Here is a 110,440-nt window from a genome sequence, read left to right as displayed (position 1 = left end):
TGTCGTCGGCCCGGATGAGGTGTTCCAGCCCCGTGGCCCCTGCTCTCCTCGTCCCCTCTGGTGCGGGGTGAATCTGTGCAACCTGCGGCCTCTGTGTGTGGCTCCCCGGACAGCTAACGCCGTGGACCCGCCGGCTCCTGCCAGGATTGGGCTGGTAAATGCTAGATCGCTAGTGAACAAAACGTTTATCCTGAAGGATTTCCTGACTTCCTGAGGATTGGATTTTCTCTGTGTGACTGAGACGTGGCTGACTGTTGGTGAGTCCAGTGCTTTCACAGAACTTTCACCCGATGATTGCTGCTATTTTAACTCCCCGCGGACGTCGGGTCGAGGAGGAGGAATAGCGACTATTTATCAGAGTCACTATAAATGTAAGCAGCTAGGTAAGATGACGTGTGCCATCTGAGTGCCGTAAATCGTTTCATCCTGGAAGCGACCTGGGGCGGACCTGGAGACAGTTTCCTAAAGGTATGGATATACACTATATAGAAATAGCTTATCTTCACACCGATGGTCTCATTTGCTGTTGTAGGTCACATACAGACATCAGCAGAAACCAGAGACTTTTGCATATCCAGTTAAAAGTTCCTTGTAGCGGCTTTAAATCGTGAAAAAAAGCCTGTTATATTTTCACACAGCCCAAACATATCAATTCACATGCCAGTCTAAAGCTCAAAAATATTAAGTAAATGATCATATACAACCAAAAAAAACCAAACTTCATATTTGAAAACCTGGAACCAGCAAATACTTGCCATTTTTGCCATGAAGCTGTAAAAGTCACATAAAAAAGTCACTAAAACAATTTGCATCATTAACAAGGTGACAACATGAGATACATCTGACTATTTGCTATATAATTCCTTTGAAGATATTCTGACACATTACAGAGACACAATAAATAGATTATGATGCAGTATTGCTCTTGAAGATTTTTCCCCATAAAAATAGATTTTAAAAATTCTTCAAAACATTATAGCTCATCTTTTTCACTGGAGTTTCCTTCTGTCAAATTTTATCTTATTTTATCTTAACGTTTCTTATCTAACCTTCACGTCTTACAGTATTTTCTATGACAAAATGTAATAAAACACTGAAAAAGCCCGTTTGAATTTCAAACAGCCCGAACAGATAAAACACAATGTCCTGTTGTTAATGGGCCAACAGTTTAAGAAATGAAAACAGAGCAAGAAGCTCACAAAGGACAAAGAGAAGCAACAAGGCTTCATATTTGAGAGGCTGGAACCAGCTTACAAAATGACATAAAGCACGAGTTGATTATCAAAACAGTTGTGACTGATCGATTAATCAGCATTTTGCTGCAGCTCCTTTCTAATGTGTCTTGTGGAAGACTTTTCCATCCGGCTGCTTCTTCCACTTGAGTTTGATGTCATCATTCAGCCCATGGTCCTTCAGCCTCTCGTTGAGCTGAGACACAAACAACATAACAACATTATCATCACAAACTGGTAGTCAAAGGTCAAGGCCACTGTGACCTTGTGTCCATCTCATTCTCCTCAACACAATATCGCAAGAACACATTGAGGTTATTATCTTGTTTCCTAAATTTGGCACAAACATCCACTTGAACTCAGCAATAAACTGATTCGAATTTGGAGGTCAAAGGTCACTGTGAGGCTGTTACATAACTGCTGTTGTGGGTAGGTACATTATCTAATACACATCTACATTATAATTTAATGTATTAAAAAGTGGAAAACTAGTGTTGTGTTTGTTCCATCACTGTCAACTGTTGTAGTTTTTGTAAAGTCTTAGTATGTTATAAAAATGCCATGAAAAGGTCATGAAAAAGTCATCACAAATGTCATGGTATAATAAAGAAATCATATTGTGTGCATGTTTCCTGTGCAGCCCTCAGTCATATTTAATGAAATGTAATTAAATTTAATGAAAAAATATCCTGGTACAGGATATAAAGCCTCCACACCAGACTCACCAACTACAACAAACAAACCATACAACAAACTAACGTTACAATGTTTAAGATAACAATAATTACACAAATAATCACAAATGAGCTTTAAAGTTATATAAAATATTCTATGTTGACCAAAATCCATCCAATCTATTTTTGCATCCTCTGGAAACTTGTGTCATGCTTGTTCCACCCTGGTGAAAGTATTTTTTTTAGGATTTCCCTCTTAAATCATATCTACTAGTCCATACCCATTGCTCACCTTCTACCTATGCCAGTCCTCAATGCCTATGTGCAGTTTCACATAGACTGACCACGTCAGTGAGTAGAAAAACGTGGGACAGACAGAATGACTGACTGACAGAATGACACACTGACAGTTTCCGTGATTATGTACAGCATACCATACCATGACTTAGTCATACCAAACATTAGAAAACTACACCAACATTGGTCCACAGGGGGAGCCACAGCGATCGGTCGCATTTTAGCCATTTTGAAGCATTTTTCTGTTGTTATAGCGCCACCCAGTTGCCAATTAGAGTTAAATTTCTCCAGTCACCTTGAGGCGTCCTGTTCTACATATCTACCAAGTTTAGTAAAAATCCATATGGCGGTTAGGCCTAGATAAGAAATGAGCTCTCTAGCGCCCCCATTTTGTTTGATGGGGTCAATAATGGAGGGGTCCCCTCAGATTATGTGTGGTCATATGCCTACAAAGTTGCGTGGTGATGGGTGAAACCCTTGAGATGTTCTACACCTTTATGTGATGAGCCACGCCCTCCGCAATATTCATTGCCTTATAGAAGCTCAGTTTTAGGAAGTTTTCCAACTTTTGCCAAGAGGGAACTTTAGATATTGCTCCCTAGATTATGTTCACCCAGTTTCATGCAGATCGCTCAAACTTCCTAGGAAGAGATCCATTTGAAGTGTTTTTCAAAAAATTCAAAATGGTGGAAAATCTATATAAGCGGAAGTTATGGGTTCTTGAGGCAAATGTGTTCCTCATGAGGAGAGGCATCTCTGTGCAAAGTTTCATGTCTCTACCACATACGGGGCATGAGATATGCCCATTCAAAGTTTGACATTTCAATGGGTTGCTATAGCGCCCCCCTTTGGCCAATTGATGTAATATTGCTTCATTGGCATCCTCCCATGACCCTCTACCACTGTACCAAATTTCACATGGATTGACCAAGTCAGTGAGGAGAAAAACCTGGAAGACACACACACACACAGAGTTATCATTATCATTATATAGTGAGATAAAGCCCAAACTTTATGTCATTAACATTAAGATGCAACAATAACCTGGTTGATCCTGCCACACTCTCCCTGCTGACCCATTCTGGAGTTTTCTGATGGTGCCCCAGTACTGCTTCACTGGATGGGGGCCACTCCTCCTAACTTTATTATAATTAATCATTGGTGTTGGTAATAACAGGGTAAGGGAAGGATTAGTTTTAATATAATTTCTTCCCTTTCTTTTATTTTCTCTTTCCCCTTCCCCGTACTTTCACCTGTCAAACCTGTACAGTATATACACACAGACACAAACACAAACACACACACGTCAGCCAACACAACCTCGTTTCTTCTTCTCTCCCGTTAATCCTGTGACGACCCCTCAGATTTATCTGGTGACCCTTCTGAGGGGCCCGACCCCCTAGGGTGGGAACCACTAGATTAAACTAGCTCACTGTGTGTATAGTAATTGTATGTTATGTTTTTATTAGGAAATCTTAACTACTGTCCTGTCCTGTCCTATGCTGTGCTCCTCTGGGGGAGAGGGGGCGCACATCAGTGTGGATGACAAAAACAGGATCAGTAAGATGATCAGAGAGGCTGGCTCAGTGATCGGCCTCATTCCAGACCCACTTGAGATCACAAGGCAAAGTGAAGAAGAGAAACCTGATACAGTGCTGCATTTTAAGGCCATCCAGTACACGGTGTTCTTCTCGGACTCAGAGGCCCATTCAGGACGTCTCATTTGCATGTATTTACTGTATAATGGCTGTGGAATGGGAAGTTGACAGGAGGAGGGGGCAGGGGCTCAACTCAAAGGCAGCTGTTGGCACACTACATGCTTTTAACTGAGAAAATGCCATGGGCCAAATAATATACATATATATATATCCATCCATCCATTTTCATCTGCTTAATATGGAGCCGGGTCACGGGGGCAGCAGGCCAAGCAAAGCACCCCAGACGTCCCTCTCCCCGGCAACACTTTCCAGCTCCTCCTGGGGGACCCCAAGGTGTTCCCAGTCCAGATGAGATATGTAATCCCTCCAATGTGTTCTGGGTCTGCCCCGGGGCCTCCTACCAGTGGGACGTGCCTGGAGCACCTCTGACAGGAGGCGCCCAGGAGGATCCTGATCAGATGCCCGAATCACCTCAACTGACCCCTTTCAACGCGAAGGAGCAGCAGCTCTACTCCGAGCTCCCTCCAGATGTCCGAGCTCTTCACCCTATGTCTAAGGCTGAGACCTTCAATGAAGCGGACCACTTTATATATATATATATATATATATACATATGTATATATGTATGTACAATTATCAAAAGAAATAGAAAAACAAAGTCCTGCAAAAAGGCCACAAATTTAGTCAGAGGCCAAAGGGTAGAAATTAAATATAAGAAGCTTTCCAGATTGTGATTCTTCCCATCTGCACTGTGAGCTTTCATCCTCAGGGGGGCGCCACAGACAAGCATGAGTCTGTTTGTACTGTATTTAAAGATTATTGTGAGAGGACGCATGTTTCTCTTTGACTGGATGGTGAAAACATTCAATCACTGCCAGGTTAGGAAACATGTTAGCATGCTGCTTCCACCACCATCAAACCTCCAAAGGATCCTCCTTGGGTGTCTTGAACTCCATGTAGGCTGCCACCTCATCCTCGGGCTGCAAAGTTGCATGGCTGGAGTCCTCCATGTCGGTGACCAATGTGACCACGGGGTCAAAGGTTACACTTGTGTCACTGACTTTCAAAATAAAAGGACCCGCAACTTGATGATTTAATTTAATTTTTACCCACTACACAGTATTTTGCAGGTTACCTGATGACCTGGTGCAGGATTCCGATGGATGGTGCTGACCCTGACCTTTGACCACCACATTCTAATCAGTCCATCCTCAACTCAAATTGGACGTTCATGCCAAAATCGACCCTTCGCTAAGTCCCAAAACTGTTTTGTGTGAGTAAAAGCAATGGACAGGAGAGGTAGGAAAAACAACATCAAATTCTTTATTATATTCATAGAGTCGTCACTGTTATTATTAGAAGCATTTCCATGCTGATGAGAAGAAGATACACATATCGAAAAACCCAAATGAGAAAATACTGAGAGAGAAAGTTACAGAGAGAGAAGAGAGAGCATGCAGTGAGTATCTGTTAAGATGAAGACGTCCGATGCTCGTTCTCCCCTGTTTCCTCTTAAACGTCCGTCAGCTTCACACGCTTTTAAAACAGGAGTTACTCACACACACATGGACTGTAACCGAGCACAAAATATAACACACACACACACACTACAAAACCGGAGAACAAAAAGTACACTTAGTGAAGTTATCAAAATATAGGCTATATACTGTTTATTCTTAAGACGTATTAATGTTAAAACAACCAGTGCTGAGTTAGTTTCTATGAGAATGACTTCAACATTATATTCTCAGACACGTACACCGATCGATTATAGGAAGATTTAAAAGGACCAAACCGGTGAGTCTAAATATTTTAACTCATCAACTACAAATCACAAATACTTTACATTCCTGCTGATCAGTCTCCAAACCATCCGTCAGTGATTGATTGATTTCTTGGAGTTTTATGTGAGAACATAACATAAACATGACTGAATTTGGACAGAGATTCAAAGTTTCCGGAGCAGGTTTCATGTTGATTTTCTTAGAAATAAACAGGAACCGAAGGAAATAAAACAAAAAACTACAGGAAGGGCTTGGAAAGGAGTCAGCGGAATATAAGTATATATACAATAGTTTATAGTTAAAGAGCTAAATCAGGAAAGACTCAGCCCAGTCACTACAAGAAAATGCTGACGTAAGTTTCTGCAAAATACGTTACATTAGCACGTCTCATACATCATATCAAGGTTTCTTAAGTGACGAAGTGTATGAGTGGGATGGTGGATGGCGCGTAGGGCAAACTAGAATTATGTTAGTTGAATCGGATACGGCCATTTAATACAAACATTTTTTTTCCATATAAAGTTTTAAAGTTTGAACAGGGCTCAGCCAGACGTTCAGTGTGACAGCAGCATTCACAGCAAACAAGCTAACGGCGCTAACGACCAATTAGAAATGTGCAACAACATTTTCTGCCAACACTAGATATCAAACAAAAGCCAGACGCTGTGTCGTATTAACCTGTGAGCTTTAAAATAACCACTTCTATGCAGAGGAGAGAAGATAACGTTATCTCGGAGCCTTATGGTGGAAAGTTTCTCCTCCTCTGTGTCCGCAGCTGTCTGTGCCAAAGAGTAGCATGGAAGTCAAGAGCACTCACTCAGCTCAATCTGGGGACCAGGGGTGTGAATATAGACAGTGCAGGCAGTGCGGTGGGTCCCGTAGACAGAGTAGCTGGAGAACGGGACCTTGTGAGGGATTCAACTTCCCACCTCAGAACTACGCCGGTGGTTAAAGACAAACACAAAATATAAATGCTGTTATCTGCTATATATGCACTGGAGAAGGCAAACCCATCTCCGTCAGTGTTTCTTTGCTTTTATTTTGTGAAAATCAGTAGAAATCTATAATAAAATTATTTGCTCATTTTACGTGAACAATATAAATTATAAATAAACTTTTAAAAAATCAATTTAATGTATAACTTCTTAATTTACTTGGTATTTTTGTCACGTGCAGATTTGTAGTGACGATTGGTAATATGTATGATGATATTGTTCAACGTCAAGTCTGTATTTGATCATGTGATGATACAATAAAACATACGGTAGCTGCTCGGAACCAAAACCTCCCCAGGAGTACACTTAGCAGCACACTGACTACCAAAAAAACAAAACAAAAAATGACTGCTCGATTTGAAGCGATCTTAGTCGTTTGAGGGGTCTGACTTTCAAGGTGCAGCCATGATGGCGCGCCACTTTGGTGATATGCCTGCCAAGCTGCAGACCACTGCTCAAAACCAACAAAAAATAAAACCAGATGTGATTTAGCAAGTCATTGCTGTCTTTCAATGTGGCTATTTTGTAGTGACCTGTCAGTTTGTCCTGTCTGGATAGTGGTATGAAAAGCGGCTGTATTTTTACTGAGACATTCCTTTTTTAGCGAGGACTGTGTCCCCCAAACCAGGTAATTTAAGCCAAAACACAATCTTTTCCTAACCATAACAAATGGTTTTCGTTCCTAAGCCTAACCACATATTAACCACAGCGTTATTCATACAAAAATTTCAATGTATCTGCTACATAATAACGTACAAATGTAACGTATGCATGGTTTGCAGAAACGTACGACGCCAGCATTTTCTTCTGCTGGCTGCAAAACCAGTGTAGTCCTTTAAATGGAGCAAATCAAACAGAGATTATGTAATGAGGAAAGCGTATGTAACGATTTGTTTGTCTTGAAATGATTAACCAGAGACTCACTAGTGACACTTAGTGGCCGAACCAGAGAAAGCTCCACATTTACACAGCAGTAAGAACACTATGTTCAAACCAACAGAGGCTTCACTGGGACACATTAACTGTACTGTACGTTTACTGTACAAAGACAAACCTCACCATCACTGTGGTCCACTGACGTCTATGCTCTAAGGTGACGGAGTCAGCACGTCCTGACTCTGTGCAGCTTTAGCATTGAAAAGCAGGGCTGCTGCAGCAGCAGCAGCGCGTTTGTTGCAAAAACATTTTCCTTTGTGTAAAATTATAAAGAGATGTAAACTGCAACATGTGGAGTTGCTTCAGTTCATCAGGCTCTTTTGTTCAGGTCTGGATGGGATGGTGGGGGAAAGTAGCCAACAGCATGAATGTAGAAGGGTAAAGCTGTGAGTCATCTGCATATCGTGGCATCAACATTCTCACTTTTCAAAAAACTGTCTCGCAAAACATATTTTAAGGACAGTTTCAATAACCATGAGTCCTTCAGAAAAGTGGTGTTTAAGTAGAGTTAATTTAGTTTTCCCAATTTAACTTCAGAGGAATGCTTAATTTGGCTGTCCTTAAACAAAACTGGAATTTAAAGGGACATTGTACAGCAATACATCTGGGCAAATGTGAATTCCTGATAACCCGAATAAATCAAACCAGGACAAATTTTAGTTTTCAGGAAATAACAGTAATTTCTGTCATGTTTAAGGACATGTTCACATCTAAAAAGCTCCTTTGTCAATTTCCAATTTTTCCAAAAACATTGAGAGTGCTAGATTTGCTAACTCTATTCTTTCCATTTAGTTGCAAGTGCTCTGCACCTTATCAAGCTGATTTAACCAGCCAACAAACACCCTGACATAAGCGTAAACAGAGCAGGAGTTTGTGTTCAAAATGCAAAACTGTTGAGTGCTCCGTTCACCTATCAGGATGCCACATAACTCAACCTACGACTCGTATCAAAGCTTATGAGTTTGGTGAAGTATAACTTGCACCATTTGATATTTTGACGTCTCATTTGCTTTGAGTTTATTGATGACAATGACAAGTTTTCGGTCCGATCACAGCCTGACTAAACTGTGCAGCTGGTTGAGCTAAACTGAGCACCTGATGAGTGCAAAGCGCTGTAGTTATCATCAGTATAATGTTGAAGCTGATTTCACGGGCACAAAAAGAACAGTTATCAACAGCAGTGTGCAGGAGCAACCACAAAGTGTTTCCCTTAGCCGAGGCTGCAGAGCACAGAGACAGACTCAGAGAGATACTGAAACAACAAAGTTGCTGTCAGTCTGAACTCCACACAGACACAATCAGAGTGACAGGCCAGTCGCCTGAAAAAAATGTCGGCATTGTTCATTTCTGCAAACCACAGATTTGTACGTTTCACTTTTCTAAAGTGATGTAGTATATGAGCTGACTTTGTCATGGAGGAGGAGGTCACCTAGACGAGACGCCTGCCAAGCTGCAGACCACTGTTCAACACCAACAAACTACAAGACTGGTTGTGTTCTAGCAAGCGTTTGTCCTCCAGCAAATATTTAGCCACCAAACATGCATGTTTCTTAGCAACCTCTCACTGTTTTTCCAGCTAAGACTGTGTCTCATAAAGTGGTCGTTTTTGCTGAGACATCAGTGCATTTCCAGCAGTGGGCATTTTCACCCAAAACACAATCTAACCATGACCAAGTTGTTTTTATGCCTAAATAACTTCATGTTAACCACAGTGTTGTTAAATCACACAGAAATGTAACATTTAGTTTGCAGAAAGGTGCAATGCCAACATTTATTCTGGCGACTGGGTTGATAGTGAAGAGTCAGGTCTTTCACCAGAGCAAACAAAGTGTCTCACTGTGCAGCTGCACAGGCTGGTGGATTTCAAAAGTCAAGAACAAATGGATTTGACCAAAACTTCAAGAGTTGAACACACAGTTAAACACATTTGTAGGGGAAGTGAAGGTTCAGTGGTAATGTGATGCTGAAAGGATATACTGTACGGCTCTAAGTTGGCGTATATTAGAGCTATGCTTGTCAACGGCTAACTTACAGAATATAAATTTGCTGTTATGTTGCATGACGTGAAGGGTTATCCCCTGAAAATTACTGTAATAATTCATTTCATTATAAACAACAAAAGTCCATGAGTTTTCCAAAATTTTAAATGATTTTTAGGAATTCCATGACCTTCCCAGGCCTGGAAAATGAGACTGAAATTCCATGACTTCTCCAGGTTTCCCATGATGGTGGGACCCTGCTGAGCTCTGCTAATCCCTGTGTGTTTTATGTCCAGAATATACATCATTTATACTCAAGTCTTCCTGGAGCTGTAAAACAAACATTTGTCTAAAAAAAAACTGAATGCTGACTCATGGCCATAAACTGAGGATTTCACCTGGAGAACCTCCGATACATGTTTGTCAGTTACAGATTTAGATGCAGCTTTGGACCTCCACAGTTGGAGTTGGACTTATCTGTATATTCTCCTGCGACTGCGGCCACTTCATCGACAGAAACAAAAACAAAGTCTCTCACTGGCTCTTGAACTTTTGACTCCACCAGTCCCTGAGGTGTAAACATGCCTCCACAGATTATTCCTCTGACTCGTCTGTATGAACACTTGTTTGAGCGTCTCGTCTCCAGCAGCCTCGGCCATCAGAGTGTGTGAGCGTGTTCATCTCTCTGTATCAGTGCGCTTACAGAGTGTAAAGAGACATTAACACAGGAACCATTTCCACACAGAGATAGGTACACTGTTTACATATTGCTGTTTTCAGTTACACTTCGAGAGAGATTTTTAACATTAAGCGAACACACGTAAGTTCAGTTTAACTCGTGTTTTTGTTTCGTCTTTTCGCAGATGCTCACATTCACAAAAGGAAGCAAGGTCTTATTTAAACGGAGAGAAAGAGAGGGATAAGAGAAGAGGGGAAGAGAAGCAGAGAGGAAAACTTTCACAAATATCATGGACTCTCTGGAGAGTTTATCCAGGGTTTAAATTTCTGTGTTAGGAAATTAAAAACCTTGAGATGACAGAGATGATGAAGGGACACGAGCGGTATTACTATTATAAACAAATACTAATTTCCCAATGGATTAAAGCTGATATTAACTTTAAATTAAGCTTATTTTCAGACGCGAGTGTGACGGCAGCAACACAAAAACATTAATATCACATGTAGCAGGGCTGAAAACACCTTTTTTGATTTTAAATTGCATTGGAAAAAGAATAATCATTTTGGGTCTGTTAGCACTTTTGGTTAACTACAGATTGCAGCTCTTTATAAGATTTCTATAATATACTGTATTTTAAATGTAACTAGATGGACTAATGTTTCTATTTGGCAACACACTGATTAATAATGACAGTTGTTCTAAGGCGTTCAGTCACTATAATGTCTAACTACAGTTCGTCATCTAAAACGACTAAATGAACAGATTGTTTTTTTCTTCTTCTAAGTGATGAAGCAAAAAGTTACTGTTTAGATTTGTTGTTTAAGAAACATCAGATTCATCTTACTGTAATAAAATGGCACCCAGATCAACTTCAGAGCAGCGTTCCCTGAACAGTATGTGACGGGAGACACAGAGCCTGATTACACCTGGTACTGGCATGCGTTTCTGTAATCAGAGGACAAGTGGACAGCTGAGACGCATCACCGTCCACACTGGTGTCTGCCATGCGTCTGCAGCTGAACACTTGTGTTCAGATTTCAAAGGGGCCCGTGCACAGTTATTAAGTCCACATGCTCACCAGTCATGCTAGCGGCTGTGTGCCAGCAGAATCCAATGGAACAATGGATGGTTAGCACACTGTCACCAAAGCAACCACCATGTCCGACACTGATGACGCAGTCCTTGTCGTGGCGCATCAGGAAGTGTTAGCTTTCACACCACAGATGACATGTGGTCAAATGCGTCCCTGACAAGCGGTTTGAGTGACCGCATCACAATGTGTCTTGGTGGTTGTTTGTGTTTAGCGCCGTCCACTTGTGATAACAGGTGTAAACAGGCTGATAGAGACCAAGAACTTTTTTGTTTTCTAAGGCTTAAATACATGAGATAAAAAAATATAACTGACTGTGAGACTATGATAAAAAACGACAAAGTCAGTCGTTGATTAACTGGTTTCAGTTTGACGTCTGAGATTAAAGCATGCAGGTGATGAAAATTCACACGCAGTCCACAGTTATAACAACTGAGTTCTTGGTCTCAGGTGAGAAGTGAGGAAGCAGAAACCAGATCTGGATCCAACATTTTCTACACTTTGAATTTCACACAGTGACTACGCTTACATGCACACTAATATCCTAATAAACAGCATATTTCCTTTGGCTATTCCGAATTTGGCCTTTTCCAGATTAAGATATGTAGGATACGCCAGGAGCATTCTTTGGGCATGTATACTTTTGGAATATTTCTCTCAGTTGTGGTTTTTGCTGCAGTTGTCAACACTTGGCCTCTTGCCTGTTTAGTCAGCTCTGTGAGTTGTACACAAACCAACTAGCTAACAGTTCACAGGCTGGGGTAGAGATGCATGCAGGTTTATGGATTTGTGCAAAATCCATTGTGCATATCGCAATGCCGACATTTTCAAGAAGGTGGTTAACGAAATGAGAGAAGGAGGCTGCGTTATCACGTGCCAATGAGTCCGCCACCGGTGGGAAAAATTTGAAACTAGAATTACCACTCCATGGTTGTACGCCTCCGTATACCAGTCGAGTGTCTCTTTTAGTTTCCATCCATGTCTGTGAAAATACGGATGCTTCACACACAGATGTTTCAAGATTAGAGTCACCAATTCAGTATCTGACCAAATGTCTCCCTTTCTGTTCCTGAGATGTGACGTTGAGTAATGGCCAGTTAAGTGTTTTTACAAAATATTATGATGTCACAGTGAAGCTGACCTTTGACCTTCTGGATATTAAATGTTGTCACGTCATTCTGTGTGAAGTTTTGTAATAATTAGTGGGTGACTTCCAAAAACATGTTTGGTCACAGGGATCTTTGACCACCAAACCACCAAAGTCTGATCAGTTCATTCTTGAGTCCATGTGGACGTTTGTGCCAATATGAAGGAATTCCCTCAAGGCGTATCACATTCACAAGACTGGGGCAGAGATCGACAAACAACCCCAAAACATTATGGCTCCAGCCACAACACTCACCGGCATGGAGCCGTAAAATTTTGACACAAAGAAGCAAAATGGTACAAGCGGCTCCAGCCATTCTAATTTTCCATATTTTGCCTATAAAAAGACGTTAGAGCACTAGAGTCTATCAGAGCATACACAGCTGCATGTAAGCAGGAGTATTAGTGAAATATTCATTTTTAAACATTACCCATGTAGGAATGCTGTCTTTTTCAGGATAAGGGCATTACTGTGTGCATGTAAACGTAGTGTGTGTTCTGTTTGGGCACTTAAAATTCTCAGTGTGACACAAGTGTGCATTTTGAAGCGTCGCAGGTACTCAGAAGATTAATGCTTCCTCACAACTGTCGGCCTGGTTCGTTGGGCCTCTTCTGGACTCAGACTCATGTACAGTTGTCATTTGTTTGGCAAACCTCACTGTTGTCTGTGTTCAGGTACGCAGGCAGAGTATGTCATGGGATTTAACGAGCGTGCGTACATTTGCGAGCTGCAAACCACGAGTCAAAACATCAGCTTTACATCCTAATTTTTAGCTCGCTGGTGCAAACCTCCAAATTCGGTGAGACCGAAATCGAGCAGCAGCAAAAACAAAACACGCAGCAGCACAAACAGATGTTTTGTGGTTTATGATGTCCTGAAATAAAGACGGACGAAGCTGGGACAATGAGATGAGGACTTGTTGAAACTAAAAGATAAGACGTGTAAAGGGGTGAGGAGAATATTTTAGGGGGATTGCTTTAGCAGAGTTTCGTTAAAGGAATGCAGGACATTTTGATCAGATACAAGGCACTATAGATTTTGCTATAGAACGGCTAAATTAGAGGGATTTGGGCTGAGAGTACGAGAGAAGAGGGTTTCACTATACGAGAAGTCTGAATGGCGACAGTGAACATCTGAAGAGACTGAAAGAGAGAGGAAAGCGACAAAGTAAAAGATGAAGAGAGAAAGAGCGGAGAGATCGATCTGGTGGAAGAGGACAAAGGAGGAGGGCGTGGTTAGGACTGCATCTCAGCGCGCAGCATCCACGGAAACCAGCAGCAGAACAGCAACCTGGAGGAGAAGAGGAAGAGAGAGATAAGGAGAGGAAGGGGCATGAGCGTACAGAAGAACAAAAGGAAGAGGAGCTGATGAAGAGAAAGAAGAGCAGGAAGTACAGCAGTTTTCATAAACTGAGGCTCTGTTTACACGCCTGGTAAAAGCTTCTCCATCATACATCCATCTTTAGCTGTGCAAGGTGTAAACGTGAGAATCTTTTCCTTCTCTAAACCCACATGGAATATTTTCAGATATTTTTAGGCAGAAGGTCAGACTTGGATGTGAACAGCTGTGTTGTGAACGCAGCCTGACAGGTTTATTATTAGCTGTCAGAGAGTCGATCCTGTCTCTGTGACCTCACCTGGATATGGAGCTCTCAGAGGTCAGGTCTTTAGGAGAACGCATCGTGTTGAAGTTACGCTTCGGCTGTGACACTGCAGAACACAAACAAACAAATGACGGACTTTTAATGATACAGAAACGAGGAGGACGTCACCATTACTTATGGATTTGGGGGTGAACATAAAGGTGAGCCCAGTGATAATATTTCCAGGTTTATAAATGTACTGTATGCCTCTGATCCATACGTTTTGTATTATTGTTCCAGGTTTTATTGCCCTTATGCAACACAACATACACAAAATGACGTTCATAAAAATGAGACAGACAAGGTCACAGTGATCTTGATTAATGACCTTTGACCACCAAAAACTAATCACTTCATCCTTTCAAATTTGAAGAAATTCCCTTGAGGCATTCTTGAGATATCGTATTCACAAGGAGAGGACGGTGACACAACAACACAATGAAAGATACTTACTGGTGACTTGGTGGACTTTCTTCACCATGGAGCTGTCGTTCTGTGAGCCTTCTTTAGGACCTCCAATTCTGACAGAGCAACAGATTTTGTCAAAGTGAATTAATTAAAAGAAGAAAACTTGACTTAAAATAAATGTTAGTCTGGTGTAAAGTGGACCATAACATTGCACCAGCCCTCCACTGGTTTGAACATCATGCACCTATAATGTCCTCACCCGGTGCCTTTCATGCATCAAAGCTGAATTAAAAGTCTTGTTTTGGCAGAATATGATAAGAGGAACTAAAACTATGAGAAACTGTCAGGTTTGTGGTGACTTACCTCTGGACTCGGGAGGGCGGAGCAAACACTCCATATTTGGGCAGGCAGCTGAAGTAGCGGACTCCAAACACTGAGCCGTCGTGTTTCCCTGTCGCCTGATCTAACTCAATTCCAAACCAGTAACCTGCAGAGACACAAACAGCTCAGGTAAAAATTGTTTCATGTTGATAGATTTTGTGTAGTTGTATTTTGAATTAAACAGTGCATCTAACGAGCCTATTGAGATGTGTGTGCAATACACAATATAGACGATGTGCTGAAGCCCAGCAGACAGACCTGGAGCAAAGTCGGTCTTGCCGTAGAAGCGGACGATGCCGTGTTTCTGTCCGGCCACCAGAACCTGATCTCCAACTTCCACGTTGAGTCCCTCTGGATCCAGACTGGCTACTGATGATTTCTTCTTCTGGGCTGAGAACGCACAGCAGACAAATATATCGTACCACAGAGATTCACACCTGATTCATCAATAGATAAATGTTCTATTTCAAAACGTGTCCAGTTTGAAGAATTTTGATGTATGACACACAATCTGGACCACATCACTACTATGTTACCTTTCTCCCTCTCCTTCTCCTTCTTCTCTTTCTCCTTCTTGGTCTTTCCAGCGAGGCGGGAGGCCAGGTCCATGCGGGGGGTTCGGGGGGTGGAGGTGACGGATGAAGGTGTCTGATCCACAGCTTTGGAAATCTTTGACACCGGTGCAAAAATCCCTGCAGACAAACACAGTGAAACCTCAAAGAACCTGCAGAGCAACACCATCATCCCACTGGAGTCATGGAGAATGCTGTTACCTAGTTTAGGAGGGCAGATAAAATAGCGAACGCCGCCCACGCTGCCATCGTTCTTTCCCTCTGGCTCGTCGAGCTCCACGCCGACCCACTGACCACTGGCAAACTCTGTAGTACCGCAAAACCTGAGAGTGCCGGTCTGAGAGAGACACACAGAGATGAAGATAAAGAAAGATAAAGATAAAGTCAGAGGTGAAATTCCTCCCCGGCTGGAAACATGCCTGCAGAGATCCATTCAGGTAGCGTGGAAGCAGAAAGTCTGAGTGTCTGCTGCTGTGTTTTATGGAGGGGACGGGGAGGAAGTGTAACATTAACGCTACAGATGGCGTGCAGATTATCAGGTTTTCATTTGTCATGTGACAGGAAGAGAAAGTGTTGTCAGAGTGGTGCAGTCAGTTCAGTTAGTCTATGTTCCAGCCGGCGCCCAGTCCAACCAACCTGTGTGAGGTTTGCAGCCGGGCTGTCATCTCGGCTCTGGTCTGTCTGGAGCTACAGAGCGAGAACACACTGTTCAGAGCTCATACAGCTTGAAGGTGTGAAGGACAAACTGACATCCATCACACAACACAACTGCAAGCTTTAAAGGGATAGTTTGAAGTTGTGTTGTGTGAGGTACTTATCAGGGGTGTTCACAAAATTCACAGTTCGGTTCGGTACGATACAGTGGTATACAGTACATTGTTGATAAAGCAAAAAGTAAAAATGCTACAGAAATCCTTTTGTTTTTTTGTAATTTGTAATTATTTGTTGTATGCACATGGAAGGGCAGAGAGGTGTGTTTTCTTTGCTTTAAGGCTTTTCGTGTAGGCCCATGACAGGGTAGGGAGGTTTGCTTTCTCTGCCTCAGGCTTTCTGCAAATGCACGTGGAAGGGCAGGGAGGTTTGCTCTCTCTGCCTTAGGCTTTCCTTGTATGCGTGTGAAAGGGCAGAGAGGTGTGCTCTCTCCACCTTAGGCTTTCTGCATAGGCCCGCCAAAAGGAAGAGAGGCCCCAGAACAGAGCCATGCCTCAAAATATAATCCTGCAATGGAAATAACGTTTAAACTTAAGACTTAAGTGGTCCTGACTGCATTATGTTTGACACGGACACTGAAAATTAGATTTTCCAAATGTAATAGAATAGTTCAACGTCTCATTTGGTTTGTAATGTGTACCGAACCGAAAGCCTTGTACTGAATGGTTTAATACGAATACGTGTATTGTTACACCCCTATCCTTAGTCAGTGTATTCAATACAGTAGGCAACCGTTAAAATGCCACATTTTGTGCATCGACACATTTTGTCCTTTCTCTGTTTAACAACATTTCTGATCCTCAGTGTGCCTCTGACCTTCATGTCGTCCAGCAGCACACGATCCCCCAGCTTCAGCCCCAGCGAGGACAGCATCAGGTTTCCTGGGATGTTGTCGTAGTTTGGCAGCGTGGCTCTTGGAAGGTTGCAGCTCAGAGGGACGGCATCCAGCAGCAGTTGCTTCAGCTCTTTCGCAACCATGGCAGCCTCCGCCTTGTCCAGACTCATGTCCATCGGGTCGGGAACCACCTCCCCCGGAACCTGGCCCTTATCGTTCTGCAGAGAAACAGACCATTCTCTGGTTAGATCAAGTAATCAAGTTTTGGCAATGTGCACAGAATCATGACCATGATAGATTATCCACAGGCCACAGGAAGAGTGTCTGGGTAAAGGTGTATATACGTGCGTGTTTGTTGTGCTCAATAATGGCTGTGCCCCTGGTTGGAAAACCAAGCGAGTCAATTACTGTTGTGTAGGCGGGATGAAGATGTTCAGGGATAAATGTTCAACTTGGACCCTATGTTCTCATGTTTTTGTGTCCATGTGACTAATTGGAACTGTACTGTTTTTGAAACTGTACTGAGTGATGCAGTCAGCAGCAGCAAAACAAGCTGCAATGTAACCACTCAGGGCATCTGTGCACCATCAGTGTGCATCCACTAAAAGTGTTTGTTTTTTCTGACAACATTATGGAAAGGATCCCTACAGAGATAGACCTTAAGTTAAAGAGTAAGATCCTTTTTGTTTAATAGGAAACATTTTCAAACCCACCAGACTCCATTTAAATAAGCAGTATTTTAAGAGTGTACTGAGGCGGCCTATTGTCCTGTCTGACTGGGTGAATTAAGAATTTATTTCAACAGTTGGGTGAGTTCGGGGCTGTTTCTGGTTACTTGGAAACTGGAAACTTACCCTTAAACAAAAAGGTTTCTCAATCACTTCTTCTGTACTAAACACATATTTTGAGTGCCAAGTGCACTACTGTAAGTGCGTTCACGCTGCATAGTATGGGAAAATGCAGTGTACTACTGACGCACTCAAAAGAGTCCAAAAGTTGAGTGTAGAATGATGGACACTTCTCACTCTCAGTGGTCGCCATCTTTGTGACGTAGCAAACTTCTCAACTTCTGACATGGTAGCCGGACAACAAGAAGCATGTTAGTTATACATGTTTTTTTTGGGACCAACACTGTTATTGAATAAAAGTTGTCAATAATGTTTGTTGGGTCTGTTATGATTTGGTGCTGCGAACAATAACTAGCTTGCTAACTTGCTATGGCGGCACATTTTAATCAGCATCAACGTTGTGGCGTAAGTTTGATTTATGTGTGGGCAGAGACAGTGGCCAAATGTTGGCGATAATACTCCACAATCCGTTTGCACTTCTCCATCTAAAAACATGGTAAAGAAGAGGAAGAGGCAGTAAAAAAAAAACAAAGTGCAAAACCGATAAGTGTAAAACGGCAGGAAACTAGTGCACCACGCAAGAAGTACGTAGTGTGCATAGTGTACTACATCAAAGTGCACTCACAGAAGTGTGCAATCTGAGACACTCTCGAACACTTTTTGAGAACATACATTGACGCTGCACAAATACCCATTAGCTTAACAATGTCTGTTTTGTCGCTGTCGTCTGCAGCATTGTTGCTTAATACTGGACCAACTTGAGAAGCTGTCGTTTCCATTAGTCACTGACTAAACAGCATGGGAAAAGGGTCCAGGTTGAAAATACTGAAGTTACCCTTTAAAGTTTGCAGTCCTTACAACTTCTACCAGAACTTGTCGGCCCTAGTGTCTCATATTTGTTTTCAGTCTGTCTCTGTGTGTGTTGCTGGGCGTGGCCTCCTGGTTCCCCCCCCAGCTTGTCTTCTGCCTCCTGATTTGGACTGCTCTGCCTTCAGCTAATCTGCCTGCTCTGCTTTGCCATTCCCTGCCCACCTCAGCCATCATTTCACTCAAGCCATCAGCTCCATGTCTTCAAACTACAATAAACTGCCTTTAACCATTCCAAGTTTCCTGGTTGTGTTTGTGTTTGGGTCCTAAGTTGAACTGTCACAACAAGAACTCATGAGAAGACTGAAGATGAGTCATAACTGACTGGTCAGAGCAAAGTAACCTCATGACCAGTGTCAAACAGAAGAATAAAGTGAAACCAAATGATGGCTCAGTGTGATTATCAAGCATAAAATAAAATAAAATAAAATAAAATAAAGAGTTTTTACCCGGACAGTGGGGTTGGCTCCGTGCTCTAGCAGACATTTGACTGCACCCAGACAGAGGTTGGAGGCAGCAATGTGGAGAGCTGTGCCATAGTGGAAATCACTGCAGGTGGAGTTCAACACTGTGGAAACAACAGAAGAAGAAGAAGAGGTCACAGATTAACCTTCACCCCTGAGCTGGAGCTCCATACATTGTGTTTGTGTGTGTGTGTGTGTGTGTGTGTGTGTGTGTGTGTGTGTGTGTGTGTGTGTGTACCTCTTGGTTTAGAGGCTTTGAGCAGGACTCGGATCAGTTCTGGGACGTCAAAGTAAGCGGCGTAGTGCAGAGCGTTCATGTTGGTCCAGCGGCTCCTCAGACTCACGTCAGCGCCCAGAGCGATTAGCTGGCTGCTGAGACGCAGTGCAGCCGCTGGGTCACCTGCGCACACAGTGAGGGTAAAGCTAAGGCTGAGCAGAAAGCAACATTCGTATCAGCGCTGCTAAGTGCACAACAGATCCTCAGATCCTCGCCCAGTATTCTGACTGAACTGATGAAACTTTTCTGAGAGTAACTTTTTAAGGAAAAAACATTTTAGCTTCACAGCTTCACAACTGTTTTCTGTTAATAATGTTAATAATTATAATAAAGTTGAGGTTTGGTCTGTTGGTTGGACAAAACAAACACTGTTTCACTGTCACTTTCAGCTCTACACTAGGTCATTGTGATGCTATTTCTCACTGTCTCAGTATTTTTACAAACCAAACAATTCATTACTGGAGAAAAAATAATCAGATTAATCCATAATGAAAACTAGAATAACCACCCTGTGGTTGTATGACTCCGCCCACCAGTCCACCCTGTGGTTGTATGACTCCGCCCACCAGTCCAGTGTCTCTGACAGTCTCCATCCATGTCAGTGAAAACATGGATGCTTCACACACAGAAGATCTATACAATCAGCACAGTTTCAAGATTAGAGTCACCAATTCAGTATCTGACCAAATGTCTGCCCTTCTGTTCCTGAGATATGACGTTAAATAATGGACAGAAAACTGTTTTATGCAGAACATTATGATGTCACCACCAAAATCTAATAATTAAAAGTGGACATTTGTCCCAAATTTGAAAAAATTCCCTTGAGGTGTTCTTGAGATATCGCATTCACAAAGATGGACGGACGGAAAACCCGAAAACACAATGCCTCGGGCCACAGCTATCTGCAGTACAGAGGAATAATTAACATTAGTTAATAGTTTAAAACGAGTTTCACCTCAACCAGTGCATTAATGCAAGAGTCATAATCAAAAGTAAAATAAAAGTTTACTAGCCTGGTGTGGCTACACATTTTAACAAATTAAGGCCTGTCTCAATTAGAGGCCTGGTCTGGTTGCCAAGCAGCTCATTTTTTTTGTAGAAGTTCCTCGATGTATAAAACAGGTTGCTGGTGATCCACCTGAGCTAATGTTCGCTAGCTGCTTAGATCTAGAATACAAATATAAATGTTTGAACTTTTGTCAAAATGGAGACGCTACACATCGTTAGCTCGGTTAGATTCTCTGCAGTTCAATGGTTCAGTTCATTTTACTAAAACCATCAGCACCAGAGACGACCGTAATTCATTTGGATTTGCCACTACGATGAAAAAACAAGTGGTGACTCCCTTCCTCTGGAGCTGTCGAAGAGATAAAACGTGTCCATTCCTTGATTTCGTTAATTATTTATACTCCTTCAGTCTGGAGGGGTCCACCAACCAAAAGAATTGAAGGGTTTTTTTAATAAAAATTAATCAGAGTTATGAATATTGCTTTAACAGGAGTGGTGTTGTGTTGGTATGCCAGGTGCCGTAATCCTTGAGTATTGTAACTCTCTCTGATGTGTTTTCTCTCTGAGCTCGATCAAATGAATGATTCATAATTGATATGTTATTTGAAGCATAACTTTTATACAAGTAATGTTCATACTGGTTCAAATAAACAATTTGATCGTATCTCCCATCTTTGCTGAGCAACAGTTTTGTGTAAAAGGAATTAAAGGCCTGTCCCAAATATAGGCCTGATGAGTTCAGTGATTTTAGAAATAGCCTGGGCTTTAACAGTCACAGGGGACAGTTTGATACTTTAAATACTTTAACTACATTTTACTGATGATGCTTACATACTTTTACTGAAGAAACATTTTCAATGCAGAACTTTACTTGTAACAGAGTATTTTTACAGAGTGGTATTAGTACTTTTACTTCAGTAAAGGATGTGAATACTTCCTCCATTACTGTTTCAGAATATAAATATAATTGACTCGACTCTACATGGTGGAATAAGTTCGATCAAGCTTTGGCTAAACAGTCGACATTCATTATTACAATCATTACCTAACTAACTGAAAGATAAAATAACACCAGGCGTTTCCTGTCACTGATTACCTTCCTACAAATGCTGCAGTGCAGCTGAAGAGTCCAGCACCAGAATGACTGATTGGATTCACATTAAATATATCTTACCGACTCCATGTGCACCAGCCTTGCAGCTGTAGTGAAGCAGCGTCATGTCGGTCAGACCGTCACGGTCGTTCACATGGCAACCGCGCTTCAGGATCTGAGACAAAAACAGAGAGAGACAGAGACAGCTCAAAGACACCATTTTGTTTGTTTGTTCAGTGAATCTTTAGTTAATCCTGTTAAAAAGATTTGGAGTGAATACTTGTTTTTGATATTTGTGTTATTACACAATATCAGGTTTTCTAATTTGAGCTCTTCATCTCTCCATCATATAATCTCACAGAATGATTACCAACCAAATTCAAATTAAAATAATGACATGAGGCTTTAAATCAACTTCATGTGGGAAGTAGTTGCACAAAATTTGACATGACAGGTCAGCAATTGTCTCGATGAGACTTCCCCTCATCATTCTGTCTGTTTCTGAGTCATGTCACTGTTTTATTCCTCCAGGCTGAGTCAGCTTCCTGCTGAGTCATGGTAGAGCCTCGATGACTTTCAGTCTCTCTCCCTCTGCACCACTTTCTCCCTGCTCTCCTTTTCTGTCTTTTCAAGTCCGTGTAGCCATTTTAACTGGGTCAGCATCACCATGATTGTGTGAGTACTTGTGTTACTGACATTGTGGGGACTCTCCGCCCACAGGGGACAGAAAGGTCTCCACCAGGAAAACCATTAGATGATAGATTCAGATTTTGTTTTTGGTTAAGAATAGAGTTTAAGTAAAAGTTAGGATATGTATCAAGGGAAGAAATATAATCTCTTAAACCATTCTTCCAGTGGTTCAAACTGGGTTGAGTCTTAAAGTATCCACATTAATCAATGAAAAACTTCCTTAGTAACAAGACAATATTAAGACAAAAGTCTGCATCCTTGTTTTCAACACAAACACAACCAAGAATAGAAACTTCTCTGAGCTAGAAATGGAAACGCAGATGTCGCCGGTCCAATTTAACCAACTCGTTCTATTTGGTGGCCTGAAACGTTTCATTTAAGGAAGTGAAAAAAAACCACAGCCTGGAAAGAAACCACCGCTGCGGTCAACAGCGTTGCAATGGGCAGTCAAACTCCAGCTGAGGTTGGAATATTTCATTTATACATCTATAATATGTACTGATGTATAGCCCACACATAATGATAATATTGCCTACAAAAGTCTGGGCTCCCCTGGTCAAAATTGTGTTTACTGTGAATAGTTAAGGAAGTAGAAGATGAAGTGATTTTCAACTTTTAAGCAAAATCAGTGTTATATTTTTACTTCGTACAATTTTAGAGTGAAACAAAAAATGAAAGCAGCATCATGCAAAAGTCTGGGCACCCCGAGCTCTCAGACAGCTTTTCCCAGGGTCTCAGACCTTAACGAGCTTGTTCGGGCTCTGGCTTGTTCACAGTCATCGTTAGCAAAGGCCAGGTGATGCTAATTTCAAAGCTTTATAAAGACTCTGACTCCTGAAAGCTTGTCCCAACAATCAGCAGCCATGGGCTCCTCTAAACAGCTGCCTAGCACTCTGAAAACTAAAAGACCTGATGAAGACTAGAAGAAGATAGCAAAGTGTTTTCAGGGAGCTGTTTCCTCAGTTGGTCATGTCAGTAAGAAATGGCAGTTAACAGGAACTGTGGAGGTCAAGCTGAAAACTCTCTGAGAGAGCTGCTCGTAGGATTGTTAGAAAGGCAAATCAAACCTCTGTTTGACTGCAAAAGACCTGCAGGAAGATTTCTCAGACTCTGGAGTGGTGGTGCACTGTTCTACTGTGCAGACACACCTGGACAAATATGAGCTTCATGGAAGAGTCATCAGAAGAAAACCTTTCCTGTGTCCTCACCACAACATTCAGCCTCACAAGTTTGCAAAGGAACATGTGAACAAGCCTGATGCTTTTTGGAAACAAGTCCTGTGGACTGATGAAGGTAAAACAGAACTTTGTGGACACAATGAGCAAAGGTATGTTTGGAGAACAAACTGTTAAACACGGGGGTGGATGGATGATGCTTTGGGCTTGTGTTGCAGCCAGTGGCACGGGGAACATTTCACAGGTAGAGGGAAGAATGGATTCAGTTAAATTCCAGACATCACAGCATCTGTAAAAAAGCTGCAGATGAAGAGAGGATGGCTTCTACAACAGGACAATGATCCTAAACACACCTCCAGATCCACAATGGACGACCTCAAGAGGAGCCAGCTGAAGGTTTGGCCACGCCCCTCACAGTCCCCCGACCTAAACATCATTAAACATCTGTGGATAAAGCTCAAAGAGCAGAGCATGAAGACGGCCCAAGAATCTCACAGAGCTAGAAGCCTTTTGCAGGAAGAATGGCTGAAAATCCTCCAAACAAGAACTGAAAGACTCTGAGCTGGATACACAAAGTGTTTAGATGATACCTGCCAAAGGGGGCGCTATGAGCACTGACCATGCAGGGTGCCCAAACTTTTGCTTCAGGTCTTTTTCAGTTTTTGTTAATTTGAAACTGTGAAAAATTGAAATTAAAAAGTAATCTTGCTTAAAATATTGAAGGAATGTTTCATATTTAACTTCATGCTTTTTAAAGATCAGTTCATCTTTTACTTAATTAATTACTCAGAGTAAGTGAAATTTGACCAGAGGTGCCCAAAGTTTTGTTTTGCACGCCACTGTATATTTCGTTTTGAAAGTAACCTGCCCAACATTGGTGTGTTTGTCCTCACCTCGTTGCCAATGATGTCGATCTTGTGCTGCACCTGGGGAACCCACTGACGCACGATGGCGAACAGCTCGGGGATGGTGGTCCGAGGGTCCATGAGGATCTCCAAACAGGCCGGGTCATTGGGGTCGAAGAAAGTGAAAGCTGCAGGCAGGTGGAGATAAGAAAAAGTTAGAGTTAAAACCACTGATATGTAAAAGAGAAACAGCAGAGTAGAAGTGGAAAGACAGACGGACGAGGAAAGAACAGAAGGAAATACAGAGAGCAGAGAACAGTTATCACTGCCGAGTCGTTTCTGTCACCCTCATCAGATCAGAAGTGACCTGTGAGCTCTGCAGTTTCTCTTCCTGCCAGCTCTGCAGTCTGAGCTCTGAGGCAGATTTCATTTCACTGAGTAACTGCAATCAACAAACTTCACTTTTCCTAACTGTCGACAGCTCAGGAAGACGCACGGCTTCACATTCAGACAGAAGCAGTGTGTCAGGCTGGAGGGGGAGGAGGGTCGCTCCGCTCTGTATTCACGGCTGGATAATGGGGATGACATGCAGAGTGTATAATGGAGTCTGCCTGATGAATACCAATGAGCCTGTCGTCCATACAGAAGTCATTACAGAGCTTCTCAAAGCTATGGATCGATTAAAGCTGTCAGTAATACACACTGTGTGCACTGTGCTCTGTGACTCAGATGCTTTCTTTACTTTCACCACTGCACGCTGCTTCCTGTGTGTGTTCTGTAGCTGTGTGAAGTCTGCTGAGGTTGTTGTTGTTGTTTTATGGGCGTTAGAGGCAGTGAGCCCACTCTGTTTACCTGTTGTCTGTTCATCCAAACATCATACAATACCTCCGACAAATCTCTGGACAGCTTTGAGCATTTTCAAAACTAGAATTAATGTGAATGTGTGAATTCAACGTGTTGTACCAGTGTGTATTTAAGGTGGTAAGACGTACTGTAGTCTTTGGGTAGCGGCGCCTGGGCGGAGGGGTGCACCATGGCTCGTCGGCGTGGCTCATGAACTGGACTCTGGTACTCAGACACTGACAGCGGCTCGGGCTCCGGCTCCGGCTCGACGTCACGTTCCCGGCCGGCTTCTGGATCCATCTCTTCCTCCCGCTCCTCCCGCTCCTCCTCCTCCTGCTCGTCGTCGTCCTCATCCTCCACCTCCGTCCTCTCCTCCCCCTCTCTTTCCTCTCCTAGCTCATATTCTTCCTCTTCATCTTCTTCCTCCTCTTCTTCTTCCTCTTCTTCCTCCTCCTCGTCCTCCTCCTCGGTCAATGCCTCTTCCTCCTCTTTCTGGACCTTCCCCTCCTCCTGCTCCTCCCGGTCGTGCCTCTCCTTCTCCTGCGCCTCCAGGTTCTCCTCTTTAGTCATGATGAGGGATGTTGCAGCTGGGCCTGTCAGAGAGGAGGAACCACACTTTAATAATGTTTCTAAGCAGCACTAAATCACTTCTATATTCTAGTGTTGGAACATTCCTGCTGCTTCCATGTTAATAAGACAGAGACAGTCAGCCATGCATGGTTTAAACACTGAGTTATAAAGTCTCTGCATTGAAATGACAGACTGTGTGCCCCTGACACAGACATGTAAAAGACTTCAACTGAAAAACTTCAACTGTTTGCTCTCCCTGCCTCATCACCATCATGGATATTACACACAATACCACGAGACACCGGGTACAGGTTGTATTTACACATTATAAACACATTCAAAATGTTTTACTTTACTGCAGGATTACTGAAGCTCAGGTGTGCAGCTGTATTGTGTTGGGAAAAAAATTAATATAGGTTAATAACTAGAATTATCACCTTGCAGTTGTATGTCTATGCACATCAGTCCAGTGTCTCTGACAGTCTTCATGCATGTCAGTGAAAACATGGATGCTTCACACACAGAAGATCTGTACAATCAGCACAGTTTCAAGATTAGAGTCACCAATTCAGTATCTGACCAAACGTCTCCCCTTCTGTTCCTGTTCTTAAAAACAGTTCCTCTTTTGCAAATTATTATGTCATAGTCAGAGCTGCAGCGATAAACTGGTTTTAAGGCACACTGTGATAAAAAGGTGACAGTTATCATACTGTGTATGGGGTGCCGTTTGTAAAGTGTCTCACACTGAAAATAACATCAACGTTTTGCCACATTTAGCTTCAAACAATGTTTAAAAAAGTGTTGTGAATTTTTTAACGTCACCTTTTACCACATTTACAGCAATATTTGTTAACTTAGAAATATATTAAATAGTTAAATCTAAATATTAAAAATCTAAATGTTAAATCTGAATCTAAATGCTAAATCTAAATCTAAATGTTAAATCTAAATCTAAATCTAAATGTTAAATCTAAATCTAAATGTTAAATCTGAATCTAAATGCTAAATCTAAATCTAAATGTTAAATCTAAATCTAAATGCTAAATCTAAATTTAAATGTTAAATCTGAATCTAAATGCTAAATCTAAATATAAATCTAAATGTTAAATCTAAATCTAAATGCTAAATCTAAATCTAAATGTTAAATCTAAATCTAAATGTTAAATCTGAATCTAAATGCTAAATCTAAATCCAAATCTAAATGTTAAATCTAAATCTAAATGCTAAATCTAAATCTAAATCTAAATGTTAAATCTAAATCTAAATCTAAATGTTAAATCTAAATCTAAATATTAAATCTAAATGCTAAATCTAAATATAAATCTAAATATTAAATCTAAATCTAAATCTAAATGTTAAATCTAAATGTTCTGGGTGAAACTAAATATTTAGCTAATATGCAAATTCACACTGCCGGTCACCGGAAGTACCAAAATAAAAGCTCGAGATGGTCAGACTGTGTTTATAGAATCAAATAACGAATTAAAACCAACTTATCGGGGGAAATGAACACTTGAACATACATTAGCGTGATGATAACTACCTAAAATAACAAGAAACATATTTGGAGAAATTTTATTTGACGTGTACTTTGAGTTGTTAGTGTCCCTTCGTAGGGATTAACAACCGTCTGCTCTTAGCCCTGTTAGTAGTGTCTGTAATGACTCATTAACTCTTAAACGGTCCGTGAAAAAAATATTTTTTCCAGCGGATGTCTTAGTTACAACATGATTGAGCTAGCAAAGCAGTGTGTTGGTATTTGTGTGTGTGGTATTTATTTAGTTTCATCAATCACGATGTCTAGAAAGCATCAGTGGCTGCAGCAGCAGCAAAGCTATCAGGACGTCATCTGTTAAAAGCCTCCCGTTGTCGGATACGACATGAAACTACTCCAGTTAGCTCAATCATGTTGTAACTAAGACATCCGCTGGAAAAAATATTTGTTTCACGGACCGTTTAGAGTTAGTGAGTCATTACAGACACCGCTTACGGGGCTAACAGCTAACGGTTAGCCCCGCTAATCTACGATAACCATGTTATTAATTTCAGAACGTGATAGTAAGGTTTGTTCAATCATTGTGTTTATAGACTTTACAAACACCAGATTAGTCTAAACGGTGATATAGTGACGTGAAAAACGTGAGATATTCATATATATATGTAGCTAAACTCCGCTGGTTTTCTACCCGGAAGTATTTGTAAACAACTCTCTGAAGGGACACTAACAACTCAAAGTACACATCAAATAAAATCTCTCCAAACACGTTTCTTGTTATTTTAGGTAGTTATTATCACGCTAATGTATGTTCAAGTGTCCATTTATATTTAGTCCAGTAATATTTAGATTTAGATTTAGATTTAGATTTAGCATTTAGATTTAGATTTAGGGGCGGCACGGTGGCGTGGTGGTTAGCACTCTCGCCTCACAGCAAGAGGGTTGCCAGTTCGATCCCGGGCGTGGGAGCCCCTCTATGTAGAGTTTGCATGTTCTCCCTGTGTCAGCGTGGGTTTCCTCCAGGTGCTCCAGCTTCCTCCCACAGTCCAAAGACATGCAGGTTAATTGGTGACTCTAAATTGTCCGTAGGTGTGAATGTGAGTGTGAATGGTTGTCTGTCTCTATGTGTCAGCCCTGTGATAGTCTGGTGACCTGTCCAGGGTGAACCCTGCCTCTCGCCCGATGTCAGCTGGGATAGGCTCCAGCCCCCCCGCGACCCTCAAGAGGATGAAGCAGTTAGAAGATGAATGCATTTAGATTTAGATTTAGATTTAGATATAATATTTAGATTTATCATTTAACATTTAGGTGCCACATTTAATATTTAGATTTAACTACTTAATATATTTCTATGTTAACAAATATTGCTGTAAATGTGGTAAAAGGTGACGTTAAAAAATTCACAATACTTTTTTAAACATTGTTTGAAGCTAAATGTGGCAAAACGTTGATGTCATTTTCAGTGTGAGACACTTTACAAACGGCACCCCATATACTGTGTACCTCTGGACGGAGAATCTCCCCTTTATTTGAGCTATTTCCAAAATGGTTTCAAGTTTCAACCAACAATAGCCCTTCCATTTTCCTTCCTTTAAAGAAGCAACAGATAGCATGTTTTCCTAAATATATCATGATGAAAATAATGTGGGTTGCACAGGGTAGTGGCCACAGTAAAATCAGACTATCAGTGTTTACATAGGTTTCTTAGTGGCTTTGCAATCTTTGCAATAAGCTTCTGCCACCGGGGGCGAAATTTTGCGGAAAAAATCTGCTTTACAGCAGGAAACGCGTCGTGTATAGCGAAACTGGTTGGTCAGCCAATCAGGGACTGGAGCTGGTCCTTATGAGGAGTTGGCCATGAGATAGTTGAGTCACGAGCACAATGGCAGACGGACAAAGTTTGGAGACAAGTGAAAAACGGCCTAGCAAAAGAAAAGGAGCTCCTCTGTGTGAGGAGGCAAAGAAGAGCAAAAAGGAGAGTGATAAAAGAAGAGGAAAAACAAGAGTAAACCTCAGTCAGGCATTCAAGAGATGGAGGGAGCTCCGTGACCAAAGAGGCTTCAAAACCCATGTCCAGCTAGCTTTCTTTCTAATGGATCAGTAAGTAACACGGCTAAATATTAGCTAGACCAGCGAGGACTGGACTGTACTGGCTGCTAGTTCATTCCTAGCTGGCCAGCATCGCAAATCGCCGCAACCAGGACCAGGGAGCGGGTAGCGAGTGTTGGTCGGCTGACATCCTGGTTGCCATTCTACGGCAGCCCTCGGACAGTGATACCCCCCTCCCTTCCTTCTGTTCTCTTCTCACGGAGGCAGCTATCCACGGACATCGCCCAGCTAAGTTACGCCCAGCTAAGTGAACACTGAACTTTGTTTCCCATTCAATTTGAGCTCCAACCGGCCGCATGGTTTCCATACGGTAGCGTTTATTCTAGAATGGGGACTGTTTACATGTGCATATTGGTATAATTCCACTGTGTCTACTGTTGTTTGTACTGGTACTGTACATATTGGTATCATTTACTGGTACTGTGCATTCTGCTATAATTATTTGCATTACTATTTGTTTTTTCTTCAGATAAATCTGATAATTGTTGCTCGGTCTCTTTACTCATTTATTTAGTAGAGTGTCCACACACCTTCTCATTCTACATATACATAGAGGTATACTGGTGGCTTTACAGCCTACATTTTATTGATTATCTCTGATCCCCACGTTCAATTTGGTTGTTGCGACAGTGCGACGCAACACCGCTGACGCTAGGTGGCACCAAGTTAAAAAAAAACAAAAAAAAACGAATCCTATCTGTTGCCTCTTTAAGTGTCATTGCAACTGATAATAATCTTTTCTGAGACAGTTATTATACCATGAAAATTCCATAGCATCGCAACCTTAGTAACAGTGAAGCTGACCTTTGACCTTTTGGGTGTAAAATGTCATCACTTCATCATATTAGACACTTGTGTTTGCTTTAAAGTTGTGACCAAAAACTTGACCTTTGACCACCAAAACCTAATCAGTTAATTGTTGAGTCCAAGTGGACCGAATTTGAAGAAATTCCCTCAAGGTGTTCTTAAGATATTGCATTCATTACAATGAGACATATTCAACCCCACGCTGGCGTCTAGCGGCCGGCGGTGTGAGGCTGTACACAAAAATAATAGGGGTGTGACTCGCTAAATCACAACTGGTTTTGTTAATTGTTGGTCTTGAACAGTGGTTTGTGGTTCAGCAGGCGTCTTGTGTAGGTGTCACGCCATCCACCATCCCCTCCACCTCCTGATGACAAAGTCAGCTCCGTCACTACGTCACTTTAGAAACGTTGATATGATACATAAACGTGCAAATGTAATGTGTCTGTGGTATGCAGAAATGTACGATGCCAACATTTTCATGTGGCGACATCAGAAGGCTTGACAGTCATCTGATCAAAAAGCAACTCAGACTCATGGGGTCTGAACCAGGTCCAGTCCCTGTAAACCACCACATGGTCCCAGTAAGAGGGTGTGGTGCCGACTGATGGTGACTGGGTGTAGGTCCTCTTGGTTTCTGTTCTGCATCAGCAGATGAAGGCTATGTTTAGCTGTGTGTGTGTGTGTGTGTGTGTGTGTGTGTGTGTGTGTGTGTGTGAGGGAGGGAGAAAATAGGGAGAAGCAGGATAATTAACCCGCTGCATTGTACTGATAATGGCAGTGGCTAAAAAGGCTAATGCTAATGCTCACTGTCCGTCATTAGCTGTTGACAGACCTGACTGGATTAAATCTACTCTCCACTTTAGCAAATGGACGAGACGCTGATCTCCATCCAGCGGCCACTCCCTCCGTTATCGAGCCTCCATCTTCTCCTCTATCACCATCACACATCCGAGGGAGGAAGGAAATTCTTGAAACATTTTCTCAACAGAAAGATTCACACGGATGTCTTAAAGAGGATAAAAAGTGTTTTAGCACGTCTTTTTCATCAACGTAAATTTAAACTGGACTTAATCTGATATTGACATTACTGACTTTTCATTTTTAAATCAACATGTCAATGGATCAACAGATGGCAACAATCTCAGCAGTCAACGTTTTATAAAAGTGTCCATTAATATGATATGATACGTGTAGGGGTACAGGGTACAGTTTCTAAATGCTGGGGAAACATTCTGTACATTTCCAACATAAAACTTTGGGGAACTCAACATTCCTGGGTTCACACTGCTGGCATGTAGACTCTCTGAAGTGACTGAAAACTCTCTGATGTGAGGTATTGTGACGAATTTAGGCCAAAGCAAGTGTAGCTTTCAAGATAGAGAGGTCAACTTGGGCTCACATTGAAGGACATTTTTTGTCCACGTTTTCCTCGTACGGAAATGTCTTCATTTCAGTCCCTCCTACAACACTGTGATTGGCTCAGCCATTTTTCCAGTCACGGAAAGAGCTGTCACTGAGCACAACATCAGACAGGTTTTAAGCCCGGTATAAATGGCTGTCCCAGATGAAGGATGACCAACGATAAAGTAACGTGGTGATATCTTTGGTTGTGGCTCTAAAACAGTGGTCCTACATCACACAGTGAGAGAGGTTCAAGGATGAACATTGTCACAGTCTCACGATCAAAGACAGCCTGGAACAGTGTCATATCTTTGGGATGACCATCTCACTGTGTGACTGCTGTTACCACCATGATCGCATAAAGAAGGACGAAGCATGGAAGGAAATAGAGGTGGAGCTACAGCTGCCAGGTGAGACACCTAGCAGTTTGCAAACACACACACACATGCCTCAGTATATAGCGCCCACAAAACTTCACAGTTGGAGGGGTAATAACTCCATCGTACATCGTAGCCTGTGATTCAGTCAGCGCTGTCATCGTACAGTCTGCAGACATCAAACCTGATGTTGTTCCCATGTTTATCAGATCCATGTCACACAGTGTAGCTGCACTAAACTTATAGGATTGCTAAAATCTCACAGTCTGTAGGAGGCGTAACTCCCTGCAGAGACTCAGAGCTCTGGAACCAGGTTAAATTCTTCCTGTATCGGCACTGGATGTTTAAATATGAACCTAACTCTTGTGAACAGCAGCGGGCGCACACTGATCAGAAACCATCACATCTGAGTCACACAGGAAGAACAGTTTCACTGCACCTAAAGGACGCCACGAGAGAGCACAGCAGCAGCATTCAGCTCGTACAAGAAGCCAGTTAAACCAGTAACATCCTCTTTATCCGCCTGCACACACACACACACACTGATCACAAGTAGGTCAAGGGAGGGGTGTGAGATGTCTCTATAGTCTGCTCAGTTTAATCCACACAAGCAGCAGCTCTGTTACTGTCACTGTTCACACAGAGGGATTCTGACTGTTAGAAAACAGTTCAATTTAAATTTGACCTCAAATTATTAACAGGTCACAGCATGTTGTTTTGTATCATCATCGTGATGTCAACTTGTGCGATAAACACATAGCTGCCATGTTGCACTTTGAATATTAAGAATAAAATTACATTTTGTCGTTGCAACATGTTCTCTCTCCGGACTCGTCAACTATCGCTGATTGTTCAGTAGACTTTTAACGTCTACATATGACACACTAGGCAGCATGGGTGTGTCTGTTGTTGACATTTTGGGACACCATGTCACTTTACACCTGTCACGTGCATTGTGAAATACACTTTTGTTTTCACAGGAAATGTGCAGTTTCTGCTCGTTAGATGCAGATGGTCTTTTTTAAATAAACCTACACCGTTGGGAAAACATCCACGTATTTACATTTATTTCCTTGTGCAACAAAAGCACATGTCGAGGTGCAGAAAAACTGGAAATACCGCCTTGTAAATGTGTGCCTCCTCGCACCAGTCAAGTTTCGCTTATAGTCCCCATCCATGTCAGTGAAAACATGGATGCTTCACACACAGAAGATCTATACAATCAGCACAGTTTCAAGATCAGAGTCACCAATTCAGTATCTGACCAAATGTCTCCCCTTCTGTTCCTGAGATATGACGCTGAGTAATGGTCAGAAAAATGTTGCCATTATGATGTCACCACCAAAATCTAATAATTTCCTAAAATGTCCAAGTGGACATTTGTTCCGAATTTGAAAAAATTCCCTTGAGGTGTTCTTGAGATATCGCATTCACAAAGATGGACGGATGGAAAACCCGAAAACATAATGCCTCGGGCCACAGCTATCTGCAGTACAGAGGAATAATTAACATTAGTTAATAGTTTACAATGACCTTCACCTCAACCAGTGCATTAATGCAAGAGTCATAATCAAATGTAAAATAAAAGTTTACTAGCCTGGTGTGGCTACACATTTTAACAAATTAAGGCCTGTCTCAATTAGAGGCCTGGTCTGGTTGCCAAGCAGCTCATTTTTTTTGTAGAAGTTCCTCGATGTATAAAACAGGTTGCTGGTGATCCAACTGAGCTAATGTTAGCTAGCTGCTTAGATCTAGAATACAAATATAAATGTTTGAACTTCTGGACCGTTTATTGGAACCATCCACCTCCCCTCCCGTCCGCTGAACAAGGACTTTCCAGCTCCTAAAATCACATTGTTTTCCAACAGCATTTCAAACTGACACCGTCTGGTGAAGTTATAAACACACACCGCCCAGCTGGGTATCACAGCACCGCTACAGGACGGCTTTTCTCATTGGTGTGTGACGTGGAAATCACTAATCAAACAGCGTTATTTGACGACTTCAGAATGAGAAGAGATTGTTCGCAGGTGCTACTTTATCTGATAAGTACCATCTCTGGCCAGTCAGACAAAGACAGGCAGGCTTAGTCACCTAGCTGATGAAATGGCGGTCAAAAAATTCATTGTGTCTCAGAGAAAAACATCAGACTGAGTTGGGAATGACGACTCGTGTCATGAGAGGCGATCGGAGCAGAGAAGAAATCAGCAGTCAAGTTGTTCATTCATTCATTCATCTTCTAACCGCTTCATCCTCTTGAGGGTCGCGGGGGGGCTGGAGCCTATCCCAGCTGACATCAGGCGAGAGGCAGGGTACACCCTGGACAGGTCGCCAGACTATCGCAGGGCTGACACATAGAGACAGACAACCATTCACGCTCACATTCACACCTACGGACAATTTAGAGTTATCAATTAACCTAGTCCCCAATCTGCATGTCTTTGGACTGTGGGAGGAAGCCGGAGTGCCCGGAGAGAACCCACGCTGACACAGGGAGAACATGCAAACTCCACACAGAAGGGCTCCCACGCCCGGGATCGAACCGGCAACCCTCTTGCTGTGAGGCGAGAGTGCTAACCACCACACCACCGTGCCGCCCCAGTCAAGTTGTCAAGCAGCAAATGTTCAGTGTTGGTTTCAGTTTGTCTGAGAATAAAAAACACTGCAGCTCCTCAAGACAGAGTAACAATGTAGTGATCACGTGACGACAACACGTGTGCTCCTCAGCTTCCCGTCCAGCATGAACGCTCTGATGAAAACTTCCTGTCGTGACGCTGAATGGTGAATTCTGTCTGTGTGTCTGTGATGAGGTTTATGTAACGCCGGCTGCAGCCTCAGCTGGTTGAGTCCTGCCTGAACACAACCGAGCGGTGATTACCATCTGAAACAGGACTCAGCCGAGGCCACGACAAAGGTTACGCAACACGGCCGTGTGAGTCAGCACGGACTCACACATGACAGCATGCACACAGACACCAGGGCTGCAGAATGAGCACAATAATTCATGTTAGAAAATTAAAGAGTAAAGTCTGAATGATGCATTGTTTCTGAGGCTGATACCAAAACTAATATTTGACTATTTAAATCTGATGATAACATATTTACTTTGCAGAACATTTATACACATTGTTGATGTGGTTTTTGCTTGTTGTTTTTTAGATATTATATATATATATATTTGCAACTGAGAAATATACTTTGCAGGACATTTTACAGTTGTGACAAAATAAAAACATTTCAAAACAAATCTTTGGCATTTCTGTTCTTCAGTTCCGTGTCTGTTATCAGCTGATCAGACAATATATACTGTATGTTGGGCTTTAATTGACGCGTAAGAAATTGTGTGTTTTTCTTGCTGCTGTTACATCACTCTGACTCCACCTCTTCTTTTGTTCTCTGACATACTGACAAGTGCATTTTCCCCGTTTTTAGACCACCAAAAAAACAGTGACAGAGCCGTGGTGGCAGCCCAGTCGCCAGACGACAAATGTTTGCATTGTACATTTCTGCCATCCACAAACATGTTAAATTTGTTTCATACGAATCATATCAAAGTTTCTAAAGTGACGTAGTACATGAGCTGACTGTCATCAGGAGGAGGGGGTGGTGGATGGAGTGACAGCTGGTGGAGACGCCTGCCAAGCTGCAGATCATTGCTCAAGACCAACAAACAAAACGTGTTATTTTTAGCGAGTCTTCGTTGTGTTTCCTGCAGCTTTGAGCCACCAAACGTTGGTGTTTTTAGCAACCTGTTTTCTTTTCCTAACCATAAACAAGTCTTTTTTGTGCCTAAACCTAACCACGTTTGCCACTGCATTGATGAAACCTAAAGTTTTAACGTATTTTCTATAGAATAACATGCAAAATGAAATACACGCGGGTAGGAACAAATATATTTTTTTTAATTTTTCAGAATAAAACAAATGAAAAAGATGCACAGTGTGTGTGTAATATTTTGACAGCACCTGGAGGCGTCAGAGGGAAACACAGCAGGAGAAGGATTCAAGTTAGGGCGGCAAAATTGTGACTGGAGTGCAACAACCATCGACGTCACCCAGGAAGCCGGTAGCCCCTTTTACACTGCCAGATTTTCGGCGAATGATGGGTCGTTTTGCCAGCAAGCTGTGAGCGTTTAGACACACAGAGCCAGATTGGTGAGTTGATCCAAGGTGCCCAATTTTCCGCCTCGTAGGGTAGACATATTGGTGGAACCCTTTTAGTTTAAACAGACCGAGGCGGCCTTCTGCTACAGCAGGGGCTGTTGATGACTTGTGGGAGGAGCTGTTGATGACTTGTGGGAGGAGCTGTTGATGACACCGCACGTGTGAGCCACTGGCGGTGGATAAACAGGAAACAGCTGATAGCAGGAATTAGCGAGCAGCTAGTAGCAAGAGGGAAACACAAACCTGACAGACACTGTAAAGATGAGCAACTGGGGAGACAAGGAATTGCGCGCCCTCCTTGTCCTCGCAAACGAAGAGGCCATTAACCGTCAGATGACGGGGACGGTGAAGAACGGGCCGACTTATGAGAGAATCGCCGAAGGACTGACCAGCCGCGGCTTCCCTCCCACGTCACTGTTTACGTCACACGCTGAGCTACACGTTTTGTTACTTGCTCACGCCCCCCATTGCCCCGAAAAAGGCACATTCTGTATAAACAAAAGTAGGTAGGCGGCATTTTGCTGCACTCCCCGATTTTGTTTTTATACTGCCAATGCTGAAAAAACTCTGATTGGGCTTTCCTGCAGATTTGCACAGTTCCTGTCTAAAAAGGTCCAGTGTTTGCTTCCTGTAAGACTGTAAAGCCAAACCCTGTTCTTTTTACCTAAACTCAACCATGTGCATTTGTTGTTGAAGGAAAAAAATAATAATTTGCAGTGTTGTAACGACGTAGTGCTTTTATTTTGAAAGAGACTGTATGCAAACTGTACATTTCCTGTGAAAACAGAAGTGTATTTTGAAAACAGACAATGCATGTAACAGGCTGAAGTTGACACGGCGTCCCAGAACGTCAACAACCAACACACCCAGGGTACCTTGGACATCATATGTGGACGTGGAAAGTCCATGACCAAACGTGGACATGTGACGAGGTCGCAGTGAGGATGAGTTGGGAGAACATGTAAACTCCACACAAAGGGTTCCCCCACCCCCTCTGTGTGGAGAAACCCTGGGGTCTGTACTGGGAACCCTCTTGCTGTGAGGCGACAGTGCTAACCACTGCACCACCGTGCTGCCGGTGCTTTTGCTTTCAATAATCATAATATAATAATTACTGCATTTTGATTAAATCAGTACAACAGTTTGATTACATTTCTACACAGGCTACCATTGTTGTCTCCAAATAAATGTTTGTTTGTTGCATCAGTTGAGGAATATGATATGAAAGGATACTGCCAAGTATGAAACATGTGAATGATTGACATTATGATCATCTGTAAATGATGTTATTGGCAGCTCTGTGGACTCAGCATAGATAGTACATGGATTGTACTGAATCAGGCCTGTGCTTATAGAGACTGGATCACATGTCTCATACATGAGTCCCAGTGGGAATACTGGCCGAGATGGAAACCATCGTAATAACCAGCATTAAGCTCTGAGCCTGACACACACCCCTACTGTTACACACTTACACAATACCACCGCTTAATGGCTCTATTTCGGATGATTTGGAGGGTGTAGGAATACCATGTGATGTGTACACCAGCAGGTTGTGGGAGTGAGGCGGAGGGAGGCCATGGCAGCATCCTCCTCCTCCTCCTCCTCCTCCATCCATGCAGCCTCCATTTTACAACAAACCAAAGCGGAGACACCAAATATCATAAAAGCCCGATCAGAGGCAGCAGACAGTTTGTTCTGCACAGCTTCAGACACACCAGCTGATGTTTATGATGCGATCAAACCCAGACACAGCAGATACAAACTGCAGCTACAGCTCCGGGTTGTGCTTTGTGCCAATGTGCGTAGTGAAGGGCAGGATGGGGAAAAAACGCCCCGATGACAGACAATGAAAACACGCACACGCATAAAAACACACGAAGCTGTGAATCTTAATTTCATCTAGATATTAAACACACAGCATGCTCGTTTCTTCAGAGTCTGACCCGTCAGTGTGAGTGTGGGAGATGAAACGCAGGTTTATTTCGGAGGTGTTGTTTTGAACAGCGCCCCTCTCCCCCTCCATCTCTCTGCCTCTGCCTCATCATCATCATCATCATCATCACCACACACAAACACACTGATAACGATCATCATGAAGAACAGACACGTGTCGTTAAAAGCTGCAGCTGAAGGTGTTTTTACCTGAAAACAAGCCGCTGGTTGTTCTGTGATGGGTCTCTCTCCTCTCTGGTCCACGGCAGGAACAACACTGATGCTGTGCTCGCTCTCTGCTGGCTCCAACACCCCCTCCCTCCCTCCTCCCTCCTCCCTGCTTTCATTAAAGTCATGATGCTCAGGCTTCACGTCACGCATCGATTCAACGAATACAGAGGAGCTTAAACGGACCGACAACACAAATAATGCCTGCATTAAAAAAGAGTCATGATAAACCTCATAGCTATGGGGACTGAAACAATTAGAGACATTTTATTCTCCTACACTGCAAATATGTCCCGACTTTCCCACAATGTGATGAACTTTCAAAACAATAACTGATTTTTTTAAAGGTTACATTCACAAAAGGTTTTCTGTCTCTCCATAAACTCTCGCTATCCAAAAAAGTCCCCTTTTCCCAAAAATGTTCTCACTTGAAAAATGAATTCACTTTTAAAACCTGTTTAGAATTTAAATGTTTTTATTTTAACTTTCAAAAATGTCCTCACTGTCTAAAAAGAAGGCATACCCATTTTCCAAAACGTTTCTAACACTTTTCAAAATATCGTCAATTTTCAAAATGCACTCACTTTCAGGATTGGTTTTGAAATACAGTTGAATTGATTTTTTATTTTATTTTAACTTTCAAAAATGTCCTCACTGTCTAAAAGTACCCACTCTCCAAAAATGTCCCCACGTCCCTCAAACCACAACACTTTCCAAAATGCCTTCACTTTTAGAAATAGTTCTAAATTTACAAAATAGATAAATACATGAATAAACAAATAAATTAATAACGTTTAAATTAAAGTTAAAATAAAAAAAGAGCTAGATTTAAAAAATAACATTTTAAAAACAATCACTACCTTTCCACAAATTCTCACTATGAAAAAAAGGTCCATTCTTTCCAGAAATGTTGTCATTTTAAAAAGTTATTTACTTTTAAAAATGGTTCTGAATTTACATTTTTTATTTGAAAATTTTCAAAATGTCCCCACTGTCTAAAAAGTCCCCAGATTTTTTTTATTATTTTTTTTTAAGTTTCTCTTTCAAAAGACTTTCTCAAACCCACAATCCAAAATATCCTCAGTTTTCAAAATGCCTTCACTTTTGGAAATAGTTCTGAATTTCCCAAATAAATAAATGAGTAAATTAACATGTAATTAAATTTTTTTTTTTTTCAAAAAATAAAGTTAAAATAAAAATAACAGCATAACTTAAATTCATTTTCCTACTTTGTTTTTAAAAAGTTACATTTTAAAAACATTTCCTACCGTTCCAAACGTTCTCATGTCAAAAAGTCTCCACTTCCTCACTTTTCAAAATTTCCTCACTCTCAAAGATCCCCCCTCAACTTCATAAAAATGTCCTTACTCCCAAATGTTCCCAGCTTCTAAAAATGTGAGGTCCAAAGAAAAAATAAAATAAAAATAATGATTTAAAAAATGGAAATTCAGAACAATTTTTCAAAGTGAATTAAGTTTTCAAAAATCAGGGACATTTTGGGGAAGCAGGGTTTTTTTTTTTTAGCAAGTGAAGACATTTTTTTGAAAGGTAAGAAACATTTAGTTTTTAAAATGATAGACCATGAATTCTCATAGATTGTTTTTCAAATCGAAATTGAAATGTTTTATGTTTCAAATTAATTAATTGTCTTTTTAAATATTTAACTTTACCAAAACCACAACACTTTCCAAAATGTTTTGAATTTTCAGAAGAAAAATAGTTATGAATCAAAAATTATATATTTTTTTCTATCTTAACATTCGCCATCTTAGAAGAACATTGCTTTCCAAAAATGTTGACTCTTTTCAGAAGTCTGTACTCAACTTCCTTAAAGTGGAAGTGATCTCTTCATGTTTCAAAAATTCTTCTTAATTTTTGTGAAGCTAAATAAAAAATAACAATAATAACTTTCCAAACATGTCCTCTCTGTCTAAATGTCAACTCACTTTTCAAAAATGTCCTCACTCTCAGGGTCTAAAGGTCAAGTGGGCCCTCATTAAAGTAGGAGTGGAGGCATAAACACACACAAACACACACCCACACACACAAACACACACCCACACACACACAAACACACACCCAGAGGTGTGTGTTTCTGCTCTCAGGAAATGAAAGTGAAACAGATGATTTGTCTGCAGCTGATTTTCCTGTTCTTCCACTGAGTGAAAACAGCCGTGACCTCTGAACAGGTGAGCTTTGATTTTGTTGCCTTATCTGATTTTATATTTAAATTCATTTGATTTCATTTTCACTGTGACGTACCAGTTTCACTTTCATCAGCATCAGCTCTGGTATGTAGCCAGGAATATAAAGTGGATGCTTGGTCACTGTAAGAGCACAAAAGTAAAGTAAAAATACTCACTGTGAGAATGTAAAGATTCTCCCTGTGTCCCGGTGACACACGCAGTATATGTATTACCTATTAACAATATGAAAATGCTCTTATTGTTCCTCACGTGCATTTTCATTTTTAAGTAATTTGTTATTTTGACAAATTCACGATGAATGTGACAAGCAGAGAGGCACATGGATCAGTGTACACTGTGAGACGAACTGTGGTGAATAAATGTGACTTCACATTGTTCAGCACGAAACAATCCAGTCCGTGTTTTCTGCTCTGCCTTCTCAAGTATGACTCTGCAGTTTCAGTAAGTTATCTGCACTGAACTGACATTAATGAGAGACAAAGATATAACTGGGGATTTCTAACTGCCAGTGTGTGTGTGTGTGTGTGTGTGTGTGAGAGATGTTGGACTGATAAGAGTCCTGGGCTGTTCTATGTGTTAGACTTTCAGCATTTTAATCAGGAGAGACCAGGATGATGCAAATACAAATTACAGGTGTAGTCTACGGAGTAAAAGATTAATACAATTTGAAATAAAGCCTACTCGGACTGGGACGCCGTGTCAACTTCAGCCTGTTACATGCATTGTCTGTTTTCACAGGAAATGTAGTTTGCATACATTAGTGCATGTAAGGCACAACACCGCAGACAGACTTTTTCTTTCCTTCAACAGCAAACGCACATGGTTATACTTTGCCAACACTTGCACATGGGTGGGGTTCAGAAAAAAAAGAACAGGGTTTGGCTTTACAGTCTTACAGGAAGTAAACACCAGTGTCCCGGGGGAAAGTCGTTGGTTGTGGGACCCATCCACTACCCGTCCCACCCACCCTACTCGGACTTTTGCCCACTTAATTTTTGTTGTTGTCCACTGTGTTTCCTCTTGACACCAGGTACCATTAAAGAATAACAGCACCTGGCTGCGTATCACGCCGTTGGAAAGGACGGCTTTCTTTGTCAGTGTCTAATGCCGAAAGTTACCAACCAACCGCTGGATTTCAGTGACTTTGGAGTAAGACTCTTTTTGTCTCTGAGATGTCCAATTCACCAGAATGCAATGGACGGTGTTGACCCTAACTTTTGACCACCAAAGGCTAATCAGTTCATCCTTCACTCAAATATGATGTTTGTGCCAATATTGAAGTAAACTCTCTCAAGGTATTCTTGAGATATTGTGTTCACAAGAATGAGACAGATGCAACGTCACAGTGACCTTTGACCACAAAAATCTATTTAGTTCATTGTTGAGTCAACGTGGACATTTGTGCCAAATTAAGATATTGCGATATGTCCAATAATAATGTCGTCACTGACCAAGTGCCGGACTTTTATGACTACGGAGTGTGACCAGGTTGGCAAAAGTACAGCCTTCCTGACTGAACTTTAGCTAGAGCTTCATTTCCAAAACAGCATATACTGGAGGCATGGTCGTTGGTGACCCCCCACCCCGACTTTTCCTCTAGCACCATGAAGGAGACATTTGTGGTTCTGAGTGAAATTAAACCTCTTGGTTATGGTGAATAAAAGGTCATGGGGTTAGGGTTAGGCTTTTGGCTTAAAATACCCAGTTTGGAGGCACAATCCCCGCTGGAAATGCAGTAATGTCTTACGCCAGAATTTCACTGGATGCGTGTCCGTTGTGGAACGGCAGCGCTGGCTATCTGCTGCATGCTCCGCCGTCCATCAACACCCACCAGCTGTGTTTGCTGTGCGGAGCGGTGCAGCTCCGCCGGACAGCGGGAGTCACGAGGACCCACGAGATCTCGTGTATTCACGCATAATCGCGCGATATAACAAGATGTAGTTTCTATAAACAGAAGCACAAAACCAGAGGAGTAGTAGGAAGACATCTGGGTGCACCTCCATGATTAACATCTCCTCATCCATGGAAGGTGTAGTGCAGGGAAATATGATCCGCCGTGAACACTGTGTATTTTATTTTGAAAATTAACCAGATGTTTTATTTTGTTTCTGTGCACGACTTCCTGCCCTGCACGATCTGCTCCATGCTGAATTGCTGCGTTGTGCTCCGGCGTCCGGCAAAAATAGAAGTCCTGCGTATCTGTTGCGGAGGGCTCCGGAGCGCCGCAGCTGTGACGGAGATGCAGCCGGTGGAAGCTCACACATTGACTAGAATTGAAACGAAGAGGTCCGCTGCTCGGACATGTCCACTTTTCACGTCCTGTCCGGGGCATCCGGGGGGTTTTTATAAATTGATGATAATGTCCGGTTTTCCTTGTGTGTGTGTGTGTGTGTGTGTGTGTGTGTGTGTGTGTGTGTGTTACAGTGCAGCACGGGCCGCATATTTCTGTCCGAACCCGACAGTCATTCCGTTTTGTTATGTCCGAAACCGAACCGAGCCCGACATTATTTAATGACTAAAGCACTGAGTTTGTGTCACACAGTTGTCATGGTTACAGGCTATTTAACAGGCTGGGCGTGCGCAGTGGCTGCTCCACAGAGAGGGAGACCTCCGTGTTTGAGACGGGAGGCGGGCGGTGGGAGGTCCGAGGCTTCCAGCGAGGGGAGAGGTAGAAACAAACAGCCAATGTGTGTGTGTTGTGTTCAGGTGTTGTCACGTAAATAACAGTGCCCAAGCAATAAACAGGACAGACAATAGGATTTTATTTATTTTTACACTACATTTTCACTGAAAGCTGACCGAATCCAACCCGAGCACGAATACAATTTATACATTTTAGGCCTATCGTTGGGACCCGTCGGGCTCGTATCGGGTAGCTCGTGGCCGGCCGAGTGTCCTCTTTTTTGGAAATCAAAATATGGTCACCCTATACATGTTTAAGATAGCCCGTTCTCATTCTGAAGTTGTCAAATCCCGCCATGTTGTCAATGATTTCAGTTTCAGACACTGACGGCAAAAACCAACCAGGCCAACAGCACGTACGTTCTGCACCTGCGTGAGAGGCTGGGAGACCGTCATGATGCTAGTTAGCCAGTTAGCACATTAACAACACAATCCAATGCTGGAAGAACAGAGCATACTTAACGTGTTGCAGTGACCAATGACAAAAATCATCAGGAAACGTTTCTGCTAAAGAGAAAAATAATCTGACCTTATGGACTTTAGCTCTTTCTTTACTTTCCTCAGTGTAAAATACCGGGTGGGTAGATCAGTATGTCTGAGTATGTAAAACATTTCCGGGAAATTTCCGGGAAATTCATGGTGGATAGCTCAACTTGCTGCAGAGTCAGTGGGTTCGGAAGAATCCTCGTAGTGATTGCAGCATTAAGAAGCACCTGTTTAGTCTACCTGTTAACTTCAGTTTGTTTTATCATTTCATCCTTCTACCCTTCTCCTTTTCTTTTTCTTCTCTCCTCCAGATAAAATGGCCTCAGCCAACATTTCCCCATCCGAAGAGCAATTTTTGTGCTCAATCTGTCTGGATGTTTTCAATGAGCCCGTCTCCACTCCCTGCGGACACAACTACTGCAAGGGCTGCATCACAAGCTACTGGGCTTCCAGAAACTGCAGTGAGTGTCCACTGTGCAAGGAGAATTTCTACAATGTCCCCGAGCTGCAAGTCAACACAGAGTTCAGAGACATGGTGGAGCTTTTCAAGATGAAGAAAGTTGCAGGTGATGACAGTAGTTCCACTGCCGGGCCCGGGGATGTGCCCTGTGATGTCTGTCATGGGATAAAGCGTAAGGCTGTGAAATCCTGCCTGGTCTGTTTGGTGTCTTACTGCAGTGCTCACCTGGAGCCACATCACACTCAGGCCTTAAAGTGGCACGAGCTGATCAACCCTGTGAAGACCCTCGAGGACAGAGTGTGCAAGAAACACAACAAGGTGATGGAGTTTTACTGCAAGAAAGACCAGAGCTGTGTTTGCCTCATATGCTTGAGAGACGACCATGTGATGCATAGCGCCATCTCTTTAGAGGAGGAGTTCAAGGAGAGGAAAACTATGCTGAAGTTTCTGAAAAGGCAAGTCAAGCACACTCTAAGCGAGAAATGCAACACGACCAAGAGGATTCAAAACTCAATGATGCAAGGTCGGCAGGAAGTGGAGAAAGTGAAGGTGGAAACTGTCAAAGCCTTCGCTCTTCTGGCGGCCTCGATTGAAACCAAAAAGGTGAAGCTGATTGAGCTGTTGGAGGAGAAGCAGAAAGCAGCAGAGCAGCATGCCGAAGCACTCATCAGACAACTACAGCTGGAGATTGCAGAGAACCATCAGATGAGTACCAAGCTGGAGGAGCTTTCATCATGCGAGGACAACTTTAGACTCCTCCAGGACCTCCCATCTTTCTCCCCACCTTCAAACACAACACTCCGCATTACAGCCAGAGTCCAACGCTTCCTGCAGGCAGAGGCTTTGTGGAGTGTGATAGCCAAGATGGAGGACATGCTGAATGAACAGATGGAGAACGTTATCCAGGAAGTCAATCTGGTGGATAAAGACGAGACAGTTGAGGAACCGATGAAAACCCAAGCAGTGAATGCATTTGACGATGAGCTTGGGAAAATCCAGGAGCAATATGCAATAGAAGTGACTCTGGACCCCGACACAGCACACCCCTCCCTAATTGTCTCTGGGGACAGGAAACAAGTGAGAGATGGAGGCACCAAGAGGAGAGTCCCTGACAACCCCACAAGGTTTGACTCATTCCATTTTGTCCTTGGAAATGAGGGGTTTTCCTCCGGCAAGTTTTACTATGAAGTAATGCTCACAGGGCAAACAGGATGGGAAGTCGGAGTGGCAAGAGAGTCAGTCAACAGGAAGGGTGCTGGTTTGTCCCTCAGCCCTGAAAAGGGATGCTGGACACTGGGGTCCTATTGGGGAAACTGCCAGGCTAATGCAAATCCTCCCGTCAAGCTTTCCTTGTCTCAACAGCTCCAGAACCTTGGGGTGTTTGTGGATTATGAAGGAGGGTTGGTTTCTTTCTACGACGTGGATACGAGGGCTGTGATCTACTCCTTTACAGAATGTGCCTTTACAGCAAGTGGGACATTTCTGGGTAATTTATTAGCATTCAGAGGTTACAACCCAGGAAAGACCAGGATCTACCCGTTATTCCGACCCAGTGCTGAGTGGAGTGACTCTGCTCCTCTACAGATCACTCCTGTCAGATGCACAAAAGGAAAGTAGTGATCAGTTCAGTTTGTAAAACTAAAACCCTGCTTGACTAATAATGGCAGAGGTTGTTAGTGAATGTGTGTCCAAAATATGTCATCATTAAAACAGTGTACATCAGCTCCTCAGTAAGCTGGGGCATATTTTTGCCGACCAAATCGCCGGATTTGGTTGGTACAACACCATGGTGGCATTACAATGCCATACAATGCCCTGTTAGTATTGTACATTTCTGTAAACCTCAGATATGTTACATTTGTGTGTTATTATGTAGCAGATATGATATCGCTGTGTTAAATAGGTTTAGGCACAAAAACCACTTGGGGTTAGGATAATATTATGCTTTGGCTTAAAATACCCAATTAAGGGGTACAAGTCTGCTGGAAAAGCAGTGATGTCTCAGTTAGAGACAACCACTTTTCATAGCACTATCCCAGCAGGAAACACAGTGATATCTTAATAAAACAACAACGAAGACTTTTCCATGGCACTTTCCCCAGTGAAAAAACAGTGACGAGATGCCTAAAACCACTCATATTTTGTGACTAAAAAGCTGCTGGAAAACCAGCAACAGGTCGCAAAACAACAGCAACAATAACAAGAAAACATGTTAAGTGGCCAAAAAAGATGCTGAAACAGCAATGGGTCACTACCAAAACAAAAAAAAGTTTGGTGGCTGAAAAGATGCTGGAAAAACAGTGACGAGTTGCTACAAAAACAACAACAACAACAACAACAACAACAAAAGTTTTGCGACTAAAAGACCACTGGCAAAACAACGACAAATTGCAAAAAAAACCCAAACAAACAAAAATATGTTGGCTGGGCTAAAAAGATGCTGGAAAAACAGTTACGAGTTGCTACAAAAAAACAACAACAGCAACAAAAGTTTTGCGACTAAAAGGCCACTGGCAAAACACTGACAAATCGCAAAAAACAAGCAAACAAAAACATGTTTGCTGGGCTAAAAAGATGCTGGAAAAACAGTGATGAGTTGCTACAAAACAACAACAAAAGTTTTGCAACTAAAAGGCCACTGGCAAAACAACAACAAATGGCAAAAAAAACCAAACAAACAAAAACATGTTTGCTGGGCTAAAAAGATGCTGGATAAACAGCCATGGGTCACTACCAAAAAAGCCTTGGGACAAGCTGCAAGGGGTTGCTACAAAAACAAAACAAAACAAAAATTTGTGACTAAAAGGCCGCTGGAAAAACAGTGAAGGGTCACAAAAAAAAGTTTAATGGTAACAAAAGATGCTGGAAAAACAGTGATGGATCGGAAAAAAAAAAAAAAGTTTGGTGGCATAATAGCCGCTGGAAAAACAGCGACAGGTTGCTACAAAAAAAGAAAAAAAGTTGCACAGCTAAAAGGCTGCTGTAAAATTCGCCATAGGTTGCCAAAACAACATATTCTGTGGCAACAAAGCTGCTAGAAAAACCGCTAGGAGAAACTGAAACACAGCCACTTTTGTTGTTGTTGGTCTTGAACGGTGGTCTACAGCTCGGCAGGCATCTCGCCTAAGTGTCACACAATCCACTATCTCCACCGCCTGATCTCCCGATGACAGTCAGCTCATGTACTACGTCACTTTAGAGATGTTGATATGATAGCCTACATATAAAACATACAAATCTAACATTTCTATGGTTTGCAGAAACGTACAATGTCAACATTTTCTTTTGCAGACTTGGCTGATTTTTACAGGGGCTTCTTGTCTTTTACATGGTTTGCAAGGTTTCTAGGCAACAGTTGTTGTCGCATTATGGATTTAACTAACCAACAAACAGACAAAAAACTTCTAGAGTTGGTGCCTGAACACCTTTAGGGAACAACTGTAATGAAAATGATAACCTTAGGATGACGTCTGCTGGGCAGTGCAGCCTCAGGTGTCAAGTAGTCAAACAGCTGGTGAGATTTAATTTCTTCAAATAGCTGAGCATTATAACTGCTAATTTTATGTGGGATAAATATATTATAGAGTATTATAGTCATAGAGTATCAGACAAGATGAGAAATGAAGAGCTCCTGGTCATGTTTACCTGACTGTACAGAAAATATAAATTTCATTGAGACTGACTGTAGCACTAACCCAGTCAGCTTTGGAAGTGGTCACCAAGCGGTTAGTGTGTATATATCCATGTGCGTACAATACTCTCTGGTGGCCAAGGTGTGTAATGTCATCCTTTGACATCTTTTGAAATGGGTGTGATTATACCCTGTGACCACTGGGGGCGGTGTAGACAGATGATTTTAAATGGCAGTCAGGTGTAAAAAGCATGAAGGCAGACACAAGAATATTTGTACAGTTTGTTCATATATATATTTAAATTAGAAAAGAGTAGATGGAAACAAATATTGCAAGATAAAGAGACAGTGGTGTGATTAATAACAGCACAGTCAGTAGGTCTAACTTCACAGTGCACACCAGACTGATGATGTGGTTAAGTAATGGTGCTTCAAATATGTCTGAATTAGTATAGTGATATAAATATCCCTTGAACGGTCCCTGCTCCTGGGTGGCACAGTCCGCTGACGGGGATGTGTCAGCGACTCATGGAGCTTCATGCCGTCATTCAAAAATATACTGATCATTTGTATAAATCCAGAATGATGCTATCAAAGACATTAACCATTATGTACATGCTGTTGTTGTTTCTTCATGTTTATTAAATTTTAGGGGGATTTTGTTTTAGAAAATTGGCTTGAAGGATAATTTTAACATGTTCTGTGTGTAAATTAATGAATTGCATTTTTAAAACTGTGATTATCAGGCCTTGAATGTCTGTATACTGGAGGATACATTGCCCCGGTCACAGATATGCTCGTGTTTTAAGGCCTATTCTCTACAGATAATCAATAATATAAACGTGTGAAACTTATTGTATTGCTCCCTGACAGTTCAGATTGAGAGGAGGGAACTAGTGAGGAAGATGAGGATTGCAATGAATGCTAGCTCCTGTGAGGAGAGAGCAAAGCAGAGTGAATGAGGGAAGATAGAAGAACTGAAAATGTTTATGTAAAAGATGTGGTGGTTTCACTGTGCATATTTCATTGCATGTGTGTGTCTACAATAATACCTGATCAACCCTTGTATTTCTATCTCTCTTTCTCTCTCTATCACTCGCACACACACAACATGAAAGAAAGTAGATAATTAATATGTTTTCAAAGTATGCACATGGCGTATTTAAAGAGGTGGGAAAATGTTTACTCTAAATGGCTGATAGGTCTCGGGAGATACAATTTGTAATTTGGAAAATAAAGGTCATATTTAAAAAATAAAAATTGTGAATATGTTTCACTGTGGCCTGTATACATTAGAAAATAGCAATTCATTAATTTTCCAAAACATTTATATGTACCTGCCCATTCAAGGGACATATTAAAAATCAGTAACATACTATCATGATATAGTATAATAGGGTTAATTACAAAAGCATAAGGTGAAAGGATGCATAGTATCATACAGCAATGTAACATGAGGTAAAATAGAAAAGTAAATATAAAAACAGGATAGCATGGGTATAATTAAATAAAGTGTAGTATATTATAAAATAGATACGTACAGTATATGCAAAAAAAAAAAAAAAGAGAAAAAAACAATCAGATTCCTTGGATGTGAACACATAATTGGCCAATAAAGGTGGTTATGATAGAATATATTTAAATAAATAAAACGTAAATGATGTTATATTATAATGCGTAAGCTGACAGTTTTTCTTTCACAGGTGATGCATAATTTGGCCATTTTATTGTAATAAAGTGTAGTTTAATATAATATAATATAATATAATATAATATAATATAATATAGAAACATACAGTATATGTGTTTATACCGTATGTTAATCAATAAGCTGACAGTTTTTGTGTTACAGGTGATGTAATGGACCATACTTTGGGCATGTTGTCATCAACCATCATGGCAGTTTTCTGTCACAGTCGAAGGTCAGACTCTCTCTTGCTTCTGATTGGACCGGACGCTGTTGCGCCCGCCCTCCTCCCTCTCCATGTGGCCCATCGCTGCTCTGAGCGCTCCTTCCGCCTGTCACTCAAACCGTCCTGAGCCAATCAGGTGCTTTTGTCCTTTTCACATACGTTCGCCGGGCAGCTAGCGCTACTATCCAACATGTCGGCTACTCCTGTGTTCCCCATGTGTGTGCGAGCGAGCCGGGCCCTGCTGAGGCTCAGGAGCGGGGCGGTGGGTGCCTCCTCCCCGGCTGTGGTGGATATCGTCCGGACACTCTCCACGGACAAGTCGCCGGCCGGAACGGGCAGCGCGACGGGCGGACTGGCTCAGGCTATCCTCCAGGAGAGGCTCCAGCAGCAGCAGCAGAGTCAGGTGGGACGGTTAGCCTGCTTATGTGCGCTTGATTTGGTTACCATATCAGCACTGTTTGCGGGGAGAACGATTACACTGCAGCCCGTGGATCCGGCCGTAAGACCCCGCCCACACGAGTTGTCCATGTAAACCAAATCGAAGCAACATCTCTGACATTTCCAGCCTCACGTTAAGCTGGAAGCTAATTTACATGTAAATGTTTATCTGAATAACCACAGAGAGATAGATAGTGAGGATTATTTATCGTGTGTTATTTATCACGATACATGTCGGCGTCAGATATATTACGTTTCGGCTCCAGACTGCGTGTCTGCTGAATGAATGAACCTGAGATTAGGGACGCTAACAGGTTAGCCGGCTAATGTTAGCATGCGTTTTTACTGAGACTGTTGCTCTGTGACGCCTGTCAGTGACACATGAGTTTAACAGTCATCACCTGGGGCCAGTCGGTACCTTCCCAACAAAATGATCAGTTAAATAATGTGTGCAGTGTTACTGTGGTTTGTTAAGTTAGCATAGCATCAGTTTAACCTGTGCCATCATCTGTAACATTAAAGTCCCTGCTTATATCAGCTCCTCACAGACACACTGAGCTAAAGCTTGATTTCATCTGTAGCAGCTGCTAGATAAATGGCGTTGACATGCCAAGGTTTGTTTGGTTTGAAGGTCAGAGCAGACCCCCATCCCCTCCCCCTGTCTCGTCCTCTCCTCCCCGCCGTCAGTTAGCCTTCCCGGAAACCCAAATCTGCAGCACAGGCACCATGTGTGACTGTGCAGCATGGGGAAAGGTAAAAAGATGACCGCAACAATACCGTCTGATGTATGCAATCAGATGTTATGTTGATGGTTTACCTCTGTCTTTCCATAAGAACTGCCTTGACAAAGATACAAACAATTTGAGCCAGGTACCAAATTTATTTTTTTTTAAATATTTAAAATAGTTTGGACCTTAGAAGAAGAAGAAGAAGAAGAAGAAGAAGAAGAAGAATTTAATAAATCAAACTTCCATTTAGTCAGTGTCCCCACCTAACCTGAAGCACTCCATTTGGAAATACAGCGCCAGTTCCAAAAAAGTTGGGATGCTGTGTAAAATTTAAGTAAATGGGATTCACAAATCCTTTTTGGACTGCACTTGGTCAAAGCTCTTTTACACCTCATGTCACATTGACCCATTCAGGAGCAATTTGAGGTTCAGTATCTTGCCCAAGGATACTTTGACATGCAGCCTGAAGGAACCGGGGATCAAACTGGCAATCTTCCAATTAGTGGACGACCCGCTCTACCTCTGAGCCACAGCCGCCCAACCTATATTCAACTCAGTACAGTACAAAGACAATATATATAATGTTAAAACTGATGAGTTTCATTGTTCTTTTTCGTAAATATACACTCATTCTGAATTTGATGCCTGCAACACGTTCCAGAAAAATTACATCAGTGTGACATCATTTTTTCTTTGAGCAACACTCAGTAAGCATGTGGTAACTGAAGTTTTCAAAGTCTTCTCCTCATTCTTGCTTGATATACGACCTCAGTTGCCCAATAATAATATTTTGTGCTTCATAATGTTCCACACATGTTCAGTGGGAGTCAGGTGTGGACTGCAGACAGGTCAGTCTGGTACCTGCACTCTTTTACTGCCAAGCCACGCTGTTGGGACACGAGCAGAATGCGTCTCATTGTCTCGCTGGTATAAGCAGGGACGTCCCTGAAAAATATGTCGTGTGGATGGCAGCATGTTGCTCCAAAACCTGTATGTACCTTTCGGCATTCATGGTGCCTTCACAGATGTGAAATTACCCATGATGCCATGTGCACTAACACACCTCCATATCATCACTGATGCTTTGAACTTTGAGCTGGTAACAATCTGGAGGGTCCTTTCCCTCTTTAGCCCGATGTGTTTACTGACAGTGGTTTTCCAAAATGTTCCTGAGCTCATGTAGTAAGATCCTTTATTCAGTTGTGTCAGATTGTAATGCAGCGCAGACTGACAGGTCAAAGGTCACCGGCATTCAGTGCTGGTTTTCAGCCTTGCACCTTACTGGCAGCGATTTCTCTGGGTTCTCTGAATCTCTTAATGATATTATGGTTTGTAGATGGTGAGATTCCTAAATTCATCACAGTTGTGTATTGAGAAACGTTGTTCTTAAACTGTTGGACTTTGTGTCCTTCCAGTTTGATTTGATCACATCACATCAGATCAGATCGATTTGATTCGAGGAGCAGCTGTTTGTGAGTGAAAGCACAATGAAAATTTCACTTGGACTGCACCTGATGTTCTGCTCCTCCATCTGCGACCAGAGTTTGCTCTGTGCTGCAAGAGTGTGCATGAATGAATAACCAAATGGTACCAGCAGCACTCCTAATAACCAGTCCAACTACAAAAATAGAAAATCAATACATAGTGGCAGATGTTTTAATCGTGGCATGATGCCACAAATAAATGGATATGTGGGAAACCCTGCTTGTGGTGACTGGGCTGAATTGTCTGGTGTTACTTTAACTTGCAGAGTTTTGCGTGGTGGTTTTACAAAACAAAAGAATTAAGGATTTGTTTATATACTGAAAGGTTCATTGGTTAATCTCAAAATAACTGACAGATTAATCTCTAATGAAACTAGTTGTTAGTTGGAGCCCTACTTGCAAGGATAAGGTGATGATCTGATCGGTTATCGGGTAACAGGCTAACAGCTCAGGCTAAAGTCCAGGATCTGTATCTGTTGTTATAGTCATGAATGATTCTCACATTTTAATTTTTGTTTGTGTCCAGGGCCAGCCTCCTCCTGAGGGAGGGGAGGGTGAGAAGGAGAAAGAACAAGACGACAAGAAGCAGAAGGAAAACACTGCCTACGCTAAGAAGATGGTGCTACGGTTGGCGGGGCTCATGGGAGTTGGAGGCGCAGTCGGCATAGTCTACGTGTTCGGTGAGCGTGGAAACTATTGAGTGTCTGAAACCTGTAAAAAGAGTATGGTCATTTTAAAAGGCGTTTACCCAGAACTGCTCATCAGACAAGTCTCTGATTATTTTGTCCGAAAACACTCAAAAAACCCTAAAAATATTCAGGTATACTAATCTGGGGTGGACTGATGTTGTCCAGAGACTAATGTGCTGTCTTACTCCAAAACATGCTGCTTGTGTGACCTAGAATTGTGCAAACAGAGGAGTCATTGCAGGTCAATTAAACGCTGTCAGTTTGTCTGTGCAGTCACTGCTGTGATTCACCACAAACGCCTAACGCTGGTGACCTTGGAGTGACGCCACAGCTTGTGATTATCATTAAGTTAAACAGGTTTTATCTGCAGCCCACACTGACTGGATATATCCAGCACTTCATTTAATCCAGGACTGATCTTGAAACAGGTCGTCTGAAACGGTTCAAGACTAATGTACGCAAAGTGGAGTCAGGTTCATGTGTCTCAGCATCTGCAGTTGTTCCGAGTTTGGTACAACAATCACAGCACAGTGTCACACGTTGCATTATTTTCAGTCTCTCAATTTGGATTGTTCAAATAGTTGAGTAATCAAGCTGAATCACCAGACGTGATCTTGTTGTTCCTGGATTTTCTGCTTTTATCTGTTGTATAAGACTGTAAATTCAAAAACATCTTCCAGATTTAATGATTCCTTGATTAACAAATATGTGAAAGAATCATTGTGGCAATCCTGGTTCTCAGTGAAGACAGTCCACAGTGGAACATGTTCATAATCCAGAGTAACCAGGATTATGTTCCTGTACAGATGAATTTAAAACAACAGATTTTAATGCTTTTACCCCCATATTCATATTCTATTCCACTTGGAATAAAACCAGTTGTGATTTAGTGAATCAATGCTGTCTGTTCAGCAGCTTTTTAGCCACCAAAAGTGGTTCTTTTTTACCCAGATGTGTCTGCATTGCCTGCTGGGATAATGCCACAAACAGCAGTTTTTTAACCAAGACATGGCTGTGTTTCCTGCCAGGATAGTGTCACGAAAACCGACTGTTTTTTACCAAGACATTATTGCATTTTCAGCCTGGATAGTGCCCTGTGTTTCTGACCGACCGTGTTTCTTGCCAGGGATAGTCCCAGGTAATTTAAGCTAAAACGTGTTTTTTGTACATAAACCTAACCACATGTTATACACAGCATTGTTGAAACGTACAGTTTTAACGTATACGCTACAAAATAATGTGCAAACTTATCACTGGTTTGCAGAAATGTATTTTTGTGGTGATTTCTTGGTTTTTGCTTGGAAAAAGTGTAGAAATTAATTTTTTGTTTATCGTCATATCCAAATCCTATTTGAAGACGTCACTTTGGGATCTTGAAAACTCTAATGAGCAACATTGCTTGTTTGTGACACATTATACACCAACCAATTTTTACATTTTTTAAATAAAATTGATTGATTGATTAATGAGTTGAGAAAATCATTCATCGTTAGTCAAAATAACCATCAGTTTCAGGCCTACTCTGCAAGGTAAAACTACATGCAGTTGGCCAAACTGAAGCCCCCTCCCCACCCTCACCACCAGTGAGGGGAAAGAAGATGTTGTAAACATTGGGTGTGATTGGTTTATCACGCTCAGCATCCTGTTTAGAAGGACAGCCCACAGACGGGTGGAGCTAGCAGCTGTCAGTTGGAGGTGAGCAGCTTGTCTCCAGAGAAGAGTCAGGCTGAGAGCAATAAAGAGGTTTAATTCATCAGTTTGTCAAGTGTGATGCAGCCGCTTTAGTTTCCACTCAGCAGCAGAGGAAACAGCTGATGTAAGAAAGAGCGAAGAGGATCAGGTTTAGATTTGAACTTCCTGTGAGGCAGAGCAGCCAGTAGCTCGGATTATTTGGAGTTTGACTCTGAAGCGAAGATGAGTTGGAGAAATCTTCTTGGCGAAACGACAGGAGGAGCTCAGAGGAAGTGTTAGCCTTCAGCAGCAGTCAGTCAGTTCACCTCAACAGAGCATCTGCTGGGTCTCTTATGTTGTTATTTTTTGATCTTCAGGCTTTTTAGAGACCCTGAAGTTTTCATTTTTTATTCTGGGATGACGCCACATTTGGATTTTCCTGCTTGTCCCCTTTTTTATTTGCTGTTTTTCTGAAGTTAACGGAGGTGTTACCAGATGAAGCACTCGGCACTGTTGGTTTATTTTCCGTCCTAAGGAGTGATGATGGCACGGTGCTCACAGCAGGCAGAAGATGGATATAGATGTTTTATTTTTTTTATTTATATGATTTCAGAAGCTACTGTGGAAGCTTTGAAAGTGTGAGACTCCACTCTAACCATCTTTTTAACTATTATTTTCTCCCACTTTTCCTGTCATGTCATCTCTCATGGAATAATTCTGTTGTGGAATACTAAATTGGAATATGCTCTTTTATAATTTGGGAATAAATCACGTTTCTGCATCGTGGAGATATTCTGGAGATTCTGGATTGTAACCTGAAAATAACCGGAAAATATGCACATCTACTATTTGTACTTCTATGTGGTTTTCCTGCAGATAGGTTTGTGAAATACTTTTTTTCTGTCGTCAAAACTTTTGGGTGAGGTGCAGGTAATATTTACAGGTGTTATTGTTGCAAAGGAATTTAATCTCTCCTCTCTGACCTGTTCCCTGCAGGCTCTTAATACTGTGATGAAACTGCAGAAATACTGATGAAACAAACAACTGAAAGGGCTGAGAATGTTTCATGTGACTTTTTAGGAAGAGTTTGGAAACTCATCTGTTGTCTCTTGTAATTGCAGTTTTTTTGTGTCACTATTGCAGCTGCAGTCACTGATGAATTCAGTGGTGATTAATCTATTGACTACTTTTTCCCCACATGAAACACTTAGATGAAAATGTTTTTTAAAGAGTTAAAAAATGCCCATCAGAAGTTCTGAAAAAAATCCTCAAATGTTTTGTCTTACTCGACTTAAACTCAAAGTTTGCCATAGAAACGGCCTGCTAGTGCAGATGTTGTGCAGATGTCATTTCTTGGAGTATCTTTAATGCATCGTATCCCTTAAGTTGGTACAGTGGGGGCAAAAAACAATTACATAAGGATCCTTTTCTTTTCATTCACTTCAAACAGACAGTGTTTTAAGTGTCATAGACTGACACAATCCTCCTGGGGACAGGTTACATTTCACCCAAAGGTCAGTTTTGGTGGTTAGGATTGCTGTTGTAGTTGACCAGGAACCGGCAGGTGGGTGCTCCAGTTCTAGCATTTCATTTGAGCTCAATATAGTGTAACTGACTCGCATGCTAATCAGCTTTTTATGCTAACCTTAGCAAATGTTGCTAACGACATACAGCTGAAAGTTTGCAGGTAGATATTGAGCTTGTGAACTCAACACGAGTGCACCGAACTGTGACCCCCCCCTTAAGGCTCGTTTTTGTACGAAAATAGATGCATGCGTTTTGAACATCATAAAATGTCACTGCCCTTATTATTCCATGCATCCTTTATGTTGTTATAAAGACAGCCAATAGATGGCGCTAGAGAGCGGAGTCAAAAGTTAAACACAGCTACAAAAAAGGTGACGTGAAGGAGGTTGTATTATTGTACCTTTTTTAAATGAAGGTTTATAGTCTGTGCGACCATTATATACATCCTGACATGTGGATGGAGAATTATTTTCACTTAATTACATATTCTCTCCGTACTGCCATTATTAAATTTCGTCATCCTCTCCTACAGTCGTATCTCACTTGAATTATGATACACTGTTTCCACGATCTCCGGCAGTACTGCTCTGTTTTGTCCGTACCCGCAAGCCTCCTTTGTATTTTTACACAGAACCAAGCAACGACGGCATCATCAACAGTGTTGGCCTCTAGTGTTGCATATAACATACATGTGAGCAGTGCTTTATAAACAGTAACGATGGCATTAACATGTCAATAACAATCATTTACCATCCCTGTTATATGGCGGCTAATGTCATCCTCTGATTGGAGAGTAAGGAGCTCCCAGACCCAATTTTTGTTGACAATATTGGCTGCTGTTCTCTGTCTTTGAGTTAGCTGCTAACTGCTAGCAGCTACTTTCTGAATATCCTAGCGGTGGGTCACACACATAACATGTTGTCAAAACGTCACACCCGTCTCGTCTGTGGTCGTGTTCTGGCGGCTGTTTGTAAAACCTTGAACATTTTGTTGCGTCACACTGAAAACACTCGCAGTCGTCACAACTCGTTGGTTACAAGTTGTTTTTTCCTGTGAACCTTCAGAGAAGCTGTTTCCACACGGGGGATAAACTGTTGTGTTTCTGTCTCTTTCAGGCAACAATTCAGTGGACGAACAAGGAAATGCGGTGAGTTTTACAGTCACACACACTCAAACATGATTCCAGGTGTGATTCTGCACACATTACCAGCAGTACCTGTCAGTGTGTTTTAAGGTGATGGGGTTTAAAAGCCTGTGTCCACACACTGAAGACAGACTCGTCCGTTCAGGCACAAATGTGTTGACCAGAGCCAAGGTGATGTGTCGGCACACTTCGACACACCGCTGTGAATGTCAGCTGCCTTTTTCTTTCCATTGCTTCTCTTTTTGATGTGTGGTGATGTTTGGCTCACCTCTCAGGTAGGAGGTCCTCTTCCTGTTGTACAGGACGCTGTAAAGGACACACTTCACAGGTCACTGTGACGTGTGTCTGTCTGTCAGAGGCGTGAATGTGGAGAGACGATCGAGGGAGCTGTCAGTGTGGGAAAGGAAGGAGCACACTTATCTCACCTTCAGCATCCCCTTTTGATCATCGTTATACTGTAATATAAGGCGCAGCAGCACACTCAGCAGGTAGCTGAGACATCGTGTTTGTCTGAGCTGTGAGTTTGGGAAAGTCAAACATCAAAGAGCCCAATTATCCCACCTCCACACACTAATGACCTTCACTTCCAGTCCTGTCAAGTTCCACTGACTGGGATCCCAGTGCTGCTTCATGGAGCAGTCAACGATCCTTAACTGTAACTTCACAAGCAACTGAATCAATTTAGAGACATCAAATCTAAAACAAAGACTGATGTCATCATCAGTTGTCAGTTCAGCTTGCATGTGCAGTGACGGGGCCTAAAATAACTTGAAGGGATAGTTAGTTCCATACTTAGTGTATGATTTACAGTGACATTAGAGAGAATCTGTTTATTGTGTCAGTCCGACTAAAGCTGGACTTTTAAAATCCATGTGAACATGTTGGTCTGACTGAAGTCGTACTAAACTGAATTTCTCAAAGTCGGACTAACACACCCAGATCATGTGCCTCCTGCGTGTATACAGTCAATCAGACCCAAACTGGCCAAGGCGCTCTGAGCATGCTCCACAGTTTCCGTCCGGGCTTTGACCCAGAAGTCCAATAGCATTAAATGTGTAAGAGAAGAAGAAGCTGGTAACAACATGGAGAAATCTACATCCAGAGCCGTGACTTTTTGGACGGACGAGGAGACACAGTTCATGCTGTGTCAGCTGAAAGAGTTAGATTTTTTTAAAATACATGGATGGGAGGTTTGGTCTGTGATGCAATAGGTCAACCTGAAAAAGGTTTAATATTTTAACTGTGCATGGAAACATAGTGACTGATTATTGAGGCAGGATTACTTCCACAGAACTGAATCACAATGTCTGTTTCAGTAAGTTTTGGGCAGAAAGTTGTTGTGTCATGTGCGTAAAATCAAACGGTGCTGAGCCTTAGTTGATTAGTTTTTAGCCTCCTAGAGAAGGCCAACAAAGAGCATAAGTCTAAGTGTACGATATATTTAGAACAAAACAACTTAAAGTCATTTATAAACCAGTGAAAGGAGGGCGCACTGCCGACATGCCCCACCTATATTCTGTTCATAACCAACAGACTCCATGCAGGGAAACAGTAATTAAAACTCACTGAACACATGAGCTGCTGGTCTACCGCTGCCTCCATCAGTTAGGTAGTTTGTGTTAGTCTGTGACTTTTGGTGAATCCACACTAACCCTTTCAAACACAAAAGTCACACAATAACACAAACAATAACTGACTGAGGCAGCGCTCGACCAGCAGCTCCTGTGTTCAGCAGTGTTAAATCACTGGTTTTCTGAATGGAGTCTGGCTTTGAACAGCTTGAGTTCCCCATCAGTAATCGTGGTCTGACGGTGAGGTAATGCAGTGAAAATACTCTCAATATAGCGTTCATTTAAACTAATACTGATTGATTTTTGGGGGGAGGGGGGGTGTCTAAAACTTGTGTTGCTGCTGCCCCCGTCCACAGCAGGAAGTGCTTAGCTTCCATGCTGGACTCCTGCTTCTCCAAACTGGGGGCACACTGACTGACGTCTACTGTAGGTAATAGACTGATGAAGGAAAAACACCTCTCACAACCCCACTTTAAAAGATCAGAACTATCTATCACACCGTCAGTGTGGTCACCAGTTAGATCCCAGACCTCTAAACTGGTTCTGAAAATTGGTGGCAGAAGCAAAATACAGAGCCAGCAAACACCCAAATGATATTAGACCCTGCACAGAAAGAGCTGAAAAGACCTTTGTCTTGTTCGCTGTGGCACTGCAGTGGTTTTATTTTGTCATTTAATTTTTAAGTCATTATTTGTCTGTAACTTTTTGCCCAAATATTTGTATAAAAAATTTACATTGTGTGTTTGTGCATGGAAGTTAATTCTTGCCCTGCAGCTCACATGGCAAAATAAATTCAGGTTAAATGTTATTTACAAGCTTTTGAAGCTTTCAGCAGCAACATTCATCCTTGTGCTTGTTGACAGATGAAGTTGCTCCAGAAACTTTTTAATGTGAGAGTGGCGCTCAGCTCCGACAGGATCTGCTGCAGGAGGTGTCGGCCTGGGAAGCCGGGACACTTCAAAGGGCACACTTCTCTCACATTAGGATCCTTTTGTCGGTAACAAAGAGCTGAAATGTGTCAGGATGGCTTCCTGCTAAGCCCTCTTTGTCATCATCACTTTAAAAGCTGTCGGCCCGAGAAAAAAGATTTAGATTTAGATTAGTTTTACTTTCTCTAATTCGACTTCAGAAGATGGAAGAATTAATGTGAATGGTATGTTGTGTTCTGCTGTTGAACATAAAATTCTCCACCAAGGCAGTGTGATCAAAAAATTGTATCACAGAGTATTTTAACATACCTCATATGTTTCACTACAGACAGGAGTTCAAGTAATATAAAAACATTTTGATGTCATCATACTGGGAGGGTGTCCACAAATTTCTGAATCCATAACTTTGATTAGACTCTTGATTTTAAGATCACGATTCAATGTTTGATTTAAACATTTTTATTACATTTTTTTCCACAGGCCAGACGTTTACATTCAAGTCATTGTAATAAATATTTTTTGTACCAGTCAGTTGAACAAACTATTGAACACACAGACAGCCACTACATGACAGAAGGGTACTCAGTAACAGCTTGAGTTTCCCCACCTGCCGAAGGCCACTTGGACTTCCACTGCAGACTGTCGTTGACGAAGCATTCGTTTTTAACACACCATAACTCATGTGGCAACATGTCGTCGCACCGTTTCAGCATGGAAAGACACATCGATACAGCTTCCACACAGTGAACACAGCTCCTCTCTAAAGCCCCTTTTACACTGCCAGATTTTCGGCGAATGTTGGGCCGTTTTGCCGGCCAGCTGCGAGCGTTTAGACACACTGAGCCGGATTGGCGAGTTGATCTGAGGTGCCCAATTTTCCGCCTCGTAGGGTAGACATATTGGCGGAACCTTTTTGGTTTAAACAGACTGAGGCGGCCTGTTGATGACTTGTGGGAGGAGCTGTTGATGACGCCGCACGTGCGAGCCACTGGCGGTGGATAAACAGGAAACAGCTGATAGCAGGAATTAGCGAGCAGCTAGTAGCAAGAGGGAAACACAAACCTGACAGACACTGTAAAGATGAGCAACTGGGGAGACAAGGAATTGTGCGCCCTCCTTGTCCTCGCAAACGAAGAGGCCATTAACCGTCAGATGACGGGGACGGTGAAGGACGGGCAAACTTACGAGAGAATCACCGAAGGACTGACCAGCTGCAGCTTCCCTCCCACGTCACTGTTTACGTCACACGCTGAGCTACACGTTTTGTTACTTGCTCACGCCCCCCATTGCCCCGAAAAAGGCACATTCTGTATAAACAAAAGTAGGTAGGCGGCATTTTGCTGCACTCCCCGATTTTGTTTTTATACTGCCAATGCTGAAAAAACACTGATTGGGCTTTCCTGCAAATTTGCACAACTCCTGTATGAAAAGGGCTTCAGGCACAAGTTCTTCTGGTGCCTCTCTGGTCTCTGTCTTCATCCTCTATCTCTCTTTTCTCATCTTGATTGTTCTGTAGTGACGGAGCCTCTCCCAGCTGATAACAGACTGTTATGCTAACTGGCTAAGTAGCGAGCTGTACCCAGCAGGCTGTTCAGCGATGTCATTTTGTCAATGTACAATTATTAGTGTTAGAAATGGTTTTATGTGTCCCACATTGTTGTGTGCCATGGTGTTTTGCCCTGTAGGAGAGTTGTGTGTTTTAAAGTAAACCTTTACGACGCAGTTATACTTGTGCGTCAGCTCTATGCAGAGCCTACACTGTAGCCTACGCATACGTAGCTGACGCTGTTTTGGGCATTTACTTGTGCAGTGGTGTGCAAGTTTAGTTGATTCAAGACAAGCATTACACACACATTAAACACTCATTAAACATGGCTTAATAGAGACAGTTTCAAACACAAGTACACAAATCAGCTTCACTATAACTCGCAGCATTCACAGACAAACACTTGTCTTTATCTGGACACATTTTCCCCACAAATACAACATGCTAATGTTATTAGCACAATTCTATGCCATTTTACATTGTATAAATTAGCCTAGCAACTAGCAGAGATTTCCTCTGCTCATATGAAGCCAGGATAAATCACACACAAGACTTAAAATGTTATTTTTGTGGAGGCTTTATTGTCTTCACAATTTACTGTTTCTTATCTGTGAAATTAAAGTAAATTAAAGTTGTGTTTCCACTGAGGGAAATGGTTTCAGCTTACAGAAATAGACAGGAGGTCTGTGTCGTAGGCTACGGTGTCAATTCCACGCAGAAGTGTAAATCCACTTGAGTATGAAGGGCGTGCAGTTAAAAGGATTCCCCTCTCAGTTAACTCAGAGCAAATCGCTCCGACCTTAGCGCTCTCAGCTGCGAACACTACAGTTTATTTCACTGCACGTTAAAAAGTTGCAGCAATTATTTCAGCTTTGCATCTGTGTGACAGTATATGAAAATTTCATATAGTACAGGACATTACAACTGGTGTATTGGATCCACCAGTATACGGCCCAGCACTACACCAAGACAAATGGCGTCCTGTAGTTTTCATATCTAGGTTAAAACACATCAAGACTCCTGAAAGTGAGAGTTCAGTCCTCTTGTTTAGCTGCAGAGGACTCTGGGAAATTAACTCCACATGTAAAAAGTTCAAGGGCAAATCCAGATTTTGCCATTTTATAGCCAGCTGAACAAACCACCATGACGTCCATATATGTGGTTATTCCTTTGTGAGATCCTGATTGGGTTAGATATCAGAGGTCGCTCAAGTTGAAGTTCATTATTATGAGCAGAAGTTTCAGAAATAAGAACCAGATTGTTCCTTAAAATGAAAGATAGCAGTCACCAGAACAACTCGGCAGCTTTAAACTTCTGTTTTTTCACCAAGTTTGGGGCCAAATGAAACCGTCTGTGACGGGTGACAAGGTGTGGACGTGGGAAAGATGAACCGTCTTTTGTCTTGGCTCCGTTCACTTCCTTACAGTCGCGGGAGGATTGTTTCCTTCAAAGAGCACACTTATCTCACCTGGACATCCTGTCAGGAGCATCAGGCTCAGACGACACACTCCTCATGTCAGCGTGTCGGCCGTCCTCTGCACACTTATCTCACCTCGTCATCGTCAGACTGCCTCTCGTCTTCAAGGAGGATATTTAGTGAAGTGACATGTGGCGTGTGCCGCCGTCGTCTGGGAACCTTCGTTTACTTCAAAGACAACAGTCAGTTCCTGGAGTTCCTTAATTAGTTGAGCACAGGGCTGCAACTTATTTTCTTATTTGTTCACTTTTGGATATTTTTGCTGGAGAAAAAAAGACTTAAATGACCAAAGATTTATTAAAGTAGGGTTAGATGAAGGTCGCAAACTAAACTAATGTGAGGATAGTGTCCTGCATAATGTGCCCTTATATTATATTATATTATATATTTTGTTTTACCTCGTATTATTACTCATTTTTCTATGTCAGTTTTTTTTTGTATTTCACTTCATTTATGAAATTGTGCAGGAGTTAAAAAACAGGAGTGATATGAAATAGTAAAAGTGAAATAGAATGAAATATAATCTAAAATACAGTACCATAATATTGTGGCAATGCACTGATAATATGACATTATTGTTGACAGAAATTATGGACAAAACTATCAAAACAAACAAACAAAAAAATAATTATCTTACTTCTGATTTCTTATTGTCATTCACTTGTTTTTTAAGAGCACAATGAAAAGGTCAATCCAGTAATATTCTGCATTATTTTGTCCTCGGGCACTTTTCATATACTGGTTATACACATAAATATATATTCATGAAATAACTAAGTTCTCTGTACGTACTCCTTCATAATGAGCTCTCTGTGATTTTACTTCAGTGTCACTACCTCATGACTCCTTTGGGTGGAGTTTTAAAACCAATTTCGGGGTGACGGGAATTTGTTTAAAATCTATAAGTAATACTACAGATGTGTATTTATTGCTTTTTACAAGATATTTTCATATTTCTTGTCGTGACATGAAACATGTCTTGATTTTTTTTTTTTTTTCATTATTATTCTTTTTCTCCTGGCATGGCATCAACACATGGCTGTGTAATACAGTTCAGATTATTTTAATGCTTTTAAAGATATCTTATTTTAACAGTATAATTTTTTTTTTCAGTGACAGATACTGTGATGTATCACCAGTGAAAGGTTACAATATGCTGAGTATACTGATAAAAATATTGTGATATATTGCGATTTATTTCCTTTTTTCAACTGTAAATTCTGTCCCTGTAGTGGACTGAAAAAGTAATTGATTAAATTATTCAAGTAGGCTACCTAAAGTGTTATTTGTATTTGTCATATTAAGAATTTATAAAATTAAAAGAATGATATTTGGCACTGTGTGACGATGCAATATTGCCTCACAAAAATATTGCCATACGATGCTGTATCAATTTTTTTCCCACCCCTGGCCTCATGGTAAATCACACGGCAGAACCGTCAGTCTTACATTTCAGATTTTAATGGTTTCGTTTGTATTCTGTGTTCGGTGTGTGGGAACCAGTTCCCCTCCCGCTCTCCCAGGCTGCTGCAGCTCCTGCAGTCGCACTGAGGTGTCGATGAGGTTTAACGACGTGTTTCACACCTCGGTCCACCCTGACGATGGGCAGCTGAGCTCTGCCCCTCACATCAGTTCACCCCTGTGTGTTAGGACCTGTGTCCGTGAGAGGACATTTGACACAGCGCTCTCGCGGTGTCTTCCTTGTTCGTCTTTCCCTCCTGACGTTTAAATTAAAATGAGTCGATCCTCTCTTCTCACCTCATTGTAAAATGTAGGGAACTAATGAATTCTTAATGAATTCAGCTTAGAAGCTTTTTAGCTGGAGGAAGAGGGGTTTTTTTTAAGGAATTTCAGCCCCTTTCTCTCTACACAAAAGCAGGAGAGCACTGCTTGTTGCTTTTTCTGGAAGTTGAGTCAAGTGAGTAATAATGCAGCCCAGTCTCCAGAAGAAGGTTTGGCATTGTACATGTCTTCAGAGCACAAATACGTCACATCTGCACGTTCCATACGTCTCATATCAGCGTCTCTACAGTGACGTGATGGATGGTGTGACACCTAGGAGAGACACCTGCCAAGCTGCAGACCACTGTACAGGGTTCCCACGGTCCTGGACAACCTGGAATAGCCATGGAATAATTTCATGTAATGAAATAAATTGTTACAGTAATCTTCAGGGGATAACCCTCCAAGGCATGTAACATAACGGTGGATTTATTTTCTATAAGATAGCCATTGACATAACATACTGTAGTTCAAATGTGCGTCAACTTCGGGCAGCACGATATATCCTTTCAGCATCAACATTGCGATGTGTGTTGAAGGACATGCAATGTCCAAAGTAAGGACAATGAACTCTAACAACTTATTTGATGGTTGATAGCCTTCTGCTTTTAGATGTTAAGTGTATATGTGACGCACTGTGGCAGAGTTTGTTTTGGGAACTGAGACTCTCCTGCATTTGTGTGTGTACAAAAGCACTGTAAACAGGCCGGTGAGTGCAGCAGACACAGTGAAGTGCAGGCTTTTCTGAAATGAAATTCATATTATGGGTTTTGTCCTTTGTCCAAGTTAATGTGTGGGAGCTCTGACTGTTGGAGACCAGTAAACAACTATGGTTGTGTTTTATTGAGTCATCACTGGGCTCCAAATCATAGAAAAGCAGTTGACACGTGCAGTGCCAACATTTACTCATTTACTCTTTATAGCAGATTTTTCACATGCAAACCAAAGACACATTTCTGCCTTTTACATGCAGGAAGTCAACAGTAATATATTCCCTATTATATTTATTCTGTTGTATAAAGAGCCCAACAGGTGAAATGATTGAAGTCAAACGTGGCCAGTTGCAAAGCTATCTTGTTTTAATAGGTTTGATAAGAAATCTGTTTCCCCGCAGCTCGTCTTGTGTTTTCTGTGAAGTGGTTGAATCCTGAGCAAAGATTTGTTTTAGTGAGAGACTGTAGAGACTTGTCCAGAAATCCTCCTGGGGACTGAAAATTAAGTTTGTGACAGGACAGTCTGGTGTCTTCTGGTGTATTTGGATCATTCGTCATGTTTCATGATTTTTAGTCCCCGTTGAAATAATGAAATCTCACGATGCTGAGTTGGTGAGGGTCTGTGTGGTGAGAACAGTTACATGTCATGTCCACCAGGTGGAGTAGTACACCAGAGCTGTGAGCTTTCCCTCTCCTCTTCTTCCTCTTCTCACCCACCTGCTCTTCTCTTCCTCCTTCGCTCATGTTTCTCCTCCTTTCTACTCCCTCTTTAATACATTACTTTTACGTCTTCTCTTCCTTCTCTGTGTCATTGTCTTATTATCTAAATATCTTATTTTACTTCTCCTCCTTCACATCACACTTCTTCTCAGCTTCACTCCTTTTTTTGCTTTCTTGATTTTCTCTCTTTGCACCCTTCTTCTTCTCCTGCTTCTTCTTTTTATTCTTTTCTGTCTTCCATTTTGAATTTCCTCCTTTTCCTTTTCTGTTTTGTTCTTTTTCCTCTGTCGTCTCCCCGTCCTGTTCTTAAAGCTTTTTCCACGCCGCAGCTAATTATTATTTTCATTATCTCTCAGTTATTTTCTTGATATTATCAGTTATTTGTTGAACAGAATAATCAGCACACGTGTCCGTCTGACACGCCCACAGTGCCGCCTGCTGCCCACCAGCCTCTGATTGATTTCCATCATCTGTTTAACCATCAATGGCAAAGTGATCGATTTGTCGTCACCACAAATCATAAACTCGGACTCGACACATTACACGCACTGATTGGTCCTGATGTGATGCTGACATGATTACTGGTGACACCAAATACTGATGATTGATTGATTGATTGATTGATTGATTGTCAGCCAGCTGTTGTGTGCACAGATTTTTAACCGTATCTCCCCTTTCTGCCTCCCTGACAGATTCCAGATGAGTTCGACAGAGGTGAGTGTGAACACACTAATATTACGAAGTGTGTGTGTGTGTGTGTGTGTGTGTGTGTGTGTGTGCGTGTGCAGAATTTCCCTTTTCTTATTAATTGTAATAACTTGAAAAGAGCTGAAAGAGTCTGAGAAGTCCGGAACTGTTCATGAAACATTACAAAAACACACGCTACTGAAGCTGCTCCTCTTTTTTGATCCACCTCAGAGTTAGAAATAATTTCGCTTTCAGCCATGCTTGTTGTTGCCGTGGGTAACGGTATGATGTCAATATGTCAAAAAGTCGAAATATTGCGAGAATCACGATATGACATCTTCATATGATATAAAGATTGTACTGGTATTAATGTGAACGAGGTGATGCAACACACCCCTACTACTTCTCTGTTTTTGTGCCAGTGGCATGTTTGACATGTCGTCAACACACCTGCTCGCTCGCTGTGACTTCTGCGGTCAGTGACCTGCTCCGTTCACACATGGGGTCAGTCAGACACGAAGGAAGTCAGTTGAATGTCAGCTTCAACTGATTCAGACATTTGCCTTTGACAAACAGCTCCTCCAGGTGATGTCTGGATACGTTCAGGGTTGGAGTGTGTGTGTTTGTGTGTGTGTGTGAAAGGGGCTCTGGTCTGTCCGAAAACACCAACAACCAGCAGCCTGTGTGTGTGTGTTTGTGTGTGTGTGTGTGTGTGTGTGTGTGTGTCTTTGTGTTTGTGTGTGTGTGTGTGTGTGTGTGTGTGTTGTGTATTTCCCCTGCCTCGGTCCAGATGAGTCCTTCTTCCTCCTGAACATGTGTGTTTTTATTGACACTTTGGCAGTGCTGTGTGTGTGTGTGTGTGTGTGTGTGTGTGTGTGTGTGTGTGTGTGTGTGTCAGTGTTTGTTTGAATGATGGATCACTCCACAGAGCCTCGGTGGCACTGCCAACTGCTCTACCAACCATCCATATGCCCCCATCCCATCAGTCATTCCCCCAAACTCCCCATCTGACCACCCAGAAACACAACACACACACATTTACATTCTGGTTATTTACCCAGAGATGGACTCAGCAGCCGCTCATAGGTCACTCAGCATTTAATGACAGAGCAGCAAAATACTTGGAAAAGTCCCAGAAAACACCAACACTGTCCAAAATGTCCCCAGATGCAGAACAACACTGTCAGTCACAGCATTTCAGGAAGTTTTCTCTTGTTTGTTTCGTTGATAAAAATTGTGTTAAAAGGTTTTCATCACTGTCAGAAAACAAGAAACTTGGGACAGAACTTCATCAAACAACTGTGACTGAATCTCGAGATATCACTGGCAAGAAAAGGTTATTATTAATATCAAAACTTAAACAATATCTTAATGTTTAATCAACCAAAAAAGAAGAGAAAGAGTCATGTAATCCAAATCTCCTCCTTGTCATTGGATGGTGCCACAAGCTGCATTCTTAATCACAGATTTTGAGGCCTGAAATGTCTGATTTCACTGCAGCGTGTCTAAACAATTGCGATGGATGGAGCTGTGCTTGTGTGATGGAGCTGCACTGCTTTGACACTACGTCACATTCACCCATGCTACCAGCTACTCAGCTTAAACACAGTCACACACATCACGCATCGATGGAACAGCAATCGCGAGCAACTCAGGGTTTAGTACAGCCCCATTTACACCACGCAGTTCGGTATGGCCCCCTCTGTTGGGGTACCTAGCACACAGATCTGGTACTAAAAGGTGGAGCTGTGAACACTGCAGTCTGATTGGTCAGTAGAGAAAATATTTCTTTGTCATAATGTTGTTGAATATTATTTCTGGCCTTCATGATTCAAGTATTGTTTTAATAGGCTTGAGGTAACTTTTTCATACATGTAAGTTTTGTATTTTTTTTTTTTTTGTCGGCTATTGAAAAAACAAATCTACATCATGTTCATTTTGCAATGAATTGTGGGCAATTAAATCAGTTAAGTCTGCTGAAAGGCGGATTTATACTTGTACATCAGCTCTATACAGAGCCTACGCTGTAGCCTACACATGTGGTCTACGGTGTTGTGAGCATTTATGCTTGTGTGGTGGTGTCTGTGTCACTCTGCAGTTACACCTCCAAAACATTATTTGACAGTGAAGTGTAGTTGATTCAAAACACACATTAAACACACAGTAAACACACATTAAACATGGCTTAATAGAGACAGTTTCAAACACAAATCAGCTTCACTATAACTCACAGCATTCACAAGCAAACACTTGTCTTTATCTGGACACATTTTCCCCACAAATACAACATGCTAACGTTATTAGCACAAGCCTATGGCATTTTACATTGTATAAATTAGCCTAGCAGCTAGCGGAGATTTCCTCTTCTCATATGAAGCCAGGGACAACAGCAACATTTAACAAAGGTAACGTTACAAAATTCAGCTCTATTACAGCTCACAAGGTTCACTGACAAAACAACTGTCTTATACTAAACACATTTTCCAAACACATGCAACATGCTAACGTTATTAGCACAAGCCTATGGCATTTTACATTGTGAATATTAGCCTATCGACTAGCGGAGATTTCCTCTACTCAAATAAAGCCAGGATAAATCACACACAGGACTTCAGATGCTATTTTTGTGGAGGCTTTATTGTCTTTAGGATTTATTGTCTGTGAAATTAAAGTAAATAAAAGCTTTGTTTCCACTGAGGGAAATGGTTTCAGCTTAGAAAACTAGCCGGGAGATCTGCATTACATTTCTGGGTAGGTGTATGTAGGTATGCAGTCAGTTTGATGCAGAAGTATTAATCCCGCTGAAGTCTGCAGAAAGTCCCATTTAGGCCCCATGTGGACTGGATGAGTTTGTTATATGATATTTGGGAAAGTCCATGAGTCTGCAATTTGGATTCAGCCTAAAATACTCATTTTGTAGTTTTGACTGGAACAAGGCTAAAAATGTCCAGAGTTTGTGTTGACTACAGATGGACTAACAAAGGAGGAATCAAATATGACTTCAAGTCAAGTCAACATTGTTTTACAGCCTAATATCACAGATCTCTAATTTGCCTCAAGGGGGACACTTGTATAGCATAACTGTGTAAGACTCACACAGACTTGTTATCTCAGTCAGGACTAGGACTAAAAGAGCTGGCAAATTAAACCACTTCTCTCTGATGTGGCTCTGAAAACAGTAAAATTCTTAAAATAGGTTTAATTTATAACATCAGCACCAGACTCCATAATTAAAGAGTGATTTTTAGATGCTCACTGGTGAGCGGTCACATCAGCACAGATTCCTGTGATGATGACTGACGGTGTCTGACTCTCCGATCAATATGCTGCGATTTGACTCCCCCTCTAAACGAGTTCTGATCGCCTTCTGCCACCAATAATCACTTCATCAATACCTCTCTCTCCCAGAGGTCCAGTGCGTGTCTCCCCCCTGCTGAATCCATCCCTCCATCCATCACCAAATACTCTCTGAGGTCCACTTTGTCCTCATCTGACTGCAGAACTCTCCTCATCCCCTCCCACTGTGTCTGTAGCTTTATTACTGTCTGTCCTCTCCTCTATTCCTGTCCGTCTCTATCTGTCTGTCCATCTGTCTCCATCTCTGTCCTGGTTTCTGGCTCCCCGATGTCCTCAGCTCATACAGCTAATGTGTTGTTTACAGCCGGCGGCTTGTTGTTTTTCACTGAGGCTAAATTAAACCTGGAGAGAAAGGGAATGAAGTTTGGCCAGGACAGACAGACAGACAAAGAGGAGAGGACGGATGGATGCACAGAAGGATGAACGGATTGATTCATGAACAGCAGGAGGGATGTGGGCGCAGGCAGGACTGGTCTTCAGGAACACAGAGGTATTGATGAAGGGATTATTGGTATCAGCAGGCAATCAGAATTCATTTAACAGTGGCGTTCTGTCCCGGCAGATCGACCTGATGTAAACCTCACAGCTGTCACTCACACACACACTCACAGTATGGAGGGTGGAGACACCAGCACCTCCATTAGACGCCACAAGTTAAACCGGCCTCCCACTCTGTCATTTAATTTGGCTCTGTCCTGCATACACCGTCTTGCTGCCACAAATACACACAGCAAAATGTGAATTAATCCACCTCCAGCAAATGTCCTATTTCCTCCTGTTTGTTTGAGACAAACTAAAGTGACACTCTGTTCTAGGAAATTAAAAACATTTGTGTTTTTAAAGATTTACGTCTTCAGTAGGAGCAAACAGGAAGTCATGAAGTATTTAGAGACAGACTAACACATTGTTGTTTTGGTGTTTCTAGAGCTGAAACAATCAGTCATTGTTGATCAACAAAATTATTCACCAGTTATTTTGGGAATCGATTGAGCGTTAAAAGTGCCAAACATTTCAGTGCCAAAATTAGTGTGTGTTCATGGGTTTTTTTAAATATGGGAAAACCTGCTAAAAAATAGGCTATAGACTCTTTTCCCATTGCCAGTAGACTAAAGTCGTGTACATGGCTCTGCAGAAGAGTACCCCTTCCTGTTTTTGTTTTTTTTCCAACTGGTGTGTCACGTCAATGTGACAGACAGGCCAGAAAACAGCAGAAAGCAGCATGTAGGCCAGTGAAAATGTTACAGTGGTTACTTCTTTTTATATTTCTCTCTCTCCTTCAAATTCGGTGCAGACTCATTTGGATCAGTGTTTGAGTGCTGCTTGGACAGAGATGGTATTTTGGGGTGGTGAGTCATTGCATCTGGACGGTTAAAAGGCAGATATTAGTGCGTTCACCCTGATGTTCAGAGTCCTACATGGTTGAAAACCTGCACCTGCCCTTACCTGTAAAACTTAGTACCACAACCGACCCGCTACTCATCATTATGTCTAAGTCACCCGTTAATACAAGTCCCACAACTCGACCCACACCCGGGATTAAACCCCCCCAGGCTCCAGTCCCTCACATTAAGCTGGTTCTCCGTTCTTGAATTGGACGTCTCTTTGACTGGATGGTGAAAACATTCAATCTGCCAGGTTAGGAAACATGTTAGCATGCTCCTTCCACCACCATCAAACCTCCAAAGGATCCTCCTTGGGTGTCTTGAACTCCATGTAGGCTGCCACCTCATCCTCGGGCTGCAAAGTTTCATGGCTGGAGTCCTCCACGTCGGTGACCAATGTGACCACGGGGTCAAAGGTTACACTTGTGTCACTGACAAAATAAAAGGACCTGCAGCTTGATAATAGTGATTTAGATGTCAGAATATTACACATGTACCGCACATCTTTTTACTTTATTTTAGTATGAAAAATATAAAATACATTATTGTTCTCGCCTGCTGCCTACGCATGCGTGTAATTCATTTTTACCCTTGCCTGTACCTGTAAATTTATATATATATGTACATATTTTTACCCATTATACAGCTTTTTGCGGGTTTCCCGTTGGGTGCCCGACCCAGTGCAGGACTCTGAGATGTTGTATATCCGTCAGTGCTGATTAGAGCTGAAGCCGATAAATACCCGTGACTAGAGATACACCGATCCAGCTTTTTCAGTTTCGATACCAATCCCGATGCTGTGGCTTTGAGTATTAGCCGATACCGATCCGATACCATGGTTGACCTTAAAAGCTATATACCTTTACATGTAGAACAGAAAAGACTAGAGGCATCAGGCATTGATGACTACGCAGTTCTTTCCTAAGATAAAATGAAACAAGATGAAACAGATTAATGCAATGATGAACTATTTATTTTTAACACAAATAAACAATTGTGCAACAGCAGTTGAAATAGTGTGAAATACCTCCACACAGCAGATTCTCTTCTTCGCTCCATGTAGCTTGCATCCCAATAGATTTTAAAGGAAAGTATCGCCTCAGGTATAGGTTGCATTTTCCAATACCTGATCCATATATTTTGATATGAGGGCTGATATTCGATCCAGATATCGGATCAGTGCATCCCTACCCGTGACTTCTGCAGAGTCATTTCAACTGGGTGTGAATACCAGTTGTGACCTTTCACATTATATTAAACAGGCAGATATTAGTGAGTGTCAGTGGGTTTTTTGAGCACTGCAAAAGGGGTTTTACAAACAGTAGATGGCGGTTGGTATGAAATCACTGCTCAGCTGTGAAGCAGTGAAAACAATCTAAATATATCAAAGACTTAAACTGACAGTTATTTTTTCGTGTGTGACTTTGGGCTTTCTGTCTTCAGGATTTCATAGTAGACATAAATATAAATGTTGTCAGGCTTTATTTGAACCCAAATATTATGCTGACATCATGTTATCATTCCGTGGACGATGACCTCACATGATCATTATATCACATATTGATTTTACTGAGGTGATAAATGTTATTGATATATGATTATTACCTGCTGACTTGTACATGGTTCAGATCTGAACGCCCCTCTGGAACATTTCCCATCAGCCCTCTTCAGAGGGCCAGTCATGACCTGAGGGACCTCTCAGGGACCTCTTAGGGACCTCAGGGACCAGGGGCCAAATATTCCCTGATGAGCTTAGGGACCAGGGTAAAAGTTCATGATCCCTCAGGGAGCAAAGATGGTGAATCTCTCCTCCTTTTCATCTTCCTTTTCATCCCTCCTCTCCTCCTCCATCCCAGTGCCCCCTCCCCTCCCATCTCCTGCTTTCCTCCTCCTCTTCCTCCTCCTCCTCCGGGAGCAGCAGACGGTGGGCAGAGTGGATGATGGAGGGATGGATGGATGAATGAATGGGTCTTCTGGGACGTGTTTGGCTACAGACTCTGTTTGCGTGCCAAGTGGCGGCATCCGTGCGCGTGATGCGGAGGAGCGTCAGATACCATAGCAACCACAAAATTTGACACCGACTTCACCCCACCCCCACCCACACACACCCACACACACACACAAACAAAGCAGTCCCTTTGGATTTCATGTCATATATATACTGACCCTTGATCTTCACAGACAATAATTTGAGACAAATTGGTTGTTTGTTTTTTTCTCAGACACTGGTCGGTTCTTTGAAGTGCGTTTTTACTTTGCCTGCTATACTTAAAACGAATAATGCTTTATTCTTGGAAAGAGAAGCGACTGTGAAAAGATAAACAATTTGACAGAGGTAATAGCACAACATTCAGAAGAGCAGTGAAACAAGAGCAAAAATCAATGAATGACATCAGTAATTTCTTGTTGGTGGAGTGAGATGGGAGGTCTGATTGGCGGGGTGTGATGGGACGGGACACTGCTTCCTACGTAAATGATGGGGAACAAAATCCTCAGTCCTCATCTTGTATTCAGACTTTAATCTGAAGCTGAGGGTATTGCATATTAGAAACAATAAATCTAAAAGATACATACTCAATTTGAACTCAGACTGCTGGATGGACTCAGTCCAGGTCCACAGATTTCAGAGTTTACAAGGTGCTCCTGAATGCATCGTGAAGTCCCTGTGGCTGTGTGAGTGTCAAACTCATCTCCGACACAGACACCAGACTTCAACTGTCATTGGTACAGAGAGCCATCAGAGATCTACTCGCCAAACAGAAAATCTACCTGCATTTCGCACTTGGTGGGTGTTAATTTTGGACTCTAGTGGCGGCCTGTTGGAAGCAACATTAACCGAAAGTAACGTCCCTAATCGGGATGTTTTATTGTCTTGTATGATCAGGAGGAACAGTTACAACAAGAAAAACCTGTTCAAGGCTCTGATCACACAGACAGTGTTTCAGCAGCTGGAGGCGGCTTTTTGTAATTGTTGAATGAGGGTTTTTGCAGTCTCTGCATTGCTACGCACCTCATGTCTCTGCGCTCTAGGCTCCTGGCGTTCTTGTCGGAGCACTCTGAACTCAAGTTGAACAAACTTCAACTCAGAGCAAAAAAGCGCCCCACGTCATCTCCGCTTTTTCTCATTATCTAATCGGATGATTTGAGAGGCGGGCCTTCTGTGGTGTAGAGCTTAGATTCTCTGCCCAAGCTTGAACCCGACATGGCTCGGGTTGGACCGTAATTTCCTGCCACTATCCTCGGGCTCGGACGGGTCGGGCTCCTCATAATAGGCCTAGGCTGTGGAACCAACTACTTATCACACCGGTGGGGCTGTGTAGGCTTCGTCGAGTGTACCAAGTGCAGCACGATGCTGGTATATGACAGCAAAAAGACGGGGACCTCGACACTCAAGAGGTGCATGACAAAGGCTTGGCATGGAAAGAAAGACGAGAGTCAGCCTTCAGTGTCCACGTTCGTATCCTTAAAAAAGATGTCGGGTCGCTTGTAATTACAGTTAAAGGGATGGGCCAGGACGGGGTCGGCCAGAACATGCATGGGCTTGGGTGGGGTCGGGCTGGATTTTTTGGGCCTGATCTGAGCTCTACTATGGTGATCACGACAACAAGTTTACAGCTACCATCTCGATAGAAAACAGCAGGCGTGGAGGCAGATAAGTGCAGTACTGTAAACCTCCATGATGGAGGAGAAGCTCCTGGACCAACTGGTGGTACTCCTCATGATCCAGCCTCTTTTTTAGGGTCTCATGTACCCACACAGATCTCTGTTTATCTGCTGACAGCCTCTCACCCTCAACCAGAGCTACAGACAGCACCCTCTGCCTCAACATGGCAGCAGCTACACACTGATTATTGTGAGTTAAATTGAGATGAATAAACGGTAGATTGATTACATGGGAAGGTTAGGGTGAGGAGGAGATGGGGTGGTTGCCTGGCGACAATAAAAAGGCAAGTGTTTTTTAACTAGTGGCATTCAATTTGACGCTTCACCTCATCTTTCTGTGTGTTTGGGGCCTAAATGTTCACATTAGCATCTGACTGTTTAAAGACTTGACAAATTGCAAACCTTCTCTTAAAACATTTCAGACATGTTTTCAACACAAACATGGCTTTCTAAAAAAGCAAACATTTGTGTAGGATCAGGAACTGTATCAGTCCAAACTGAGCACAGGAAGAGCTTCTTTATACGTCTTCTAAACTCACGCCCACCGCTCAGCTGTGCAGTCCACTCCAGGCTCATTAATCCTAACCCACCCTTTAGTTTCATTATTTGAAGTGTCATTACATGTGTTTATAATATCGAACAATATATCAAAATGTAATGGAGGAACACAAGGCCACTGCTGCTCTAACATGAACACACACTCCCCAGAGGCCTGTCACACACACACACACACACACACACACACACACTGGTCCACACATTAAAGAGGCCGGGCCACGCTGCCGTTTGTCACCCAGAGAGAAAACAAACGATTGACGATGGAGGAGGAGGAGGAGGAGGAGGACAGGGGGAGGGGGGGTGTTGTTGTGAAGCAGATGCTGAGCCTGACCACAGCTTTTGTTTGGGACGGAGGCCTCTTCATCCATCTCCCCACACCTCCATCTTTTTACCTCTTTCCTCATCCCTTGTTTCTTCCCTCTTTTTTTGCCGTTCACTACTTCATCCTCCTCTTCCTTCTTGCCTTTCATACCTTTCATCTTTCCATCCATCCTCTTCTCCTTTTTATTTCTCTCTCGGTTCCTTCCCATTCTTACATCCTTTAATCCTCATTTTTATCCTTCACTCATCCTTTTCCTTTCTTTCCTTTCCTCCAGCCCTTCATTAAATCCTTTCTTTCCTTTTATCCTTAAATACCTCCTGTTACTGCTTCTTCTCCTCATCTCCTTAACTTCCTCATCTGTCCTCTCTCCATCTTTCTCTCCTTTTACCTCATCTTGTCCCCTTTAAGCTATCCTTTCCTACTTCCATCCGTCCTTTTCGCCTCCCTTTCATCTTCAATTTATCTGTTGTGCTCCTTCTATTATTTCCCTTATTCTTTTGCTCCCTCCTTATTCTTTCATCTTTTCTCCATCCCTTTATCCTGCATTCTCCACTCTTATGCTCACCCCCTCCTCTCTGTCTCTGTCTGTTTATACTTCCACCTCTTTCTTCTCTTCCCTTATTATTTTGCTTGAACCCCTCCCTCCCTCCTTCATTCTCTCATTTTCCCTCCTTAACTGGCTTTTGTCAGCTTGTTTACATCCCCTCTCTTTTTTCATCCCTCCTTAGCAGCTTTAAAAGGGAATATTTTCCTACACCGCGACACGTGTGACAGAAAATACAGCTTGAAATAGATTTCCAAATATGTGGCGTTCCTTCCAAAACACAAAGAAAACCCCAACATTTAGGGTTTTATTTTATTTCAAAATAAGGTGCAATTATGTTTTTATTCCTTTAATTCATCTGGTTTTATTTCATTTTTCAATTTTAGCTCACAGGAACATTTTCTTCACTCAGACTCCTCTGAAGCTGAAGGAAATATTTGGATCTGACAACATTGTCAACATCTGCAAACACATTGTGAGAGAAGGCAAATAAAGTCAGACACACTGCAATCTAAAGGCTGATTCGTAGCTATACGTTAACTCTACACAGGGTACAGTACAGGTGACAGTAAAAGCTCTGTTTCCACCAACATTAGCATGTGTACGGGGTTTTTAAACACGGGTAAACCTGCTAAAAATAAGCCATAGATTCCATTCCCATTGCCTGTAGAGCAGAGCTGTGCACACGATGATTTTTGGCATGTCACGTCGATGTCACAGACAAGCAGCACAGAGGAAATGGTGCCACCTGCTCACACACCGACAGAGCCATCAGGAACGATTTGGGGTTCAGTCTCTTGCTCAAGGATACTTCCTACTTCAACATGCAGGAGCTGGGGACTGAACCACTGATCTTTCGACTAGTGGACAACCCGCTCTACCTCTACTTTGTAACAGTGTTTGAGCGCTGCTTGGGTGGAGACGGACGGTGTTTTGTGACGGCGTGTCATTGCAGCTCTCCAGTTAAGGAGCTAAAATCAGCACGTTCACCCAGGTGTTGTGGTCCCATCAGTGCCGATTAGAGCCGGAGGTAAGAGATACCTGAGACTGCTGCAGAGTCATTTGGCTCAGGTGTGAATGCTTTTAACACCTTTCCTATTACACAAAGAGGCCAGATGTTAGCACGTGTTAGTGGGGTTTTTGTAGTGGGAAAGGGGCTCAAGTGGCCCGTGCCGTTGTGAGATTTTTTTTCTTGCCAGTGTTTGCTTGTGTACCAGTCCACCTCCGCGGGACCCGGTAAACTCAGAGGTTTTGCAGGTCCGTGAACGCAGCACAGGTGGAATTCTTTGGGGTTTTTTCTCAGCAACAGTTTGTGGAGTTTTGAGTCGTGGGGTGGATAATTGATCTGTCAATCTAATCAGATCGATGGATGAGAGATGCGGAGTGAAAACAAACTTTAGACCTAGCGTACTGAAGGTAAAGTTTTGCTATTTACCTATAGATGTCCCAACCCGGTGCAGGACTCTGATCCACACCTGGTCGCAGCTGAAGTTTGCATTTAACATCCTCCTAGTTCAGTTTATCTTGCATTTTCATATATAGTAGCCAAACCTGTACACTAACTGTATGATAACCACAGACAGGATAAATTTAGCTTGCATGGCCTCAGCATCACCCTGAGAGATCAGTTCCAGGCCAGGAGGAAAATAGTTTGGCCCAGATCGTTCGGCCCACCCAGGCCGGTTTGGAGGAAAACACCAACAGCCCTAATCTGACAGCTCGACAGAGCGAGGCCTCCAACACAAAGAGCCGACATTGACTATGAAAGGAAGACCGTTAGAGAGGGAAAGAAGATGAAAGGAGAGAAACAAGAGAGGAAAAGAAAGAGGAGGAGGTGGCCTCTCCTCCCTGAATTCGCAGAATATCATCAGGATGAAACACTCAGGAATCCCAGTTATTTTACATCCAAACAAGTACTCCAGTTTGTAAAGTGGAAGTTTAGAGTTAAACTGAAAACAGGGATAATTTAAGGTGTTTCAATAGTTACTCAGGATGTTTAATTCTGTAGAAGTTTATCCTCCTTAGATGTACCCTGCCAAAATTCAGTCTTGGAGACATTTTAAAACAATTTCAGAAAGAACAGCCCTGTTTTTATCTCAGGTGACGTCCATGTTTGATTTTATTTTCCACATTTTGAAAAGTTTTCAAGTGGTTAAAAGGGGGTTTCTGTGGTTAAAGGAGGCTTCATCCATCTGTTGCCTCTGCCTGCTTATCCTTTGATAGGTGCCAGAGGGCGACAGGTGGGGCACACCTGGGCAGTTTACCACTGTACTGCAAACCGTCAACTACTAACACCTGCAGGAGTCTCCACATCAAAGATATGTCAAATATTATATAATAATGGGCGTCCAGTGGCTCGGTGGTTAAAGCAGGCGTCCGATGTGCACCCAACCCTCCCTCACACCCAAGTCTGTCCCATCAAATAAAGGCAAAAGCAAAAGAATCTAAAACAAAATAATAGTAATAATTTTCTGCATTAAAATGCCTAAAAATGGCCATGTTATATTTGGTAAGGTTACATTGTCCCAAATGTTTATGACAATGTTCAAACCTAGAGATATCTATCACAGTACTCAAGGACACAGTCCGTCTCATTTGGTCGCCTGTCAGTGGCCTCATATCCACTTTGCATATGCATCTGCCACTAGGGTTGGGTCGGTATGAGAAAAAAAAAAACGGTCCGGTTTTTGTAAAAAACAAAACAAAAAACGCGGTAAAACCAGATTTTCGCCACTTGGGGGCACAGTTTACTCATTTAAAATAAAAAACGACCTTAGGACAACAGAGTGACAGTAACATGTTTCTTTTATTCCTTACAAATAAATTTTGCAGCTTACTCAATCAGTGCAAACAAGGGCTGCCTCCTTCGTCTGGCTCAAAGCCAAAGTGTTGCCATAGTGGCGCATTCTTTGATTTCGTCGAGACTAAATTGTCTGCCATTATCGACTCCTCGTCACTATTAAACAAACTCCAGGCTACAGTAGAGACGCATGCGCACTCGCACCTCCTAGCTCAGTCCCCGCCCCACCCCTCTCTCTCTCTCCTGCTTGCTGTGCGCTTGGTGAAGAGGCAGACACAGGTGCTCACAGACTCGGGCGTACTATAAGCAGAGCGGACTCTGTGTAAAAATGTCTGTGAAAAATACATGCCGAACAGTCTTTTGTGTGACACTGGTGCGCGGAGCGGAGTCCATGCGGTCGTGCTTTGTGCGCACAGGGCTTGCAGACGTCCACTTTTACCGGGCAGACCTCCGCGGCGTCCGTTCCACGTACCTTCTGCCCGAGTATGCGGTCCGGTCGGTTTCAAAAAATAAAACCCGGTCCAAGCCAGAGTACCGGACAGAATTGGTATTACCAAGAACCGACCCAACCCTACCTGCCAGAAGGTTTCATAGACTGACTTTTTGTCTAGTTTGTGGAGTTTTGAGTTGCGGAGTGGACAAATGATCAGTCGATCCGATCAGAGCTGATCAGATCAGATCGATGGATGAGAGGAGCAGCTGTTTGTCAGCGAAAGCAAACTTAAGACCCAGCGCACTGAAGGTTAAGTTTCACTCTCACGGCGCACCTGATGTATGGGCCACCTCCAAAAACAGTAAATCTGAACATGGCCGTGGATGTTTTCATCTTGTTGACCTGACACAAATAAGTGAATGTGTTGGGAAACCCTGTGAAGTTACCAGTGAGCACAGGAGGAAATGTTCGTCAATAACTCACTTTAGGTGATTCTAAAATCACCGTACCATAATTAGACCATTAGAACAACAAAAAAGAGCCCCTTATTAATTCTGAAAATCTGTTTGGCCAGTAAAGGGGTGAAAATGGCCACCAAAGAATTTTAATTTTTATCATCACCAGCTTCCTCCAGTCAGGATGACAAGCATTCCTCCTCCTCTCCATCCTTTTCCTGTCATCCTCTGTTCATGCACCCATCAGCCACCCTGAGATATCACTTCCACTCCTCCATCCTCCCCCATCACCACCACCTCTCCTCCTCCCCCACCCGTCCCCCTTTTAATTAACATAATAAAAGCCTGCCTTAATATGTCCCCCTCCTCCCAAACACACACACACACACAGTGTTCCTGTTATAGGGTGTCTTTGGTTCGGTTCCCAGGAGGGAGGTTACTCAACAGCCACACTTACACTCCCACATGTGTGTGTTGGGGAGCAGGTTAAACATCCTCTTCCTCAGCAGAGTGTGTGAGTCTGTTTATACCTGGTGTTAACGTCTTTCAGTGACCTGAACTCAGCCAGAACATATCGCCGTTCACATCTTATCTGTTGTGTCTCCAGCCGACCAGCTTTGTTACTCCTTACATCACTGATGCAAGAAGGTTTAAGGGCCTTGTGCACAGTAATTAGGTACACACTCTCGCTAGCTGCTCGCTAGTCATCGCTAGCGGTTGTGTTACTACAGCTGGAGATGTGCCCGTCAGCAGGATTCAACATGTTTTCTTTCCACAGGGCAAAACCATGCACAGTTAGCAAAACTTAGTCCAACTCGTTGTGAAATGGGCGAGTTATAAAGTAATAGTGTGACAGCGTCCTCGTCCGGAACATGTTTATGAAAGACATGTGGTCAAATACATTCCAGACAATCTTGAGGATGAGGTCAGCCACCATATAACAGAGATGGTAAATGATTGTTATTGACATGTTATGTCTTTGTTATTGTTTACAAAGTGCTGCCAACATGTATGTTATATGTCATGCTAGAGGCCGACGCTGTTGTGTTGCATGTCACTCCCGTTGGGTCTGTTTTGCTGATGATGCCGTGATGCCGGTACACTGTCTAACATCACGCACTGGAGCAACATCGTGCTGTCCTTGATTAGCTCTTTGTAGAAGTCACAGGTGGCGTAAAGAAGGGACTTCGTAGCGGTTCTACTGAACATCTCTGTGTGGGAGGGACTAATGTGTCTTGGTGGTCATTTACACTTGTATGTAGCTCTGTCCACTTGTGACCAGATCACCTGAGAGACATGTTCATATCAGGAGCAAACAGGCTCTTTGTTATCGCCCCACTTCATTTCATCACTTAAAGCAAGTGTCCCAGTGTTAGAGGTGCAACTATGAATCAAGTCATCGATTAGTTGTCAACTATTAAATTAATTGGCAACTAATTTGATAATTGATGAATCAGTCTGAGTAGCTTTTTAAGAAGATTCCAGCTTCTTAAATGTGAATATTTTCTGCTTTTTTTCCTCCTCTTTGACACCTGACTCTCGTAATCTTTTGAGTGTTCATACCTGGCGACGTGTGTTTCTGTCATCGGGAGTCTCGCCAATTGCATTACGACCTGTGTGTGCGCACCACAAGATTTCTCCACTGAGCCCTCGCCGACAGAGCCCCAGATAACGCGGTGACGTCACCAAACTACGTTTTTTTAACTTGGAGACGACACATCATAAAGACATGGATATTCTTCCCAGTGTTGAATCAGATCTGCCTCCAGGGCCTGGGTCCAAACACAGCGCGCTCCCCGTGATCTTGCCGCCATTGTTGTTGTTGTTGCTTCCCGGCTTGACTGTCCTCCTCACATTTCTTCCGTCCTCCTACGTGCTGACGTGGGACGTATCCCGCCTCTCATTGGCTGATGCTCTTTGTCAGTCGTGTCACACTTCTCCAGTTTTCTAGCATGCCAGATATCCAGTCCCAGTCACAGACGAGGGGCGACTTGCTCGTAGGATTGTTCACACATGAGGACTCATCATGGCAGACTATCTGCCGACTCACCTCCGACCCAAGGTGGCTCTCAAGATCCTCTGCGATGTCAAAACAGCGATGGAAATTGTGTACTGTGAACCAGGCTTAAGCTTAAGTTATCTTTGGGTTGTGGACAAAACAAGACATTTGAGGACGTCATCTTGGGCTTTGGGAAACACTGATTGACAGTTTTTGCCCTTTCCTGACATTTACACTTCAGTTCAGTTTTATCTGTAAAGTCCAATATCACAAATCACAGTTTGCCTCAGAGGCTTTACAGCATATGACAAAACTCCCTGAAAAAAATGCTTTAATGGGAAAAAAGTGGTAGAAACCTCAGGAAGAAGGAACTCTAACTATTAGAGACAAAATTCATCTCCTGCCCTCATCTGGCACCAGTCTACCTTCAAGCACAGGGACCTTAGACACAGCTGTAAGACCTGATGTATGCTCAGCTCCGTGGCTCAGCGTGGTTGTATTTATGTTTTGCCACCAGCAGAGCTGCGAGCAGTCTCTTTCTACATTCACTCCGATGACAGCAAAGATGCTGAGCAGGCCGGGCACACTGAGCGTTACTTTCTTCACCACAGAGGGTTTTTAAGTTCATTAATACTGCAGCGTGTGTTGGTCAGCCGTTAGGTACTGATCTCTGCTCTTCTCGTTAATGTTTGTAGTATTCATGAGATACTTCACGTTCACCTCACAAATGTAGTTATCTAGACATTGAATTAAAAAAGAAAAGCTGAATTACAGGTCAACTTGTGTCTGAGCTGTAGTTTGGAGTTTCGCCTTTTTAGCTCCTTCAACATCATGTTATTAATAAACATTTAGATAATCAATTATTGACATTTGTGCATCGATGCTGAATCGCGATGCATCTTAGGATCGATTTTTCCCTCACCCTCAGTTTGAATGTTACTAATACTCACAGGATCTGTTGGTGGACTGTCCAAACAAAGTGTGCCTGACACATTTTGATATTGCTCAACCCTTGATCAGATAGTTTCTGATTAAAATCTAAATTTATTTATTTGTTGTTTTAGACAAAGGTCTTGTGAAGATTCTTTGTTCGCATCAGTCACACTGCCTCGAAAATTTACTCAAACACGAGCACAAATGAGAAGTTTATCCTTCTTATTGACCTGTATCTTATTAAGAGATTTATAATTTGCTGTAAGAACTGATGGAGCTCACTTTGATCTGCGTCAAGACTCTGAGTGTGTTACATCCGTCTTCTCCAACCTTTGCTCCACCTCTGATCTTTATTAACCTCCCCATCTGCTGGCATATACACATACATGTACACACACCCACATGTGTGAACGCGTCAGCGCGTCATCACAGCAGGACTCTGGCAGATGGCTTCTGCTTCCTGCTTCAGCACGCTGCTATGAACTCTGGGGTATTGAGTCCCCTGGGACCAGAGCGTGCTAGCTTCAGTGTGTGTGTTTAAAGAGAGTTAGAGAGATGGAGGCTGGAGAGAAGCGTGCGCCCGCGTCTGTGTATCTATCGCTATTGTGCTCCTATGCAGTAATGAGCCCGTGGCCCCATGGGAAACGAAGTCTTTATTATTATTAGTCATTAGCACGTTGACAGCTGGAGGTGTTAATAGCAGCAGGACTCGACTGTAGCCGCTTATCAGCATCATCACCATCAGCAGGTCGGCCTCATTGATCAGTTCGGGGGGCTGCAGGTCTGATCGCAGCTCTGATGATGAGAGATAACTGTGATCAGCTGAGCCTCGTGGCGTCATCCCGACTCGTCTAGCTCTGCTCTCAAAGTAAAATGAGCCATTTTACGTTTGGTGCAGCTTCAGATGTGCTTTGTCAGATTTCCTCAGTACCAGTTATTTCAATTCAAAGCTCTCCACGAATGCATCCTGTATTATTACTTCATTAGTGTGACTTCTAGATGACTACAGGACATAAAGCTCTAATGTTTAACAGACTGCTTAATTTTTTGGCCTCATACAAATTCAGTTGATTATACTTGACATGAACGTGTCCAGAAAGGCCTGAAATAATGTCTTTAAAAACAGACCTCTTGCAGACTGCCGCAGGAGATCCTTGTTTGCATTATCCTATTAGAAAAGATTTTAGAAAATCCAACCATAATAGATGGAGCATTTGTTCTTTCTGCAGCTGAGAGCTAAGGTCTCTGTTCATCATTATGTCATGACCTTAAGTTACCTTACGTGCCTTGCAAATGAAGCATTTCGCCATAATTATGCTGATATTTCCTTGTAATGGCTGCGGGAGATTGTTTGTGTAATCCTGGATATATATATATGTCAATCTGAAACAAAAAGTATGATCGAGCATTTATTCTTTTTGCGTAAGGCTTCTGTCTTCCCCCACATCATGACCGTATGTTAACTCACTTTACTTTACATGCTGTGCAAATGTAGTATTTTGCAGGAATTACACTGGAATTTCCCCAAAATGGCCGCGTTGGATCATTTGCATAATTTTGAATACACTTATCTAAAATAAACCATAATAACTGTAAAGATGATTCTTTTTGCAGCAGAAAGCTAAGGCTCTGTCTTCCCCTACATCACACCATGACCTCATGTTACTCTATACCCTACTGTACGTGCTGTGCAAACGTAGTGTTTTGCAGGAATCACGCCAGAATTTCCCCCAGGTATTTCCCATAATGGCTGCGTTTAACTGTTTGTGTAATCCTGTATATATTCATCTGAAATAAAAACCATTATAACTGTAACATTTATTCTTTCTGCAGCAGAAAGCCAGGGCTTCAGTCTTATGTGTCATCACACTGTACGCTGGTAAAGACATCATTGCGCCACATTATGTGAGGTGCACCGTTGCACTCTGCTCATGAATGAGCATATCTCAAAAGCTAAATAATCTACGCAGTGCAAATAACTTTTGGAGCATTAAGAAATATTTTGTTTATGTTTCTAAATCCCACACCCAGCCTCCTGCCCACAAGTAGTCAGCATTTATCAGTCACATGAACATTGACATTCAGTATTTTCACCTTCAGTTTGGCTGCGTGTCAGAGTCCAGACAGGCTCCTCAGATGTTATCAGTGATGGTGGCTCCTGAGGGAGTTGTAGTTTTTAGGACCCACTCAGACTACAGCTGTGTTCATTCTGATTCACCTCTGCTTTTATCAAAAGGGATCTAACCACTTTATTGTTGATCTCGTTTGTATTTCAGTCAAACCTGAAAATGCAGCAGGATTGAGATGTTCGTTGACCAGTTTTCTCTCTGTTCTGTTTCCTGTCAGATCCTCCCGTCGTCCAACAGTTGAAAAGAACCTACAAATACTTCAAGGACTACAGACAGGTGAGTGGACGTCAACAAACATCATGTGAACGTGAAATAGAATATTAGGTCTGTTGCAACGACTGAGGACACACCCTTAGGTTATTTTGGTTTGTTTTGTTTCTTCTCTGGATATTTGGTGACAGATGTGTAGTTGTGTGTGGGTTTTTTCCTCGGGCCCATAACAATATTTTTAGGCTCTTCTTGCTTCATGAAGAAATACACAACTCCCTCACCAGAATTTATTCAGTGACAAAGGTGAATTGTATTAGTTTGCACAATATTTATTATAAAATATACAATGGTAGGAGTTTACAAGGTGGCCCGGACAAGGCTGGATTTTCAAAATAAATGCCCTGGATTAAATCTATTTTGAAATTCGACCTCTCTTCATACTTTAATCTACAGGCTTCTTTTAAGCTTTTAACAGGCCAAAAAGTAATTATATTTCTCCTAAACATTTTTCAATAAACTACTACTTATGCATATTTTCAGCGACAGAAATCATTCAGGTGAAATGTTATGTTCCCTAATATTAATTATCTTTATTTATTATCATCGTTATTTAAGAAGCACTTTTCAAAGTTACAAAGTGCTTTACAAGACAACAAATGAAACAAACAAGTCATAAAAACAACCGATAAAAATACTTTGGTGTATGTAAACTGAGGGAATAAAAAACAGTTCAGAGGAACTTAAAACTCATGTAAAATCAGGAAAGGCTCTCTGATAAAAGTATGTTTTAAGAAGGGACTTAAAAGCGATCACTGACTCGGCCGACCTGATTTCCTCGGGCTGATCGTTCCAGAGCCTCGGGGCCCTGACAGCAAACACTCTGTCCCCTTTAGTTTCAGCCTCTGGTGCAGACAGAGGACCTCAAAGTACATCCTGGTGTGTATGGTACAAAGAGGTTGGAGATTTAGCTGTTAAAGAGACCATGAAGTAATCAGTACAATCTTAAAATATATTTGAAAACATACTGTGAGCCAGTGAAGAGACTAAAACTGGACTGATGTCATCACCACTCTGGCAGCTGAATTCTGAACAGTCTGGAGTCGATTATTAGGTTTTTAGATTCAGGCAAGAAAAGAGACGGTTGCAGTGAACCAGACGTGATGAGATGAAGACGTGTAAAATTGTTTCTGTGTCTTTAAAAGTTAAAATGAATCGTATTTTTGAAATATTTCCAAGATGATAAAGACATGATTGCACAAGCTTTAACTTTATGCTCATGTTCATGTTCAACTTCTTTTTCTACATTTTTTTGCTGCAGTTGAGTTTCTATCTTTTCTAGCAAAGTATTTCAGCTCTTAATCTCTTGGAGTAACACAGTTAAACTTCAAACCCTGCCAGTTTCACAATTCAGTGAAGTTCTGTGTATTTGCACGTTAAGATTCCTGTATTTTCAGTCATGCTTTACAGTTTCAGCCGTCAGCATTCACACACATTTTCTGCAAGAAATGCATTTCCTTGTTATTTTTTTGCACATGCATGTGTATAAAAAAGACAGTAAGAATCTAAGAAGTTGTAAGACACCTCCCCTATAAAATAATAATCATACAGAAATGATTAGCATAGGATTGCGCACACAGATAGCATGCTCACAGTCAAAATTTCTTGCAAAATTTTCTATGTACACACGTTTTATATACTTATTTTTATACTCATAAATACATGACAAATGATTATTAATAATAAATAAAATATTTTACAAAATAGTTTTAATATCATCAACTGTTTTCAAATGAATTAAAGCGAGCAAATGAATTACAAAATAAAATAGCTGAATGAATTTAAAGAATTTCGGAGTCTTTGGATGAACAACCTCAGTGTCTGCTGACAAGTTTAAATATTATCATTATTGCATCAATGAGCCGTCCCCCACATCAGGACATGCTCTCTGCTTCTTTCACTTTTACTCTTCCGTCACACTCATAGCAAAGATGATTCATGAAAACATTTTTCTTGAGTGCGTTTTTTTAGTAGAGTCATCATAATGAATGGTGATGGTCTGAGTAAGACATTACTATGGAAACACTGGATGGGAAAACGTAAGAAAAGTGAACCATCATCTTAAAGGAGCTACACCCAGGGCTCAGATTATAGTTTTGGGGTTTCCTGCAGCACCTTAAGGGAAGTTATGGTGTTGATAAGTTTCATGATTATATTTTCTGTAGCATATCTCCATTTGGGCTTATCCCATCTTCCTGTTTGGGTTTTTCAGAGTCGTAATATGAGCTAATTTTGGCTCAGCAGAAAATATCTATCATCTCTTTGATCTTAAGAATTTTCTCAGACTCGCCAACTTCCTCACCTCACTCTGAAGGTGTTGTGAAGAAGAAGGAAAGTCCTCTTTACGAGCAGATGTTAATTAGTCTGAAGGGTTCGATTTGAACATGGAGAACAAGACCCTGTATGATGGTCAAACTGAAAGAGCCAAAGATCCCTCTGAGAAACAGTTAAATAAGAACAGAGAAATCGGTAGTTATTGTTAAAGAAACTGGAAGCTCAACATTAAAATGTTTGCAGATTTAAAGAGGAACGGGTTCTGGTTTCACTGTTGAGTGCACAATAATGCCTCTAACAAAAATTAACTTAAGCATAGTTCCTCTTCAAACTTCACGTTAGAAACAGAAGTCTCAGGTTAGCACTGTTGGAATATCAGCTGAGCAGACTGTGGACTGACAAACAGCAGTTTATACTAAGGCTGTAATCATCCAAAGACAGTCTTGGTCAACTGAAATTCAACCTACTTTTCAACCAGGCAAGTGGTCGATGAGAAAGAAAATGATGCACGTTATCTCTTAGTCTCGCCACCAGACGATCAGAGATCTCCGCCTTCTGATAGTCTGGGGACACTCCTTTCTTAAGTGTGTTTAACACACCGGAGAAAACGGCCGGCAACAAAGCAACGCCTCTTGAATTTTTTAAAAGGACACGCCCTCCCAGAAATGTGCGCTCCCCCTTTTCTCGTCCGCATGGAAACAAACACACAGAGAGCTTGAAAATGGATGCCGAGAGATTAAACTCCATTTTATCAAACGTGTGCTCAGTCCACAAGATTGTGGAAATGGAGGACTTACAGCGACTTTGTTTAAAACTTTTAACGCAGTCGAACTATGTTTACGAGCACAAGAGTTCAGCGAGCCACCGAAGGACCGCCCTGCGGATTTACTATTGGTTCTGCAACGTAGGGAGTTTTTTTAAACTCTGAAATTGTATCCGCCCATCTAAACACAAAATCAGGGAGAAAGACATCACTCTTTAGTTAAGCAAAGCATCTAAAGACTGACTTGTGAGTCTAGTTATCTCTAGATTATCTAAATCGCCACAATGCACTCTACCTGGTAGCATTGTGTGTCCACTAACAAGATGTTCCGATCAGATGTGAAAGTTGAAAGTGTCTGACTTTGGGTAAAAGGTAAAGACCAACCGTAAAACGGTCTATAGACATTGCTGCACATAAGGGGTTACTAAAAGGTCATGTTTTGGCTTTAAATACCTAGTTTGAGTGCCGCAATGTCGATGAGTCGCTAACATACAAACGGATTTGTTGACTGTTGGTCTTTGTGGCAGAGGTGCAGAGAAAAAAAGACAAACACACCAAATGATGCCATAAAAATACGTTTGATGTCTAAATTAAATTGTGTTTATCTCTGTAGACAGGATTATTCATCAGACCTCACAGAAGGAAAGGAGAAAAACATCAGTACAACAGCTGATTCTGGTCTTTTGGACAGTGGTGCATGTTCATGGTTAATGTTGATTTAATGTTGATTTATGAAGGCACAGTGTGACCTGCTGTCTGTGTGTTGATGATGTCAGATGATCATCGAGCCGACGAGCCCGAAACTGCTTCCTGACCCTCTGAGGGAGCCGTACTACCAGCCTCCCTACACTCTGGTACTGGAGCTCACCGACGTCCTGCTGCACCCGGAGTGGTCGGTACGTCTCCTCACACGCTCCTCACGCAGGAGTTCTCACCTTGGTTCAGTGGAATCCTCTCTCCCTCTGAACTCTACCCCTCGAAGAAAAAGTCCTCAAAAAAACCCTTCAACATGGAAAAATTGGAAGAATTACCAAATTATTCCTCCACTTTAAAGCCTCCACTTCTATGCTGATGACACACAACTAATCTCAGCATCAAACTGTCCAATCAGCTCGCCCCACAGTCTCTTGTCAACTGCCTGCATGAAATAACTTGGATGTTACCAAACCTACTCAAATCTAACAGCAACAAAACAGAGCTTGGGGTTGTGGTCCCAGATGTTGTAGATCTCCTCCTCACTGTGGACGGCTGCTCCATACGCCCCTCCCCAGAAGTCTGTAACCTGGGTGTCATTCAAAACCACAACTAAATGTACTTTCTTCCACCTAAAAAATATTTCCAGGCTGCGGTCACCACACTATCCAGGGTACCCGACAAGGCCCTGGACAGGCCCTGTATGTGCCAGGGATCTCACCTGTATCAAGCTCTGGCAGCACATCACCCCCACCCTCATCCAACTTCACTGACTTGTGGTCAACTCCGCCTCCTCGCCTTCAAATCCCTCCATGGTCTTACCCCTCAGTACTTCTCTAACCTCATCCACCTCTGTACCCCGTCCCAGAACCTGTGGGTCTGCTCTCCACTGTCAGCTGTTAACTTTGACAGCTAATTTAGATCTAGTTGTAGTCTTAAGACAAACATGCTCATTAGTTTCATCCACATTTTAATTTGATGAAAGGTCGTTGACGATTAATTTTCGTCATAGTTTTCGACAGTGAAATTAGCACTGCTAATTGCTGCTTCAGTGATGGAGCATTCAATATGGCAGCCCCCAAAGTCAAATCTCTGGACATTCACAAAAAATAATGGAGATAATCAGTAATGTATATAGAATATGATGTGGTGAAGAAGAAGAGAAAACCAGTTTAGCGCTCACAGGTATTAAGAAGAAGAAAGGAGTGGAGATGAAGTTGGGGGTGAATGGTTTTATGGGAGAGGTGGAGGATATGAAGTGTGTCGGAGGTGTGTCCCACCACCTGTCGACTTGTACTCTTGTCTGCTGAGACGCCCCCCTCTCACACACACACGCACACACACACTCGGTCCACCTACCTGACAGGTGTGCAGCAGCCGTAACTCAACACCTGCCGCCTGTTTAAACAGACAAACACACACACAGAAGTAGCTTCACGTGCCCCACCACTTCCTGCCAACACACACACACACACACACACACACACACACACACACACACATACATACTTTATCCATCATTACCTTTTTCAGCCCACAGTTGACACAAACACAAACCCACTCTGTTTCCAGCTTTCTTCCCTCTTCCTTACAGCCCTGCGTGCACACAAACACACACACACACACACACACACACACTTCATGTCCTCTGTTCACCCTCCAACCACACACACACACACACACACACACACCTACTCACACACCAACAGTAACTGCTCCAACTGTCACCAACATTTTATAGCAGTAATCACAGCTGCAGATGATCAGCCAGCGTCCTCAGAGTCTGAGCAGAACCGAAAAAAACTCCTGAGTAAAAACATTAGTGTTCACTATTACCACACACACACACACACACACACACACACAAACACACAAACACACAAACAAACAAACAAACACACACAAACACAAATACACAGACAGACAGACACATCAAGCTGCGAATGTTGTGTTACATGATAGTTCTTTTATCTTTTTAAGTCATTGATTCAAGCTGCATCGGACCTGTTTTTCCATGACGAAAACGAGACAATGACGAGCTAAAAATAGATCATGACAATAAAAACTAAGGAGAAATCTGTTTCATTTTTGTTGATGAGACGTGACAAAAATGTGTCACGTGCAGTTAGACTAAGGCATAAAAACCCTAAAATAAAAACCTCTAAAAAAGTTATGCCTCTGAAAAAATTGATTATATTGATCGCCTCTTCACTCCGCATTTCCTCTCAGTCACTGACTGGTGTTTGTGTGTCCAGTTGTCAACAGGTTGGCGATTTAAGAAACGTCCGGGCATCGACTACCTGTTCCAGCAGCTCGCACCGCTCTACGAGATCGTCATCTTCACCGCAGAGACCGGCATGGTGAGGCGCACACACACACACACACACACACACACACACACACACGTAGCTGTGTTTATCAGTAAACAAGCCCTCAGAGGTTTCTCTGTCATGCTGATGTGAGCTGACGGCTGTTTGATCAGATCAGATCAGATCAGATCTGTTGTTCTTTTATCAGCAGCTGCTTCAACGTTGTTTACTGTCGTCAGGAGCAGAAAGCTGCCCCAGGAAACGTACAGCTCCAGAGTCTGAGCTCTAACTTTGGCTGAATGTTTGTAGAGTCCCTGAAGGTACCGTTGATGTAAATCCCACAGAATTCTTTTTTTAGTTTGACGTTATGCTTAAGTGTTCTTGCTGCCAGTTAGATGACCACTTAATTCAATATGAAGTTGCAGCCAGGTAACCTACGCCCAGTTCAGACCAAAGATAGGAGAGCAAACGCCGTTCTGCAACGTTCTGAAAACCTGCAGGTTCACACCAAGTGACCACCATGAGACGGCGTATCATCTCTAGTCAACGACTCTCTGCGCTTCTGATCTGTAACAGTGACAGGAAGTGACCACCATGAGACGGCGTATCATCTCTAGTCAACAACTGTCTGCGCTTCTGATCTGTAACGTTGACAGGAAGTGACAACCGTGAGACGGCGTATCATCTCTAGTCAACAACTCTCTGTACTTCGTTCTGATTTGCAGCTTTTCAGACTTATTTTGTGGCTGAATATAATTTGTAGCTTCTTAACATCTGAATGAGGATAGTGATAGTGAGATACTGGCTACAGTGATGAAACAAAACCAGCATCAGATGGACTGTATTCATAATCAATACGCCACAATAATATAAATAACCAGCGCCAAACCAGCGAGCAGCAGTGACCCATCGTCTGACACCGGCATACTGTGAGGATGGAAACAGAGGTCTCAGCGGGGACGGAGCACCTGCTCCAGCAAGCCAACACACCGTCTGCGGCCATTTTGATTTGACCAGCGGACTTCACTACAAGCTGATTGGCTGTTGAAACAGATGACGTGCTGTAAAACCAGCCGCTGGTGATTTGACCAGCTGAATGTCAGGAGACACCATCAGCCGGCTTGAGTTGAGCTCAGACCAATGGCACTTTTCTCTGTGACGTTCTAAAACAGTTTGGTCTCATGGTGAATCTTTGGTCTGAACTATGGCCTTAGCTCAGCACAAAGAATGGGAGCGGCGAACAGCCATCCTGGCTCACTGCTTAACACGTCAAATCATGTTTGTTTTGTTCCAACACAAAGTGAAGTGTAAAAACAACACGTTATGTGCCAGGTGTTTGTGATAAACAGTAGTTTATTGTTGCTGTTTACATGTGGTCACTTCTACACTCCTGCTGTCTGGTGCTGCTCCGTCCTTTGACACGCTAACAGAGTCGTCTGTTCTGTTTGTGTGTGAAGTGTGTTGACTTGTTTACAGTCATCTGAAGGCACCAAACACACAATTAGACACACAGACACACAGTTAAGTTTCTGTTTGCAGTCCAAACTCGGGTCGCTCATTTGAAGTCATTAGTTACTCAAAGGGCTGCAGCCAACAATGTTTGTATTGTCCACGAGTCTACAGATTGTTCTCTGCATTCACTGATGAATCTGTAAACTATAAAATGTATGACAGTGCTTCAATGCTCATCATCATCTCACAGAGCCAAAGGCAAATTTTAACAGTTTAAAACCTAAAAATATGGAGTTCATAGTGACACAGAGACGATTTGGTGTAAACTGAAACACTTGAATTTTTCAATTCAGTTGGTGATACAGTGTGTTTACGGTGTGCTATGGCTGACGATGGTGTGTGTGTGTGTGTCTGTGTGTGTGTGTGTGTGTGTGTCCAGACGGCGTATCCTCTGATCGACAGCATCGACCCTCAGGGTTTCGTCATGTATCGTCTCTTCAGAGATGCAACACACTACATGGAGGGGCATCATGTTAAGGTATGATGTGTGTGTGTTTGTTGTTTGCATAATCCTGTTTATATAGATTTAAAATAAAAACTACAGTAGCTATAGCCTTCATTCGCTGAGGCTTCTGTATTCCGTGTCATCATGTTGTACACTCAAAATGATGCGCTTCATTGCGTGTGGTGCAAAACACCGCTAAAACCCTCCGTAGCAACAGAGAAGTGAATGATGAATCTATCACAAAGCCTTTGCACTCTGCACATATGAATGAGGATGTCTCAAAAACTAAATCATGTACATAGCTTTAATAATGTTTGGGGTGTTTAGAAACATTTTGCTTGTTTTTACATTTAAAAATCTTTTTAAATGTTTTTTAATCTGTGTTTTAATCTTATTTATTTCATAAAATCTGATGAAAAAACATCAGACTTTTGTATTTTTTTTAATGATGTAATTTCAGTACTTATGTCAGTTACTATGGTTTATAGACTGACATAACCTTTTAGCTTAGGTTGTACAGATTAGAGATATGATGCATTTGAAAATACTCCAAGAGATGACATCATAAAAAGCAAAAATACCAATGCAGGCAATGGAAGACCATTTCTGTTGCAGAGTTCAAAGGGTTAAACGTCCCGATAGAGGGTTCAGCTTCACTTCCTTTCATCCCAGAGTTAACCATCTGTTTTAGTCTAAAACCTACTTCAACCTGTTAAAACGAAAGATATAAGATATAAAACAAACTTACAGGAGATCTTTTAGTATTTCATCTTGTATTTTCTGGATATTTGTTATGGCCAAAACACACGAGCGGTGAAAGCTGCATGTCAAAAAATACACCCCTATTATTTTCAAAGTAGAGCTCCGCACCAGCAGCAGCGGCTAGACACCCATTGTCCCGCAGCACTTTGTGCCACTGTCTTGTTTCCAGCCTCGCTGCTCCCAAAATTAAATACATTTTCTTCCAGTCGCTCTCTCATCACCATGGATGTATTAAGAGAACTGAGGATGAGGAGAGACTCGTTGTTGAGGTCATGAAATATCCCGAGCTAAAAGACCCACAGTCCTGCCATTATAAAGACAACAGCCAAAAAGATATTGCAAGGCGGGTCATGGCTCTGGAGACCGCCCCTTCAGGTGAAAAATTAAATTTGATTTGATTGTCACAGGTTTGTAGTGTTGAATATAGAATATAGAAATACAGAAACAAGCAGCACAGGTCACAAGAAATACAGTCCTAATTGTAACACAAAAAACATGAAGAAAAATAATTAAGATTTTAGAAATATCTGTACGTATATACTGTAAATAAAAATGGAAAATTTTAGATGAGCAAAAATTATATATTTAATCAATATTTTTTTAATTTTTACTCCTTGGATGTTTTGATTTTTAAATCCCAGTTCAACACAACTGTGATCATTAATGATAATAAAATATAAAACCTATGAGCTGCATTAAAACTAGGGATGCACTGAATATTCGATAACTGAATATATTCGGCCGAATATTACAAAAAAACACACATTCGGTATTCGGTGGAATAAGTTAAAAGCAAGGCCAAATAATAGCAGCGTGTTTTGATAACACAATCAAACAGCGTCGGCAGTGTGGCGATCCGCCCGTCACAGCACTCCCATTTGTGACTAAAAATAGTTTTGAGCGAGCAAAATAGGCTTAAATAATTCAGCACGCTGTGCGAGCAGCCTACAGATTTCAACCAGCAGCAGAAACGAAAGGCAAATCCCACCGATTGTGGGTTGAACGGGGGTCACAGACACAGACAGTAATGCATTCCTATCAAATACGGCGGCCATCGGCTTACCGGTGACGGAGAATTCGGCTCCAATAATATCCTCTTCTTGGCGTGTGGACTGCCCAAAAGTACCTGAACAGCCGAGCCAGCCGAACACAGGTATGTGACGTGTCAGAGGAGAAACGAGCCGTTCACGGCCCACAAACCTCACCGCACTTTAGGGACTGTTCGTTACTTATGAAGGGACTGTTCTTTACTTGTCAGGGGAGGAGGGTGGCTGGTTGATTTTGATTTTATTTATTTATTTTATTTTGATCCCCCCTATGTTAATCACTTATTGATGCTGTTTTTGAAGTATGAATAAGTCAATAAGTAATTTATTCCATTGAAATATCATTGATGTATTATAGAAAAGTGATTTATCTTTTCATAAATGACAAAAGGCACATCTGCCTCATTTTTGCTGTGGTATCCTGATACTACTCAGAACCGTAATATTTTCACTGGTATCGTACTGTGGGTCCCAATTTTGGTACCGTGACAACACTAATCTGGAGGGTTCATCTGCAAAAACTAATGAACAACTAAACAACGGTACTCGGTACTTGGTATTCGGCCAAGCGTTTAATAATATTCGGCTTCGGCTTCAGCCACAAATTTTCATTTCGGTGCATCCCTAGTTTAAAACCTGATAATAAAACACTTTCTGTTGCTCAACTTTCCCCCCTCTTGTTTATTACTGAAACCTATTAAAACTTCTTTGCTTCTGAAACTTGTTTTGTGTCTCAGGAATATTTTCTAATTAAATCCAGAGCTGCTCCGAAGTTTCCAAAATGTTTTTATGAGGTGAATAAACTGGATCAAACACCTGTAAACAGTAACAGGCTGCATTAACCCCCCGTGTCCACTCTCCATAGCTGCCTTCTGCTGCTGCCATTGATTTCTCCTCCTCATCCTCACTACAATAGACCCCCCCTCCTTCCTTCTCTCCCTCCTCCCCTCTGTCTCCCTCTCAGGCCTCATTAACCTTCAGCCCCCCCCCCTCGCCCCTCTTCCTCCTATCTCACCTCCCTTTCACCCTCCTGCCTTCCTTCCTTTCCTTCTCGCTCATTTCCTTGGCTTCATTTTTTTTACTCCCTCCTCCCTTACATCCCCTCCTCCTCCTCCTCCTCCTCTGTCTCCCTCCAACTGTCATCTCTGGGTTTGTATTGACAAGCAGTCTGGAGGTTATAAGGAGCTGGTTAACCTACTTCCCAGAGAGAAGACACACTTATCATCTCATCTCCATAACGCCAAGACAGAGCTGAACGCAACAGATGCTGAGAGAGAGTTATTAATGCTCCATATGTCCAGAGAAAGTCGGGACATGTTGTTTAAGGATGTGCTTTCTCTGCCATGCACAGTTCCAACCCAAATACACACAATCTGAACACACTGAACAGTTTCAGGGTTTTGTTTTGTGCAAAAAAAATTACTTGCAATTGAACTACCAACTGCAATAAATATGCAATTCACTGGGCCGACTGCCGGCAACTTTTAAGGTGGAACGTTAACTTGTAATGTTACTCAATGCATGAGTTGATGACGTGAATCCATCAGCACACCTTAAATTTCACTGTGACAACTTTGACCATCACTTTAGTTTTTATATGACACACACTTTTGGTAATGACTTGGCGGAGCGTCATTCCTGTGGGCTCCAGCAACACTAAACCCCTGAGCTTGCCTGAGAAGGACTAAATGCACAAAGCTGCTATTTTGAAATATCCCATGGAGAGAGACTCTCACTGCAGCCTGTTCTATTTTGTTGTGAAAATGTGGGCGTGCAGCCTCGTTCTGTGGACGATAAACCAGGTGCAGACTTCCATCTGTGTCACCGCTGATGAGGAAATACAGCGAGTGCTGGACGGAGCAGTGAGTGACAACAACCCCGCCCACATTTAACTGTCTGAACAGACCGAGGGTCTAGGTACCATGTCTGAAGGGTTACTGCTGGTTCCAAAGGGACTGGACTGAAAGGGTTTGGAGGAGATGGGGCTTATCTGGCCAGTGTAAGAGCTGGAGGATGAGAGGGGCTGCGTCCAGTTGCCTCATCCCTCACAGGAGTTTACCAGAGAAATCCTCTCAGAAATCTTGTATCAACCACCAGCAGCTTAAAGTGTGTCTACAGTAGCATGGACTCCCCCTGAGCCGCAGCATTGACCCTTCCTCATCCTCTTCTAAACCTGACCAACATGCAGCTATTGTTTGCTGCCCTGCATCTGAGCGTCAGACGTCTTATTGTTTGTTGGCTGCTGTCAGGAGAAGAAACACAACAGTTGGATTAACTGTCCTCCTTTAAACTTTGTCTTTATTATCCCGGCCTGCTGTCCACGCAGAGGTCACTGTCATGAGGTTTAACAGAGCCTGAGTGTGTGTTCCCCCGTCAACCTCATGTTTACTGTAGACATCTAGAGCTGAAGACTTCAGGAGACAAGTGACACCCATTATTATTCATCAGTGGCTCCACACACACACACACACACACACACACACACACACACAAGCCCTATTTATCTATAAAATGACACAGCCATTGAGATAACAAATAAATGTGGCTCCTGCCGATAACACCAGATTTGACAAGAGGCATTTTTCATCAGAGAACGAAGTCGCTGCTTCTCTGATAAGTTTCACACTTGTGTCTAGAAAATATGTCACCAGTGTGTCCTGGCGGTTAACTCACACCACCTCATGATGTTGTAACAAACACAGGCGTGCAGGCTCGCACTGACAAAATCTGTGTGTTTTGACTGAAGTCAGGTGCTTTCACACTTCAGTCTGATTGGTATCGTTCACACTAAGTCCAGTGTTTGGTTTGATTTGTTTGGGCTGGACTGATCATTTCCACTAAAACAAAAAATAAAGAATAATTTTTATTTTTTGTCAACTTTTAGCTACTTTTTGCGGTTGACCTAGATTGGAATATTGTTATGAGATTTTTGTTCTGAGACTCTTTGTCCTCGTGTTGGTTTTGGTCTTTTTTGTTTGTTTGTTTCTGTTTTTGTGATGATGGTAGAGCGATGCTGGTTGTTTGTGTATCACAACCTGTTTGCACTAAACCTCTAGCCTGGAAATCCAGACTCAAATCTAGAAAGATTTTGAGTCTGGCCCTCACCAATACACCCTTCCTACCCAAGGGGCGGCACTAACCGAGGCATATTAAATGCCGCCGCATGCAGTTGGATAGCACAGTAGCCAACCAGAGCAAAAAACAAGGTGAAGTATTCATTGCACTAAGCCCCATTTGTTTGCTGAACAGTGGGGCTAACTGATATATTATGCTTTTGCCGTATGGCGTCGGCAAAACAGCAAAAACATCCTTCCTGGAAGCGAAGGCTTCTAGGGCAGTCTTCTGTTCCTCTCTCAAGAAAAAAGATAAGTGTAGTTGGCTTAGCGTTTCTTCCAAAGCTAAATTGAATGGGCACGGTCCTTCGGCAGCTGCCATCTTGGGTGTTTACTTTTCGACTCCTACGGCGCAGCGCTGTCCTCATCATGTTACGCCCGCCCAGAGTCCGCCTCTGTCAGATAGACTGATCTGATTGGTCCGATAGGCGATTCAGTGGGCTCTGCTCGTTGGGGCCAGATCCCCGCAGTGCAAATTCAAATGTGCTGGGGGCGGGGCATCTGGATTTGAGTGAAGTTTAAAAAAACGAAAATGTTGAATTACTGACATTAAAAATTTGAAAGAAAAGAGAAAAATAAGACACTTGAGAGTAAAATGTTCCCACAGGGAGGGCTGGTGGTTGGGTAATAAGATAAAATAAAATACAAGACAATAAACTGATTACATTTCCAGGAGAGTAAAGGCCTTTCTTTATTGATTGTGTCCTGTATTAACAGCGTGAAAATGCAATCGATGCATTCAGTAATGTGTTTTAATTGACATGCAGATGAATCGCCCAAGTGGACTCAACTCTGTTGATCTCATTTAGGATGTCTAATTCTAATTCTAAGACTAATTCTCCAGTTCAGCAGAAAACAAACACCTTCATTGATTTAACAGATATACAAACACAGTGTGTATATATATATTTATAAATATGAACACAATCTAACGTCTGAACCAGAGATTAGAGACCTTCATCAGCCTGCGTGTCTTAAAAACAAATCTGAAATATAAATGTAATGTTGCATATCTCCCACCTGAGACTGATCTGATGACCCCACTGGTCCGAACCATTTGAGGTGAAAACGGGGGTGAATGCACTTAAATATCATTATACACACACACACACACACACACACACGCACTGGAAGACAGATGCCTTTTATTCATTGGTTGTGAGGAGGATGGACGAATGTGTCCGCTGGGGTTTATGCGCGCACACACACACACACACACACACACAGTAGTTTTTGGGGGGCTGGGCACCAGATGAGCGTGGTGATAGAGACAACGAGCAGCGTCCCTCTCCATCTGTCTCACACACATACACACGCTAATAGTCACCAGCTGGAGCTACTGGAGAAAGTGTGTGTGTGTGTGTGTGTGTGTGTGTTAATTTGAATATTAAGGATCAGTGAGATAATAAAGTTGCGTATTTGATTAGGACTGAAAAAGGTCAACGCAGCTCATGTTTAGATGGAGGAGGAGGAGGAGGAGGAGGAGCTGCGATTCAGACAAACCCAAAGTGTCTTTTTATTTAGTTTTTCTATGATTTTCAACATCACAATTCTGAAGACTGTATCTGCAGCAGAATAAAGAGGAATGCTCCATCATCAAGTTTTTCTAAACACTGGCACCTGTCTCTCTCTCTGTGTCTCTTGTCTGTCCAGGACGTGTCGTGTCTGAACCGGGACACCAGTAAGGTGATCGTGGTGGACTGTAAGCGGGAGGCGTTCAGCCTGCAGCCCTTCAACGGCATGGCCCTGAAGAAATGGGACGGAAACTCAGATGACCGGACGCTCTACGACCTCGCCAACTTCCTCAAGAGTAAGACACCAAGCAGAGACTCACAGGGCTCCATCGTCTCCTTCCTTTCTCTCCTTTTTTTTTTTAGGAGTTGTTGCATTTAATTTACTTTTTTGTACAGATTAAACAAGAGAGGTTTATTTAGTGAGTTTCAGACATGAGACTGAAATCCATCTTCTTGACTCGCCTCAGAAAGAAAGCAAATAAGTGCATATTCCAAATATTTGAGCCATTTTTGTAAAGTAAATAACACAGGAACTTTGGTACACAAAGATTAAGAACTTTTGTCACTTTCATCGCTGATGAACACCCAGACCAGCTGGACAATGGCATGCTTCCAGTGTTAAATTATTTCCTGTGGTAGTCTCAGCAGTGGTGGAATAGGTACTCAGATCTTGTACTTAAGAAAGAGCAGTGATACCACAGTGTAGAAATACGACAACTAAACATCATGTGCTGAGTTTTACATATGTAAAAGTACCAAAGTATTGGTATTAAATAGGGAGGGGCACGAGGACTTGATTTGGACATCAGTATTTGTTCACATATCAAGTTATCGCCACCCACATGTCAACTTGACTTTTTATGCCTCTGCACTGGCGATAGCCGTGGTCGGAGGTATTATGTTTTTGGATTGTCCATTCGTCCATCCGTCCATTCGTCATTTTCTCAAATTGGGCACAAACATTCACTTGGACTCAACGATGAACTGATTAGACTTTGGTGGTCAAAGGTCAAGGTCACTGTGATCTTGTCTGTTTCATTCTTGTGAACTCTATATCTCAAGAATACTGTGAGGGAATTTCTTTCAATTTGACACAAACGTACACTTGAACTGAAGAATAAACTGATTAGCTTTTTGAAGTCAAAGGTCAAGGTTGCTATGACCTTGCATCTTTCTCATTCTTGTGAATGCAGTATCTCAGGAACAGTCTGGGTTAATTTATTCAATTTGGCACAAACATTCACTTGGAGTCAACGATGAACTGATTAGACTTTGGTTGTCAAAGGTCAAGGTCAATGTGACCTTGTCTGTCTCATACTTGTGAAGTCAGTATCTCAAGAAAGCTGTGAGGGGATTTCCTTAAATTTGACACAAACGTACACTTGGACTGAAGAATAAACTGATTAGACTTTGGTGGTCAAAGGTCAAGGTCACTGTGATCTTGTCTGTCTCATTCTCGTGAGCGTGATATCTCAAGAACACCTTGAGGGAATTTATTCAAATTTGGCACAAACATTAACTTGGACTTAACTATGAACTGATATATATATATTTATATATATATATTTTTGTGGTCAAAGGTCAAGATCACCGTGACACTGTGTTACAAACAGAGAGAATATAAGTTTAAAAAAACTATCAACAGAGAAATGACAATAGATTCATGGATATATACACTGATGTCATAATAATTTACATCTGTTAGATTCATCACATGAAAATAACAAAAACATTAAATTTATTGTATTTTATTAAAGTTGTGTCTCTTGTGTGGCAGCCATCGCTCTGAGCGGAGTGGATGACGTACGTTCGGTGTTGGAGAACTACGCTCTGGAGGACGACCCCATCGAGGCCTTCAAACGCAGACAGGCTCAGCTGGCAGTGGTAGGAGAAGAAATCAAACGCACCCTGAGTTTGTTTTGTCTGGATGTTCTTTGATCTGATCTGACTGTCCGTCTGTCCGTCAGGAGGAGGAGCAGCGTCTGGCCGAAATCTCCCAGCAGAAGAAACAGGGACTCTCCCTCGGCTCCATCGCTTCGCGGTTCTGGCGCTCCAAACAGCAGTGAGCCCCGCCCCCTCCCTCACACTTCCACCAATCGCAGCCCGGCTCGCCATCTGCGTCGAGGGGAGGGGCCAGAGGACAGAGAGTGAGAGGGGAGGGAAGTGGGGGTGGACCTGCATACTGTAGCTGAGTGGACCCTGCATCCAATCATGTCTCAGTGGGCGGGTCTGCGGTGTTTGAACATTGGCCGTCCTCTGCACCAATGAGAGAAGCACTTCCTGTTCTTGTTGGAAGCGGGGGCGTCGGCGGCCCCCTCCCTTTGGTCATCCTGGTGTCACCTGATGCGTATCAAGCTGCTGATTGGCTCAAAACAAACAATAAAGAGACAGAGGATCCAGGTCAGGATGAACTCTTGTTGTTGGCGGTTTGGAGGCTGCTCTGAGATCAGCGCTGCTATCGCCACTCCAGCTCTGGTCGGCCCCGCCGCTCGCAGGATCTGACCTGAGATCAGCAGTGCTCTGTCCCGTACCTTCAGAATGTGTATTTAATTTTATTTTCTATTCCTCTGTGTGTGTCAGACTGTGCTGCTGCAGACGGTGTTAAATCAGAAATATTGTTTATAAGAAATAAAGATAAACAATAAGTAGTATTGTTAAGAGTTTATTCGATATGTGCGACTGTCTGGGTGTCCAGCGGTGGTGGCGTGGACGGGCGTTCGCCTCGGCTTGTGGCCACAATGACGACTAACGGCAGCTGAGCTGATGGTGGAGAGCAAGGACGAATGAAAGCTGCAGTCTGATCTCTTCCATCAGTCAAAGGATCAGTCTGGTGTTTCAGATCCCGTCCCATGTCGCATTGTTATGCGTTTCCTATATTCAGTCTTGTGCCTAAAATGGACCATCGCCAGAGTCGAGTCAAACCGCACTCCACCGCCTCCAGAGGTTTGAGGTGACATCAGATGGGCTTTGTAGTCATCCAGAGATGATTCTTTGGGGACATGGAGGTCTGTGGACAGAGAATTATTTCCCAATATGACAGATTTGTTCTGCTCCGCCATTTTTTTTTATATCTTTGTTGTCTCCGGCAGTCGAATCTCGCTTGCTTTTCTCAGATGAAAGATGACTAACATGAAAGAAACGCGGTGATATGTTTGGTCGCAACTCTAAAACTATGGTCCTGTGTTGCACAGTGAGAGAGGTTCAAGGATGGTCGTTGTCACAGTGTTGCGATCAAAGACAGCCTGGGATAAAATTCTGACAGTGATGCACTGATCAGCACGACAATGCTAAATGCTAGTAGATGCTAATAAATACACTCAGAGCTGTCGTTGGAAAATGGGAATGCAATGTGGGCCTCTCTTCCACAGCCACGACCGCGTCCACATTCTCCCTCTCCTCTTCTTCTACAGACTTTGCTGACATACATAAGTGCCCTGAGGGCGTGTTTAATTCTTTTGGGGAAATTATAAATGAATCCTCTGATCGTTAGTCGTGTCATCTCCCCTCCAAACATCTGAAAAGAGACGGGATCTGAGAGCTCAGCTGCCATTCGTCTTCATGTGCTTGCTGAAGATTGTGTGACTCGTGCTGATGTGAACTCACCATCAACGTCCTCAATAAAGGAAACAAACCAACATGTTGTTAGTGCTTATTTAACAGTCTTGAACGCAGCTTTTTTGTTCTCGTAAATTCAGCCTTTTTTGACCAAAGTTCATTCCTCCTATCAAAGTATAAAACAATGGAATCTGCTGCTCAACACGATCGATTCCCAGTCCTCCCAGTTATATAGTTTTAATTACTCCTGACTCCAGTTTTTCCTTCACTGTTTACAACCTTTGAATTTTTTCCCCAGTTCCTCCCTAAAACTGAATTTCCCCTCGTTTAGGATGCTTCCTGAAAACAACCAGATTTTAAAATATTCTTTCACTCAAACCAGATGTTAAATAATTTAAATACAGTGGAAATAAAAAGTCGACACATGCCTGTTAAAGTGTGAGGTGTTTGTGATGTTAAATCTGACCAAGATGAATCATTCAAAACTTTGTTTTTACCTTTAATGTGACATGTAGCTGTAAGGTTCAGCTGAAAAACAACCAAATCTTTCAGGGGGAAATATATAAAAACAAAACTATAAACTTATAATGACCTGGTTAGTTAGTGTGACTAACACTAATACTTGGTTGAAGCTTTTTGATCACATTACAGCGTTCAGTCTTTTTGGATCAGAGTTAATCAGCAGGCAGCATCATGACTTCACAATATTTTCACATCTTCCTGGCAGAAGTGCTCCAACTCTGTCAGACTGCGAGGGCGTCTCCTGTGCACACCCCTCTGCAGGTCACCCCACAGATTCTCAGTTGGATTTAGGTCTGGGCTCCAAAACTTGCCGTTCTTTTGTTAACTTGGATGTTTGTTTTGGGGGCTGTTAAAAAACACATTCATTTTGATTAAATAATCACAGAAAAATAACATGTTAAAAAAAATGATGAATCTCGCACCGCGGTGCCCTTTGACCTGGTGCGTCATTGAAGGCCACAGTGTCTTTGTCACATGATGGAGGCAGATGCGATGACGCTGCTCGGCCCTGTGAATGGAACATTTACATTGAAGAAATGCCCAGACTGAACTGTTGATAGGAGCACTGTTCTCTGCAGGTTAAGTAAGGAATTTTTGTACAATCGAAGAACTTCAAACCTGAAATATCACCTCAACACAAAGCATTTAGCAGCGAACTCGGATGTCCAAGCTAGCACAGCCTCTGATGCTAACCCCCAAATTCCACCAGATGCGTGTTGGTTGCGTCTGCGCTCCAGAACAGCAGCGGAGCCGATACGTTTCACTTCTAGTCAATGTGTCACAGTCCGTCACAGCTCATAGAAGTCGTGCACAGAAACAAAATAAAACATCCGGTTAATTTTCAAAATAAAATACACAGTCTTCACGGCGGATCATATTTCCCTTCACTACACCTTGAAAACGTCATAATGGGCGGAGGCAGGCCTGAAGTCAACAGGTCAGAGGTTTCACCCCGTTGACACCATGGACGAGGAGATGTTAATCATGGAGGTGCACTGAGATGTCTTCCTACTACTCCTCTGGTTTTGTGGTTCTGTTTATAGAAACTACATCTTGTTATATTGCGCGATTATGCGTGAATTCACGAGATCTTGTGGGTCCTCGTGACTCCTGCTGTCTGGTGGAGCTGCACCGCTCCGCACAGCAAACGCAGCCGGTGGGTGTTGACGGACGGCAGAGCACGCAGCGGATAACCAGCGCTGCCAACAGACACGCATCCAGTGGAATTCCACCGTAACGCTAACAGCCAGCCTCGTCAAGCCGGGCGTTCAAACTGAGTTAGTCTACCTGTGACTGACTAACTAACTCCATTACAAAATTGATCGCAGACCAGTTACAGTGGTCGAGGACGCACTGTACAACTGACCCTTCGCTAAGTCCCGCTCCTGGACACAGACTGGCCAATCACAACATAGCATCAGGCCAGCTCAGACCAAGGTCCAACAACAACACAGCAGTGCTCCATTGACTCTAATGCAGTCGTTTCAGATTTCCTTCATTTTCAGGCTGGTTTTGTGGATTTGGAGCTAAATGTTGTGCCTGGGGCTCGTCGTGTATTAATGATACTCGTTACCTGGAGAGGTTGGAAAAAGATGTACGTTTCTTCCCTGTTCCAGAATTTTTATATCACCAAAAAAAAACCTGGCATTTCAACAGGAGTGTGTAGACTTTTTATATCCACTTGAAAAAAAAAAGCGGTTTACTTTCTTTGAGTAGTTCAGTACATGGAAACTTTAAATTGTGCGGGTTTAAGCCTTAGTAATATTAGTAATATTCTTTCTGTGTGGAGTACACAAAGGTAAAGAGGACTTTAATGTTTGGTTTTCCTCGTGTTCGCTTCTCCGAGCCTCAGATGGTAAAGAATCAGTGTATGATGAGGTTTAAAGAGAGCACGTGCACTTCTTCCATATATTTCCAGAACTTTTAATTGGAAAACAAAAGTCGAAATCAGACCAAACCTCAACCTTTTTCACATTCTTTCATTTAAAGTAGAAACCCTGCGGTTCCTTAAAGCCGGTAAATCTGTTTTCTCTCTTGCCCTCTCTGTTGGACTTCACAGCCACCCAGCTTTTTAATCCTGGGAAGGTGTCGGCACAGTTAACACCTCCTAAAGGCAGTCAAAGTCCCCCTGGCCTCATCAGGCTGGTATGGAGAGCAGTCTCTGTCAGCAGGGAATGATGGGAAACGATGGCAGCCTGAGCAGCGGGAGGGTTTCCTTGCCTCCACCAGCAGCAGCTCTGGATCGGCACCAGACAGAAGTTTATTTTGCCAGATGTTGTGTTACTGCCAGGAAAAAGAATCGGTTCCAAGAGAAGTGATTAATAAATTCTCATGGCAAATGAAAACTAACGTGAAAATGATCTTGATAAAATTCTGATGGAAGAAATTAAATTAATGAGTTGTTTTCCAACCTGATCGCCAGAGAACATGTTGGCATTTAGTGGATATGTTGAAACATTACATTTCAACACCGTGGTGAACATGTGGTTGAGTTTAGGCACAAACACACGCGGTTACGGTCAGATAAAGATCAGAGCTGAGTTCCAAATCACAGTCTGTTTATGCCTCTGTGCTGGCGACGGCTGTGGCACGACGCATTGTGTTTTCAGGTCGGCGATCTGTCTCCTTCTCCTGAACGTGATATCTCATGGTCCAAGGCTCAGCCACCAGACGCTCACTGGCGAACTCCCCACCCATATCTGGCTCCAGAGGGGGGCCCCAGTGTCCCCATACCGGGCGAGGTCCTCTGTCTCCAAATGTGCTGTTTCATCATGATGTTTTGAACCTCTTGAGATAGAGTTAGGGTGAGGAGCTCAGAGTAGAGCCGCTGCTCCTTCATGTCGAAAGGGGTCAGTTGAGGTGGTTCAGGCATCTGATCAGGATCCTCCTGGACTCCTGGAGGTGTTCCGGCCAGCTTCGAATAAGCAGGTGAAAATGATGGATTTTCTTTTTCTTTTCTTCTGTCGTTATTGACCAAAGCAAACAAAACAAAACTGAAGAAATGAAAACCGCTCCTTATATTTTGTACAACCATGACGCTGAGGACGCTGGGTGGCCACCAGGTCGGGCTAGTGGCCACTTTGCACTTGTAGTCTGCCCTGAGTCCCAGTGAGTAACCAGTGATGTGCACAGACCATCAGGGGGTTAAACGTCCTGGATAAAACCAAAGTGTAAAAATTGAGGGGAAACTTTTCGCCTCCTCTAAACTTCACATAAAGTGAAAGAACACCAAGAGACCTGCCAAACTCTTTAATGAGAATATATTATCAATATTAAATCGCTCTTACAAGCTCATAAACTGTTAACTGGAAACAAAACAAAGAAGAATCAAATCAAATGGAAGCAGTAACTTTCCTGTTCCTTCAGTCGGAGGTTCGGCCTGCTGCCGAGGTGTAAAGCAAACAGATTAAAGGCTTCTCGCACAGTGAATCTTCACTGCAGCTCAGTGTGTGAATCTCTGCAGGGACTGAAGAGAAGCAGCTCAGGATGGTTTCCAGCTGTGTGAGAAGCAGTTTAAATGGAGGCTGATGGAGCTTCAAGAGTAGGAATTAGATGCTTCTGTTTGTAGAAGTCTCAGTGTCTTTATAAATCCTGTTTTTACAGATTAGATGTTGGGAGTAGGAGACCACAGGCGAACTCACTTTCTGGATCAAAGAACGGTAAATAAAACCTTATTAGGAGCAGTAAAACTTCACTGTTGGGTGGATATCTCCTGATAGAGTCATGCCAAAGAGTTAAGCTGTTTCATCTGTGGTGATAATCAGAGGCCTGCAGCTTCACCTCAGCGTCAGTGGACGCTGGTGGACCTGAGATCACAGGATAAAAAAATCAACTGCATCAAGCAAATCATGACCGATCTCCACACGCTTCTGTCAAAGATCCCAGAGATCCCAGTGTCACTGAAGCCCGTCTCCACCAAACCCTTTCAGTCCAGCACCTCTGGAACCAGCAGTAAGCCTTCAGACATGGTACCTAGACCCTCGGTGTGTTCAGACAGTCCTCTTAAATGTGGGCGGGGTTGTTGTCACTCACTGCTCCGTCCAGCACTCGCTGTATTTCCTCATCAGCGGTGACACAGATGGAAGTCTGCACCTGGTTTATCGGCCACAGAACGAGGCTGCACGCCCACATTTTCACAACAAAATAGAACAGGCAGGAGACTGCTGTATTTGTAGGATCTGAAGCAGCAGAAATGTGTCCTTACCTCCTGACCTCATTTACCTCCTTAACAGCCTGTCAGAATAGTTTTACAATGGAAGAATCTTTTATTTCACAATGTGTTTTTTGGAGTTGGAAAAGATCAAATTTTCCATAAGGGGCTCGACAGACAAATTTTACAGCAACTGGCAGCTCCTGATTAATAATGTGAGTGGTGTGGTAAAGCATGCACAGATAACTTTGTCTGGACGGACGACGAGGTGGAGTTGCTACAGGAACAGATCTACACTTCACTTCAAATCAACAGGGTGAGCAGCACAAACAGAGCTCGGCATTGTTGTTGTGACGGTCAAGCCGTAATGCACATGTGCAAAAAGTGTCTGTTTACATGACAACGGAGATGCTGCCGTTTCCAAAAAAATGCACTCTGGAACCCGTTTTCCAAACGTTGCATTTCCAGGCACCCAAAACGCCGCTGTCGTGTAAACGATTGGCCAAAAGGCAACTAAAGTTTACCGTTTTCAGTTGAAATTGTTGTCGTATAAACAGGGCCTGACAGAAGATTAAAAATCTCCCAGCAGCTTATCATACACTGTAACGACCCACACATGTACACTGTCCCCTCACTTCATTTTTTAAACATATATACATTTTATTTTATTTATTACTGTTAATTTATTTTTGTTAAAAATGTATTTGTCACCTTTTTCTCTCCTTTGTTTTACATGAATGTATCAGTCATTGTTCTTATTATAAACTGATATGTGTTGCTGTTCTGCGGATTCACTGTTGGAATAACTCATGTCACTAAATGATTTTAAGACAGTTCCTAAAATACTAATAAAATATGTTCATTAAAAAAAACACTTGTCTTTTGCTGGACACGTTTTCCCCACAAATACAATATGCTAACGTTATTAGCACAAGCCTATGGCATATTGTATAGATATAAATGAGCCGTGTGGCTAGCGGACTTTTCCTCTATTCCTGATAAGTGTAATAAGCCCTGGTTCAGCAGGGAGGTCAAGGGTTAACTGTGACATCATTATATCCTGCAAAAACACTTTTCTGTCCATTACTCAACGTCACACCTCAGGAACAGAAGGGGAGACATTCGGTTAGATACTGAATTGGTCTCACTCTGGAGCTGCTGAGATCCAGCACTTGGTCAGTGACTTCCAGCACCATCGACGGAGAAAGCCGCCCTTTCACGTTGGCGAGATGCGTGAGCAGTGTCTGTTATTGTTCAGCGGCACCTGGCAACATCAGGGGTAAACGTGGTGGAACAACAATGAAAGTTGAGGTAGTGGAGGGCTGATGGATGAGTCCAACCACCACCAACTGTCACCCAGGAGGCCTGTTTTTGCTTTCCGTAGTGCTTTTATTTTGAAAGAGACTGTATGCAAACTGTACATTTCCTGTGAAAACAGAAGTGTATTTTGAAAACAGACAATGAATGAAACAGGCTGAACAACCAACACACCCAGGGTACCTTGGACGTCATATGTGGACGTGGAAAGTCCATGAGCAAACGTGGACATGTGGCGAGGTCGCAGTGAGGATGAGTTGACATGATCTTGAGACTGTGCTGACAGTAAAGATCTTGTGTGTGTGAAACATCCGTGTTTTCACAGACATGATGGAAAGTATAAGTGCAACTTGACGGGTGCATGGACACATACAAGTGCGAGGCGGTGTTTCTAGTCGTTCATATTTTCATTAAAAACTTTATTTTATATTTATGTTTCTTGATTGTTGCTGTCCTTGCTCACATATTCATTTCTCTTGTCATGCACCAGAACACTAAAATGAAGGCACCTGAGGCACCTCCTTTAACTTAGTGCAGTAACTGTGTGAAACTATTACAGAAATCAGCTACAAGTAAAAGTTCAGCCCAAATACTGCGTCACATGTGAAGCCCATGCTGCAGTCAGTCCACAGCAGACACACTGTGGCCGTGTGTTTATTGACTCTTTGATATGAGCAGATGTTAATGACAGCAGCCAGCGCGCATGCAGATGTTAATGCGGTGATGCACGCGCGTCCTCGCGCCTTTTGAGTCGTGCTAATGACGGACTTTGACGGCAGCGCGTGAAATGAGGAGAACAAGTGGCGGAAGGAGGGGGCGGGGCCTCACACTTACCTGCAAACTATCAGGAGCAAAGAATGAGGAGCAGCTCGCCCCCCCTCCTCCTCCTCCTCCTCCTCCTGTCCTCAACGGACAGACGACCA

The 110,440-nt window shown here is 42.5% G+C and overlaps 3 protein-coding genes across 6 annotated transcripts; 2 read left to right on the top strand and 1 right to left on the bottom strand.

Annotated features, from left to right (window-relative positions):
• Nucleotides 1–6,918: 6,918 nt before the first annotated feature.
• clip3 (CAP-GLY domain containing linker protein 3) lies at nucleotides 6,919–38,311 on the bottom strand. 3 transcript variants are annotated; one of them, XR_007449359.1, is made up of 16 exons: nucleotides 38,198–38,311; nucleotides 25,280–25,723; nucleotides 24,336–24,475; nucleotides 21,659–21,752; nucleotides 19,438–19,599; nucleotides 19,185–19,303; nucleotides 17,002–17,238; nucleotides 16,111–16,161; nucleotides 15,676–15,811; nucleotides 15,439–15,594; nucleotides 15,161–15,292; nucleotides 14,885–15,008; nucleotides 14,567–14,634; nucleotides 14,108–14,180; nucleotides 9,784–13,761; nucleotides 6,919–9,745 (listed from the first exon to the last, which is right to left on the bottom strand). XR_007449359.1 is itself a non-coding variant. In XM_049576249.1 (15 exons), the coding sequence occupies exons 2-15, from the start codon at nucleotides 25,698–25,700 to the stop codon at nucleotides 13,707–13,709; spliced, it is 1,968 nt and encodes a 655-aa protein (XP_049432206.1). In that variant the 5' UTR covers nucleotides 25,701–25,723; nucleotides 38,198–38,311; the 3' UTR covers nucleotides 6,919–13,706. The 3 variants fall into 3 exon arrangements, 1 of the variants encoding a protein (XP_049432206.1); XR_007449360.1 differs by lacking the exon at nucleotides 16,111–16,161; XM_049576249.1 differs by having other exon boundaries at nucleotides 6,919–13,761.
• Nucleotides 38,312–40,337: 2,026 nt separating this feature from the next.
• LOC125888724 (E3 ubiquitin-protein ligase TRIM21-like) lies at nucleotides 40,338–48,887 on the top strand. Of its 2 annotated transcripts, none has more exons than XM_049576255.1 (2): nucleotides 40,338–40,404; nucleotides 43,902–48,887. In XM_049576255.1, the coding sequence occupies exon 2, from the start codon at nucleotides 43,907–43,909 to the stop codon at nucleotides 45,665–45,667; it is 1,761 nt and encodes a 586-aa protein (XP_049432212.1). In that variant the 5' UTR covers nucleotides 40,338–40,404; nucleotides 43,902–43,906; the 3' UTR covers nucleotides 45,668–48,887. The 2 variants fall into 2 exon arrangements, with proteins under 2 accessions (XP_049432212.1, XP_049432213.1); XM_049576256.1 differs by lacking the exon at nucleotides 40,338–40,404 and adding an exon at nucleotides 43,051–43,090.
• Nucleotides 48,888–49,742: 855 nt separating this feature from the next.
• timm50 (translocase of inner mitochondrial membrane 50 homolog (S. cerevisiae)) lies at nucleotides 49,743–104,961 on the top strand. The gene is made up of 11 exons (XM_049576258.1): nucleotides 49,743–49,997; nucleotides 52,771–52,924; nucleotides 57,247–57,278; nucleotides 66,706–66,727; nucleotides 85,493–85,551; nucleotides 89,356–89,475; nucleotides 91,528–91,632; nucleotides 93,473–93,571; nucleotides 100,113–100,269; nucleotides 101,751–101,857; nucleotides 101,941–104,961. Exons 1-11 carry the CDS (start codon nucleotides 49,785–49,787, stop codon nucleotides 102,037–102,039), a joined length of 1,167 nt encoding a protein of 388 aa, XP_049432215.1. The 5' UTR covers nucleotides 49,743–49,784; the 3' UTR covers nucleotides 102,040–104,961.
• The last annotated feature ends 5,479 nt before the right edge of the window (nucleotides 104,962–110,440 follow it).

Source organism: Epinephelus fuscoguttatus, linkage group LG5 (assembly GCF_011397635.1).
Source record: "Epinephelus fuscoguttatus linkage group LG5, E.fuscoguttatus.final_Chr_v1".
NCBI classification, from domain to species: domain Eukaryota; kingdom Metazoa; phylum Chordata; class Actinopteri; order Perciformes; family Serranidae; genus Epinephelus; species Epinephelus fuscoguttatus.
The sequence above is the reverse complement of the archived record's forward strand: the minus strand, read 5'-3'. Positions and strand labels throughout refer to the sequence as shown.

Coding starts and splice junctions, on each gene's coding strand:
- clip3 (XM_049576249.1), bottom strand. CDS start 25,700: ATGACTAAAGAGGAGAACCTGGAGGCGCAGGAGAAGGAGAGGCACGAC. Junction 15,812..16,110: donor CGGCTGCAAACCTCACACAG/GTTGGTTGGACT, acceptor TGTCTCTCTCAG/ACCGGCACTCTCAGGTTTTG. Junction 13,762..14,107: donor TCTGAGAGCTCCATATCCAG/GTGAGGTCACAG, acceptor CTTCTCCTCCAG/GTTGCTGTTCTGCTGCTGGT.
- LOC125888724 (XM_049576255.1), top strand. CDS start 43,907: ATGGCCTCAGCCAACATTTCCCCATCCGAAGAGCAATTTTTGTGCTCA.
- timm50 (XM_049576258.1), top strand. CDS start 49,785: ATGTCGGCTACTCCTGTGTTCCCCATGTGTGTGCGAGCGAGCCGGGCC. Junction 49,998..52,770: donor AGCAGCAGCAGCAGAGTCAG/GTGGGACGGTTA, acceptor GTTTGTGTCCAG/GGCCAGCCTCCTCCTGAGGG. Junction 93,572..100,112: donor TGGAGGGGCATCATGTTAAG/GTATGATGTGTG, acceptor TTGTCTGTCCAG/GACGTGTCGTGTCTGAACCG.